This window comes from Lethenteron reissneri, chromosome 32 (genome assembly GCF_015708825.2).
Source record: "Lethenteron reissneri isolate LAM-NWPU_2019-01 chromosome 32, ASM1570882v1, whole genome shotgun sequence".
Taxonomy (NCBI): domain Eukaryota; kingdom Metazoa; phylum Chordata; class Hyperoartia; order Petromyzontiformes; family Petromyzontidae; genus Lethenteron; species Lethenteron reissneri.
In genome coordinates this window covers 5,355,875-5,473,330 of record NC_083810.1, presented here as the reverse complement: position 1 = coordinate 5,473,330, position 117,456 = coordinate 5,355,875, and the positions used below count along the sequence as shown (strand labels likewise).

The 117,456-nt window shown below is 53.7% G+C and overlaps 4 protein-coding genes across 6 annotated transcripts; 1 reads left to right on the top strand and 3 right to left on the bottom strand.

Moving 5' to 3' along the window:
* Nucleotides 1–3,430: 3,430 nt before the first annotated feature.
* Nucleotides 3,431–29,911, bottom strand: APBB1 (amyloid beta precursor protein binding family B member 1). The gene is made up of 13 exons (XM_061563812.1): nucleotides 29,790–29,911; nucleotides 25,780–26,766; nucleotides 12,897–13,075; nucleotides 12,211–12,296; nucleotides 11,468–11,534; nucleotides 10,676–10,822; nucleotides 10,418–10,545; nucleotides 7,774–7,888; nucleotides 7,566–7,653; nucleotides 7,340–7,423; nucleotides 6,273–6,388; nucleotides 5,788–6,042; nucleotides 3,431–4,726 (listed from the first exon to the last, which is right to left on the bottom strand). Exons 2-13 carry the CDS (start codon nucleotides 26,738–26,740, stop codon nucleotides 4,556–4,558), a joined length of 2,397 nt encoding a protein of 798 aa, XP_061419796.1. The 5' UTR covers nucleotides 26,741–26,766; nucleotides 29,790–29,911; the 3' UTR covers nucleotides 3,431–4,555.
* Nucleotides 29,912–30,229: 318 nt separating this feature from the next.
* On the top strand, nucleotides 30,230–40,888 carry LOC133349923 (germ cell nuclear acidic protein-like). The gene is made up of 13 exons (XM_061563798.1): nucleotides 30,230–30,624; nucleotides 31,185–31,268; nucleotides 33,481–33,653; nucleotides 34,203–34,258; nucleotides 34,361–34,476; nucleotides 35,016–35,142; nucleotides 35,675–35,732; nucleotides 36,298–36,743; nucleotides 37,231–37,417; nucleotides 38,053–38,188; nucleotides 38,355–38,493; nucleotides 39,176–39,380; nucleotides 40,125–40,888. Exons 1-13 carry the CDS (start codon nucleotides 30,478–30,480, stop codon nucleotides 40,366–40,368), a joined length of 2,118 nt encoding a protein of 705 aa, XP_061419782.1. The 5' UTR covers nucleotides 30,230–30,477; the 3' UTR covers nucleotides 40,369–40,888.
* Nucleotides 40,889–41,798: 910 nt separating this feature from the next.
* ARFIP2 (ADP ribosylation factor interacting protein 2) lies at nucleotides 41,799–51,376 on the bottom strand. 3 transcript variants are annotated; one of them, XM_061563799.1, is made up of 9 exons: nucleotides 51,220–51,376; nucleotides 50,314–50,428; nucleotides 49,002–49,116; nucleotides 48,427–48,477; nucleotides 46,120–46,244; nucleotides 44,844–45,065; nucleotides 43,933–44,090; nucleotides 43,074–43,248; nucleotides 41,799–42,602 (listed from the first exon to the last, which is right to left on the bottom strand). In XM_061563799.1, the coding sequence occupies exons 2-9, from the start codon at nucleotides 50,374–50,376 to the stop codon at nucleotides 42,441–42,443; spliced, it is 1,071 nt and encodes a 356-aa protein (XP_061419783.1). In that variant the 5' UTR covers nucleotides 50,377–50,428; nucleotides 51,220–51,376; the 3' UTR covers nucleotides 41,799–42,440. The 3 variants fall into 3 exon arrangements, with proteins under 3 accessions (XP_061419783.1, XP_061419784.1, XP_061419785.1); XM_061563800.1 differs by lacking the exon at nucleotides 48,427–48,477; XM_061563801.1 differs by lacking the exon at nucleotides 48,427–48,477 and having other exon boundaries at nucleotides 46,120–46,235.
* Nucleotides 51,377–58,931: 7,555 nt separating this feature from the next.
* Nucleotides 58,932–105,645, bottom strand: DCHS1 (dachsous cadherin-related 1). Its single transcript, XM_061563796.1, has 23 exons — nucleotides 102,998–105,645; nucleotides 85,807–85,989; nucleotides 84,169–84,391; nucleotides 83,358–83,591; nucleotides 82,216–83,223; nucleotides 81,618–81,793; nucleotides 80,788–80,884; nucleotides 79,910–80,064; nucleotides 78,738–78,980; nucleotides 78,050–78,171; nucleotides 70,305–70,801; nucleotides 69,671–69,910; nucleotides 69,385–69,519; nucleotides 68,778–68,993; nucleotides 68,083–68,597; nucleotides 67,502–67,844; nucleotides 67,106–67,213; nucleotides 66,535–66,761; nucleotides 66,270–66,418; nucleotides 64,842–64,972; nucleotides 63,936–64,243; nucleotides 63,696–63,837; nucleotides 58,932–62,609 (listed from the first exon to the last, which is right to left on the bottom strand). Exons 1-23 carry the CDS (start codon nucleotides 104,762–104,764, stop codon nucleotides 59,953–59,955), a joined length of 9,876 nt encoding a protein of 3,291 aa, XP_061419780.1. The 5' UTR covers nucleotides 104,765–105,645; the 3' UTR covers nucleotides 58,932–59,952.
* Between the last annotated feature and the right edge of the window lie 11,811 nt (nucleotides 105,646–117,456).

Below are 117,456 nucleotides of genomic sequence, written 5' to 3'. Positions count from 1 at the left end.
CGTCGCCGCTGTCGCTTTGAGCACGTATGGCGGCGATGGTGGCGCGGCGTTCGTCCGCATCGTCCCACATGACGGATACCAGCGTGCAGGGCGTGCCATTCGCGACATTGTAGACGACGTTGCCGCTGCCATTGTCGAGGATCTGGGCAGGGCAGCCAGCGACGAAGTACCCGAACAGCTCGGGATTGTCCTCCTCCTGGTAGAGCAGAGACTGCAGCGAGACGGGAACGTCGCGCTCCAGGCGCCGACACCACCGCAGAACGTGTTGCCCCGTGGCAACGGCGACGTGTACAGCGAGTGCAGCGTTGACGACGGCCCGATCGCGATGGCTTGTCGCCAGGCACGTGGATTCCGTGAGCCAGGCCGGATCGGCGGCGATCTCGGTCTTGGTAATCGGTGCCGTCAGGCCATCGATTATGTCGTCGGTGTATGGGGCGGAAGGCGCAGTCGGCATCCGTCCAGCGGGTCCCCGTCGGGTAGTGCCGCGGTAGCCTGGAGCTGCTCAGTCATCTCGAATACATGGAATTGCTCGAACAAGGAGCGCGCCTTCAGGTCTTCCGACGACACGGCGCCGTACATAACGCAATATAAATCGTGCCCGCATGTAACCGGCAGCTGTATGAAGTTGCCCACCAGGATGGAGATGCCCCCGAAAACCACTCGTGGATTGTACATTGAGCGCAGGCGCTGGTCCAACAGCACGAGGAAGGCAGCCGGCAGCATGCTGACCTCGTCGATGACGACGAGGCGCAAACTGTCGCCGCCGATGATGTTGAAAATCAAGTCCACCAGCTGGCCGGCGTTCAGGTCCTTGACGAACGACTTCCACATGGCGGCAAAAGTCTGCCCCTGGGGCAGTGGGCAGGCGCCGACGCCGGTGTAGCAGCAGCAGGCCGTCGTGCCGCCGCATGAGGCGATTTTATCGGCGGTTTTGTGGATGCAGACACTCTTCCCGACGCCACCACCGCCGTGCATCATGAGCAACTTCTGTCCGGGCACGTCGACGATTTCCAATGCGACACAATACTGGCCATCGGTCAGAAAGCACGGCCCGATTTTGACCATGGCCTCGTCATGGAACATCGGATCTACAGGGCCGCCGTTTCCTCCACGGTCACTGGCGGCGCCGACGTCGCCGTGATCGCTATGGCGCGGTTCGAGGGCATGGATCTGCTTGCGCATGTCGCTCAGCGACAGTCGGACGTCATCAGCGGCCCCCTCACCGTGCAGCAAATCGTAGTTGTCGGGTGGGGTGTACACCGGCACCGACGGCGCCGGTCCGTGGCTAGCCGCGAGTTGCTAGGCACTCACGAGAATGGCATCGATGAAGAGCTCATCGCACGAAGCCGTCAGCTCCAGATGGGACGCACGGCGCTAGACATGCGGACGTCAGCCCGGTATTGCGCTGCCTCCACAGACTGGTGATCAGCTCGTTGCGACTGCTCTGATGCCGCTTCGACATCAGGTGGTAAAGAGATTGGAAGTGCTGTCGATTGACGACGGACTCAGAGCGCCGATCCCATGCATGAATCATCTCAGCGAGACCGGCGCCGTCGCGGGCGAACCGTGGCTCGTCGGCACTCTGTCAGGGTACGAGCAGATCCAGGACGTACTTGGCGAAAGATTCCAGATCGCGCTTCCATGCAGAGACTCGGGCGGGATCGTTGGGTTTGTTGCCGGCAAGAACGGCGGTACGCATCGAGCCGAATGACCGCGTTATACTCGGCGAACAGAGAATGTTTGGGCCCCAGATCAAACGAGTGCCGACCAGGCCGAGCCGCGGCAACGCGCTGCTTCTTTGGGACCAGCTCGACGATGCTCTCGAACTCGAGCGCCGAGTATTCGGCAAAGTGAGGCCCGCGGTTGTCGTACGATTCGGCCTGCGACATGAAGACGACGTCGCCGGACGCCAGCCTGTACGCCGTCGCGCCGCCGACGCTGCCGTCGCCATTATCGTCAGGATCGACAGCGAACACCAGGGCGTCCAGGGCCTCGTCGACGAACTGGTCGTCATCGACAGGCGGGTCAACGTCAGGCGCCGGAGGATCGGCGTTTTCGCCGTCCTCATCAATGGCGCGATCCAATTGCCGATCGACGTAGGCGACAGCTGAGTGTGGGGACACGTACCGGAACATTTCCGTCTGGAACTCTGACGTGGCGCCCAGCAGGGCATGTACCATCAAGGGCATGGACCATTGGTGGCCGCCAGTGAACGCGTTGATCGTCTGCGACGCCAAGCGCTTCCCCGTGCGGTGCGCCTTGCCTGTGTCGTCAGGCCACGCTCGGGTGTTGCACAATGTCCTTCCAGGGCCGACAGGAGCACAGCAGTGGCCTGGCGCAAAGGAGCGCCCTCTTTCGTCATATACGCCGCCTCGTACTCCTCGACGGCTTCGCCGGCATCCTGACCACTAATGACGGACGAGTTGTTGTGGCAACCGACCAGGGCGCCGCATTTCCCATACGATCGGGCCAACGGGATGCGGGCGGATGAGCCGCCCAACGGGTCGTACGGACCGTCAATCATGTCCAGCATTGCTTGGTCGACGGGCAGGCCGAAATATGCAGACTAAAATTGCACGTTATCACGTTTTAAATTGTTTGTACAATTAAACGACAATGTTTGAAGTGTGCGCACTGTTTAGCGGCGACGGGGCAGCTGGGGGGAGAGAGAGGTGGAGGTTGGGGGGTGGGGCAGCTGGGGGGAGAGAGAGGTGGGGGGTGGGGCAGATATGCACGACAAATAATCCCTGGTGGGCAGTGTGGAACCTGTTGTTCCTACCTGTATGAGTGCCAATACCAAATGTACTCAATTACCATTGCACTCCCCGACTGCTCAGTGGCAAGACACGCATGCGTGGTGACTCACCCGTGCCACCTCGACTCCGGTATAGGCAGCAGTGGGCCCCCTTCGGGCCGAGTCCGAAGGGGGCCCACTGCGGTGTTGGCCAGCGGGTCCGGATCGTTGACCCACAAAAAAGGGAGTATCCACACGGACAGACTGGGAGCACGAAGCGTGGCTATGGCTACACGGGCACTACGGGGCTACTGAGACCTACCGACTGCTATGGGCATGAACGAGCTAATCAATGCAGGAGCCAGCGAACCGCTACCACTACGGGCTCGCCCGACGACGACTGGCCAGCGCCGCCACGCGTGCCGACAGCGCCGCCGCCCTCTGCCACTCGCGCAAGGAGGCCGCACTTAAACAGAGAACTGTACACGTGTCAATCGTCGCAATAAATACTACAAGTGCCGCAACTCATTGAAAAACAACGTCAATTCGTAAACACTTCCGAGGTATCACACACAACGTGCATGCAGACATTTCAGAAGCAGATTCTGCCGGTCGCGCGTGCCCGTGTAGGGTGGCCGCGATGTCAGTTTTCGGGAATACGGTGTCGGTTTGTACAAAACGACGCACATCGTGATAAACGTTTCCCATACGCTTGTAATTGTATTTGGCATTTATACTATGTTGTGTTTATTGCTCTGCTGTTACTTCTCAAATACAGATTAATGTCTTCACCTGCATTTCACTCAATATATGCCCGACGCTTACAACGTGCATGCTGTCAGTTACAAGAAATAATTACGGAATTCAACTTCCACGTTTGCAAGGAACAAATGGAAAGGGCGATCACTGTTCCTTTAGAATTTGAATATGAGTGTAGCTTATTGCACAACTATCTCATCAGGAAATAAATTATTAAGCAACTATAATGAGCAACGGTAATCACGATATAACGATATTTAGCAAAAACGGACGTTACGATTCTCATGATCCGTGAATCGTACGGTGCACCGTAGTATCGTCGAATCGCGGCGACCCTCGTAGAACGGGAGACATGGGCACGCCTAGGCGGCTTCGACGTACAACGCGAGCGCAATCGACACCTGCAGACGTGGAGGGGTCTGCAGGCCCCGCGGTGCGGGAGAGGCACCGTGACCACTTGGCACCAACGTCTGGTTCTATCGGCCATTTCGGTGTTTTGAGTCGATGGCGTGCCCTAGCCACGCGTTCGACAGTCACGCCGGGCCCTCTAAATAAGGCTCCAGCGTGGGAGTTTTTCAGATGCGGCTCTAGGGAGGCTGGGGCCTTTGCTCCGTCACGAGGCCGCCCTCCTCTTCGTGTCTTAGGGCGACCGTGGCGTCTACAGGAACCTTACCGTCCGGCGGGGCCACCGGCACAGCCCTGGGCCAACGTGGCCCCGAAGTGTTGATGGCACCGAGTGTAACGAGCTTGCCCGTCGCCGCGGCGATGCCGACGGGCTCGCTGCCGTGTCCACGCAGGGCTGTGGGCGGCGCGACAACTGGAAGATGCCGAGGCCTCTGATCAAGGCGGACATTTTTTCGCGGCACTGCATTTGACAAATCATTTCTAGTTTGTATTCGTCGGGGCCCGTCTCCTGCCGTTACTGTCATTTCCTTTTGTTCAGCCGAATTTCAGCCTTGAGGTTTCACGAAGAGGAAGGGCCGCGGCCGCCGTCGTCGTCGTCATCGTCGAGGGGTCGGGGGGGACGGGGTGATGGGGAAGAGGTCCCCAGGAGGGACGGGGCTAGGGGGTGTCGGGCAGCGGGGAGCGGCGAGGCCTCAGGCTGCCGAAGAGCGACTGCACGCCCTTGCGCACGCTGCAGCCAACGCGGCGCGCCACAGAGTCGGCCGGCTGCGATGGCCCTCGCGGCTTCAGCGCCCCGGGGCGCGCATCCAGGCACTTCTGGTAGCGCAGCTGGAGATGCACACACACACACGCATGCCACATGCACAGGCGCACGCACACACACACACGGATGTGTAAAACAACACACCGGTGAATACGAACTGCCAGTGAACTGCGGTAGCCAACTCTCAACCACAATTGATGGCTGCCAGACTCGTTAATACTCTTCAACAAAATTTGAAAGTCTTTATGCAATAGTATTGTTTATATGTCCATCGGTAATTTGGATTGCTTAAATTCTCGTAGAGAAGAGCGAATAAGAGCTATATTTTAGCATAAGGATTAATTAATCTTGGCGATTGAACCTTCTGAAAACCGGCCAAATTGATCCGAAGGTTGCTCAAAACCTGGGAGACAAACCAGAGCACAAAAATAATGATTTGTAAACATGCCGAAGTGATTTTGCCCTGACAGCTGCCTGCCAGCTGCCTGCCAGCTTGCATACTCCACGTTAAACACTTCTGAACACAAACGAATACTGCAAAGCTGCTAAATCGTAGAGCGAGTATTTGCAATGCCCTCCAGATTTTTGGATTAATGTTAAATATCCGAAAATCAGGCTCTGGTACAAAATCCTCGATGGTGATGATGATGTTTCTATTGTCGTTCCAGATTTACCTGAAACTGTCCCTGAAAATCAAGTGTGCAAAGTTTTTTCAGCGGCCAGGTGGTGGCGTCGTGGTAACATTCGTACCTCATGGCGAGAAGGGCCTGGGGTTCGATTCCTGACTCAGGTGCCTTTCTGTGTGGGGTTTGTATGTTCTCCCCCTGTTCAGCATGAGTTTCCTCTGGGGTCTCCGGTTTGATACAATCCAACTGGTATTGGCCAAAAATTCCAACTCTTAATTTTTTGTTCCTTAAAATACTCAATTGTGATTACACACAGCAACATCATCTCGACTACGTAAACTTTTATTGAGACTCATTGAGGCTTTCCTGGATAATCGAGCGCAATCGTTTTTTTGACTTGCTGTACACAAGAACAAAGGCCCGCTGCAGAACGTTGAAAGCGCAATAGTATTTCATGGGTGCGCGGCGCGGCCTATGGCAGGCGCGGAGGGACGACGTACCACGCAGGCCGCCTGCACGGCCTCGGAGAGGCCCGCACAGTTGGGCTCGCACCAGAACGCGTGGCACTCGAAGCGGTGTGGCGTCGCCGCCATGATGAACGCGAAGGAGCGAGCGTCGCGGCCCACACCCAGGAACGAGAGGAAGCGCACACGGCACTCAAACACCACCTCATCTCCCTGCTCACCGCCCTCCTCCTCCTCCTCCTCCTCATCACCTCCCTCCTCCTCGTCACCACTTTCTATGCTACGCGACTCCTGCAAACAACACGAGCATTCAGACCGATTGATATCATGACACTCAAAGTGATTGCCTGTGATTTCCGAATGCGCAATGAGGCACTGGTGCTCATAACCTGTTTACAGCCGTGCAGAGCCACATTCTGTTGTGTAGATGTCAGCGAGACGAATGAAACCCACGATACAAACGGCTGTTATCCTCTAGCCATACCCCGAGACCTGTGTGTCCTGGACAAATTAAGCCGCACCTTTTCCTTGCAGATGGCCACAGTGGCCGGGGCCACGTTGATCACGACGGGCTCCCAGTCTTCCTTCACGGACTTGGCCATGAGCGCATCGATGGAATCGTTGAGCACCTCCATGCCTGGGACGACGCGCAAGTCAAGAGACACGCAGACGCACGCGCCGCCGCCACACGACACGAAACCCCCCCCCCCCCCCCCCACTCCCATTTCGTTGGAAAACTTACACCACGTGGGCCAGGTGCAGCCCAGAGGAGGCCCACGACTTTACTTTTTTCTAATTTTTATTATCATTTCATGTATTTACCCAGGAATGCCTCACCGAGTCTCAAGACTCTTTTTTCCTGCCAAGTTTTCTTAGTAGAGGATGATGTTGTTGCGGTGAGTAATCCCAATAAATTTTCAAGTAATTCTCAGCATTAGGAAATCGAACTAAGGCGCTTCTTTCTGTGAGCGACGAGTGTTACCACTGCGCCGCAGCAACCATGCCGGCCGCATGAAGCGAGGTTGTTAAAAAGGGGGTTTGATAAATGATTGTCCTACAGACCACAACCTTGGATAGCGATCCATGTCTGTGGTCGGATTGGAAATTGTTCTCCCAGGTGCCCACTGGGGAGATCAGATTTCTCCAGATTTAAGCGGCTGAATTTTATACAAAAGAAAATGGAGCAAGAGCCATTCCCAGTGGCAGAGTGCCACGAGCGTGTACTCGAGCCACTTCTCCAGGCACCGTCGCAGCAGCGACGGCATTTGCAAACGGAATAACGGCACCACTATTAAAAAAGCAAACATTTCAGATTGCAATTTTCTTAAAGCTTCGCATAACGGGCGCCATAGAACAAAACATAGCAAAACGTCGCCGGTGCAGAACGCAGCTCAGCAGTGCGGCAACCGTTATCTCACGGTGGAGCGCCGCACTCTGCGGTAGTCGTGTTCGTTATGCTCGTGCCGAGGGGTATGTCGCACCGTCGCTTGCGGCGTCACCGCCGGCAAAAGGACACGAGTGAGAGAGCCGTGTGAATCGGTGGAGGCTGCCGGGCGTGAAGGCTTACCCATGAAGCTCGGTGGCTTACCCGCAGGCCTGTCCACCGCCATGGAGCCCACGTACAGCACGTGGAACTTCTGCACCGACTCCATCTTGGCCGTGGGAAACTCCACTGCTGAGAGACAGCGACCAACTCAACCAGGAATTCAGGACCCAATTTAATCAGGGACCCGACTCAATCGGGGACTCCGTGAGGCTGTAGTAAGAGGGTGAGTGAGGCTGTGTGACGCTGTGCGAGGCCGTGACCCCCGTACCTTGCAAAGGGGCTTCATGAAGCTGCTGCCCGAGCTCGGCGGCACAGCTGCTGGCGCAGGACTTGGCGCTTCTCCTCTCCGCCATGATCTGCGTTCACGCGTGCGGCACCGCGGGAACGTGAGAACCTCGCGACGCCTACACAGAGGTCCCCAACCCTCAACGTCACCCCCATCCCTCACCCGCCCCCCCATCCCTCCCTCCGCGTACCCGGGCACAGATCTCGTGGAGGCTGGTGGCGATGGCCTTGGCGGGCGTGTCGCAGCGGAACACGTGGCACTTGAGCACGCGGGTGAGCTTGTCGCGCGCCACGTACGCAAAGTCCCTGCGGGGACACGCGGAGAGAGACGCGGGCGGCGCTCGGCATCGCCGCTCACTCGCTCAGGCCGCGCCTGCCCCCCTTCCTCCCAAACTTTCCTGGCCCCCCCCGCCACCCCAATCCCCACCCCACCCATCCCCCCCGGCCCCCCTCAAACGCTGTTTTGCCTCTAACACCAGTGGGCAGTGAGTCACTCACTCACTGGCTGCGAGTCCATTGCCGATCGCTCTTCTATACCATTGGAACCTCAATTGCCAGTAGCAAAATATGATAGTTGATTTTTTACCCTTTTATCTGGCAACAAAACTGACACCCTTAAAAAAAATTCAGTTTTGTTGCCAGATAAAAGGGTAAAAAAACAATTATCGCTCTTCTATAGTTACTACCACTGCTGTTCCCATGAACTTCAGTTATTGATTCCTCCACCCATGTTGAGGACTCTGTCCACCAGACACCACTACACTGCAGGTCACAATAACACACTCACCGACTCACACTCACCCAACTCATTCACTCACTCTAAAACTATAAACTCTTTTTTTTATTTTACCAGGTAAGGCCCACTGAGCTATATAGATATTTTTCAGACGCGACCTGGCCCCAAATGATAGCTCAAGTGGCTTATCATGTGGAAATTTTTAGGAGCCAAATACTCTTTACGTGTGTTTCTAAATGTGTATGTGCAGTCGTCAGGGTCGGGATCGAACCCACGACCTATTTTCCAGGCGAGGTAGTTAACATCTGGCCACAGTCTTACCTGTTCTCTATTAAAAGTGTAATTGTGCTCTTTCTTGCTTGCCACTTGGCAAATTTGGCCGCTTAGGCCCAGACGCTCGATCACACACCGACCACACGGCGCTCCTTTGACCCGCCCCCCTCTGTGCTCACATCGCTGGTCTCAGGATTGCGAGCCGTTACATTCGCTCATTTGGGTGGCAGGTTGGTAGTGGCGCAGCGGTAGCACCGCGCCACGCAGAAAGAAGAGCCTGGGTTTCTATCGCGACTCAGGCGCCGTTCTGCGTGGGGTTTGTCAATCTCCAAATGACGGGCCACTTTGTTGAGCAATCACTTGTGACCAGGTCGCTTCTGACAAACAAGTGAATACTTGCAGTGGGCTTTTGCTTGGTAGAATGTGGATGGTTGAGTGTTGTATTCGTTTGTGTTTGGGTGATTTGTTTACCTCTCTTGTACTTTGCACTGCCGTCGTGTTTTTGTATTGCTTGTTGTGAAATAGAGCTTTACAGCCCATCGGATTCCACCAGTATACATACATATTCTCATTCTGGTGTGCTTGTTCTCATCCGCCTGTTCTGCGTGAGCTTCTTCCGAGTTGTCTGATTTCCTCCCATAGCTAAAAAGTACTAAAAACTACACTCACACAATAGAACTGGTCTTGCCAAACATCCCAATGCTGAAAAACTACCCGCAAGGCACTCAATTCGGACCACACGCAGCAGCAACATTGCCCTATACTGCAACAAAAACTGGCAATACCCTCCTGAAAAATTGTCTTGAGACTCGATGAGGCTTTACTGGGTAAATAAGCACAATAATAATCACAAATGAGAGACAATCCACTGGAAGTGACCTACAAAGCAGAAAACTGCAATCATCATTGTATTTATAATTAATTTACCCAGCAAAGCCAAACTGAGCCCAGAAACTCTGTTTCAGGAGCATCCTGCTACATAGGAATGCTCGGCTTACATCAATAACATTGTTCGTGTTAAGCTATGGGAGAAAACTAGAGAACCCAGAGGTATCCATACAGAACAGGGGGAGAACATATAAGCTCCACATGGAGGGGGGTCTGAGTTGGGAATCGGGTCCTCCGTGTCCTCGTGCAGCTCTAACTCTGCCTGCGACTGTGCCGGCGAGCGTGTCTGCTGCGCAAGTCTGCTGGGCAAGTCTGCTGGGCATGCCATCGCCGCGTCTGTGTTTGCTGCGTAGTGATTGCATGTGCAGCGATCGCTGCGAGTGTGGTCGCTGCGAGTGTGGTCGCTGCGAGTGTGGTCGCTGCGTGGGTGCTGATGCTTTTACCTCTCCCTGGGCGTCCACGCGAGGCAGCGGGGAAACGGAGAAAGTGAGAGGAGGCGAGAAGACACAAAACACGGTTAGAAAGCCACAAGCGCACGAACACATAACAAACCGGGGCGTTCCCGGGCGAGACGCAAGTGAGTACCCGCTCCCCGAGCGACAAAGGAGACCGTGCATCCGCGTAACGTTCATGCCACTGTCCAGCTCCAGGCTGACGACCCACGTAGCTCCAGCCGGGCCACGGGAAGTCGACCGGGTAGGCATACTAGGCGAGGCGCAGGGTTGTAGGTCTCTGTGATGCTCGACTAGGCCAAAAAAGTTTAATTCCTCTACGCACTCCATACATCGTGTGAGTGTTCGCTTGTGGGAGGTGTTAAGCCGACGCTGGCACTGCTCTGGGTGGGAGGTGGTGGTCATTGAAAATGACCAATGTTGCCCAGGGTGAGCTGCCTGGGGGTGTAGGGGGTGGCCGTGCGTAGCCTTCGGAGACGTGCCCACCTGCCATTGTCGCGCCCGACGCCCCACACGCGGATGTTGATGATCGGCTGGGAGTGCAGCACGCCCTGGTCCATGGGGTCGACGAGCGTCAGCAGATCCTTCTCCAGCAGCAGGAACATGTCCTTCCCCTGGCGAGCGGCACACGGACAGAGGCTCGTGGCTCAGGCTCGCGGCTCAGGCTCCCGAGTACAGGGCACAAAATAGGCGGGCAAGGTGGAGGTGGGGATGGGGGGGCGGCTGTGAGTTTGGGTGACCGACCTCTCCCCAGATGCCGGCCGTGTCTCGGATGTCGCTCTTGCGGTAGGACAGCTGGCGGATGCAGTTGTTGACGGCGATGCTGCTGCGGCCAGGAGCCAAGTCCTCCTCGCTCATTTCCACCCAGCCCAGCGATCGCACGGCGAAGCACTGCAGCAACACACCACAGCCTCCGCATCGTCACCACGGTGTGGAAATTATCATCACGGTTCTAGATTTGAAGCTTTCGTGACTGCAAGGATTCATACTCTTAGGTTTTTTCGGTAAAGTCACGTAGGTAAAATTTTTAATTAATAAAAGTAATAATAGAAATAAAATAATAAATCACGACGTTTCGAAGGCAACACAAGTCTCTGTCATCAGGTGGGACCGTCACAGCCAGATTTACTGTATAAAGTGAGGGAAATAAATAAATACAACTTGAGACTGTAAATCTAGCTGTGATGTCCCACCTGATGACGGAGACTTGTATTGCCTCCGAAACGTCGTGATTTTTTATTTATTTTATTTCTAATATTACTTTTATTAATTTGAATTTTATTTTTTTACCTACGTGACTTTACCGAAAAAACCTAAGAGTATGATCATCACGGTGTCGCCACGGGTGTGACGACATCACTGTGGTAGTCACGGCGTCACCATGGTCATCACGGAATTGCCGTGCTCGTTACAGCATCGCCACCGAGCTCGGCGTAGAAAAACGATGGGAGGGATCCACTGTGAAGAATGGTCGTGCATGCCCGGAACTGTACGGTCAGCGTCGAGGGCAGAGGTGACCGAGGAACAGGACCTCACCTTGGCCTCGGGGTTACAGGGAAGATCACAGCCCATGCAGTCCCCCTCCTCCTCATCCATGTCCCCTCTGCACGGGCATACAGAGGTGAGTTACATTCGGGGTTGTTCAATGATAACCGTTAATCCGGTGACTGTTATCGGAATAGGTCATTGGTTCTGAAAGTCGGGAACCGCTGATCCGTTCCAGAGGAATCCGAGTAACAAATGCACCGATTGGCTCGCAATAAAACCTGCAAACGGCACGGCGGCCCACGTCACCACGCGGTTCAGGTGTTCTCATATCTCGGTTTAAAGTTAAAGGTGCAGTCCTGCACTCGCTTGCTAATTCTAGAGGGAGCCCGAGAGGGTATGTTGTTTACTCTTCCACGCTAACCAGACATCCTGGAAGAGGTGGTCGTACCCACACTTTACCCCACCACACACGACCATTTGCACCGCTGGGTGGACAGAGGCGTTGGAGATTTAATAAACTTGCCCCATTGTTTCAACTACTGCGCCGGGAGGAGACGGAATTGAACTGGCGACCTCTGGATTACAAGTCCAACATGCTGACCACTTCATCACCGTGGCAGTTGCCTTCAATTCTCAGTTAAAAGGTAAATAGGCCATGTTCATTGCTCTAGACATTTCTACACGTGCAGCGAACCGGTGTCAACCCGATTTAAAAACGGTTACCGGTTAAACAAAAATAACAAACGGACACCAAACCCAGGAACACCCCGCCGTCAATCGGGGGCGCTCACCCGAGTTTAAGGGAGGCATAGCGCAGGGTGGCACCCTCGAACTCCTTGAGGCTCGGGTCGGGGTGCGTGCTCTCAGCGTGCAGATCCTGCACATGCACTCACACAAAGACCACCATGAGTGGGAATCGAACCCGGGTCGCCAGGTTCGTAGGGCAGCGCGCTAACCGCCACGCTGCCGCTCACCACACGCGTACACAATCAATCACACGCACAAAAATCCCGAGTGTAGCCATAACAGAGTGTAGGAGCAAGTGCTGTTAGCGAGCACCTACGAAGGCCGGCACGGCACACGAGGTGGTGGGTGTCCAACAACACGTCCAGCCACCTTTGTCTCCCCAGTGGCGATGTTTACACACCGCACCTGGTACGGTACTCAGATAATCGTCACTCTTGTTCAGGAGGGTCCTTCCAAGTTTTTTACAGCAGGGGTCGACGTTGCTGCTGTGTGTGTGTCATCCCAATTGAGTAATTTACAGGTAATCGTTTAGCATTGGGATGTTGGGCCGATACCACTTACATCGAGGAAACTGGCGGAACCCGGAGGAAGCCCATGCAGAACAGAGGGAAAAAATACAAACTCCACACAATACAAACCCATGACTATCTTGCTGTGACGCGCGACTGGTACCAGTGTGGCACCACGCTGCTGCCCCAAAGGGGGACGCTGGTGCGAGGGGGACACTCACCAAGTTGTCCGGCACCGTGGCCGGCGGGAAGGTGGCGCTGGGCGGGGAGGGCGGCTCCCACTGCGTGGTGCCCGTGGGGATGTGCCAGTAGTAGATCCCCGACGTGTCGCGGATCTTCTTCCAGCCGGGTGGCAGCGCGGGATCGGCCTCGTCATGCGAGCAGTCATCCCACAACTCGTCTGGGGTGATGGAGGGGCGAGTGCAGAGACACGGCGCCACCGGCACTCAGCGGCACAGCAACATCGGGCACCAACAATAACGTTGAGTTGCGGCACTGTCAATCCGTCACCAGGGAGAGAGAGAGAGTGCGACGAAGGCGAGTGGGGTGTTGGGTTTTCCCACAGGGGCGGCGCGAGGGATTCATGGGACAGGGAGGACGACGAGGACGACTCCCGGCTTTGACCTTTGTGGGCAGCTCCCCAGCCTCAATGTGACCATCACAGCCGGCTACACTGCCGTACACAACTAGACTGCCGTACACAGCTAGACTACCTTACACAGCTAAACTGCCTTACACAACTATACTGCTTTACACAACTATACTGCCTTACACACAGCTAGACTGACTCACACACAGCCAGACTGACTCACTCACAGCTAGACTGCCTTACACAGCTAGACTGCCTTACACAACTATACTGCCTTACACACAGCTAGACTGACTCACACACAGCTAGACTGACTCACACACAGCTAGACTGCCTTACACAGCTAGACTGCCTTACACAGCTAGACTGCCTTACACAACTATACTGCCTTACACACAGCTAGACTGACTCACACACAGCTAGACTGACTCACACACAGCTAGACTGACTCACACACAGCTAGACTGACTCACTCACAGCTAGACTGACTCACACAGCTAGACTGACTCACACACAGCTAGACTGACTCACACACAGCTAGACTGACTCACTCACAGCTAGACTGACTCACACACAGCTAGACTGACTCACTCACAGCTAGACTGACTCACACATAGCCAGACCGACTCACTCACAGCCAGACTGACTCACTCACAGCTAGACTGACTCACACACAGCTAGACTGACTCACACACAGCTAGACTGACTCACACACAGCTAGACTGACTCACACACAGCTAGACTAACACACAGCTAGACTGACTCACACACAGCTTGACTGACTCACTCACAGCTAGACTGAATCACTCACAGCTAGACTGACTCACACACAGCTAGACTGACCCACTCACAGCTAGACTGACTCACTCACAGCTAGACTGACTCACTCACAGCTAGACTGACTCACACACAACTAGACTGACTCACACACAGCTAGACTGACTCACACACAGCTAGACTGACTCACACACAGCTAGACTGACTCACTCACAACTAGACTGACTCACAGCTAGACTGACTCACAGCTAGACTGACTCACTCACAGCTAGACTGACTCACTCACAACTAGACTGACTCACACACAACTAGACTGACTCACACACAGCTAGACTGACACACAACTAGACTGACTCACTCACAGCTAGACTGACTCACACACAGCTAGACTGACTCACACACAGCTAGACTGACTCACACACAGCTAGACTGACTCACACACAGCTAGACTGACTCACACACAGCTAGACTGACTCACTCACAGCTAGACTGACTCACATACAGCTAGACTGACTCACACACAGCTAGACTGACTCACACACAACTAGACTGACTCACACACAGCTAGACTGACTCACACACAGCTAGACCGACTCACACACAGCTAGACTGACTCACACACAGCTAGACTGACTCACTCACAGCTAGACTGACTCACATACAGCTAGACTGACTCACACACAGCTAGACTGACTCACACACAACTAGACTGACTCACACACAACTAGACTGACTCACACACAGCTAGACTGACTCACACACAGCTAGACTGACTCACACACAGCTAGACTGACTCACACACAGCTAGACTGACTCACTCACAGCTAGACTGACTCACACACAGCTAGACTGACTCACACACAGCTAGACTGACTCACACACAGCTAGACTGACTCACACACAGCTAGACTGACTCACACACAGCTAGACTGACTCACACACAGCTAGACTGACTCACTCACAGCTAGACTGACTCACTCACAGCTAGACTGACTCACTCACAGCTAGACTGACTCACACACAACTAGACTGACTCACACACAGCTAGACTGACTCACACACAGCTAGACTGACTCACTCACAACTAGACTGACTCACAGCTAGACTGACTCACTCACAGCTAGACTGACTCACTCACAACTAGACTGACTCACACACAACTAGACTGACTCACACACAGCTAGACTGACACACAACTAGACTGACTCACTCACAGCTAGACTGACTCACACACAGCTAGACTGACTCACACACAGCTAGACTGACTCACACACAGCTAGACTGACTCACACACAGCTAGACTGACTCACTCACAGCTAGACTGACTCACATACAGCTAGACTGACTCACACACAGCTAGACTGACTCACACACAGCTAGACTGACTCACAACTAGACTGACTCACACACAGCTAGACTGACTCACACACAGCTAGACTGACTCACACACAGCTAGACTGACTCACTCACAGCTAGACTGACTCACACACAGCTAGACTGACTCACACACAGCTAGACTGACTCACACACAGCTAGACTGACTCACACACAGCTAGACTGACTCACACACAGCTAGACTGACTCACACACAGCTAGACTGACTCACTCACAGCTAGACTGACTCACACACAGCTAGACTGACTCACACACAGCTAGACTGACTCACACACAGCTAGACTGACTCACTCACAGCTAGACTCACACACAGCTAGACTGACTCACACACAGCTAGACTGACTCACACACAGCTAGACTGACTCACAACTAGACTGACTCACACACAGCTAGACTGACTCACTCACAACTAGACTCACACACAGCTAGACTGACTCACTCACAGATAGACTGACTCACACACAGCTAGACTGACTCACTCACAGCTAGACTCACACACAGCTAGACTGACTCACACACAGCTAGACTGACTCACAACTAGACTGAATCACTCACAGCTAGACTGACTCACACACAGCTAGACTGACTCACACACAGCTAGACTGACTCACACACAGCTAGACTGACTCACACACGGCTAGACTGACTCACACATGGCTAGACTGACTCACACACGGCTAGACTGACTCACACACAGCTAGACTGCCTCACACACAGCTAGACTGACTCACTCACAACTAGACTGACTCACACACAGCTAGAATGACTCACACACAGCTAGACTGACTCACTCACAGCTAGACTGACTCACACACAACTAGACTGACTCACACACAGCTAGACTGACTCACTCACAGCTAGACTGACTCACACACAGCTAGACTGACTCACGCACAGCTAGACTGACTCACACACAGCTAGACTGACTCACTCACAGCTAGACTGACTCACTCACAGCTAGACTGCCTCACTCACAGCTAGACTGACTCAGTCACAACTAGACTGACTAACTCACAACTAGACTGACTCACACACAGCTAGACTGACTCACTCACAGCCAGACTGAGTCACTCACAGCCAGACTGCCTCACACACAGCTAGACTGACTCACACACAACTAGACCGACTCACACACGGCGAGACTGACTCACTCACAGCTAGACTGACTCACACACAGCTAGACTGACTCACACACAGCTAGACTGACTCACTCACAGCTAGACTGACTCACTCACAGCTAGACTGACTCACACACAGCTAGACTGACTCACACACAGCTAGACTGACTCACACACAGCTAGACTGACTCACACACAGCTAGACTGACTCACACACAGCTCGACTGACTCACACACAGCTAGACTGACTCACACGCAGCTAGACTGACTCACACGCAGCTAGACTGCCTTACACAACTATACTGCCTTACACACAGCTAGACTGACTCACACACAGCCAGACTGACTCACTCACAGCTAGACTAACTCACTCACAGCTAGACTGACTCACACACAGCTAGACTGACTCACACACAACTATACTGCCTTACACACAGCTAGACTGACTCACACACAGCCAGACTGACTCACACACAACTATACTGCCTCACACACAGCTAGACTGACTCACACACAGCTAGATTGACTCACACACAGCTAGACTGACTCACACACAGCTAGACTGACTCACTCACAGCTAGACTGACTCACACATAGCTAGACTGACTCACACACAGCTAGACTGACTCACACACATCTAGACTGAATCAGTCACATCTAGACTGACTCACTCACAGCTAGCCTGACTCACTCACAGCTAGACTGACTCACACATGGCTAGACTGACTCACACACGGCTAAACTGACTCAAACACAGCTAGACTGCCTCACACACAGCTAGACTGACTCACTCACAACTAGACTGACTCACTCACAGCTAGAATGACTCATACACAGCTAGACTGACTCACTCACAGCTAGACTGACTCACACACAGCTAGACTGACTCACACACAGCTAGACTGACTCACACACAGCTAGACTGACTCACACACAGCTAGACTGACTCACACACAGCTAGACTGACTCACTCACAACTAGACTGCCTCACTCACAGCTTGACTGCCTCACACACAACTAGCCTGACTCACACACAGCTAGACTGACTCACACACAGCCAGACTGACTCACTCACAGCTAGACTGACTCACACACAGCTAGACTCACTCACACACAGCTAGACTGACTCACATACAGCTAGACTGACTCACACACAACTAGACCAACTCACAGCTAGACTGACTCACACACAGCCAGACTGACTCACTCACAGCTAGACTGACTCACACACAGCCAGACTGACTCACTCACAGCTAGACTGACTCACACACAGCTGGACTGACTCACACACAGCTAGACTGACTCACTCACAACTAGACTGACTCACAGCTAGACTGACTCACACACAGCTACTGACTCACACACAGCTAGACTGACTCACTCACAGCTAGACTCACACACAACTAGACTGACTCACTCACAGCTAGACTGACTCACACACAGCTAGACTGACTTACTCACAGCTAGACTCACACACAGCTAGACTGACTCACTCACAGCTAGACTGACTCACTCACAGCTAGACTCACACACAACTAGACTGACTCACACACAGCTAGACTGACTCACTCACAGCTAGACTGACTCACTCACAGCTAGACTCACACACAGCTAGACTGACTCACACACAGCTAGACTGACTCACTCACAGCTAGACTCACACACAACTAGACTGACTCACACACAACTAGACTGACTCACACACAGCTAGACTGACTCACACACAGCTAGACTGACTCACACACAGCTAGACTGACTCACTCACAGCTAGACTGACTCACACACAGCTAGACTGACTCACACACAGCTAGAATGACTCACTCACAACTAGACTGACTCACACACAGCTAGACTGACTCACTCACAGCTAGACTGACTCACACACAGCTAGACTGACTCACAACTAGACTGACTCACAGCTAGACTGACTCACAGCTAGACTGACTCACACACAGCTAGACTGACTCACTCACAGCTAGACTGACTCACACACAGCTAGACTGACTCACTCACAGCTAGACTGACTCACACACAACTAGACTGACTCACTCACAGCTAGACTCACACACAGCTAGACTGACTCACACACAGCTAGACTGACTCACACACAGCTAGACTGACTCACAACTAGACTGACTCACACACAGCTAGACTGACTCACTCACAACTAGACTCACACACAGCTAGACTGACTCACTCACAGATAGACTGACTCACACACAGCTAGACTGACTCACTCACAGCTAGACTCACACACAGCTAGACTGACTCACACACAGCTAGACTGACTCACAACTAGACTGAATCACTCACAGCTAGACTGACTCACACACAGCTAGACTGACTCACACACAGCTAGACTGACTCACACACAGCTAGACTGACTCACACACGGCTAGACTGACTCACACATGGCTAGACTGACTCACACACGGCTAGACTGACTCACACACAGCTAGACTGCCTCACACACAGCTAGACTGACTCACTCACAACTAGACTGACTCACACACAGCTAGAATGACTCACACACAGCTAGACTGACTCACTCACAGCTAGACTGACTCACACACAACTAGACTGACTCACACACAGCTAGACTGACTCACTCACAGCTAGACTGACTCACACACAGCTAGACTGACTCACGCACAGCTAGACTGACTCACACACAGCTAGACTGACTCACTCACAGCTAGACTGCCTCACTCACAGCTAGACTGACTCAGTCACAACTAGACTGACTAACTCACAACTAGACTGACTCACACACAGCTAGACTGACTCACTCACAGCCAGACTGAGTCACTCACAGCCAGACTGCCTCACACACAGCTAGACTGACTCACACACAACTAGACCGACTCACACACGGCGAGACTGACTCACTCACAGCTAGACTGACTCACACACAGCTAGACTGACTCACACACAGCTAGACTGACTCACTCACAGCTAGACTGACTCACTCACAGCTAGACTGACTCACACACAGCTAGACTGACTCACACACAGCTAGACTGACTCACACACAGCTAGACTGACTCACACACAGCTCGACTGACTCACACACAGCTAGACTGACTCACACGCAGCTAGACTGACTCACACGCAGCTAGACTGCCTTACACAACTATACTGCCTTACACACAGCTAGACTGACTCACACACAGCCAGACTGACTCACTCACAGCTAGACTAACTCACTCACAGCTAGACTGACTCACACACAGCTAGACTGACTCACACACAACTATACTGCCTTACACACAGCTAGACTGACTCACACACAGCCAGACTGACTCACACACAACTATACTGCCTCACACACAGCTAGACTGACTCACACACAGCTAGATTGACTCACACACAGCTAGACTGACTCACACACAGCTAGACTGACTCACTCACAGCTAGACTGACTCACACATAGCTAGACTGACTCACACACAGCTAGACTGACTCACACACATCTAGACTGAATCAGTCACATCTAGACTGACTCATTCACAGCTAGCCTGACTCACTCACAGCTAGACTGACTCACACATGGCTAGACTGACTCACACACGGCTAAACTGACTCAAACACAGCTAGACTGCCTCACACACAGCTAGACTGACTCACTCACAACTAGACTGACTCACTCACAGCTAGAATGACTCATACACAGCTAGACTGACTCACTCACAGCTAGACTGACTCACACACAGCTAGACTGACTCACACACAGCTAGACTGACTCACACACAGCTAGACTGACTCACACACAGCTAGACTGACTCACACACAGCTAGACTGACTCACTCACAACTAGACTGCCTCACTCACAGCTTGACTGCCTCACACACAACTAGCCTGACTCACACACAGCTAGACTGACTCACACACAGCCAGACTGACTCACTCACAGCTAGACTGACTCACACACAGCTAGACTCACTCACACACAGCTAGACTGACTCACATACAGCTAGACTGACTCACACACAACTAGACCAACTCACAGCTAGACTGACTCACACACAGCCAGACTGACTCACTCACAGCTAGACTGACTCACACACAGCCAGACTGACTCACTCACAGCTAGACTGACTCACACACAGCTGGACTGACTCACACACAGCTAGACTGACTCACTCACAACTAGACTGACTCACAGCTAGACTGACTCACACACAGCTAGACTGACTCACACACAGCTAGACTGACTCACTCACAGCTAGACTCACACACAACTAGACTGACTCACTCACAGCTAGACTGACTCACACACAGCTAGACTGACTTACTCACAGCTAGACTCACACACAGCTAGACTGACTCACTCACAGCTAGACTGACTCACTCACAGCTAGACTCACACACAACTAGACTGACTCACACACAGCTAGACTGACTCACTCACAGCTAGACTGACTCACTCACAGCTAGACTCACACACAGCTAGACTGACTCACACACAGCTAGACTGACTCACTCACAGCTAGACTCACACACAACTAGACTGACTCACACACAACTAGACTGACTCACACACAGCTAGACTGACTCACACACAGCTAGACTGACTCACACACAGCTAGACTGACTCACTCACAGCTAGACTGACTCACACACAGCTAGACTGACTCACACACAGCTAGAATGACTCACTCACAACTAGACTGACTCACACACAGCTAGACTGACTCACTCACAGCTAGACTGACTCACACACAGCTAGACTGACTCACAACTAGACTGACTCACAGCTAGACTGACTCACAGCTAGACTGACTCACACACAGCTAGACTGACTCACTCACAGCTAGACTGACTCACACACAGCTAGACTGACTCACAACTAGACTGACTCACAGCTAGACTGACTCACAGCTAGACTGACTCACACACAGCTAGACTGACTCACACACAGCTAGACTGACTCACTCACAACTAGACTGACTCACAGCTAGACTGACTCACAGCTAGACTGACTCACACACAGCTAGACTGACTCACACACAGCTAGACTGACTCACACACAGCTAGACTGACTCACACACAACTAGACTGACTCACACACAGCTAGACCGGGTGCATGAGCGTGCGCGTGAATAAGCACGAGAGTGGATCGCTCCATCGCCCCCCCCCACCAGCACCACCACCACCACCGATTCGCACGATTGTTGGCTACGGTACGGTGCGAAAGAAGTTCAACGCACGCACGTCTCCACACATCCAAGCGGGGGCCGCCTACCTCCATAGTTGACGAGCACGATGGCCAGCGTGTAGTCCTTGCTCAGCATGACGCACGCCCAGGCACACGAGGGGCGCGGTCACCGCCCTCCCCACGAGGTTATTTATTTACCAAGGCACAGACGCACACGCGGACTAACAGACGAACCCCCAGGGCCACCGCTGCCTCCGCAGACTGTGGGGGGGGGGGCTCTGGATGACACCAGGCGACGGTCAAGACACAAATCCCCCCCACCCGCTGCCTGCACTTGCCGTGCCGCACAGAACAGAACAGGAGGCGACCCCGTTCCCTGCTCCGGGAAGGATCGGCCGAAGGGTTCCGGCAGGTGGAGCCACGCGGCTCCCGAGGATGGGTGGTGGGTGGATGGATGCGTGGTGGTGGATGCGTGGTGGTGGGTAGGTGGGTGCGTTGGGTGGTGGCTGGTGGGTGCGTGGGTGGGTGTGTGTTGGGTGGGTGTGTGTTGGGTGGGTGGGTGTTCGGTGGGTGGGTTGATGCGTGGGTGGGTGCGTGGGTGGGTGGATGCGTGGGTGGGTGGATGGGTGGGTGCGTGGGTGGGTGGTGAGTGGGTGGGTGGCTGTTGGGTGGTGGGGGTGTGATGGGTGGGTGGGTGGCTGTTGGTGGGTGGGTGGCTGTTGGGTGGGGTGGTTGTGGTGGCTGTTGGGTGGGTGGTGGTTGGTGGCTGGTGTCTGGTGGTTGGTGGCTGGTGGGTGGGTGGCTGGTGGGTGGCTGTTGGGTGGGTGGCTGTTGGTGGGTGGGTGGGTGGCTGGTGGGTGGGTGGGTGGGTGGCTGGTGGGTGGGTGGGTGGGTGGCTGGTGGGTGGTGGGTGGGTGGGTGGCTGGTGGGTGGGTGGGTGGGTGGCTGGTGGGTGGGGGGTGGCTGGTGGGGTGGTGGGTGGGTGGCTGGTGGGTGGGTGGCTGGTGGGTGGTGGGTGGGTGGCTGGTGGGTGGGTGGGTGGGTGGCTGGTGGGTGGGTGGGTGGCTGGTGGGTGGGTGGTGGCTGGTGGTGGGTGGGTGGTGGCTGGTGGGTGGTGGGTGGGCTGGTGGGGTGGGTGGGTGGGTGGTGGCTGGTGGGTGGGTGGGTGGGTGGTGGCTGGTGGGTGGTGGGTGGTGGGTGGGTGGTGGTGGGTGGTGGCTGGTGGGTGGGTGGGTGGGTGGTGGCTGGTGGGTGGGTGGGTGGGTGGTGGCTGGTGGGTGGGTGGGTGGGTGGTGGCTGGTGGGTGGGTGGGTGGTGGCTGGTGGTGGGTGGGTGGGTGGTGGCTGGTGGGTGGGTGGGTGGGTGGTGGCTGGTGGGTGGGTGGGTGGGTGGTGGCTGGTGGGTGGGTGGGTGGTGGCTGGTGGGTGGGTGGGTGGGTGGTGGCTGGTGGGTGGGTGGGTGGGTGGTGGCTGGTGGGTGGGTGGGTGGGTGGTGGCTGGTGGGTGGGTGGGTGGTGGCTGGTGGTGGGTGGGTGGGCGGTGGCTGGTGGGTGGGTGGGTGGGTGGTGGCTGGTGGGTGGGTGGGTGGTGGGTGGTGGGTGGTGGCTGGTGGGTGGGTGGGTGGGTGGTGGCTGGTGGGTGGGTGGGTGGTGGCTGGTGGGTGGGTGGGTGGTGGCTGGTGGGTGGGTGGGTGGGAGGGAGCGGGAGCCCCTTCCCCTGCCACCACGGGTCGGGTGGCCAGCGATCTGCGCCGACCGTGGCACGGCACGCGCCGCTCTGACGTGATCGCTCCCCCCCCCCCCTAGCAACAGCGTCGTCAAGGGCACCGGGGGGGGGGGGGGTACCAGATCACGGCGGCACGCAGGCGCGCGCGCGCACAAAGACAAAAGATCCCCCACCCACCCCTCCCCTGTGTAGCCTCAGCAGACTGTTGGGGCAAGTGCTGTTCGCGAGCACCCTATGAAGGACGGCCACGGCGCACGATAGGGGGTGGGTGGACAGCACCACGCCCGACCGCCTTTGTCTCCCCAGTGGCGATGTTTACACGCCGCAACCACGTACTCTACTTGGGGCTGAGTCGACCTAGGGGAGGCCCAGGACCGGTTCAGATAATCGTCACTGGTGTTGGCCGTGAGTGGGAATCGAACCCGGGTGCACACACGCGCACATTTACACTCACGTCATCACGCACAAAGACAAACATTCCCTGCATAGCCATTAACAGGCTGTTGGTGCCTTTAGTGAGCGCCTATGAAGGCTGGCAAAGCACATAAGGGGGTGGGTGGCCAGCACCACGTCCGACCGCCTTTGTCTCCCCAGTGCTGACGTTTACACACCGCGCCAAGTACTCATCTAAGGCAACATATGACGAGTTCAAATATCGCCACTGCTATCGGTCATGAACACACAAATACGACAAAAGCAGCCATTCACCACGAAGCGGCAGTGCACCTCGCCTGGCACAGGCCATGTGAAGTGTCAAAGGCCTGTTGACGGGTCACAGGAGAGACCCAGGTGCCATGGGTTGACTAATTGAGATGACTGGTAGAGGCACCACCTGTGCTCCCTACTCGGCAAATTTGTTGCATTTTTACCGCCCAGTGCTCCGCTCTGTTGTTGCCTCCGGCAGAATGCCTCCTCCATCGAGACCGATCTTGACACTGCTGGTACCAGTCATTGGCAAGTCCACTCAGCTCCACATCCTCCTGTGCCACATCAGCCCATCTCTTCTCTTGCCCGTGCCGTGCCTGTTTATCCCCCTCTATCAGGTCAACAGAAGCTGCTTGGGCATATGGTGGCTGGGCATGTGGGCTACAAGACTCAACCAATGCAGCTTCACCTGCAGTAAGAGCTCACTGATGAGACAGGATCTGTGTGCTCCTCACACAATCCAGCCTAGTTAACGCCGGAATAGATCAGAGGCAGGCCAGCCTAAATGTATCAAACCAGTGCAGATGTTTCTTAAGAGAGATCCGCACCTCCAATTAGCACGGTTGGCTACGTACGGTGCAAAATAAGTTCAACATACATACAACTTTTGCAAGCACACACAAGAGAGTGCATCACTGTGGCCGAGAAGACCTGGAGTTACAAGTTGTAACTTTGACGACCAAGGTCACTCTTGCAAATGAGCCTCGTCCCTATCTTAAGTTTTTACACCTGCCCCGAACCACCTCTGATTTCGGGGGTTTACAAGCACAACCCCCTTCTGTCAATCTCCTGCTGGATGAGGGCCTTCGCAAGCCACGTAGGTGGTGCAGGTTGCATAGGCATTGGAGGACGGAACAGTACAACAATGGATGTTACCCTCAGCGTAGCCCCGTAGCAGCCTACGGAACCTGCTTTAAGCACTGTGGGCAACCATGCAGGCACTATCCAGGCTCAAGCCTGCTTAGATTCGGAAATCTGACAAGATTGGGTACATTCTAGATTCGAAGTTTTCGTGACTGCAGGGATCCATACTCCTTGTTTTTTTCGGTAAAGCCACGTAGATAGAACAAATAATAAAAAAAATAATATCACGACGTTTCGACCGCAACACAAGCTCTACTGCTATATGTTTCACCTGATGACGATTGATTGTGTTGCGATCGAAACGTCGTGATATTGTTATTATTTTTATTATTTGTTCCATCTACGTGGACTTTACCGAAAGACCCAAAGAATACACTGTGTTCTAACATTTTCTCCATTTGCCTCTTTAACTTTTACCAAATTGTAAAGTCAATTGTAAAGTCACGTAGGTAAAAAATAAAATACATTATAAAATGAAAACTAAATTAAATCACGACGTTTCAGAAGCAACACAAGCATCCGTCATATTTTTGCTGGAGCGGTCACACCTGAAGACGGATGCTTGTGTTGCTTCAGAAACGTCGTGATTTAATTTAGTTGTTTAAATTTTTTTAATTTATTTTATTTTTTACTTACGTGACTTTACCGAAAAAAACAAGAAGTATTGGGTGCATTCCAGGTGAATTGGTCACATGCACGTTCTGTGCAATGAATCTATGAAGCAAAGAACGAATGACAGATGGAGGTAACGAGCACGGGGGGGGTTGTTTTTACCGGCGTCATCGGGGGAGCTCCACACGGCGCTGCCCTGGGACAGCGTCGTCCAGCTCGAGTCCTCGTCGCTGCCGCCCGTGTTGCGCATCCCGTAGAAGCTGCGCAGACCCTGCGCCCCGTCTTGCAGTGCGTCAGCGTCTTCCGCGTCTCCACGGCCGTTCACCTCCTCCTCCTCCTGACCGCCTGCGCTGCCCTTGCCCTGGTCCACCACTCTCTCCGGACTCCCGCCATCGCGACGTGCTCCTACGTCCTCATCTTGCCCCGCACCGTCGCTCCCCATGTGAGGATTATTCGCCTCCCCGCTAACATCCTCCCCGCTCTCCCTGCCGGCATCCATCATCACCTCTGCTTCTATGTCAACCTTGGTCTCGCTCTCCACCCTGGCACCATCGCTCCCGTTTCGGCTGTGGGCGTCACTGGTTCCATCACCGAGCACCTCAGATTTCCTCTCCAAGGCCCTGGCGGGGCCACGGATCTGCACGTCGGCACCGGCGCGGGGGCACTTGTTGCCGGCACTCTCGGCTGGCTCGGCACGGGTTTTGCCGTTGCCGCGGCGGTGCCGGATGCGGGGCCGCGTGGTCCCGGGGTTGTGGTTGGGGTCGTCTTCGTCTCCGCCCTCTCGGCTGTCCTCCCCGTCACATCCCTCGTGCCGGTCCCGGTCTCCGTCTCCGCCGCCACCGCAACCGTCCGGCGCTCCACTCTGCCTCAGCTCCGAGTGCCCTGTGCTTTCGTGAGGCCTCACGGCCGTCATCAAGGGCTGATGGCCGTTGAGCGGAGCCCTAGAGGAGGCCGCTGGACTGCGGGGGGCGAGGTCTGCGGGAGGCCCCTGCTTTCGCAGGAGCTCGGCGGTGAGCAACTCGTTGTGCGAGACGCGCAGGTTGAGGAACGTCGGCGGCAGGGCCGGCGCATTGCGGTTCACCGTGTCCTGCGGGACGGCCTGCAGGGGCGAGTGGGCCGTCATGTTTCACGTCGGGGGCCGTCCCCCGCCTGGCAACAAAAACACACGCACACGTAAAGCACACGCACAGACGTCATTCGCGGACGATGGCAGATGCAAGTGGCACGTGTTTAAAACTCAGTTTCACAGCGCCTGTGCTGCTGACCTCAATTCTTGGTGAAAACCTCACAAAATCATGACGCAACGGTGGCGGCCACAATGCCTTGCACAGGGCGCGCAGGCGACAGCCATGGCAGCAGCAGCAGCTTCCACACAGCCAACGTGAGCGCAGCTCACTCGCGCGCTGGCTTTGTAGCGTGGATTAGAATCATGACACACAAGCAACAAAGTACGCATGGAATTATTTATTTCAATAAAAAAATATATTCTGTCTGCTTCAAGTGACCTCTGCAGCCATTTATTATTATTATTGTTACGCTTGTTGATCCGGGAAGGCCTCAGCGAGTCCCAAGAATGTTTTTCAGGAAGGTCCTACTTCGTGGTCGATCGTGACGATTGCTGTGCGTTTCCCAAGTGAGTAATATGCGAGTATTTTTTGCCAATTTGGATCGTGATGCCAGTACACATTGGCCTGCTCTTTTTTAAATGACACCATGGGATGTTTAACATCCACTGTGAAGCAGACGGTGCGTAGTATTTAATAATAATACACCATCAGCATTAACCAGGTCGGCCCGCTGGGTTCGAACCGCAAACCTCTCCAACAAGCGGGAAACTGGCTTCAGGGGGCTGTGCAGGCCGGGGTACGGACACAGACAGAGACACTGCTGCTGAGGAAGTACAACTGGCCGCACGTATGAGTGTGCTCCACCACAAGCGATGTGACACCGAGGGCGGGAGCCCTGAACCGAGCCCACAGCTCCCGCTCAATCCCACGGGCGATGGCCAGACAGGCATGGGGTCATTCAGGTATGGGACCAGTCATATATGGGATCAGTCCAAAATGGGATCAGTAATGTATGGGACAGCCAGGTATGCGGTCAGTCATATATGGGATCAGTCCAAAATGGGATCAGTAAGGTATGGGACAGCCAGGTATAGGGTCAATCATACGCTTTGGTTCTTTAGGTAAGGTCACGCAGGTATAAAATAAATTTATCACAAATCTAGATCAAACTTCAAATCTAGATTATAGGTTCGATCGTTTGATATGGGGTCAGTTAGGTATGGGGCTAATCAGGTATGGAGTCAGTAAGGCATGCAGAGAGTCAGTCAGTCAGGCATAGTCAGTCAAGGAGTACCTCACTCTGGCATCGTCACTCAGTGAGGCATAGAGTCAGTGACAGATAGAGTCATATTCAGGGATAGAGTCATATTCAGGGATAGAGCCAGTCAGCCAAGGAGTCAGTGATTTGCAGCTCCGCTCCCAGCGTGCCAGAGCTGCCGGGGCTGACGAAGCCGGCGCCGGGCTCCATTCGCTGCCTTCTCGCTCCGCCGGTACAGCAGCAGCAGCAGCCACAACAACAGCAGCAGCAGCAGCGGCCACAACAACAACAGCAGCAGCAACAACAGCAGCAGCGACAGGAGGAGCGATTGAGGTCACCGCCGAGCAGTGGAGGGAGGAGGTCACGGCTCCCAACACGAGCAGCCACGCACGGACAACCCCGCACCCACACGCGGCGCGTGCGTGCACTGCGTAATGCCTGTCCCGGCATCACGCACGGCGTGTTTCTCGCCTCGGACACCACCGTACACACTTTGCTCAACACACAGGCGGCAGTGCAGTGTACGCCGTCTTGCACGCAGTAAACGTCTCGCACGCACCCAGCACACACACACGACACACGATCAGTCCACTCGTCCTGCACGCACAGTACACACGCAGTGCACTTGCACTGGACACTACGCGGAGTAGACTTGCATGGGAAACACAGTGCATATGAGATGCACACACAGTACACTCATCTTGCACACAGTACACTGGACACGCGCGGTAAACGCGATCTGCACGCGTGCAGCGTGTGTACTGCACACGCAGTGCACGAGGCTTGCACATTGCACCTCAGCAACGTACGTGCACGCAGAACAAGTGGCCTGCACGAGTACACGTAGTTCAGAGTGCACAGTACACGTGTAACACACAGTACACGTGTAACACACAGTACACGTGACACACACACACAGTACACGTGTAACACACAGTACACGTGACACACATACACAGTACACGTGTAACACAGTACACGTGTGACACACTGCCCACACAGTATACGTGTGACACACACACTATCCACACAGTGCACATGTGACACCCACACAGCACACGTGACACACACACACAGTACACGTGTGACACACTGCTCACACAGTACACATGTGACACACACAGTACACGTGTGACAAACACACAGTACACGTGTGACACACACACTATCCACACAGTACACGTGTGACAAACACACAGTACACGTGTGACACACACAGTACACGTGTGACAAACACACAGTACACGTGTGACACACACAGTATACGTGTGACACACTGCTCACACAGTACACATGTGACACACACAGTACACGTGTGACAAACACACAGTACACGTGTGACACACACACTATCCACACAGTACACGTGTGACAAACACACAGTACACGTGTGACACACACACAGTACACGTGTGACACTCACACAGTACACACACAGTACACGTGTGACACACACACAGTACACGTGTGACACACTGCCCACATAGTACACGTGACACACACACAGTACACGTGTGACACTCACACAGTACACGTGTGACACACACAGTACACACAGTACACGTGTGAAACACACAGTACACGTGTGACACACTGCCCACACAGTACACACACAGTACACGTGTGACACACACTGCCCACACACAGTACACGTGTGACACACACACAGTACACGTGTGACACACACACAGTACACACACAGTACACGTGACACACACAGTACACGTGTGACACACACACACAGTACACGTGTGACACACACAGTACACACACAGTACACGTGTGACACACACACAGTACACGTGTGACACACACACAGTACACGTGTGACACACACTCACACACACCTCAGGGACCTCTGTCCGCGAGCGCCATGGGAACCGAGGCGCGCGGCTCCGAGCAGCAGCAACGGGCGGAGCCGCACGAGCAAAGACGTGGGCGGGGGCTCGAGGGGGAGGGCGGGGCCTCTGTACCGGAAGAGGCGGAGCCTCTCTACCGGAAGAGGCGGGGCCTCTCTACCGAAAGAGGCGGGGCCTCTCTACCGAAAAAGGCGGGCCTCTCTACCGGAAGAGGCGGGGCCTCTCTACCGGAAAAGGCGGGGCCTCTTTACCGGAAGAGGCGGGGCCTCTGCCCGGAAGCGTCTCGACTCGAGAGGGGGGTGGAGCCGCTATTATTAAATGAAGTGGGGGGGGGGGGGCTCGCGATGTTTCTGGCGGAAAGTGCGGAGCTTACACCGGAAACGGCGAAGTGGACTGGGTCTCCGCCGGAAAAGGCGGGGTCTCTGCCGGAACAGCTGGGGGGGGGGGGGGAGGGCGCCTCCCATTGGTTGGGGGCGCCTTTACCATTGGGCGGGCCGCTTTCTATTGGGCGAAGCTCCTCCCCCTATGGGGCGGGGCTTCGTCGAACAGTGAGAAGGTTGAGAATGAGGCGGCGCTACAACAACCCGGCAGCCAATCAGCGCGGCGGTTGCGCGAACCCAACGGCCGCGCATTATCGGGGGGGGGGGGGGGGGTCACGGTGGCTCGGCGGGAGCCAATGGGAGCCGCGCTGCCGCCAGTCAAATCAAAGTGGCGCGGGGCCCTTAAGGCAGTAGTAGCAGTGGTGGTGGTGGCAACGTGGGTGGTGGTGGTGGCAACGTGGGCGACTCGTGGGGGAAACAAAGGCGTGCAGAGAAGAATACAGGTTGGTGGCAACTGTTGCACTCGTTTTTACACCCCGCGGCTGGCGCGCGGTGAGATGTGGTGCATTTAAAAATGGGGTGCCCTCGTGTTAAAGATTGATTACTAAATGGTAACTGTCGAGATTCCAAGTAGCGTCGCGTTTTTGGTTTGTAATACACTCGTTTCTTTCGTGTGTTTTTCTCGTTGAATGTGTTGGGTAAAATTTCACACGCTCTCTGTTTGCATTTTGACTGCTTGTGTTGTGGTTATTGCAAACACGATCCCTTGTTTAAAGGTGTCAGTTCTTGTACCAGATGAAAGGGTAAAAAACATATTACTATATTCCACACGCTCGTTATTTTCAAACAACAAACAGGTGCTCGTCGCAAAGCATACGAAACGAATGCTGCGTCAACGTGGGCCGGTGTCGATTTGTTGCACCGAGGCGGCGTTGAATGATTGCGGGCCACGCCGTGGCTAGTGGGGGGTGGCTGGCCGGGCTTGGCTCCGTCCAGCAGTGAGAGTAATCGTGGCCCCCCGAGATGACCGAGGATGCTTGCACGCCTCTCTGCTGTGCCACAGACCATGGCAGGACTGCTGGATCCGGAGTCGCTGCTTGCACGAGTTCAAAGACGCCTGGAACTCGCGAGCCTGAGCCCCAACTCGGTGAGGACAACGTGGGGGTAGGGGGGTTGGTGTGGGGTTCGTGAATGGGCAGGGATGGAAATGTATGAAAAAAATAACGTGCCTTTTGGCATCATCTGGTTCACCATGTGAGACTAGGCTCTAAGGAAAGCTGTCTCGGGTGTGGAACAAATCAATTTCAAGGACAGTGCATACATTATCAGAGTTGGGTTTTTTGTTTGCATTCCGACCGCAGGTATTGTGGTCAATGCAAACATGACTCCTTGTAAAAAAAGGTGTCAGTTTTGTTGCCAGATGAAAGGGTAAAACAACTATTATCATATTTTGCTACTGGCAAATGAGGTTCCAATGGTATAAGGATATGTGTTTACCCTTTGTGTCAATAATACGGGAGGTGTTTTAAGATGTTTTAAACACCAAATAGAAACAATTTGCAAGAAATTAACCACGCACACTGCTTGTGGTGAACATGTAAACAAACATGCTCTGATAATTATGTTAGCATTGTATTTGAAACTGATTGGTCGACACCAGAGACAGCATTTTTTATGGGCCAGTCTCACCAGTGTCAGAACAGAGAACGCCTAAAGGCGAACGGCGCAAAGACAATGCACTATTAAAGTGTTTATAGCTCCCGGGTGAGCAGCTACGAAATGGGACCTTTTTCCAGTATCAAAGTATGAAAAAACAAGAATAGGTCTCAACCTTTCTGGCAATGAATCTGAAGGTGTTAAGATATTCAAATACCAAATCGAAACCATTTGCAAGGAATCAAGCACTGCATTAACCACACGCACTGCTTATGATGAACATGCAAACAAACATGCTCTGATATAGTGTATGCATTGTATTTAAACTGATTGAAGCTAATGCACTATCAGAGCATTTATAGCTACGGGTGAGCAGCTACAAAATGGGACATCTTAACACCTGTCTTATTGTCAGAAAGTGTAAAACCTATAATTTTTTCATACTTTGATGCTGGCAAAAAGGTCTCATTTCATAGAACTGTTTGTAGATTAACTTTGAATAACCCAACCAATAATAGACATTCATTGTAATTTATATGAAGACATTAAACTGGCACCATATGTATCCCCTCTATTTAATACCGAAACAGGAGGATTCCTCCACAACTCTGGCTGTCGCCTGATGAGGCTGGTTGTAATTACTGGTGAAACGCGACGGTACGCGAATTGTAAATGTTGTGGGTTCACTCTCCAACACACTGATAGTGCTGAACTAGTAACGAATTGGCATGTTTTGCTTACATGACCAAACGTTACTAATTGGCTGTGTCGAGTGGTGGTGGGTTTAACGACACATTAGAATTTTCACGATCTAACCCAAAATAAGCTCTTATGGATATTTGTCATGAAAGCCTACGTGTTAAACTGGATAGAAGGTTACGGGGGGCAGCAGTGGTGGAGGGGGAGGGGTAGGACAGCACTTGGCCACTGAAGCAGCTCAGGAATTGTCCAAATCTGTACTCCGTCCCACATGTGTAGCGGAGTGCTGTTTCTCTGATCGTGCTTTCTCACGGAGTGGATTCATTTGCAGCACTGGGTGGGTGAGGGTCTGATGGACGAGGAGGATGTACACTGCCACAATAGCCGCTTATCTCACGTATTAAAACAAAAACCTTGAACAACTGGAATCAACACGATAATAAAATCGTTTAATAAAAAGCATATCTATGCAGGACAACAAATCGACACTCATGTTTTGCAATCTCCACTGCTCTGCTGCGAGTCCACGCAGAAGGGCAGTGACAACTTCCTTGAAAGCTTGAATTCTTGGGGCACTGTCTCCGTAACGAGGACTTGGCACCTGTGGCAGCCCTTTCTAGCAGGATTGTGGAATGAGTCTTTGGGCGTCCAGAAGACAAGCAGGCCCTCTTAAATTCTAGCGCGGCCTCACGGTCCCTGATGACCCCACCTTTTCCACCTCTTAAGCCTCTCATTGGGCTTTGCTCCACACAGTGCGGGTCTGCCTAAAATATCGAGAGAAATCATCCTTGACAAAAGATCTCGCGTCTCATCTCAACGTGGCTGCTCTAGTTTCCTCCAATTTTGCTCTCCCAGTGACCACTAATATGGGCCGTATCATTTCCGTGTCCTTTATGAGAAGCGTGTCATGGGTTAACCCATTCCCTTGTTCCATACACATATCGACATATAACATTTGGAATAACTCTTAAAATGAATCCAATTCGCTTCATGCTGTACTACAGGATGGAGGCACAGGGACCCCGTGTCTCCCTTCGCCTAGGCCGGCGCTCTCCCTGAGCGACCGGAGGAATCGGCGGCTGCAGGGCCCATCGGGAGGTGGCGCCAAGGGCATGGGTCCAGTGGATGGGGGTCGCAAGGAGGGGAAGGAGAATGGGTGGAGCCCACAGCCCAGCAGGTAGAATGCAGCACCAACGTTTGCAAATGTGACTTGTATCTATGAACCTTACCCATGTAGCGATAGTAACATTGTTATGTGCAATGTAATTGAGGGGCTGTATTGTCTTGTGTTGCCTCCGAAACGTCGTGATTTTTATTTTATTTTACTTTTATTAATTTTAATGTTTTACCTATGTGACTTTACTGAAAAAACCTAAGAATATGAATCCTTGCAGTCACGAAAGCCTCAAATCTAGAATGGTCTTGGATAGTTGTTTTGCTGCTTTGCCCAAGCTTGCATTTGGTGTTGACAGATCAGCAGGAATATATGTACTTGTGTAATTTGTACTTTTATACGTTTATGTGTTTATATTTTTGTGGTTTTTTTTCGTTTTTTTGTTTGTCGATGTAACTCGCTTATCTGCGCTGGTAAAAAGAGCTTCATATCTTCATCGGATTCCTCTTTTTTCTTAATTCTTATATTGTCAGTTGTGCGCGGTCACCCTTATCTTGACAAAGCATTTAGCTTTACACCTCTTAACTCGTCGGTACACGTTCTAATCCACAGAGCGCAAGGACGGTCCATTTCGTCTGATGACTCGAGTGAAGATGAGCTGCCTTCATGTGAGTAACTGATGCTGCTGCTGCCCATGAGGCGCCATGAGTATTATTCGCTGCACGGTGCGATGGCTTCACTTTCTGCGGGGGTGTGTGCTGCTTCGTCAGTCTGCATGCAGGGCTGCGGGGGCCTAAGCCAGGGAGCGCAGTTGTGGAGAGGTCACATCGAGAGCAGCAGCAGTACAGATAAAGCCGTGCAAGGAGCAGGAATCGCAGCCAAAGAGGTCAGGATGCCAACGTTACAGCAATGAGAATCAGAATCTTCATACTGGAGGAATCTGAGCTGTGAAGCTCTTTAACAGATGTCTAAGTAGTGGTGGGTCAGCAATTTACATCAACAGAAAAATACAAGGATACAAGAGTGAGATAGAGAAAAGTTAAGCAAGTTGGGCAAGGTAGCAAAGCAACAATCCAAGACCACGGCAAGACAATGCAGGTGGCTCAGCTGTACAGCGAACTGCCCGCAATCGCAAAGTTCCAAGTTAAAATCATGGTTGGACCCTTGACTCAACCCATCCATACCTCCAGGGTCAATAAAATAGTATTTTGTGGGGAAGTCAACGGTGGTTTTCCTATGGGATAGACTTTTCCCCGCTACTGGAATGAGGAATTTCCACCACTGGCTCAGGCAAACTATACAAAAGAGCTGAGCACCTATTTTCTCTCCCTTACTCAGTCACTCCCATTTTCCTCCTGTGTGTTCCTGTAGTTTGAGACATTTGTTATGCCATGGGAGCGTTACTAATGTAGCACGTTGTTGCAGGCTGCTGGGCATGGCAAGGTATCTCCGGCTGCCATGGGGAGGAAGGAGCCAGGCCTCACCGGGCCCCAACCTCCACAGCCCAAAGGCTGCTTTGATTCCTCCGATGACGATAATGAATTTGAGACCTGTAAGTCGACTTACGTGGAACACTCTTCACGTCACGTTTTTGTGTGGAACTATTTTGGAAGATAAGACAAAAATGGGTTTGCCATGTAAAAACAAATGTTCCGGTCTATCGGAAAAGTGTGGCGAGCTGAACAAATGCCTAATGCTATTGGCACAAGCCATCCACAAACACCGGGATCCATTCCGAGCAGCGCAACAACATTGTAACATTGCATTATCTACCTGCTGTGTATCATGGTAATCCCTGCTGTTGAGGCACTTAATGCATTTCCATGAGCCTCAGAACTTGAGTGTACTTGCCATGTTTTTAGTCAATTTGAGATGGAGTCAATTATTCGGTCAGGTTTTGCTTCATAGGCTGGAGAGAATGCCACACTTCGCAATTCTGGATGAGCGGAAACATGTCGCCACGTCACCCCAAACTTGTCAATCACGAATGTTTAAGGTGGCAAGAACATTTAATTTCACATTAACATGCTGGGCGCAAATGTTCAATGAGTGTTGTGACTATATTGTGTGATTTTATATTTTAGTTCTCCTTAAGATGAAAACTCCTTTGAAAAGCAAAACTCCTTTGAAGTCCATTTCCAGGTAAGAGTTAATGCTATAATTGAGACCTTAGTTTACACTCTTAAATACAAAATCTTATTCACAGTCCTCGGTTAAAAGTGAAACGGTTGAATTTGTTTCTAAACAGTTTCTGAGCATAGGCTCAAAAAGCCAAGTGGCCTTTAACAAGCAGCACTATTACATTTGCCATAGATAAAAGTGTCAAGGTTATGAGTGCTTGGGAAAAGACAATAGAAGACAATTCAAATGTGTAGCAGGGCAAGGAAAGAAGCAGAAAGAGAAGTGTGGTGTCTTCTTGGTTCTTTCGGTAAAGTCACGTAGAATGGAAATAATAAAATAATAAAAATAAAACATTCTTTCGGTAAAGCCACGTAGAATGGAAATAATAAAATAATAAAAATAAAACACTATGTTTTAAATAATAAAATAATAAAAATTACCCATTTTTATTATTACTTTATTATTTCCATTCTACGTGACTTTACCGAAAGAACCAAGAAGATGAATCCCTGCAGTCACGAAAGCTAACAGTAACCATGGTCGTCATATAAGAGTCATAAGTGGAGATGTGCTTGTGTGCTTGCAGAGCTGTTGTAATCAGCTCTGTCAGCGACTTGGACGAAGATGATTTCAAGTCGGCGCGAGCGAGACCCATGCTCTCAAAGCGGAGGACCCATTCACAGCCGGCGGCCTTGCACCAGGGGGTCCTGGGCTCCAGAAGAGTTGCCAACAAGAAACCTAACCCTGAACCTGAACCCTGCGTACCTCCGTTGCGGGCTCGTAGCGTCTCCCTGTCGGTGGGGAGCGGCACCACCAACTCCACGACGCTCGATCGGCCACAGAGAGAATCGGAGCCCCTTCCCGCTGTCCCTGCACCGCCGCCCACCACTGCCCAAGCCTCCAAAAGGAGCCTGGCCGACTTCGACGAATTTGATGATGAGTTTGAGAGCCTCATAGACAGAGTCCGCAAGAGCAATTCCAAAAAGCCAGGGATGAAGAACAAGCCTACCACACCCTCCATGGCAAAACAAGGTTTCTGTTGTCCCTCGACCTGTGGGAACCTTTAATAAACGGCTACATGCATGTAGACCGCCATATGTGGGGTGGTGACGTGGCCCAGCGGCAATGCATTTGCCCCTTGCTGTGACCACCCTGGTCACTATTGCGGGGTATTAACCATGAAATAGTAGGTGCCGTCTGCTCCACGGTGGACGTTTAAGGTCCCGTGGTGTCATTCGAAAAAGAGCTGATCATTGTGTACTGGTGCCGTCCAGATTTGCCAAATTATTAAATTTACCTGCAAAATACTCAATTGGTATTACACAGCAACATCGGTTCTACTGAGGACTACTACAGACTGCCTGTGAAACACACAGCACCTTAATGATTTTATTTAATCAGCACAACTGCAACTCTTGCTGGGTGGGCAGATAGTGCAGTATTTGTCTGTGTGCGGTCGTGGTAATAATGGTGCGTGTGTGCTGCTGTCTGTAAAATAAGTGGTTTGTGGTGTTGCTAGGCCTGCCTTCGGTGCCATTGTGGGGACAGGAGCCACCTGCACAAATCATCACTCCGCAACTTCCAGCTACCCCAAGGCAGCCTCCACCATTGCCTCGAAGCAATCGCGTCAAGTCTGGTTCGGACTTGGAGCTCGGCAAGCCCATCGCCAGCGTTCCCTCCCAGTCTAATGACGTTTGCAGCACCAGGTATCATCACAACCGCATGCGTGCATTACCCTGGGTGTGTTTTGCAAGTTGGTGGACATCCGCTTCAGCCTGGCAGAACCTACTGTCTTTCTATTTCCTCCACTGGGCGGAGCACTCTGCCACAAGGCTTAAATGTCACACTGCCAACTCGTGAATTGCCTTGGGTCTGAGTCCTGTATTTTTTTACCAGCTTTTATAGCTTCGACAGTTTGCATAAACTTTGTTGTTTATGGCCCCCCCTGGCTCCCGACAGCACATGCTGCTTGCAGACTGGAGCTTCGTGGTGAGCTATCAGAGAGCGGAGTTAATATTTAGTCAGTTACACTCTGCAGAACAGGGGGAGAACATTCAACCTCCACACAAAAGAGGCACCGGAGGGAAAAAGCTTCACAACTCATTGGAATCCTCCAGTCTAAATAAAGGTTCTTGATGTGAGGAATAAGTGGAACCACTGCGCCACCACCCTGCCATGTTGGTATGGGAAGGTGTGATCACTGCGATGGCCGAGAAACCTCCCGTCGTGAATGTGCTTGCGTGTGTGCGGCTGTGCGTGTGTGCGGCTGTGCGTGTGTGCGGCTGTGCGTGTGTGCGGCTGTGCGTGTGTGTGGCTGTGCGTGTGTGCGGTTGCCCCCCAGGTGTGCAGTGCCCGGCTGCTTCTTGGCAGAGCTGTCGAGTCCTTCGTGCCACTACGTTCGCAACTTCAAGAAATGCAAGGCCCAGCTTACGGCGTCGCTCTACAAATTCTACAATGAAACCGTCTTTAAAAATAAGGTCTGGTGGACCATGCTGTTGGAAACTAAAACGTTCAAATTGAAATGACAGTTTTCTGTAATGTATGAACAACTGGCAGTGACTGACCGGTTAAGTTAAAAAGACCTGTATACAGTATCAATGCTGAATCCATGCCTTCTGGCCACTTGTTTGTGCAAAATACCAGCTGCCAAACAACATGGAGCTGCTGTGGAACAACAAGATGCGCAAGACAGCTGGCTACTGTGTGATGGGAAAGGGGCCTGGACCGGCTTGCCAACCCTACGCACGCATCGAGCTTTCCGTCAAAGTGTGCGACAATGCCGGTACTGCAAGCTTGTGAGATGCGACCTACAGAAGGTTTCTTAATGCTTTCCAACTGGGTTTGAACGCGGTAATGCATTCGCTCTGTAGCGGAGGGTCACGTTAACTCTCGTAAATATAATTATCCAATGTAAATTAATGCGAGGAAAACATGTGTTTATTAGTGATTTATTGTAGAGAGAACACGCCACATTGATCAAAGTCCCGTTCATTAACGTGTCTGTTTTATAAATGGCAAGCAGTGTCCACACCTGAGTTATATGTTGTGCAACCAAATCATGCCCGAACTCTTGTGGTATAATCTCCTGTAACTGCTTGGTCCACATCTGAGGCTGTAGTTGCAGAACAAGGATGTGTCTGGTGTTGCTAAATTGTCTGGCCATGCTCTTTACAGCATAGCTCTGCCACGATTCTGGTTAGCTCCACCATACACCCAGGTAACAACCGATCGGATCACAAATGTGCATGTGGTGAAAAGGTCGGTACAAATTGCTGAGCAGATGGCTTGAAAATATTTCATCTCATTTGTGAGCAACATGTTGCGTATTGTTCACTGCGATGGCATCCGCACACAAGCTAATTGGCTACATGCAACCGATATGGATGTGCCTGTACTTTGAAAACTAAAGACGAGAAAACAACGAATTGTTACAATGGCGTCGATGTGTTTGATGCACGGCACAGAGCGGCTTCGCGACACGCTGGTGCACGAGATGTGCCACGCCGCCACGTGGCTCATCAACGGGCAACGCGATGGGCACGGGCGGCTGTGGCAGCTGTACGCACGCACCGCCACGCTGGTGCACCCCGAACTACCGACCGTGTCGCGCTGCCACACCTACAACATCACCTTCAAGTACCGCTACGAGTGCACGCGCTGCAAAAACAGGTGCCACTGCATCATTGCACACGGCTCCTAAACAATGTCACAGGTTTTTTTTTATGGTAGCGTGTTCAAAGTTTGTTGTAGAGATTTGTGCTTTGAATTTGGCAGGCCGCCTCGGTTAATACGGGGTGTATTAAACAGGTGATTTGGCAGGAGTGCGGGCAGCTCGCAATTGGAAGATTGCGAGTTCAAGTTCTCGTGAGGGATTGACTCAGCTTCTGGGATGTCAACATTTGTTGTCCTATGGATATACTCACTTCTGCCATACGAATGTGGAATTTCCACAACTGGATCAGGACTTTAAATAGCAGATGAGCACCAGTGCCTCACTGCTTATTTTAGCAGGACATCACTGACGTTTTGCCAACCATTATATGGTTCATAGTGGATGCTCAAGATCCCATGGCACAATTCGAAGACGAGTAGGCCACTGTGCAGGCGGAAGTTTAAATGTGAATGGGGAATTTTGGTGCCACGTTGCAGGAACGAAACACTAATATGCAACATGAAACAAGCGTTTCATTAATGCTGTGTTGACGAGAGGCATGGAGATGTGATCTCTCTGGGTGGCGGTGGCAATCAGTGCTCTTCACTGAGGGGGGCACCATACGAAAGAGGTTGAGAATCCACTTTGGAAGAAACGTTTAGGTTTTTATCATGGATTTTATTACGCAACAATAGTAGATGCTGCCCGCACACTTATTGTACAAGCTGCACCGTTTAACTGTCGTTCCTCGTCCTTCCCAGCATCGGCCGGCACAGCAAGTCGCTGGACACGGAGCGGTTCGTGTGCGCGCTGTGTCAGGGCCGCTTTGTGCTGCTGCCTCCCGAAGGCCGGGGCAGCACACCCGTCGCCAGCAGGGCCCTCACACCGTTCACGCGCTTTGTGAAGGAACAGTATGGGACCACGCGCTCGGCCCGGCCGGACAGCAGCCACGCAGACATCATGCGCATTTTAGGCGAGCAGTTCTCTAAGAGCAAGCTGCAATGAGTCGTCAGGGTATTGTCAAATAGGAGACTCTTGGTTGGGGCTACAAGGGACTTGGCAAACTGAAGGGAGCATACGGGTCCTTCTAATGTGGGTGAGGAATGTTTACTATGTATGGGTAACCAGTGATTAGCGATTCAAATGAGATTTGAGGCATTGGTACTCTTCTCCCTTTTACAGCCCTGAGCCATTGGTGGAAATTTAGCATTTCTAGTGTGGGGTGAGATTACAAGACAACCACTTGACTTATTCACAAAGTGGCACTAATTTTTATCGATGCCAGAGGGACGATGAACTGAGTTCCCCCCCACCCCACCTTGATTTTAACTCTCTGCCTTCTGATTGTGGGCTCCTCGCTCTACCGCTGATGAGCCGCCTGGCCAGTTGAGGAATGTTCAACAGAAAATGAGCAGCTATGTGAAGGTGACTGCCATGTTTGAATTATGCTGGTAGGAAACGTGTTGGTTTGTGAGTTTATTTTTTAACGTTTAAAATATAAATAAAGATAACTAGTCACTTGAGAGGAATGTATTTTATTAAATACACTGAAGCATAGCAATGTTCTCAAAATTGCAGTCGATGGTTCCTCCGTTTAGCGGTTATCCTACGATCGCTTACAAAAATGTCTTTCTGCAGTGGTTTTGTCCAAAAAACCGTTGAAATATCTGGGCAAAGGCTCCCTCCAAAAAGACTAAGTGATGGCTACATGTGATGTACACTACCCACACCAACCCTTCACACCAATGTGTGGAATAAAATAGTAATTCTAAACAAGGCATTGACAAAAGCAACTCGTTTGTTCACCCAGCCCCATGATTGGGTGGTGGAATACACGACCTGCTGACTATCCCAGCAAGAAGTTTGCGCGTCACCACCTGCACAGTGGGCACTGTGTGTGACCCAGGCCGAGATGTGCGTTTTGTTAATGTATCTACATATGCACGAGCTCACGGTCAGAAGCTTTGGAACATGGGGGGATTGGGGTGTTGTGTGCGAGCATGTCTTTGGGGTTGTGTTTATGAGTGGGTGTGCGAGCATGTCTTTGGGGTTGTGTTTATGAGTGGGTGTGCGGGCATGTCTTTGGGGTTGTGTTTATGAGTGGGTGTGCGAGCATGTCTTTGGGGTTGTGTTTATGAGTGGGTGTGCGAGCATGTCTTTGGGGTTGTGTTTATGAGTGGGTGTGCGAGCATGTCTTTGGGGTTGTGTTTATGAGTGGGTGTGCAAGCATGTCTTTGGGGTTGTGTTTATGAGTGGGTGTGCGAGCATGTCTTTGGGGTTGTGTTTATGAGTGGGTGTGCGAGCATGTCTTTGGGGTTGTGTTTATGAGTGGGTGTGCGAGCATGTCTTTGGGGTTGTGTTTATGAGTGGGTGTGCGAGCATGTCTTTGGGGTTGTGTTTATGAGTGGGTGTGCGAGCATGTCTTTGGGGTTGTGTTTATGAGTGGGTGTGCGAGCATGTCTTTGGGGTTGTGTTTATGAGTGGGTGTGCGAGCATGTCTTTGGAGTTGTGTTTATGAGTGGGTGTGCGAGCATGTCTTTGGGGTTGTGTTTATGAGTGGGTGAGTGTAGGGAAGTTGGCAAAGGTGGTGCCAGAACACTCCGTGTCTGTCTCGTAACCTTCGGCCAGCGAGCCCCCCGCAACCTCCGATGAGCACAGTTGGCTACGTATGGTGCGAAAGAAGTTCAACAACATAGTAGCCTGGCACAAGGGCCTGTGGTCATGTCACTTGGTGGTGAAAGGCAGTTTGTGTGTGTAAGTGGACATGCAAGTCAGGGTATATATGTGGTGGGTTGTGTGACAGTGCAGAGGTTAGCGCAGTGGGCAGAATTCAGTTCATGTTCACGCCTAACAGTGGCAAATATCTGAACCGGTCCCAGTCCTTCCCGAGACCGTGTAAACATCACCACTGGGGAGACAAAGGTGGTTGGGCGTGTTTTCATGCCATATCCCCATCTCGTGAGCAATGCCAGCTTTCATATCTGCTCACCATCTGCCCCAACAGCCTGTGTAGGCTTCATAGGATCTGTGTATGAGAGTAGTGGTGTTTACGTGTGTGAGGTTACGTGCGAGATGGATCACTGCCCCTCGACCCACGTGGCAATGCCGGCTGTTGGCGTGGCAATGCTGCTGTTCACATTGAATTGCTTCAGGGTGAGCTCCAGCTGCTGCTGGTTTCCAGCGAAGTAGGCAGAGGTGGCATTGTGGAAGAGAAGAAGCTGCTTCTGCATCACCTTCACCTGACCGCAGGGAAGACCGCACTTCAGTGGTTAGTATGCGACAGGGTTGTTAAACGGCACCCAGTACAGCAAAACTGGTTTCCGAATCGGTTACCGGGGTTCAAAAGTCGGGGACAGGCAACCCATTCCAGTGAAATTTTAAGAATCGACCGATTGGCACGCACGAACATACAAACGGCTCGGCGGCCTAAATCACAGCAGGATTCATTTGCCCTCATTTCTCAGTTAAAAGTTGCTCAATGCTGCTGGGGTGGGGGGCTCTAGAGGGTATTTGGTGTATTTATCCATGCTGAGCAGATACCTTTGTAAGAGGTGAGTGGGACCACAATTGACCCCACCACATGCAAGCTGCCAATCGACTGGTGAACCCCATTGACACCGCTGAAAAAACTTGGCAGGACCCTCCTGAAAAAGCCCTGAGACTCGGTGAGGTTTTCCCGGCTATATAAGCAGAATGATAAAAAAAATTACCTTATTTTCATCCAGAAATTTGAGTTTGATGGCAACGTCGTCGCGGAGACGTTCGAATTTGTCCTTGTGCGAGAGGAAGTGTTTCTGGGCGACGTCGAGACGTTGGGCAGAGGCCGGGTCTGTGGCCGAGCTCCTCAGGAGCTCCACGTCCGCCCGGTAAGCGTCGAACTGCAGCCTGCGGCCAGTGCCAGGCGGGACGCAGTAACATCACTATCAACATTACACGGCAACATCACCATCACAGGAGACAATCATTGAACATCACATGGGACACTAATTCCACAGTATCAGCAACACCACACACGACTGCCAATCGGCACCATCACGACTATCGCCATCGCACAGCCACAATCGCCACCACAACCACAAATCAACATTACGACCACCAACGCCGCACTGACAACCACCACACCTCAGAGGTCGCAAACGGGTTTTGATTCCTTACCCGGCCGCACCAGGGTCGCAAACGGGTACCCGTACCCGGCTGGCCGGGTACGGGATAGGGTACGGGTATCGGGTACCTGATTGCGACCTCTGGGATGAAGCCATGTTGTAGGCGCGGGTGGGTTGATTCTAGGAACTTGAATTGTGAGAAGAGACAAGACGTTGGGAAATGAGTGACAAACAGTTACCAGTGACTCACGGTCTACCCGTACAAAGTGAGTTTAGTCGAAGATGCAGACCAGTGTTGCCATTGTTGCTGTATGGATTCCTGGTGTCTTGCTGTCCCATTGCACGCCTGTGTTGTCTATCAGGTGTTGCTCTCTGTTTGCGTGCTGCTGTCTGTCGCCCCGCTGTTCTGCTGTCTGTGTGACAATACTGTCTCTGTGGCGTCGCTGCTGCCACTTGTGGTTATCACCTGGCAGCCTCATAGTGGCGCACAGTCATCAGGGTGTCGGCCATGGTCTTGTTGGTGAGCGTGTTGATGCTGTTGACGAAGAAGGTGAGGGCGCGGAGCAGCGTCTCCCCGTTCTTGCACAGCAGCCGCTGCGTCTCCGCGTTGTAGCTGAACTCCTCCTGGTGTGGGACCACGCCAACCTCGTCACACCGAGTCAATCACCTCGTCACAATGACAACCTCAAAGCACCTCAAGTTGCCGTACACCTATTTACTGTGGCAAAAGTGACCATTACATGGCCACCAGTGTTTTTCCACGTCGTCAAAGAGAAACAAACTCGCCAGCATTTTAGATTTTAAGTTCAGGGCTTATTCAAAATTAGTGCGACAGGCTGGTGCATGATCACAAACACTGATTTACAACAGCAGGCTGTGGCCTTCACAGCGAGTGCTCCCCCCCCCCCACCCCCATGCTGCATCGCTCACAGCCAGATCCTCACCCTCGCGCTTCACACCCTCCACCACCCCCCCTCACGAGCATCCATGCCGATACACAGAGGAAGTGTGACTTTCGCTTGTATGGATAAGAGGAAGATGGCGAGTGGGTGGGGGAGGTGGGACAATAAGTTGGGAGCCGGGGGATGAGTGATTGAGTTACGTGCCAGTAAGTGAGTGAATGTGTCACTGGACGGGCGAGTGGATGGATGTGCGAGTGGGTGGGTTAGTGAGTGTGTGAGGGGATGGAAGCGTGGGTGGGTGAATGCGAGTGGGTGGATGAGTGATTATATGAGTGTACAGATGAATACGTGCACATCTATGTGGGTGGTATTTGAGTGTGTGAGTGATTGGGGAGGATTGGTTGGCACGTGCTGGGGGGGTGGGGGGCATGTGAGCCAGCATGGCTGGACCACTGGTAAGGAGCCAGGGAGGGACCTGCAGATCAGGAGACTTGTGGCCAAGATCAGAGAAGCAGTCGGCCAGATTGCGCTGTGCCGTGACGACCAACTGGAAGTGCGCCAGCATGGAGCGCGCCACCCGCAGCAGCGCACGGTAGCGCCGCCTCGTCTCTGTGAGCGCCACCACGCGGGCAGACAGCTCTGGGTCCAAGGTGCGGGAGCCTCGGCCCAGCTGCTCCGTCACCATCTGTCGTGTGCACTAAACACAAATACAACGATCCCACATCTAGGCAGGCCGAGCAGGCTCTTGGGGCGAGTGCTGTTTGTGAGAACCTATGAAGGCCACTATGGTGCACGAGGGGGTGGTGAAGTCGGCACCGTGCCCAGCCGCCTTTCTCTCCCAGTGCCTGATATTTACACGCCACACCAGGTATTCACGTAAGACTGAGTCGACTTAGGGGAGGCCCAGGACCTGTTCAAATATTAATCACCGTTGGCCGTGAGCGGGAATCGAACTTGGAATGCCAGGTTCTTAGTACCATGCCCGAACTGTTGCTCTATGACACGCACACGCAGTGTGGCTGTGCAACGGGCTGTTGCGGAGGCTGCATTAAACACTTTTTTTATTTGTTTTGTAACCGTTGTTTTTGGTCATTTTACATTTGCTTCATTCAAGTATTTGTTTTATAATAGTTTTTTACCCTTCTATCTGGCACCAAAACTGACACCTTTTTACAAGGAGTCATGTTTGCATAGACCACAATACCTGCAGTCATAATGCAAACAAAAACATAAATCTGATGTGCACTGTCCTTGAAGTTGATTGGTCCACACCCGAGACAGCTTTCCTTAGAGCTCTCATACTCTGATGGTGCATTGTCTTTGAGTTGTGCGCCTTTTGGCGTCATCTGGTCCAACCCATGTGAGACTAGGCTCTAAGGAAAGCTGTCTCGGGTGTGGACCAATCAACTTCAAGGACAGTGCACATTATCAGATTTATGTTTTTTGTTTGCATTATGACTGCAGGTATTGTGGTCTATGCAAACATGACTCCTTGTAAAAAGGTGCCAGATAGAAGGGTAAAAAAAAACAATTATATTTTTACTGGCAAATGAGGTTCCCATGGTGTAAATATTTGTTTTATGTTTTGGCTTCTGTCATTGTGGTGACCTTGATCACTCTTGCAATTGAGACTTCTCCTGGTCTGTTCAGTTCTCACCTGGTTCAGCAAAATAACCTTGGAACTTGAAATACAGTGCAGAATAACGGCACGGACGATCGTAAAACACACGATTCATGCATGCCACCCTTACCTTGTAGGTGTTGAGGCTCCAGTTGCGTACTATCTCCAGGGTGCTAAAAGCGAGGCCCATGAAGCCTGCATCTCCAGCAACAGCCGGGCTGTTTAAAGATGCTTGCGTCTCCTCTCCTAGCGTTCCTGACGCACACACGCCACGTGTGACCACAGAGAAGGCAGCCAGGCACCGTGCAGCTACAACAATGGCAGGCTTCACAGCCTTGTGACCGAGCAAATGCCGACACAAAGCCGACTTGGGAGGACAGCACAAACGACACAGCATCTGCACTAGCAAATACCACAAACCAGGTCGGGTGCTCTTTATAGCTGCTGCCGTGTGTGCGGGTGAAATCTCCCATCACCCAGATATGGCCATTACACCACCAGGTAGGAATGTGAGCTGGGGCTGACTGGGTAGAGCACCATGGGCCCCGCTGTGTCAACTCCGGTTGCATTTCGCGCCAGTGTTGGCCTCTGTCGCTTGTACTCGCTGAAGTTGAGGCATCTTACAAAAGTGGGTTTATAGCTGACGCTGGCAGACAATGGCATACTCCACTTTGATGCAGCACTAACTGCTGAGGCAGAAATAATTGATACGTTGGTTCATAGGAGTTGACAGAGTACATGTATACATTCATTGTTCACTATAAATGAATGCATACAAACATGGGGCACAGTGCCACTGCACACATGAACGCAACACTCGTGAAAATTTACAGAACACATGAACACAACCCACTTATCGCATATATGAATACCTACACCTCAACTGCGGTCTTAGTAAATTTGCTTATGAAATGGGATTGCATTGGTCCATATTTATCCAGCAACACTGCTTCCAAGAAATCTTTTTAAAGAGGGTCCTACATTTGGTTTGAATTTTAAGATATTTACAGCCAATTAATGAGTGTTCAAACACGTCGGAGGAAACCCATTCACGCGAGGAGGAAAAACTAACCCTGTACAGGTGGCGATGAGTCTACTTGCTATACTGTCTTCTCCTGCCAAGGCACGGTACTGGTACCTCGACGCCCACGGGAAGGTAGTTTCACAACATTTGTGTGATCCATCAACCCTCGCCTCCACAGTACTGGATCGCAGGCGTGCGCCACCACTGCCGCCCGACTAATGATGCCCAATGTATGTTATGCTATGCACAGCATGAATGTATTATTATTATTCCGCTTGGTTACCCAGGAAAGCCTCGCTGAGTGTCAATTATTTTCTGAGAAGTTCCCGTCAAGGTTTTGCAGTCGGGGGGGCAATCCTCGCTGCGCCTAATCCCAATTGAGTAATACGAATGGCGTGTTTCCGCATTGGAATGTTTGACCAATACCAGTCACAATGTATGTTATTCTTTTCAATCTGTGTTAGAAATCCGTGTAGAACAAGGGGAGACCATACAAACTCCACACAGAAAGGTGCCCGAGTCTGGAATCGAACCCAGGCACTTGCTGTGAGGTGTGAGTACAGTATGGAAAGCACTACACTCCAGCCAATGCTGTATTGTGGATACTGAAATAGACCTGCAATGCCTGAGGAAATAAAGGCCATTAACGAAGCATACTCCACTGTGTCCCTCACAAGAAGCAAGAAGAAGACACCCCAAGCATCGACAGGCCACCGTGCCGGTCTCGGCAACATTTTACAGCCAATGAACAGGAAAATCAGGAGGAAAACAACTTGATCAAAATAGCGAGTGTTTGAAACGCGCCGAGGCACAGCAGCACTTTCTTAATAAAAAGGAGCCTCACAACAAAGGGCTGCACATGCACAGAACTGGTGTATGACAGGGCAGCAAGGAAGCTTCTGCATTAATGCAGGGGACAAGCCGAGCAGTCCGCCGAAGGCCTGCCGGCGATTTCGTGTGGCCTGGCATGGGCCACATCGCCCCACGTAGGAGGGTCGCCACCAACTTGATTACAGTAGAATGCACAGTTTAGTTAGACCTGAGCTGAGAAATTCTTTGGGGGTTTGGTCTATGGAAAATGTGGCGGCGACCCAACCTCATGCTGGACACCGATAGCCGAGGCTGTCAACACGAGGCCCATGCGTTGCCGCCTTTGTTACCTAGAAGGGCATGAGGGCCCATGCACTCCACTGTTGCCTGGAAAGACGTTTGCTATTTAAGCTTTGGATGCAAGTCATCACAGTTGGCAGCAATTGTGCTTCCCATTGTTCTGAGGACTAAATGGCACAAGCAGGTGTGTGGTTACCAGCGAGAGGCTGGGAAGCAGCAGAGGTTCTCACTAGACAAGCCCCACCACCAGTGAGCAAGCTACGAGTAAGCATAGGAGGGGCAAACCCTGGCCCAGAATCCTACTCGTTCCTGGCCCGCCTCCCACAAAGTAAGGGTTGTATTTGGCCGAAGGTCCTGTGTACACCACCCACATGCGCAAACAAAAGGGAAGAGAATTAACTCGAACTGAGTTGAGTGATTGCCTGGGGAGTATGCGATGCAAGGATAGCTGTGATTGTATAATGAGTTTGTGTGACGTCAAAAGCATGCATGCACCACACGTACTGTAAGGATATTTTATAATAAAATAAATTAGCATAGTGTAAAAAAAATGCACATCTCACTGGCCACACAGCCTTCTGTGAGTGCATTATTTCAGCATCACAGGTTCAACGGAAGCAAACAAGACTGGTGTTGACATTGAGTGTCTCAACAGCAGGCAGGCAGGCATGCTTAAACCAATTCTGGAAAAATTGCCAGGTGTGACCCTGTTACATATGGATCCTAAAAATGTTTTCGCATTTGATAATAGGTTCCTTCTGCAATCGATTTTGTCCTCAAATGTGACGAAGCAACAGCCTTGAACCTGCAATCATGCTGCCAGCGCTGGCGAGATGTCGTGGTGCACAGGCATGCCATGAAATGTGGGGTGCACGCACCTTGCATGTTTCCCGTGCGTATCGAGGGAGCAGGTGGCTCCATCCCATGGTACTCGGCAGCAGACAACCCGTGAGGTCCCAGCTCTGCATTTGATGTCATCACATCCTCGAAATCCTGTTGTGTATGCGCACGGCGCATGGTGGTATTTGCGCCATTCTTATAGCGCAGGGCTGTTTTTCATAGACATAGCTTGCAGCAGTTTAACGGACGGGGGCAATGTTGTCTGTAATAATCCCAATGGAGTGTATGGAAAATGTTGACAATGAATATCGCAAAAGCGTTCGCGACCAATGTGATGCAGACAATTATATTTTATGGTTAGTACACCCGCAGTATTAACCAGGGCGGTCTGCCGGACTCCGACCTCTAACCTCTGCAATAAGTGGCGAGCGCGCTAACGCTGTGCCCGTGTCTGGGGGCCTTGCCGCTGTTCTTAAACATTTCATGCCACGTACACCGTGCACGATGCGTTACATATTCACATATGCCAACAAAAAGCACCTTGCTGAACAAAATGTCTTCGCAAATCATCAAGGAAGGCGGGGCTAAACACCACACCTCGCTGTGCAAACCGTCTCTCGGTAAACACAAGCTCCCACACGCAGCCAGGACTTACTATGCACAGCTTAAACGAACAGGACACACATTTCTACACACGTTTATCTAACTCAAGATAAAGGCACGCACTCCCGCTTGAGTGCAAATGAAGTGCTTGCTCAAGCACTGCAAATACATTCTGCACTGCCGTACACAAAAACCCCGTTGTCTGATACACATTACTTTTCCCACAGGACCGTACCACCACAAACGTTGTCTTTTGCGAAAACATTCCACAGGAGGCCCGAATAGGGCCCCATGTGTTATAATATCACCTCCACCAGCCCAGGTGGAGCACACGACCCTACACCCTCACCACTCCCTCACCTGTACCAGACATTATTGGGCGCTTTTGCCGATTTTTGAACGAGATTCACAGTTCGTATGCGGCGGCCGCCCTGGTTAATGCTCCTGGTGTATTAACCGTAATAATAACTATAATACGCGGCGCCTGCTTTAACAGTGGACGTTAAAGATCCCCCTGGCATCATACGCAAGAGTTAGGCCACTGTGTGCCGGCCGTCAGAGTCCAAATGACAGCAGCAAATCATCGACCACCAAACTGGCAGACCAATGCCCCAGGTCACTCCTGCAAAATCCATGTTCCACCCATCTCGCCCCCGAGGTGTCACCTGGATAAACCAAATCAACTTGGGCCCTTCGACCGCCTGCTACTGCTCCCGCTGCACCTGCGTCAGACACGCCGCGTCTCACCTGGCCACACTCCGCTCCCGTCCCGCCGTCAGAGAACCCGACCGCCGGAGTGACCTGGGCCATTGCGTCTGCACCCAACCTCGCTCCCCTTCACCACTCGATGCCCTCACAGCTCCTGCAGGGAGAGAGCAGAGAGGGAGGGGAGACGATGTGAGCGGACATTGAGAGAGGCAGGGGGAGGGGGTGGGCAGTGGGGGGCACGGCGATGAGATGGGACACAGAGAGAGGCGACAACGGTGACTGACACGGGTGAGGTGAGTGGCGGAGGACACACGGAGAGAGGGGGGCAGGGAGAGGGGGGTGATAGGGGGGGCAGGGAGAGGGGGGGCAGGGAGAGGGGGGTGATAGGGGGGGCAGGGAGAGGGGGGTGATAGGGGGGGGCAGGGAGAGAGGGGGGTGATAGGGGGGGCAGGGAGAGGGGGGGGGCAGGGAGAGAGGGGGGGGGCAGGGAGAGGGGGGGGCAGGGAGAGGGGGGTGATAGAGGGGGGGGGGCAGGTAGAGGGGGGGGGGGGGGGGGGCAGGGGAGAGGGGGGGCAGGGAGAGGGGGGGGCAGGGAGAGGGGGGGGGGCAGGGAGAGGGGGGTGATAGAGGGAGGGGGGGGGGGGCAGGGAGAGGGGGGGGGGCAGGTAGAGAGGGGGGGGCAGGGAGAGGGGGGGTGGCTCTGGGCCCAGGTTACGGGGGGCGGGCTACAGGAGGCGCAGGGAGATGGCGACATCGCGAACTCGGCGCTGGGGTCGTGAGCGCGGCGATGATGATGAACGCCCCGTCGCTCCGTGTGGCCCCCACCAGCCCCACCAGCCCCACCGCGCCTTGCGGCGCCGCTGACGACGACGACGGCAAACAGCAACGACCTCACGGGCAGACGCAGCGGCGGCGGCGGCGGCTTCATCAGCGGCACTCACTCACCGCCTCGCTCGACGGCGCCTGCTCCTCGCCTCCTCCTCCTCGGCCTCGTCCGTCTCTCCTCCCTCTCCCCTCTCTCTCTGTCTCTGTCTCCCCTCTCAGCGCGGAGTCGACGCGGCCTCTCTCCCCTCCTGCCGTTGCCTCTCGCACGAACCCCGGGTCCCCTGTCTCCTCCCTCCCTCCCGGGGGGGGCGGGGGGGCTGCTGTCTCGCTCTCTCAGGCCGCCTCCTCCTCCTCCCCCACCCCCTCCTCCTCCTCCCCCACCCCCTCCTCCTCCCCCCACCACCCCCACCCTCCTCCTCCTCTCCCACCCCCTCCTCCTCCTCCCCCACCCCGTCCTCCCCCTCCTCCTCCTCCCCCACCACCCCCAACCCCCCTCCTCCTCCTCCCCCACCACCGCCACCCCCTCCCCCACCACCCACACCCCCTCCTCCCCCCCACCCCCTCCCCCCCCACCCCCCCCCACCCCTCCCCCACCACCCACCCCCTCCTCCCCACCACCCCCTCCCCCACCACCCACACCCCCTCCTCCCCCCCCACCCCCTCCCCCACCACCCACACCCCCTCCTCCCCCACCACCCCCTCCCCCACCACCCACACCCCCTCCTCCCCCCCCACCCCCCTCCCCCACCACCCACACCCCCCCCACCCCCTCCCCCACCACCCACACCCCCTCCTCCCCCACCACCCCAACACCCCTCCTCCCCCCCCACCCCCTCCCCCACCACCCACACCCCCTCCTCCCCCACCACCCCCTCCCCCACCACCCACACCCCCCCACCCCCTCCCCCACCACCCACACCCCCTCCTCCCCCACCACCCCCTCCCCACCACCCCCACCACCCCCTCCTCCCCCACAACCCCCACCACCACCGTCTCCTCCTCCTCCGCCCGTCGCGTCCAGCAGAGGGCGGCAGGGAGGCGAGGGACCTCCCCCCGGCAGGGCCCTCTCACGCCCTGACCGTGAGATTCGTCAAATTTACGCTTCCTTGCCAAACCCATTATCACTCTGATTTGAAGCTTTCGTGACTGCAGGAATCCCATACTCGTTGGTTCTTTCGGTAAAGTCGCGTGGGTAGAGGAAAATAATCGAGCACGACGTTTCGATCGCAATACAAGTGACCGTCTTCAGGTGGGAGAGAGAAAGCTACTGAAACGAGGTCTTATGGGGCCGTCCATAAATGATGTCACGAGATTTTGGCCGATTTTTGACCCCCCTCCCTCTCGTCACATGGCGTCACAAAAAATCAGACCCCCCTCAAATATGACGTCACAAAGCTCTGCCCCCCCCCCCAAACCATATTTCCATTTTGAAAATAAAACATGCTTCAAATCGCTTTAAACTATTGTCACTATAGTGCGTATTTAATGTGGCGCTGCACTCTGATGTTGCAGGAGATAACACGTATTAAAAAGGAGGCGTTGGAAAGCTGAAATTTAGCATACAATTCACTTGAAAATATTCAACATCTAACTAAAACTGCAGATGTTCAGAATATTATATTGAAATTATCTTTTAATTATAAAATATGAAAAGTAATTATAATTATAAAAAATACTTGAAACTTTGTAGTAGAACGAAACAAAATTGAGAGTAGAATTATAACAATCACATATGCATTCCACAGAATGAAAAGGCCTGGTAGAATCATTAAAATCTAAATGTTTAATAACAATCATTCAAAGAATTTACAAAATGTATGCTTCTCCATTCTCCCATGGAGAAGCAAAATGCTCCTTTATGGAATAAATAAAATGTGACCTTAGTAAATTTAAATAATCAAATAGTTAATAATGAAAAATAAAAATTAGTGTTATAACAATTCTATTTAATTAAGGATAACGTGCTGTTTATATTTATTTAAAGTTGCGCATTTTACGTGACATAACATTTCTCAAACCCCCCTTCCCCCCCTCGTCACACATCCTGACAATTATCTGACCCCCCCCCTAGGTGCGTGACGTCATTTATGGACGGCCCCTATGTAGGCTTGAGATGGGTGCAGCCTCAGGGTAAGAGGTCGGGGCTCGAGATGATCCGCCTGAGGCTGTGTATGTGGCTGTTGTATTGTGAGAGATTAGTCCTTTGGATTGCACTCTCATGCTCACATGTCGTTTGGATTGCACTCTCACACAAGGCAAGTCACCGATGCTGCGACACACTAAGCTCGTGCATTGACAGGCTAATCTCTCACAATATGGTAGTGCAGGAAGTACGCCATCAGGAGGAGGCTGCAAGGTGGGCCAAGGCAGTCTCTCTTGCCAAACAGGGACAGTGGACTCGATGGGACAGTGTGGAGAAGAGGAAGATCAGCTGGAAGGATCTGTGGGCCATGGAAGCGAGGCGGTTGAGCTTTTCCATCAGACGTCCTTCCAACACCAGTTAATCTTCACCAATGGTATGGTGAAGATCCGGACTGTGCCCTCTGTTCCATGCCAGCCAACCTCAGGCACATTCTCACAGGGTGTAAAACAAGCCTCACCCAAGGACGCTACACTTGGCGTCACAACCAAGTCCTTAAAAACCTTGCATCCGCCCTGGAGGACAAGCGAACTGCCACCAACTCCCTACCACCCCCAGCAGCATCACACCCCTTACGGACGACCTTTGTCCGCGAAGGGGCTAAACCACCAAAGAGCGGCTCTACACCAATAGAGCGAGACCAGCTGCGCTTGGCCCGCGACTGGAAAATGCTAGCTGACATTGGCCGGCAACTTGTGTTTCCTCCGGAGATCGCAACCACCACCCTAAGACCTGACATGGTGCTCTGGTCCCGTTCGCTCAAGAAGGTCTTCATCATTGAGCTCACAGTACCCTGGGAGGACTCAGTAGATGAGGCTTATGAGCGAAAACATCTGCGCTATGCCGATCTAGCTGCCGAAGCACGGCATCATGGCTGGAATACAGAAGTCCGACCAGTGGAGGTGGGCTGCAGAGGTTTTGTGGCAACATCTACAACCAGACTGCTTAGAGACCGGGGAATTAAGGGCCAGAGCCAGCGTTCGGCAATCAGAGCCGTATCGGAGGCGGCAGAAGGCAGCAGTCAGTGGCTCTGGATGAAGAGGAAAGACCCCAGCTGGGCCCCAAAGTGAGAGGGCCAGGAGGTATGCAGTCAACAATGCTTGACTCAGGGAGGAGGACGCCCCTGCCATGCATAGTCCCATGGGATGTTGGCTATCAACAACAAGGCAACTCCTATGACTAATTGGGAATGGGACGCAAGCGTAGGATTGATCGCCCTGTCGCTGGCCGCCTTTGGGGAGGGTGTATAGTATGAAAGGCCGAAACACCCTAGGACCCAAAGGTTCACTACTGACGATGCGCTCCCCAAATTTCACCAGGCTCACTGCCGAAGCACGGCATCATGGCTGGAATACAGAAGTCCGACCAGTGGAGGTGGGCTGCAGAGGTTTTGTGGCAACATCTACAACCAGACTGCTTAGAGACCGGGGAATTAAGGGCCAGAGCCAGCGTTCGGCAATCAGAGCCGTATCGGAGGCGGCAGAAGGCAGCAGTCAGTGGCTCTGGATGAAGAGGAAAGACCCCAGCTGGGCCCCAAAGTGAGAGGGCCAGGAGGTATGCAGTCAACAATGCTTGACTCAGGGAGGAGGACGCCCCTGCCATGCATAGTCCCATGGGATGTTGGCTATCAACAACAAGGCAACTCCTATGACTAATTGGGAATGGGACGCAAGCGTAGGATTGATCGCCCTGTCGCTGGCCGCCTTTGGGGAGGGTGTATAGTATGAAAGGCCGAAACACCCTAGGACCCAAAGGTTCACTACTGACGATGCGCTCCCCAAATTTCACCAGGCTCACTGTTCATGAACTCTTGGAAGTGCTTGCACAAAGGATAGTAACATCTCATCCTGTGTTCTTTGGAATCATACAAAGTCCCATCACAAGGGAGAAACACTAACAAAAAGACAACTTTTTTTTTTGCCCGTACTGAAACGGCTGTACGGCGTTTGGACCTGAAAACTCAATTGAAACCCGAGTGCCTGGAGAAAACCCCAGGCACAACGAGTGGGAAAGAGCACTGACGGAGCCAGTGGGGGGGGGGGGGGTGGCATGTGCCCCCCCCCCCCAATGATCCAATCGAAATCCCTAATTTAGATCGGATCATTGGGGTTTATTAGTAATAAATCGGCATTTTGCTACCCCCACTGCCACTGTGTAGCATATTATTGTGCCACGGACTCTATGAGATGATAGGACAATAGGCTGAGTCCATAATTAGCAATAAGTAGCGGCAAAGCAGTTATAAGTGACTCAGAATTGTGCACAGTTGCGTATACATGACACGACTTCCCTGAAGGCATTCACTTTCAGCGAGCGCGATGCCGATCACACAACGTGGTTCGAATTCGACCCTCGATCGATGGCTGCGCCATCGCCGCACACGCGTCGAATAGAAAGCAAGGGACAAGTCCTTACTTACTAACAACTCCTCACTAACAACTCCTCACTTACTAACAACTCCTCTATCATTTTTCATTGCTGGAGGGGTTGCCCCCCCCTGGGAAAGATTCGTTTTTCCAAACCCACTGATAACTCCAGTCAACCACCAATCACCGTGTACACAGCAGCAGCAGCAGCAAGCCTGTTTATTGTGTTTCACTTGCGCTGCTCCAACCACAGTATCGTCCTTCGGCGATGTCGATGCCTCACCACTCTTGTTTGGCGAGCATTTAACTCGAGGCCCACTCCGCCACCTTCTCTTCCAATAATGTTCCGCGCCTCATTGCCATTGGCCGTTATCACCGTGGCATCTGCAACTCTGAGATGGTAGATATTTGATCAATGTATCTTGATGCCTGTATTTATTTCTCAGTAACAATTTATGGAATATAGCATGCAATGCCACTGCGAATTGCCTTGGTCACTCCCTCTGCTGATTGCATCGTGCTATGTTCTACATACCAGCTCAGTGTAGCTGTCCCATAATTAAAAATGGGTTTGGGGCCGTCCATCAATGACGTCACGTGATTTTGGACGATTTTTGACCCCTCCCCCCTCGTCACACGGCGTCACAAAAAGTCAGACCCCCCCCCTCAAATATGACGTCACAAAGCTCTGCCCCCCTCCCCCCCAAAACCATATTTCCATTTTGAAAATAAAACATGCTTCAAATCGCTTTAAACTATTGTCATTGTAGTGCGTGTTTAATGTGGCGCTGCACTCTCATGTTGTAGGAGTGTTGTTATAACAATTATTGTTGTTCTAACAATTCTATAATTATTTAAAGTGACGCATTTTGATGTGACGTCACATTTCTCAACCCCCCCCCCCCTCGTCACACATCGTCACAAATGTCTGATCCCCCCCCATGGTGCGTGACGTCATTTATGGACGGCCCCTTTGATCACTTCTGCATGTACAGTATATTACAACTGGCCAGATGTCTCAGTGCTAGAGCGGGTTGCTGGCAATCGGAAGGTTGTGAAATAAAATCCTGCTTGGGGGGGGGGGGGTCGACTCAGCCCATCATCTCCCTGGGGTTGATAAAATAGGTTCCACAATGTGGGAGCGTCAACAGTGGTTGTCCTATGGTTAGGGGCCGTCCATAAATGACGTCACGCGATTTTGGACGATTTTTGACTCCCCCCCCCCCCCCCCATCGTCACACGGCGTCACAAAAAGTCAGACCCCCTTCAAATATGACGTCACAAAGCTCTGCCCCCCCCCCCCCCAAATAAAAAATGCTTCAAATCGCTTTAAACTATTGTCATTGTAGTGCGTGTTTAATGTGGCGCTGCACTTTGATGTTGTAGGAGAAAACATGTATTAAAAAGTCTATTTAATTAAGTAGAACGTGTTGTCTATATTTATTTAAAGTTCCGCATTTTGATGTGACGTCACATTTCTCAACCCCCCCCCCCCCTCGTCAAAAAATGTCTGACCCCCCCCCCCTAGGTGCGTGACGTCATTTATGGACGGCCCCTTAGACTTGCTCTACCAATGGAATGGGGGAATTTCTGCCCCTGTACAAAGGAGATAACCACCACAATGTTAATCTGAGAATGTCACTTTGAATGTCATGCAAGGCCTGGGATTGTTAGAGCCTAAATTACAGCATAAGTCTCCACAACACTTTTACAAAGCCAATAGTGATTGTGTTTGATGTTGGTCTCTTCTAGAATCCGATTGGCAGTATTTATATTGGCTATGGTATAAAGTCGGTTGGCCAACACATTGTCCATGGGTTCTCCTTCAGTCTTTGTGAACAAATTATATTTGTGAGAAAAATCTATAATAAAAAAAAATGAAAAAAGTTTTGTCTGTCTTTTTACTGAGCAGGATGATTGATGAAATCGTCCATAATGTAGCACAGGGAATAGGTTAACTTAAATCAAGTAATTTTGTTGCAACAGCTGGTCCTACTGTATTATTTTCATAGTGAAGGTCAGTGGTCAACTCTTAAGTGTGACACCTGGACCACCCCCATCATCTTAAAAAAACAAATGTTTCCTGAAGTTCATGATGATATTTTTTTGCAGATATTTTCACAGAATTCCCCCAGATGTATGATTGTCTCTTTCACACGATTGGTTCCATCTTTCTCTCACGATCAGGGTGCCATTATGCCCAAAACCGTTGACTTGCGCATGATCGCAGCAGATGCTCCACAGTAGACAATGTCCAAGAAATTCCATGACAGTACCCTACCATCTGCCCTCAGATGGTTTCCTCCCCTTGATCGCCGAATTCATGGAAACCACTCCAATATATCTCGGCAATCGGTCCTCCCCCATCCTGGACCGCACGTCCCACTCACCGGTCAAGTTTTCATCTGAGCATCTGCATTGCTTCTGTCTTGTCACGAAATTCCCCGCACTCCGTCTCACACACCTGCGCTTCAATTCCAGAAACATTTTTTCGAGCTGCTTATTGAGCTCTCTGATCCATGCGATACTATGGACAGCACTCCCGCTACCTCAAGCAGACCGATGGCAGTTACAAAGGACGGGAGTGACTGCACGTGGTGCATCTCTCCAGCCAACAACCACACTATGACATCTCATTCTCAGCGTGTGATTTACCAATCATCAACTGCTTCTGTGCTGAAGATACTTCCGTGCTGTTCTGCTATTCATGTGATCATTTTCTAAATACTTTGAACAATAGTTGTAAGCATTTTATCTTTTGTTTGGCATTTTAATGTCAAAGATCCCAGTCCTCTCATTTACTTCAACATACACTGTGTTCACTTAAAGCTTTCGTGACTGCAGGAATTCATATTCTTTGGGTATTTCGGTAAAGCCACGTAGATAGAACAAATATTTAAAAAATAAAAATAATATCACGAAGTTTCGATCGCAACACAAGCTCTCCCGCTATATTTTTCACCTGACAACGATTGCTTGTGTTGCGATAGAAACGTCGTGATATTGTTATTATTTTTATTATTTGTTCTATCTACGTGGCTTTACCGAAAGACCCAAAGAATACACTGTGTTCTAACATTTTCTCCATTTGCTCTTTAACTTTTACCCAATTTGCAATGCGAGACGTCAGTTCTGACAATGTCAGTCCATTACAATGCGAGTCATGGTAATATCATTGACATCATATAGAGTGGAGCCACATGTGGTATTGTGTTTGGTATTGTGTGTTTCCTGCTTTTGGATTTGAATAAGCAGTCTGACCTTTAAAACACTCTAAAACTAAACTTCAGGGCAACTTCCAAAAGTAAGAAAAAACAACTCTTGCATTTCTAGAAAAAACCCACATTTAATGGGTTTAGTTACAAATTACTAAACATGCAATATTCAATCAAACGTCAGTGGCACATGATGTTGGGTTATCTAAGTAGAAGCTCAACACGTGCCACCTGCAGAGCAAGCGATGTCATAATACGTCAGGCTCGTCAAACGAGGCAAATACTGAATGTACCGTACACAACACAATGACTACGCTACTCACCGCTAAACAGCGACATGTTCGCGTGCACAAGACCGCACTGCACTAATCTGACACCGTTAATACACAGCAGCGCACAAACAAAAAGACACAATACTGTACACGATTACCAATACTACTCGCGGACATCCCGACGTGCCCAACTCTGCCCCGTGGCTCCGACACACACACACACACCTGGACATATGTGTGTATGCACAGTAACCATGTACAGGCACGTCCTGTAGCTGTGTGCACAAAGTGCATTCATGCAGTGCACGTGTGTGTGTGTGTGCAAAAGTGATGCCGACTGGTGCTGCACGCGTGCAAGCCCGTAGTGAGCTCCACAAAGGCAGCCAGCCGGTGGTGGTGGTGTTGGTGGTGCTGCTGCTGCGTGCAAGGCCTCCTTGTGTGGCGATGGTGGATTGAGGAGGAGGTCGGGCAGGAGCTCTTGGGTTGACACCATGCAGCCCTTGCAGGAGTGTCCGCCGTTACTTGTTCCTTGATGCTTTCGGGGACTCGGGCCCACGGCCTTGGTGCATTATATGTTCGACTTGGTCATTTCAAGAAGTTTACTTTTCCATCATACTGCAAACATGGAAGGCTGTAATACTGTGTTGTAATACTGTACTGTGGTTAAGATGGTGATCGCTGGATCAGTGTTGGACTGAGAATCTTAAGAGCGGACGCGAGTTTATGAAAACTACCGACTCACGAATCAACCCTTTAGCGAGAGTTAATTCACTTAAGCAAAACCGTGTTCACAGCATGTCCAACAGTGCGGGTGGATCGCGTGGATCCAAATAGAAACAGACTTTTTAATCGCACGGTTGTCATATGTGCATCTCCGGATCCTCGCCCGCCCCGTCGGGAGACTGTCCGTTACCAAATATGACGGCAGTGGGGCCGTGGGGCTGGGAGGTGACGAAAGGCGACACGACGGGCGAGCGAGTGGCGAGCGGCGACAGCGAGGGCGTCAGGCTGGGGGACATGGCGTGCGACGTGGAGAGCGGCTCATGCGTGATGGGCGAGCGCGGGATGGTAGTCCACGACATGACGGGACGCGGCGCCACGGCGCGGGTGCCCGGCGGCACCACGCTGGTGATGAGCGGCGGTGGAAGGACGTGCGGCTTGTGCTGGACGCGCGCTCGCAGCGCAGACGACTTTTGCTGGCTGTGCAGCGACTCGTCCTTCAGGCGCCCGATCTCCGCAAACACCCCGGCCAGCGGCTGGAAGCGAGGGCTCCAGTTCAACAGGTAGTCCCAGTCGTAGCTCCCTCGCAGCTCCTCCTCGGAGGCCACGATGGAAGTGAGCGCCCCCTCCACCGGAGGTCGGCCGTCTTCGCTGGAGCCTCTCGAGACTCGGCTAGTCGCGCCGGCCTCCCGGCCGCCCCCGTGGTTCGCCGCCCGCTCGGCCTGCTGCAGCGTCTGCAGAATGAAGTTGCGGATCGAGTCCGATCTGCGGCCCGAGTCGCACTCGTCCGCCACGCTGGCCAGCGGGGAGCGCAATCCGGACACCTCGTTCGCTCCCAGACCGCCGCCGCGCATCTCGGAAGAGAGATGCGTGACGTGCGAAATGTCGGACAGGTGGTCGGTGTCGTGCTGGATACCGGAATCCGGGCCTCGTAGAGTCGAATGGGCCCCCGCCGGGCCGTGGTAGCCGTGCGGCCCGCGGGCCGGGTTCTCCGTGATCATGCGGATCTCGTCGTCCGCCGCGGCATCTCCCTCCGCGGAGCCGCGTCCGCTGGAGTGGGAGTGGGCCGAGTGGTCGGGGAAGTCGGGCCCCATGAGAGCGGGCCCCACGGCCGAGTAATGGGGCAGCACCGTGCGGTACATGTCTGCGGGCTCCACCAGCTGCATGTCCATCTGCGACGGGCGGCCGCTGCCACCGGTCTTGCCGCCGCCTTTTCCAGACTGCCTCTTGCGTCGGATCAGGACGACGAGCAGCACAATGAGAACCACGGCAAAGACCCCGAATCCCACGGCCAGGCCGACAGCCAGAAAGATGCTTGAGCCTTCTCTTTCAATCCCGATGGCGGTGTGCGTCACGTCCATCACCGCGACAGCAATTGATATTCGAGACTCGGGTAGTGGGCTCTTTGCTAGAATTTTCAGAAAAACTTCCCTGGCATCACGTCTAAATCGACGTTGGTGTAGGCCAGTCCGACTGTTAACTTTTAAATAAATGTGTCCAGTTGTTTCATTGATCCCGAAATACACAGAGGGGTATTTTAGATAATAGAGCACGATTCCATCCAAGCCTCCGTCTTTATCTGTGGCACTGACCACGCCTACGCTCTCTCCTGCCTGCGCGTTCTCCAGGACGGTGAACTGGTACGTGGCCTCCGTGAACGTGGGCTCGAACTCATCGACGCCGGTTACATGCACGATCACACCGACGGTGGCGGACAGCCCGCCCAGGTCCTCCGCTCGTACCGCGAGCACGTAGCGTGAGACGCTCTCTCTGTCGAGAGCCACGCGCGTGCGCAGCTCGCCCGTGACGGGGTCCAGCGCGAACACTCCCGCCCCCTCGCTCGCCACGCTCCCCGCGGAGCGGTTGAGCGTGGAGTAGGAGAGCGCTCCGTAGGGGCCCGTGTCCCAGTCCACGGCCCGCAACACGGTCACCAGGCTGCCCGCGGGCTCATTCTCCAGCACGCTGGCGTACAGCCGCTCCGCGGGGAAGAAGGGGGCGTTGTCGTTGACGTCCTCGACGTTGATCGAGACGACAGCGAGGGCCGCGTGCGCGCCGTCCCAGGCCAGCACGGTGAGATTGTGCTGCTCCTGCCGCTCGCGATCCAACGGCCCCAAAAGGGAGATGGCGCCCGAAGACTCGCCGATCCCAAATAGGCTGCGCTCGTTTCCCGAGCTGATGCTGTAGTGGATGCCGCCGCTCAACTGCGAGTCGGGGTCAGTGGCCGCCACTCGGACAACGCCGGTGCCCAGCGCCAGATCCTCGTTGACGCTCGCGTGGTACTCCAGGACGCTGAACACGGGCGGGTTATCGTTCGCGTCGGTGACGCGCACGATCGCATTGACGGTCGCGTTGCCGTGGGCGCCCGTGCCGTCGAATGCCACAATAGTCAGGTTGTAAAATGCTTTGGTCTCAAAGTCAAGTCGTCCCAGCAGCAGGAGGCTTCCCGTCACGTCGGGGGCTGCCGTGGGTGACGTTTGCTGAGTGTCAACGGCAAAGATCCCTTTCTCGTCCCCGGCCACGATGCTGTACGCCACGCCCTCGCCGTCGCGCGACGCCGTTTCTGCGGTGAGCGTGGTGAGCACCGTGCCGCTGGGGGTGTCCTCGCTCACCGACAGGCCGTGGGCCCGGGCCACGTGCACACGCAGCAGGGGGGGAGACACGGGGCCTCGCGAGAGCTCGACGAACACCGGAACGGAGGCGCTGAGCGGGGGACGCCCCCCATCTCGTGCCTCCACCACCAACCAGGCCAACCCGTCGCTCGAGTTCACCTGCAGGGGACCCGTCACCACCACCGAGCCTGCACCACGGACACACACAAAGATCCCTCTAGAGCCTCGCAGACTGTTGGGGCAAGCTCTGTCAGCGACCGCCTACGAAGGCCAACGCAGCACTTGAGGGGGTGGGTGGCCAGCACCATGCCCAGCCTTCTTCGAAAAGCCAGCGCTGATTTTTACACACCACAGCAGTGACTCATTTACGTCTGAGGCGACCCAGGGGAGACCCTGGACTGGTTCAGATAACCATTACTGGTGTTGGCCGTGAGCGCCAATCAAACTCACGTCACTCGGTTCCTATTACAGTACGCTAATCACGACACCACTCCCTGCCATAAAGACAAAGACATATGCACCCGTGCACATAACAACAATAACCATCATTCATCACTAAGTGGCGCTTGTGCCAGGCTAGGTGGACCTTGAGGCGACGTGAAGTGTCGCAGGCTTGCTGGCAGGAGGTCACAGGACAGACCCAGTTGACTTAGATGACTGGCAGATGCACCATCTGTGCTGCCGACTGTGCTAACTTTCTGTGTTTTAGCCATCTGGCGCTCCACCCATTGTTGTGAGCATCACTCCTCTGTAGCGTACTTCACAAGCATCCTGCTTAGAGGCCAACATTAACACCGCTGGTACCAGTCATCGGTACCAGCGGTCCAATCAGCTCCACATCCTGTTTTACCACATCAGTCCATCTCTTCTCTAGCCCGTGTAGCGCAGGTTTATCTCCCTCTATCCAACCATACAGAAGCTGCTCGGGCATGCAGCGGCTGGGCATGTGGGTTACACGACCCAGCCAACGCAGCCTCACCTCACAAAATCCACTCTGGTTAAACTCGGGATGGATTATAGGCAGGCCAGCCTGAACATTTAAAAATGGCGCAGATTAATCTTTCATCGGGGGTCCACGTTTTCCAAGCATCGAGAAGGCAGGGCCTAACTGTGGAACTTTGTGTGGAGCGACAGACTATTGAATCTAAATGTTTCGAGCCGGTACGTGACGGGTTTTTTCCATCATTTGCACAAAGTGTTGGATTTGAGTGCTGTCTCTTTGCCCATGCCGGGTCCAGCCCGGAGCGGCGCTGGTTTTGGCCGGAGCTACGCACCGTCGAGCTGGTGGACGGAGAACCCGGCTGTACTGGACGACGCCACGCGGTACGACACTCGGCCGTTTTCCTCCGCGTCCGGGTCGAGCGCCACCACCCTCGCGACGGCCGTGCCCATGGGGCTGTCCGCCACCACGGAGGCCTGCACGGCACGGGCAACGCACAGCGCCGGGGTGAGCTCCGCCATCAGAACACGGCCGCGGCACGCCGCAACCCCCGATAGGTCACGCGGGTGCTCACCCGGTAGTGCGGTTGGTCGAACGCGGGCGCGTTGTCGTTGACGTCGGTGACGTGCAGGGTGAGGTTGCCCACGGCGGCGTGCCGCCCGTCCCACGCCAGCACCGACACCGTGTGCCGGGCCGCCCGCTCCCGGTCCAGTGCGCGCGACAGCAGCAGCGAGCCCTGCCAGCGCACCAGTCCGAAGGGCCCGCCGGCCCCCTCGCCCTCCGGCACGCCGCCGGCTTGCGCCGCCAAGCTGTACTCCAGGGCCGGGTACGAGTCCACGTCGTTGGCCGTCACCAGGGTGACCAGAGAGCCGGGCTCCATGTCTGCACGCGGCACAGGGGTCAATCGGCGTGTCGCAAGCGTCGCCGCCGATGGCGGAGCCGACGCTGTGGCCGTTTCCCCTTCTGCAGGCCCGTGGCTGGGAGCCTCTTCGCTAATTTTTGGTAAGAATTTTCAGAATGAGTGGGGCAAGTCCCTGGTTCTGCTGTGAAATGATTTTTATCTTCCAGATTTTGCCACGGGGCAGTTAAGATGACTTCCTGCTCAGATGAGCATTGAGTCGGTGCTCATCTCCTGTTTACCATCCAGCGGCGAGTCTTTCCATTGGACAACCATCGTTGACTTCCTCACAAAGTGGATACTAATTTTATCGACCCTCGGGGGATGATGGGCTGAGTCAACCCTAGACCTGGATTTGAACGCAGGACCTTTCGATTGCGAGCCGCTCGCTCTACCGCTGAGCAATCGTGGCCTGGAAAGGCACAACAGAAAAATATATTCCAAGCAGAGCGCGACGTCACAAAGTAAATAAACACTTTTCGCGTGATTTTTTTTTTTAGCGCAGCGATTTATAACCAAAGTGTCTACCACCGCCTCGCAACCCCCAAAGGCTGCTGGGCCGGGGCACTCGGAGGCTCTGACCTTCGCGCAGGCTGAGCGTGGGGGGCCGCGGGATGGTGGGCGTGTTGTCGTTGGTGTCCACCACGAAGACGGAGAGCGTTGTGGAGCCCGTGAGGGGAGGGCTGCCCTGATCCACCGCCCACACCACCACCCTGAGCCCCAGCGCACCAACAGCAGCACACGCAGGAGCAACCAACAACCGACCAGCCGCGTTGGGGATTCAGTCTACTACACATTTAATCTCATCCAGACAGGTGACAACAACACAAAAAGACAAAGATCCCCCGTATAGCCTTAACAGACTGTAGGGGCAAGTGCTGTTAGCGAGCACCTATAAAGGCCGGCACGGCACACGAGGAGGTGGGTGGCCAAAACCACGCCCGGCCACCTTTGTCTCCCTAGCAGGCGATGTTTACACATCGCACCAGGTACTCATTTGAGGCTGAGTCGACCTAGGGGAGGCCCAGGACCGGTTCAGATAATCGTCACTGGTGTTTGCCGTGAGCGGGAATCGAACCCGGGTCGCCAGGTTCGTAGCGCAGCGCGCTAACTGCTACACCACCGCTCCCCATTCACACACTCACTCCGTCACACTCGCCCCACAAACTCACTCCCCCAATCACCCACCCTATCGCTTGTATATCACTTCTGCTACAGCTGCTACCATGATGACTGTTCCCGTAAAATTTGCTCACCGATTCCTTCACCCATGTTGACAACTCTAGCAGACTGTCCAGTCTCATCCATCCACACTGCAGGTCCCCTCACTTCTCTCTCTGCTTCTCGCCTTGCACCGCTCCACTTTCAAGTCCCCTTCCACCACCACCAGCGCTCTTGCCAAGCTTTTATATAATAATAACCTTGCTCAAGTTAGGAAACGCGTGAGCTCTTATCTATTATAACTTTGGTATATAGGTGCTGTTTGTTCCTGGCCACTGTTCACTGATGCACAGCAATCGAACAGCAGCGGACCGAGACGGCAGCCCAGATACAATAACCACCAGGGGCCGCTTCCTGCAAGCCATTAGCTCAAGGCGTTCTGTTCGTCCGGACACACGTGCACGATCGGGCCGATGGACACGTGGACACTATAGTAATAGGTTTTTACCCTTTCAACTTGGTACCAAAACTGACACCTTTATACAAGGCATCATGTTTGCAATAACCACAACACAAGCAGTCAATACACCTTTGGGCGTCATCTGGTTCAACACCAATGGAGACTAGGCTCTAAGGACCAATCAACTTCAAGGACAGTGCATATCATTATCATCATCAGAGTTGTTTATTTTTGTTTGCATTTTGACTGCTTGTGTTGTGGTTATTGCAAACATGATGCCTTGTATAAAGGTGTCAGATTTTGTACCAGTTGAAAGGGTAAAAACCTATTACAATATTTTGCCACTGGTAAAGGAGGTCTCATAGTGTAAACGTGGACACTACTCAAACCTGTAGAAATCGGTGATCTCGTGGTCCAGGATGGTGTTCGTGCTGATGTTCCCATGGCGATTGATCTGGAAGATGCTGGCGTGCTCGCCGGATGGAATGGAGTAGACGAGTTCCCGGCTGGAGCCATCGTCTCGATCCTTGGCCAGCACCTGCCATCGCACACGGGGAGGCACCTCGCTACGGCACCCGGACGCGCGCACGTACCGTGCGAACGAGCGCGCCCCTTACCGCGCGTCGGCTCGCGTCGCGCGCTCGACCAGCTCACCGTGGCGATGTCGGTGCCATAGCTGCTCTGCTCGCGTACGAAGGCCACGTAGCGGTCGTGCTGGAACACCGGCTCGTGGTCATTGACGTCGGTCAGCGTCACCTCCAGCACGGCGAACGCCTGGGGCCCTCGACCCCCTCCTGCCTCGGCCTTGGCCGACACCACCGCCCGGAGACGCGGGGAGACCTCGTAGTCCAGCGCGGCCGCGTCCTGAACGTGTACCGCCCCTGCATTGGAGCGCGCGCGACCGTCGCGATCAGGAGCGCACCACGCTTAGACCGGAACGAGACCCTTTGTGATGCTTCTGCTGCTGCTGATGCGCTCGCATGTGGCCCATCGGCACGGATAACAGAAACTCACAACGCATTTTTCAATAACACTCTGAGCCTCTGAGGCAAAACGAGTAACACAGTGAACTGAGGCCGGCAAACATAACGTTCATTAAAGTAAATCTGCTCCACCCAACCAAAAGTCGCGCGGACTTTTAACAGGATGAAGTCAAGGGTCACGGTGGTTACCCCTTGGACCAGGCTGGCTCGGAGCCGGCTCGGAGCCCTCGGCCTGCACCCACCTGTGTTGCTGTCAATGTAGAAAATGTTTTGGTTGTTGACGATGCTGTAGATGATGCGGCCACTGGATCCATCCTGATACGCAGCCTCCACTGTGGCGACGACGGTGCCTGTCACGCCACACCGCTCGTGTTACAATCCCTATCAGACCACACCCCTGTGCAGCAATCCCAAAGGCTACACCGCTGTGCAGCAATCCCAAAGGCTACACCCCTGTGCAGCAATCCCAAAGGCTACACCACTGTGCAGCAATCCCAAAGGCTACACCGCTGGTATTTAGAATCTCTGCCTGACAGGCCACACGACTCATGGTACAATCCCATCTGCGAAGACAAACTCCACACGGCAAAGGCCCCCGAGTGAGGATTGGCGCTGGGCTGCATGGTGGGCATCTGCACCTCTGGGCGCGTGCTCCGGCAGCGTCGCCGCGTACAGCTGGCGGGAGAAGCGGAGCGCGGCTTGCGCCGAGTTTTGCCGCGTCAGCAGCAGCAAGGCGGACGCGGAGTGGGGCGGGCTGCCCTGGTCCGTCGCCGTGACGACGATTGGGTCCCAGGAGGCCGGCCCGCCCCCCCAGCCCGGCCGGGTCCGCAGCTCGCCGGTGCGGCTGTCCACGGTGACGCGTGGGTCCTGGACGCGGTAGAGCACGGCCGCGTTGGGCCCGTAGTCCGCGTCCCGGGCCTGCAGCCGCCCCAGAACCTCCCCGTCCACCGAGGCCGCCGGCACGGTCACCTCCAGCAGCTCCTGCCGGGGTCACGCGGGGCACGACGCGCGTCAGCGCAACACGAGCACGGCGTCACCGCGCCATTGTGTCGTGTCGATCCCAGAGGGATGGTGGGCCGAGCCAATCCCTCTGATTGCGGGCCGCTCGCCCTAGCGCCGAGCGGCCCAGCGGCCGAGTTGAGCTCTCTGGTTAGTAGCGACGAGCCGCAGAATTAACCGAGCCGAACGGAGCGCAGGAGGTGCGGCGGGACGCGCGCACCTGCAGGAATACGGGCACGTTGTCGTTGACGTCCTGCACGGTCACGGTGACGGCCACAGAGGCGCTGCGCGGGTTGCCGGGGCTCGAGTCCGACGCGACCACGAAGAAGCGGTACGAGTCCCTCGCCTCGCGGTCCAGGGGCGAGCGCGTGCGCACCGTCCCCGAGCGCTCGTCCACCCAGAAGGCCCCGCCGGCGGAGCCCTCCAGCCAGTACACCAGCGCCGCGTTGGCGCCCCGGTCCGGGTCGCCGGCCGCCACCCGCAGCACGGAGGTGCCCGGGGGCGCGTCCTCCGGCAAGGAGGCCCGGTAGGCGGGCTGCGGGAAGGCGGGCGCGTGGTCGTTCTCGTCCGTCACCGACACGGAGACGGCGATGGCGTGCGAGCGTGCCGGCTCCCCCTGGTCCCGCGCCTCCAGCCGCAGCTCGTAGGAGGGGACGGCCTCGCGGTCCAGCGGCCGTGCGGTCGACAGCAGACCCGTGTCCGCGTGCACGTGGAAGGCCCCGCGCGGGTCGCCACCTGCGGAGAGGCCGCGGGAAGGAGGGGAGGGCTCGACGCGGGTACGGGGAGGCGCGTGCGCGTACAGCGCGGGTGGCGCGCGTACCCGCCGGACTCCCCGGCGTGCATCTTTTTTTTTATATATATATTTTTTTTACGATCAGTGGAAACAAGAAGATGCTCGGTGTATTCGGCACTTACCCACGATGTGGAACGTGACTCGCCCGTTCTCCCCGGCGTCGGGGTCCCACGCCGACAGCGGCAGCAGCGGTCCCGGCTCGCGGTTCTCGGGAACCTGCAGCTGCATCCCGGCAAGGTGCGGGCCGAAGCGCGGCGCGTGGTCGTTCTCGTCCAGCACGGCGACGCGCACCACCGTGACGGCCCAGCGTGCCGGCCGGCCCCCGTCCCGCACCAACACTGCCGAGAGATGAGCACGCACGCCCCGTGAAGCCGGTGGCGATCGAATGGGGGGCATGTTGGGTGTTGCCCCCGCCCCCCTCCCCCCTCCCCCTCAAGACCCTGAATATTGGTATCTTCTTGATATTTTCGACGGAAAATATATTCTCTTGGGGTCTTTCGGTAAAGCCACGTAGATAGAAAAATTATAAAAATATTAAAAAATCACGATGTTTCGATCGCAACACGAGCAATCGTATTCAGGTGAAAAAATACAGCAGGCGGACTGCTGAGGCAGGAAGAAATATACACATTGAACATTAGATTTATTTATTCACATGGGGCCCAGTTTAAAGAGCTCGCTGTCGACGCGGCGCCTCGCGGGGACCGTCACGAGGACGACGCGACGCACCGGGGACGTCGTAGTCTCCCCGCTCCTCCCGGTCCAGGCTCCTCGTCGTGCTCATCTGCCCCGACGAGCGGTCGATGCGGAAGCAGCCGCCGGCCACCCCCTCCGGGATCTCAAACTCCAGCGCTCCGTTCGCCCCTGGACGGACACGTCACTCGGGCGTCATCAAAAGCTTCACTCCTCGCCTCTTCCACACGCGTCACGGTCTCGCACGGAACGCCGTTGAACAGCAACCTGCGATGACTTTCCGTAGCGAACCATCGTGAAAGACGCATCGCGGCACCCGTACCTGTGTCTGGGTCTGTGGCCTGCAGCCGAGTCACGGGGGTGTTGGGGGGCGCGTTTTCCCGCACGCTGGCCGCCTGCTCGTGCTGCGGGAAGCGCGGAGGTTCGTCGTTGGCGTCGCGCAGGGCGACCGTGACGACCTGGCTGCTGCTACGTGGGGGGCGCCCCCCGTCGCGAGCGTCGACCGTGATCGTGTACTCGGCTCTCCGCTCGCGATCCAGCGGCCGCGCCACGGAGAGCAGGCCTGCACGCGCGGGCAGGCGCACGGGGTAAGCGGAGGAAGAGGAGGGGTGCCCGTGTATACAAGACTCCCACAGTGTGGGTAAACCTTTCAGGGAGGGCTCAGGCTACAGCATGGATACAGTGCAGGAGACATTTCAAATGTGCACTGCGGTGACAAAACATGCTTGATACGCAACGTGAAACCAATGCCTCACTAACACAAAACACAAGGATACACAACATGCCTGACTAATACCGTGCTGACCCGATTATAGCGTCCGTGCTCTGGCAAAGCGACTTGGGGGTGGGGGGGGGGGGGGTCAGGGGGTCACCATTCCAGATGGGTTGAGAACCACTGCCCTTGCCACAACCACGGCACGTGCACGCACCGCGCGGGGCGCGTCGCGCGACGTCACCTGTGACGGGGTGCAGGCCGAACGCCCCGTCCTTGTCGCCGTCGGCAATCGCGTAGCGCACGGTGCCGTTCTCGGCGAGGTCGGCGTCCCGCGCCACCACGTGCATTATGGGAAACCCGGGGGGAGCATTCTCCGGCACGGCGCTGCGATTGGCCGACAGGAACACGGGGGAGTTGTCGTTGTCGTCGCCGACCGTCACGAGCGCCGTGACCTCGGAGGCCCGGCGCCGAGCGGGCTCGCGCGCTTGGTCCGTCGCCCTGACGACGAGCAGGAAGGCCGGGACGGCCTCGCGGTCCAGGGCCACGGCGGTGCTGAGCACGCCGGTCACGGGGTCGAGTGCGAACGCCGCGGGGGAGCCGGGCGTCTGCAGCGCCAGCTCGTAGCGGACGTCGCGGTTCGGGAGGCTCCCGTCGGCGTCCGTCGCCCGGAAGGTGTGCACGGCACGGCCCACGGGGAGGCCCTCCTGCACAGAGATGCGCGGGGCCTCCTGCACAAACCTGGACGCGCGACGGCCGAGACGGATGGAGTGTTACACGAGCGCGGTCGACGTTCTCATTTTGAAATACAATTAATATCACGGTTGCTGAGTACAGGGCCGAAGGGTCCAAATGTCAAGTGGCCGGGAACAAACGGCACTCTCAATGTCAGAGATAAGAGTGAAGCACGTTTCTTTAACTGAGCCAGGTACTATAAGAGCTTGGGGAAAGAGACGATTGGGAGGGAATTCCAAAGTGAACCAGTGCGAAGGAAGAAGCAGTGTGGTGAGTGGGTGAGTGAGTGGGTGAGTGAGTGGGTGAGTGAGTGGGTGAGTGGGTGAGTGAGTGGGTGAGTGAGTGGGTGAGTGAGAGGGTGAGAGGGTGAGTGGGTGAGTGGGTGAGTGAGTGAGTGGGTGAGTGAGTGGGTGAGTGAGTGAGTGGGTGAGCGAGTGGGTGAGTGAGTGGGTGAGTGAGTGGGTGAGTGGGTGAGTGAGTGAGTGGGTGAGTGAGTGGGTGAGTGAGTGAGTGAGTGGGTGAGTGAGTGGGTGAGTGAGTGGGTGAGTGGGTGAGTGAGTGAGTGGGTGAGTGAGTGGGTGAGTGGGTGAGTGAGTGGGTGAGTGAGTGGGTGAGTGGGTGAGTGAGTGAGTGGGTGAGTGAGTGGGTGAGTGAGTGAGTGAGTGGGTGAGTGAGTGGGTGAGTGAGTGAGTGAGTGGGTGAGTGAGTGGGTGAGTGAGTGGGTGAGTGGGTGAGTGAGTGAGTGGGTGAGTGAGTGGGTGAGTGGGTGAGTGAGTGGGTGAGTGAGTGGGTGGGTGAGTGAGAGGGTGAGAGGGTGAGTGGGTGAGTGGGTGAGTGAGTGAGTGGTGAGTGAGTGAGTGAGTGATGGGTGAGTGAAGGGGTGAGTGGTTAGTGAGTGGTTGAGCGAGTGGTAGTGAGTGGTGAGTGAGTGGGTGGATGGGTGCAGTGAGGTGAGTGGGTGGTGACTGAGTGAGTGAGTGAGTGAGTGGGTGAGTGAGTGATGAGGGGTGAGTGAGTGAGTTGGGTGAGTGAGTGGGTGAGTGGGTGGTGATGGGTAGTGAGTGGGTGAGGGGTGTGAGTGAGTGGGTGATTGATTGGTTGAGTGATTGAGTGGGGGGAGTGGTGAGTGAGTGGTGAGTGAGTGTGAGTGAGTGGTGATGGGTGAGTGAAGTGAGTGGGTGAGTGGGGGTGGAGTGGGAGAGTGGGTGAGTGATTGGTTAGTGAGAGGGTGAGAGGGTGGTGGGTGATTGGTTGAGTGAGTGAGTTGGTGAGTGAGTGGTGAGTGAGTGAAGTGGGTTGAGCGAGTGGGTGAGTGATGGGTGATTGAGTGGGTGAGTGGGGAGTGAGTGAGTGGGGTGGAGTGAGTGGGGTTGTGAGTGAGGTAGTGGGTGAGTGAGTGGGTGAGGGGAGTGGGTGAGTGGGTGAGTGAGTGAGTGAGTGGGTGAGTGAGTGGTGGTGAGTGAGTGGGTGAGGTGAGTGAGTGAGTGAGTGTGTGAGTGAGTGGGGTGAGTGAGTGAGGTGAGTGGGTGAGTGAGTGGGTGAGTGAGTGGGTGAGTGGGTGAGTGAGTGAGTGGGTGAGTGAGTGGGTGGAGTGGTGAGTGAGTGGGTGGAGTGAGTGAGTGGGTGAGTGGGTGAGTGAGTGAGTGGGTGAGTGAGTGGGTGAGTGGGTGATGGAGTGAGGTGCGTGAGTGAGTGGGTGGAGTGGGTGAGTGAGTGAGTGGGTGAGTGAGTGAGTGGGTGAGTGAGTGAGTGAGTGAGTGAGTGAGTGAGTGAGTGGGTGAGTGAGTGGAGTGAGTGAGTGAGTGAGGTGAGTGGGTGAGTGAGTGAGTGGGTGAGTGGGGTGAGTGAGTGGGTGGGTGAGTGAGTGGGTGGTGGGTGAGTGAGTGGGTGAGTGAGTGGGTGAGTGGGTGAGTGGTGGGTGAGTGAGTGAGTGGGGTGAGTGGTTGAGTGAGTAGGGTGAGAGGGTGAGTGTGGGGTGAGTGAGGTGAGTGAGTGAGTGGGTGAGTGAGTGAGTGGGTGAGAGTGAGTGAGTGAGTGAGTGAGTGAGTGAGTGGGTGAGTGAGTGGGTGAGTGAGTGAGTGGGTGAGTGAGTGGGTGAGTGAGGGTGAGTGAGTGGGTGAGTGGGTGAGTGAGTGGGTGAGTGAGTGGGTGAGTGGGTGAGTGAGTGGGTGAGTGAGTGGGTGAGGTGGGTGAGTGAGTGGGGGTGAGTGAGTGAGTGAGTGAGTGGGTGAGTGAGAGGGTGGGGAGAGGGTGAGTGGGTGAGTGGGTGAGTGAGGAGTGGGTGAGTGAGTGGGTGAGTGAGGGTGGGTGAGCGAGGGGTGAGTGAGTGGGGAGTGAGTGGGTGAGTGGGTGAGGAGTGAGTGGGTGATGAGTGGGTGAGTGAGTGAGTGAGTGGGGTGAGTGGGTGAGTGAGTGCGTGAGTGGGTGCGTGGGTGAGTGGGTGAGTGAGTGAGTGGGGGGTGAGTGGGTGAGTGAGTGAGTGAGGGTGATGAGTGAGTGGGTGAGTGATTGGGTGAGTGGGTGAGTGAGGGGTGGGTGAGTGAGGTGAGGTGGAGTGTGGGCTGGAGTAGGTTGAGTGAAGTGGGTGAGTGAGTGGGTTGAGTGAGGTGGGTGAGTGAGTTGGGTGAGTGAGGTGGAGTGAGTAGTGGTGAGTGAGGGGTGGAGTGGTGAGTGGTGGGTTGAGTGAGTGGGTGAGTGAGTGAGTGCCGTGTGAGTGAGTGGAGTGAGGGGTGAGTGAGTGGTAGTGGGTGAGTGAGGTGAGTTGGTTGAGTGAGTGGGTGAGTGATGGGTCTGGGTAGTGAGTGGGTGAGTGGAGTGGGTGAGTGGAGGGTGAGGTGAGATGGGTGAGTGAGTGGGGTGATGAGTGAGTGAGTGAGTGGGTGAGTTGGTGGGTGAGTGAGTGGTGAGTGGTGAGTGAGTGAGTGTGAGTGAGTGGGTGAGTGGGGTGAGTGAGTGGGTGAGTGAGTGGGTGGAGGGGTGAGTGAGTGGGTGGTGAGTGAGTTGGGTGAGTGAGGTGAGGTGAGTGGGTGAGTGAGGGGTGAGTGGGTGAGTGAGTGAGGGGGTAGTGAGTGGGATGAGTGAGTGGTTGAGTGAGTGGGATGAGGGAGTGAAGTGGGTGAGTGAGTGGTGAGTGAGTGGGTGAGTGAGTGAGGGTGGGGAGTGAGTGAGTGGTGAGTGGGTGATGGTGAGTGAGTGGGAGTGGTGAGTGAGTGGTGAGTGGGTGAGTGGGTGAGTGAGGGGTGAGTGAGGGTGGTGAGTGAGTGAGTGAGTGGGTGAGTGAGTGGGTGAGTGGGTGGGTGAGTGGTGTGAGGTGAGTGAGTGGGTGAGTGGGTGGGTGAGTGGGTGAGTGGAGTGAGTGGGTGAGTGGGAGTGGTGAGTGGGTGAGTGGTGGGTGAGGGTGAGTGAGTGGGTGATGGTGGGTGAGTGGGTGAGTGAGTGGAGTGGGTGAGTGGAGTGAGTGGGTGAGTGGGGATGATGTGGGTGAGTGAGTGAGTGAGTGGTGGTGAGTGGTGAGTGGGTGAGTGGGTGGGTGAGTGTGAGTGAGTGAGTGAGTGGTGATGAGTGAGTGAGTGTGAGTGGGTGAGTGGTGGGTGAGTGAGTGGAGTGAGTGGGTGAGTGGGTGAGTGAGTGGGTGAGTGAGGGTGGGTGAGTGAGTGAGGGGTGAGTGAGTGAGTGAGTGGTGGGTGGTGAGTGGGTGATGTGAGTGGGTGAGTGAGTGAGTGAGTGGGTGAGTGAGTGGGTGATGAGTGAGTGGTGAGTGGGTGAGTGAGTGGGTGAGTGAGTGGGTGAGTGGGGGTGAGTGAGTGGGTGAGTGGGGTGAGTGGGTGAGTGAGTTGGTGTGAGTGAGTGGGTGAGTGGGTAGTTAGTGAGTGGGTGAGTGAGTGGGTGAGTGAGTGAGTGAGTGTGTAGTGGTGGGTGAGTGAGTGAGTTGGTGAGTGGAGTGGGTGAGTGAGTGGGTGATGAGTGAGTGAGTGGGTGAGTGAGTGGTGGTGGGTGAGTGAGTGGGTGAGTGAGTGGTGGGTGAGGGAAGGGTGAGAGGGTGAGTGGGTGAGTGGGTTGAGTGAGTGAGTGGGTGAGTGAGTGGGTGAGTGAGTGAGTGTTAGGCGAGTGGGTGAGCGAGGGGTGAGTGAGTGGGTGAGTGGGTGAGTGAGTGATTGGTGATGAGTGAGTGAGTGGGTGAGTGATTGGTGAGTGAGTGGATGATGGTGAGTGAGTGTAGGGGTGAGTGAGTGGGTGAGTTGGGTGAGTGAGGTGGGTGAGTGGGTGGGTGAGTGGGTGAGTGGTGAGTGGGTGAGTGGGTGGGTGAGTGAGTGAGTGGGGTGAGTGAGTGAGTGAGTGAGTGAGTGGGTGAGGAGTGGGTGAGTGAGGGGTGAGTGGGTGAGTGAGTGACTGGGTGAGTGACTGGGTGAGTGGGTGAGTGAGTGGGTGAGTAGTGGGTGAGTGAGAGGGTGAGAGGGTGAGTGGGTGAGTGGGTGAGTGAGTGGGTGAGTGGGGAGTGAGTGAGTGAGGGTGGAGGAGCGAGTGGGTGAGTGAGTGGGTGAGTGAGGGGTGGTGGGTGGGTGAGTGAGTGGGTGAGTGAGTGGGTGAGTGAGTGAGTGAGTGGGTGAGTGAGTGGGTGAGTGAGTGGGTGAGTGGGTGAGTGAGTGAGTGGGTGAGTGAGTGGGTGGTGAGTGAGTGGGTGAGTGAGTGAGTGGGTGAGTGGGTGAGGTGAGTGAGTGAGTGGGGTGAGTGGGTGAGTGAGTGGGTGAGTGGGTGAGTGAGTGAGTGGGTGAGTGAGTGGGTGAGTGGGTGAGTGATGGGGGGGTGAGTGAGGGTGAGTGGGTGAGTGAGTGAGTGGGTGAGTGAGTGGGTGAGTGGGTGAGGTGAGTGAGTGAGTGCGTGAGTGAGTGGGTGAGTGGGTGAGTGAGTGAGTGAGTGAGTGGGTGAGTGGGGGTGAGTGAGTGAGTGAGTGAGTGGGTGAGTGAGTGGTGAGTGAGTGAGTGAGTGGGTGAGTGAGGGGGTGAGTGAGTGGGTGAGGTGAGTGGTGGGTGAGGAGTGGTGAGTGGGTGAGTGAGTGGGGGTGAGTGAGGTGAGTGGGTGAGTGGGTGGGTGAGTGAGTGTGATGGGGTGGGAGTGGGGGTGGGTGAGTGAGTGGGTGGGGGTGAGTGAGTGGGTGAGTGAGTGGGTGAGTGAGTGAGTGGGTGAGTGAGTGGGTGAGTGAGTGAGTGAGTGGGTGAGTGAGTGGGTGAGTGAGTGGGTGAGTGGGTGAGTGAGTGAGTGGGTGAGTGAGTGGGTGAGTGGGTGAGTGAGTGGGTGTGAGTGAGTGGGTGAGTGGGTGAGTGAGTGGTTGAGTGAGTGGGTGAGTGAGTGGGTGAGGGGTGAGTGAGTGAGTGGGTGAGTGAGTGGGTGAGTGGGTGAGTGAGTGGGTGAGTGAGTGGGTGGGTGAGTGAGTGGGTGAGTGGGTGAGTGAGTGGGTGAGTGAGTGGGTGAGTGGGTGAGTGAGTGAGTGGGTGAGTGAGTGGGTGAGTGGGTGAGTGAGTGGGTGAGTGAGTGGGTGAGTGGGTGAGTGAGTGAGTGGGTGAGTGAGAGTGGGTGAGTGAGTGAGTGAGTGGGTGAGTGAGTGGGTGAGTGGAGTGAGTGGGTGAGTGAGTGGGTGAGTGAGTGGGTGAGTGGGGGGGTGAGGTGAAGTGAGTGGGTGAGTGAGTGGGTGAGTGGGTGAGTGAGTGGGTGGGTGAGTGAGTGGGTGAGGGGTGAGGAGTGAGTGATGGGTGAGTGGGTGAGTGAGGGGTGGAGTGAGTGGGTGAGTGAGTGAGTGAGTGGTGAGTGGGTGAGGTGAGTGAGTGGGTGAGTGAGTGAGTGAGTGGTGAGTGATGGGTGAGTGGTGTGAGTGATCGTGGTGTGAGTGGGTGAGTGCGGTGAGTGGGTGAAGTGAGTGGGTGAGTGGGGTGAGTGAGTGGGTGGTGTGGTGAGTGGTGTGAGTGGGTTAGTGAGTGGGTGGGTGATGTGAGTGGGTGGAGTGGGTGAGTGAGTGAGTGGGTGAGTGATCGTGGGTGAGTGAGTGAGTGAGTGAGTGGGTGAGTGAGTGGTGTGAGTGGGTGAGTGACGTGAGTGGGTGAGTGAGTGGGTGAGTGGGTGAGTGAGTGGGTGGGTGAGTGAGGGGTGAGTGGGTGATGTGAGTGGGTGGGGTGAGTGAGTGGGTGAGTGGGTGAGTGAGTGAGTGGGTGAGTGAGTGGGTGAGTGAGTGAGTGAGTGGGTGAGTGAGTGGGTGAGTGAGTGAGTGAGTGGGTGAGGTGAGTGGGTGAGTGGGTGGGTGAGTGGGTGAGTGAGTGGGTGAGTGAGTGGGTGAGTGAGTGGGTGAGTGAGTGGGTGAGTGAGTGAGTGGGTGGGTGGGTGAGTGAGTGGGTGAGTGAGTGAGTGGGTGAGTGAGTGGGTGAGTAAGTGGGTGAGTGAGTTGTTGTCACCTGCAGTGTGGATGAGACAAAACCGACGGATCGTTAACAAAATAAAGAGCACTTCCTTTCCACGTTTGTCTCTCTACGTAATTTTTAAAATGTATTTTCTACGCAACCCATCAACTGCACGGCCTCCTGGGAGAGCATCTTGTCAGCAGCATTGGTTCAACTCAAGGAAACTCGGGACCACTTTGAAATGAAGTCTCTCATCGGCAGGGTCGGGCTTGCTTGAACCAATGCTGGTGAATTCCAGGTGTTTATAAGCAAGATCCTTGCGACGTGGACCACTGGTGTCTCCGCAAGGCCGTGGGAGCTGGTCTGCAGAACTCTTGCAGATCCGATTTTATTCACAAAATACCAAAAGTTCTGGACTGCATGGCAGGCACTGAAAATGTATCGAGGGTTAACGGTGTCCTTCAGGAGAGCTGGGAGCCGCTGTGCTAGCGTGCGGTGGTTTACTCCGTGTGAAACTACAGCCACTGAGAGGGGGAACGGTTATACAAGGCATCATGTTTGCAATAACCACAACACAAGCAGTCAAAATGCAAACAAAAAGAAAACAACTCTGATAATGATAATGATATGCACTGTCCTTGAAGTTGATTGGTCCACACCCGAGACAGCTTTTCTTAGAGCCTAGTCTCACATGGTGTTGGACCAGATGACGCCAAAGGGCATATTGACTGCTTGTGTTGTGGTTATTGCAAACATGATTCCTTGTATAAGGGTGTCAGTTTTTTGTACCAGTTGAAAGGGTAAAAACCTATTACTATATTTTGCCACTGGTAAAGAAGATGTCTCGTAGGGGGAACGGGGTCGTGACCTCGGCGTGTGCTCGTTCACGTCCGTGACGCTCACGAACACGAGCAGCAGGAAGCGGCCGGGCGACGCGAACGCAGATGTCACCGTCTCGACGGCGACCTGCAGCTGGTACGTGGGGGAGACCTGCAACAGCACGGACACACCTGAGCATGCTGCTGTAGACAGACTCAAGCACACGCACACACTCCCTGCATGTAAGAATGTCCTCCATGGAGACCGCTCGCCGTGTGAGTTTTCAGTTTCAGTTTTCAGTTTCATTCGGCTCTTGAATCGGGTGCAACCGCAACAAACCAAAACCAAAAACATGAACAAGAAAACATCTTAAAGTGAATATGTGACTGCGTGCAAACAGAAAATCCAAGAAAAGACAGAAAAATATAAGCACCGTACACCAACGCTGTGTGCAAAAATCCCAGTGGGATGCAAGTCAAACAACAACAACCACCAGACAACTTAGATTAAGGCCATCAGTCTAACTCCGTACTACAATAAACAAACATTGCCAAACCAAAAAACTTTTCTAAATCACCAAAATAAAGCCACAAAAGCAATGAAACAGTGATCATAGGAACTGTGACCAAATTTTCACAATAAACGACATAAACAACATGTACCACCAAAACCCTGCAGCCATAGCTGGCTGCACGAGTCACTCCACAACAGCAGGAGCATCAGTCATAGAAGTTCACCTCGTAGTCCAGCTCGCGTGCCAGGTAGACGTGTCCGGTGGTCGCATCCACTCCAAATGTCCCCCATCGATCAGTGCCCCCCACAATGCGGTACAAGACCTCCGCGTCGCTCTTACAGCCCACCCCGGAACTTGCATTGGCGCAAACCGAGCCGATCACGGTGCCAGGCCTGGTCCCCTCCACCGCCACGAGATGGACCACCGAGGACTCGGGAGCCTCCAAGAGGCCCTTCATAGCCCGCACCTATCGCGGGATAAACAGAAGAGTCAAAGGTGCGGCCCCGCAACCGCTCGCTAACGCCCCCGCCGGCGAAACGGCCTTCACTCGAGCGAACTCGACAGCCATGCTTCTCGACATTTTTCTCTTCACGTCGCCCACGCTCGGGCTCCCTCGATCTTCGCGGCCAAGACGAATCTTCTTGGTTCTTTCGGTAAAGTCACGTAGAAGGGAAGTAATAAAATAATCAAAATAAAACATAATTATTTTATTATGTTTTATTTTTATTATTTTATAAAATAAAACATAATTATTTTATTATGTTATATTTTTATTATTTTATTACTTCCCTTCTACGTGACTTTACCGAAAGAACCAAGAAGATGAATCCCTGCATTTACGAAAACTTTAAATCGAAATTTAGGCCAAGCCGAAGTTCGCGATGACCTCGTTAAGAACTGAGAATTTAAGTGCGGTGCCAACAATTCGCGATGGGAATTTGTCAAACTGCGTGAGTGTATTTGTGACTGTGTTATTGTCTCCGTGTCTGTGTGCGTGTCTTTGTGTCTCGGAGTCTCGGTGTCTCCGTATCTGCGACTGAGCAAGTTGAGAGGGCTGGGGGGTGCTGGAATGACGGCCGTTTTGGTGACATTCTGCGCTACGTTGTTAAATTGTTGATACAGGGGCAGTTGCAACAGTAATTTCGATATTTCGGAAATGTTGGCGCATGGCGAGAAGCCAGTGAGAAGGAACAGATATCCTGGGAACAAAAACGCATGCACACATCATATTTGTTCATGTGAGTGTGGAAATATCCAGATTTCAAAGACGTGATCATCTCGGATGCTCGCAATGGGGGCCCCGGAGCTCCTATCGGAGGTGAATGGCGGCAGAGACGGTGCAACTGGAGCGACGCGCGGTGCGAGCGTGGCCGGGGGCCGTGCGGTGTGTCTCGCCTGCACGTGCAGCTGCATGGAGCTGTTGAGAGGAGGTTGGCCCCTGTCGGCCGCCGTCACCACCAGGGAGTATCGAGTCCGCTCGGCGCCCAGCCAGCCGGCCGTGCTCACCACGCCGCTGTCGGCGTGTATCCGGAACCAAGGCGCGTCTGGACCTAAGCCGGCACCGCCGCACACCGAAACCCACAGACACCGGCGCCACGAGTCGGGCATCGCCGCGGCGCACGCGGCTCGCCGCCAGCCCCCGTGTGTTTGTTGGGGAGTCTTAGCGAGAGAGGAAATGAATATCGGCAAAGGGGAAAATATATAATACTACGTGAGCGCCTGTTTAAGCCGCACGAGGCACGGCCATGTACACTCACAAAGATCCCTCGGGTAGCCCACACAGGCTGTTGGGGCAAGTGCTATTAGTGAGCACCTATGAAGGTCGGACGGCGAATGAGGGGCTAGTATGGCCAAGACAAGGCCCGGCCACTTTTTTCTACCCTCCGTGCTGATTTTGTACACACTGCACCAGGTACTCAGTTGAGGCTGAGTCGAAGGCCCGGTTCAGATATTTATCACTGATGTATGGCCGTGAGCGGGAATCGAACACGGGTCACCAGGTTCGTAGCGCAGTGTGCTCACTGCTACATTACCGCTCTCCACACTCAAACACACGCACACGCATGTTGGAGCAGTGAAAATCTCATCCAGCATTGACCAAATGACACACGTCTGCAATTCGCGCACAGACTCACTCGGGGAAACCGCGCAGCAGCATGCATCTCTCCTGCGTCTTAAAATATAGCACGCAGCGGAACGCGCACGAGATCGTAGCAGTCAGTCGAAGAGTGAAAGGTCGCGACGTTGGGTTCACGTTGAGCCGTGGGGCGTACCCGCCAGCGAGTAGACTACGGTGCCATTCTCCCCGGCGTCCGGGTCCAGGGCCGTGAGGCGGCCCAGCGTCCAGCCGGAATCGGCTCCGGGGTGAACCTGGGGGGTGGGGGGGGGACGGGACAGGAAATCCAGGATCTGTGTGAGTGGACAGGGCAAGGGGTTGCACAGCGCCAGGGAGCAGGTGCCATGAGCGTGCGTGTGAAGATCGTGGGGGGTGCAGGTGGCCACGCGCACAACACATGTGAGCCAGAATCGTGTGCGTGCACACACAACGATAAGCGCAGTTCACCACTAAGTGGCGTTGATGTGCTGGCTCGGATGACTGGCTGATGCACCACCTGTGCTCCCCACTGTGCCAACTCGCTGCGTTTTAGCCACCTGGCACTCTGCTCGTTGTTGTGAGCGTCGCTCCTTTGCCCTCCGTTGTTGTTGGAGGGCGACTGCCTCCAACTACCCAGCAGCGTCCTTCACGAGCCTCCTCCACAGAGGGCGATCTTGACACCGCTGGTACCGGTCATCGGTAAGTCTCCTCAGCTGCACGTCCTCCTGTACAACTTTAGCTCACCTCTTCTCAAGCCCACGCCGTACCTATTCAGTTCCCTCTATCCAGCCAAACAGAATCTGTTTGGGCATGCGGTGACTGGGCATGCGGGCTACATGACCCAGCCAAGGCAGCCTCGCCTGCCGGAGGAGCTCGCCAATGGGACTGTGTCCAGATCTTTCAAGGAGCTGTGAGCTCCTCACACACTGCTCCCTGGTTAAACCCAGGATGGATCACAGGCAGGCCAGCCTCAATGTTTCACACACGGACGCACAATCACACACACACCTGGAGCTCCAGCGGGTTTGTTGCCATGGCGACGAAGGTGGGAGTGTTGTCGTTGTCGTCGGTGACTGTCACGCACACCGTGACGCTCTCCTCCGTGCCGGCTCGAGTGACCACCACCTGCAGTCGGTACTCGCCCTGTTCCTCCCTGTCCAGCGCCGTCCGCGTGCTGAGCTCACCTGGACACAGCGCAGCGGGTTACCACGGCGCGTTGCTACGGATCACCATCGTCGTGATTGCATGGCACAGAACAACAATTATAATCGTCGTTACTGTTTTACCCAGGCAAGCCACACTGAGGGTGTTCCCTGGGTAAAGAAGTGATTCGTCGTGTGAGAAGACTTTTCATTCAGGAGGGTGCTGCCACATTGCGGTGTTTGGCTAACACCATCTACGCTCCGTGATTAGCTTTTGGCGGAAACTGGAGAACGGGGGCAGAACAACGCTCACGCGAGGCAGGAATCGAACTCGGGTACTTTTTGCTGTGCGGAACGAATAACCGCTGCACGGCCCTGCTGTCAAAAATCCTTGCGCGTGTGTGATGCGATTGTGGTTGACAGAACGTGAAGGCGTTTCCGCGTTTACTGCTGACGGACGGCACCTGTCACGGCGTCGATGTGGAAGTGGTCGTGGGCCGGCGAGAGGCGGTACTGGGCGTGCGCCAGCTGACCACCGGCGGCCTGGGCCATCCTGCCGAGGCTCGTCCTTGCCGGCCGATTCTCCGGCACGTGCAGGCGGCGCGTGCTCTCGCCCGGAGCGCAGGAGCCGTCGTCCCGCGCGGCCGGCAGAGCCCCGGCGGCCGTCACGGTGAGGCTCACCGTCGCCGTGGCCGTGCGCTCGCTCGGTGCGGCCGGGTTCCAGGCGAGCACGTGCAGCGTGCGCACGCCCGGCGCCTCCCCCTCCAGGGAGCGCCGCACGTACAGCCAGCCGTCCGACGGCGACACCGACACGCCGCCGCCGGCGTCCCGCAGGCCGTAGGTCACCCCGGAGTCCCCGCCGCCCCCCCCGGCGCTCAGCCGCAGCAGACGCGTGTCGGGTGCCGTGTCGACGCCCACCGCCAAGCGGTACGTCTCCTGCTCGAACGCCAACCCGCTCCGATCTCCCGGCATCAGCACGGACAGGGTGAGGGTGGCCGTGAGCGCCGGCGTTCCGGCGTCCTCGGCCAACACGACGACCTGGCGGGAGACGTCGCCCGGCTCGGCGCTCACGGGCCTCAGGAGGGTGACGCTTCCGGTGGAGGAGTTCACCCCGAATCGGCCTCCGGCGCTCGACCGCAGCCGGTATCGCACCTGGCCGTTGGGTCCGGAGTCGGCATCCGTGGCCCGCGCCGCGTAAACGGCGGAGCCGACCCGGGCGCCGCGCGGCAGGGCGACGGCGGCATTGTGGCCGGCGGTAAAGGCGGGCGCGTTGTCGTTGACGTCGCCGACGAGGACGGTGACCGTGGCGGTGCCGTACATGGGAGGGTCCCCCGAGGCCGCCGTCACGGCGAGCGTCGCCACCGGCGCCGTCTCGTGGTCGAGCGGGGCCTGCGTTCGGATCGTGCCGCTCAGCGGATCCACCGCAAAGCGGCCGTGGGGGTCGCCCCCCGACAAGGTGTGACGCACGCGACCTGCGGGCGGCGGCGGCACGGGCGGCGCAGACTCGGCGTCAAGACCACGATTGCGTTTCGACGTGTCTCGAAAACAACGGGCGTTTATTTAATTCGAATCGTTCGAGCGCGCGCACAAAGAGGGTAGCACTGACCGGAGGTGCTGCTGGCGCGTGCGGTCCCCACGCTCGTGCCGACGCGCGCGTCCTCTGGCACGGACTCGGTGTGGCGGTCGCGCAAGAAGAGCGGCGCGGCACGACCCGGAGACACGAAGCTGACGCTGACGTTGGCCGCGGCGCGGGAGAGGCCCCCGGCTCCGCGCGCCCACACGGCCAGCGCTCGCACCGCGGCGGGCGCGTCCCCCGTGTGCCGAGCCAGCGAGATCACCCCTGCGGCACGCGCAGACAGATCCGCATGACACGTCAGGCGCGTGTGACGCAGGCGACGGTTGACAAACGGATCGTTGACGGGCGTTTACTTTTCCCTCGTTCCAATTTTCATGATTGCACGTGTTTGCCCATCTTCCTCAAGAGGGATCTCCTGAGGTTTTGCAGTCGCCGGTTACAGTTGTTGTATGTATGTGTGTACGTAAGCATGCATGGATGTTCAACTTCTTTCGCACCGTTACGGAGTCAACCGTACTTATCGGAGTTGCGTAGTAGTCGTTAACTTTCAGAAAATCTGGACTCTGATCCCAGCATGCAATGTGTTACTCTATTTCAAACGACGTCAAAGTAGTCTTTGCATGGCGAATACACATGGCAGTATTAACCAGGGCAGCTCTATGGATCCGAACCCGGAACGTCTGCAACAAGCGGCGAACGCGCTACCGCTAAGCCACGTCAACTGGCCATTCTGACAAATCTGGCAAAACCGCCCTCGGATCGAAGATAACTTTTTTTTTTGCCAGCAGGCGATAACAACCCCAGCGCCGTCACCGGCGCGTGCCGGCGGGGCGAGACGCACCGCTGGACGGATCCAGGCGGAACAGCGAGTCCTGGTTGCCGGCGCCGATGGAGTAAACGAGCGGGCCGGGAGAGCCGTCGGTGGCCACCACGGCGGTGACGCGCGTGCCGGCCGCACTCCCCCGCAGCACGTGCACTGTGTACGTGGCCGGGTAGAACTCGGGGGGCCGCGGGGCCACGGAGCCCAGCGACACGCGCACCAAGCTCTCAGAGGTGTGCCCAGCCTGGGAACCACACACACATACACACATACACACACACATACACACACATACACACTGTGTACTCACAGTCCCAACACACACATACACACTGTGTACTCACTGCCTCAACACACACACACTGTGTACTCACAGTCTCAACACACACACACACCACACGGTGTACTCACAGCCTCAACACACACACCACACGGTGTACTCACAGCCTCAACACACACACACATACACACAGTGTATACTCACAGCCTCAACACACACACACCACACTCACTGTATACTCACAGTCTCAACACACACACACACACCACACGGTGTACTCACAGTCTCAACACACACACACACACCACACTCACTGTGTACTCACAGTCTCAACACACACACCACACTCACTGTGTACTCACAGTCTCAACACACACACATACACACAGTGTATACTCACAGTCTCAACACACACACACCACACTGACTGTGTACTCACAGTCTCAACACACACACACACCACACTGTGTACTCACAGCCTCAACACACACACACCACACTGTGTACTCACAGCCTCAACACACACACACACCACACTGTGTACTCACAGTCTCAACACACACACACATACACACAGTGTATACTCACAGCCTCAACACACACACACCACACTCACTGTGTACTCACAGTCTCAACACACACACACACTGTGTACTCACAGCCTCAACACACACACCACACTCACTGTGTACTCACAGTCTCAACACACACACATACACACAGTGTATCTCCAGTCTCAACACACACACACCACACTGACTGTGTACTCACAGTCTCAACACACACACACACCACACTGTGTACTCACAGCCTCAACACACACACACCACACTGTGTACTCACAGCCTCAACACACACACACACCACACTGTGTACTCACAGTCTCAACACACACACACATACACACAGTGTATACTCACAGCCTCAACACACACACACCACACTCACTGTGTACTCACAGTCTCAACACACAACACACTGTGTACTCACAGCCTCAACACACACACACATACACACTGTGAACTCACAGTCTCAACACACACACACACCACACTCACTGTGTGGGTGCGTCTGTGGTGGAGATGGAGCAAGTGGTTAGCACACTGCGCTCTGAGCCTGGCTCTCAGGGTTTGCTACCAGGCCACTGCAAGTGTTCGTGATCGTCTGAACCGGTCCTGGGCTCCCCCTAGGTCGACTCGGCCTCAAGATGAGTAGCTGGTGCCGAGTGTAAAGATCGCCACTAGGGAGACAAAGGCGGCCGGGCCTGATGCCAACATCACTTTGCCCGAACAGCCTTTACAGGCTACACGGGGGACCTTTGTCTGTGTGCGCGTGGCCGGTGTGGCGTGGCAGGGCCCACCACCACCTCCACCATTTACCGCGTCGCGTGCGCGTGCGGCGAGGAGGTACGGAGCCGAGTCGGGCCCCAGGGCTCCCGTGGTGCAGATCCACCCTGAGGGGGGGTCGATCCTGAACGGGACGGGCCCCCCACCGTGCGCGCCGTCCAGGGAGAAGCTCACGGGGCCGGTGCCACCGCCGCCTCGGGGGAGGCTCGCGCGCACCTGAAGAGCGCCACGCACGTGCGGGGGCGGGGGGGACGGAGCGGAGAGAAATGAGCGCCGGGGATGGGAAACAGAACGAGCGGACCCCGGACGCAGCGGACCCCCCGGCAGCGGACCCCGGTGCGTTCGTGCAGCGGGCTGCGTGCGACATCCAGAGACGAGCGGTGGTGCAGTGGGAGGGGGGTCAGTGACAGATAAAGCTCGCGCGGGGCCTGCAAGCACATGTTCTAAAGGGGCCCTAAAACTAAAACAAACTCGTAAATATTAAAACATATCAATTTTTTTACTTGCGCAGTATAGTAATTGTATTTATTCACTTGCTATGTACAGCCAAATAATACGACGAATCGCTCACCTTAGACATCCAGTCGTTCATCAAAGTCGAAGGCGGTATAGTACTATGGTAATAGAGCAAGTGCAGAATCACTGAACCGGAATTGATAGCTTGAAAGCATTTAGCGCGGGGCCCTTGAAAGTGCGGGGCCCGTAGCTACTTGTGCTACGAGGATAATCCGGCACTGGCGGTGGTGTGATCCAGCACTGGGGGGGGGGGGGGGGGGGGGGTCGAGGGTTGGTGGATTGCCATCTCCCCTGCTAGCCGAGGTATGGCAGTGCAAGGCGGAGTGTTCAGGGATTGAGTGGTTACCTCCTCGCATATTCTTAGGTTTTTTCGGTATTCTTAGGTTTTTTCGGTAAAGTCACGTAGGTAAAAAAATCTAAATTAATAAAAGTAAAATAAAAATAAAATAAAAATCACGACGTTTCGGAGGCAACACAAGCTTCCGTCTTCAGGTGGAACCGTCACAGCACACTTGCTCCTGTTTCCTCCCATACGTATCAATAACTCTTTAATGCATTTAGCCAAACATACAGATGTAGGACCACAGAGCTGGGGCAATTGTTGGCAGCGCTGGTTCTGGCTGCCTTGCTGCTTGTCTGCATCTAAAACTGTGGTGCACTACAAATTCCACCGAAATCTGTCGACGCAATTGGATGACGACGCTACAAAAACTTTTGAACACATTCCTGCATCACGCACGAGAGCGTCGAGTACTTGATGCCAAGGATCTGCTCATGTTAGAATTAGGGTGGCGCAAACGCACTGACAAACGAGGTGGGACAAATAATAGCGACGGGACATCGACAGCGAGACACAAATCACGGTCGATGCTTTAATTGAACCGCGACCCAGAATTACGCCAATTCATTCGCTTGCCAGTCCGTGAGATACATCCGTTACGTGGCCGAAGGGTTCCCTGAGCTGAGCATCTCATGGGTAATCCATTTGAATAAACGTCGGCGAAAGGTTCTGCCCCCATTGTTTAACCTTGCTCATCTCACAGCCCCGGCAAACAACGCTCTGCTGATGAGACAGCGAATGTCAAAACCGGTCCAGATTTTGCTGCTTGTAACCAACGCTCCTGTAAAAAAAAACTGCACTCCCAGAAGGTCGCGTGGCAGATGGGATGTGTTAAACAACAAAAAAGAACACCCCCCCACTTGGATGTTTTTACGTGCAGAGGACAGCTATGGGACGGGATGCGTCTCATCTGCTCAGTCGGTGCGCCACTTTCATTCCGTACAAGGACGCGGGCGGTGATTTGAGACGCGGACGATGATTTGAGAAACAGAGAGACAGAGAGAGAACACGGCTGGTGCCGTGGTCCCCCCGAGGAAGCTGCGGCCCTTCCCTGTCCTTGCACCGCTTTGCGCAAATCCCAGGGCCGCCGGTCTTCAAAGCTCAAGGACCTCACGCCGCATCCGCGAGAGCACGTGCCCAATGGACTACAAAGACAAAGATCCCCCAGATAGCCTTAGCAGATTGTAGGGGCAAGTGCTGTTAGCGAGCACCTATGAAGGCCGGAACGGCACACGAGGGGGTGGGTGGCCAGCACCACGCCCGACCGCCTTTGTCTCCCCAGTGGCGATGTTTACACACCGCGTCAGGTACTCATTTGAGGCTGAGTCGACCTAGGGGAGGCCCTGGACCGGTTCAGATAATCATCACTGGTGTTGGCCGTGATCGGGAATCGAACCCGGGTGGCCGGGTTTATAGCGCAGCGCGGTAACCGCTGCACCACCGCTCCCCAAAGTAAACTACCCCCCAACCTCCCTCCCACTCTCCTCTCTGTTAATTCTCTGTTAATTCAACCCACAGTGAACAGCACAAGGGGGATGCCGCCCCCAGTCGGGGGAATTGAGAGCACAGTGGAACTGCAGTCTCGAGGCCATCACGAAGACTGCCTCTGGTGTAGGGAAATCGGTTTCAAAGACAATGCGTGGTGTACACGATCAGAGCGCGTGTCTGTGTGTTTTTCGTGGGTTTTTTTTCACCACAAGTACGCGCGGTTCATGCGGATACTTGATTCCTCCCAATTGTTGTTTGAACATCTTGCCACCCCCTGTTGTGTTGCCCGAAAGGGTCAGACCTGCTGCTCTTCCGCATACTTTGAGACTGGCAACAAAAAGGTCCCGTAGATAAAATCCCCGAGGTGCAGTAGTTGTGAATCTCGACCCCCCCCCCCCCGCCAGCTCTGTCCACCCAGCAGAGCTAGGCGGGGTGGGGGGTCATCACGGGCAAGTGAATCTGCAGGTCGCGACCGCTCAGGGTTTAGTGCGGGGGCTACGGCCTTCTCTTCCAAGACGTCTGGTCGGCGTGGAAGAGTAGGCCAAGTGCCATCGAGAGCCCCCTCTCGCGGATGGCCCTTGCTCCCGCCACTGCGCAAGGGGTGGCCTCGGCGTGGCAGCCGAACGCACGGACACGCAGAGCACCCACCCGCATCGTCGTGCCAAAGCGCATCTGTCATGTTCTGTTTCGCTTTATTACCTCTTGTCTATCTACTGCTGGATGAAGCCCCCTCCGCCGCGCGTGAGTGAACCCCTGGGAGCTGCTGCGGGGAGCCTTAACCGCGGCCGCATCGTCTCAAGATGTAAAACGGGGACCGTGGGGGAGGAGGTTCAATGACTGCAGCCGCAGCTGTTTGCAATCTGATACGGCGCGGCTCAGGACCGGTGGTGTTAGTGGGGAGGGGGGGTGTAGTGTGGGTTTGGGGGTAGCTCACTCGCATTCCTGTCTGGCTCAGCTAAGTCCTGCCAGGGGGAGAGGCAGGGGCAAGGGGAGGCAGGGAATAACGGGCGGCGGCGGGGGGGGGGCAATGGAAGAGAATTTCTCCGCATTCCTGCCTGGTTGCATGAAGGTTTAAACGGTAGGGAGGGGGGGGGAGAGGTGAACGTTGGGGGGAAACCTGGCGAATGGCAGCGTGTGTGCGTGCGTTGTCGTGTAGGGAGCGGTAATGAAGCGGTTAGCGCGCTGCGCCGCTACGAACCTGGCGACCCGAGTTCCGATTCCCGCTCCTACGGCCAACACCAGTGACGAATATCTGAACCGGTCATGAGCCTCTCCTAGGTCGACTCGGCCTTAAACGAGTACCTGGTGTGATGTGTAAACGTTCGCCCCTGGGGAGACAAAGGCGGCCGTGCGTGGCGATGGCCAACCACCACTTTATATGCCGTGTTGGCATTCATAGATGCTTGCTAACAGCGCTTGCCCCAAATGTATGTTTAGGCTATAGGGGCATCTTTGTATTTGTGGGGAGCGGTGGTAAAGTGGTCAGTACCCTGAAAGCCGGGAAAATCCCAATTAGATTCCTGGACGTTGATAACATCACCGGCACATCCTATCTGACATTGACTTTGGTCTCTCGTGAAAGCCACTTCAGTCTTAAGTGAGTAAATGTGTGGTGCAGTTGTAAAATGATCAGCCCCCTGAGATGCAAATACGACTGGCCATGGTTTTTGACCACACCATGCGATTGTGTGCCACGCTGTGGCCTTACTAAGTCCGCAGGAACAGCACTTGCGCTGACGGTCAACAAAGGTTAATGCGGCGTAAGTGTCCTCGTGTCTCTGTTTCAGTGCGTGTCGGCGTGATTGTCTTTGTGTCTGTATCACAACACGGCGCGCCTGCTGAAACAACGCACGTCTGCACGAACGAGAGACCTGGATGAACACGGAGAGAAGAAACAGGCACAGAACAGGCGCTAGACACGAAGTGGGAACGACGTTGCTTTGAATTGTGCCAACCCTGGTGCACTCTAAATATCGCCGTACTTAATGGGTTCAAACCCCCACGATTTTAAATTGTGAAACTGTAAATGAAACGTCGAACAACAATCAAAATGTACGACTTAAGCACGATAAAGCAGTCCATACAAGAATAGTCATACACAAATATCTAAATTACCGGTGAAATAAAAACAACCTGTAGTGAATTTCGATTTAAGCTTTCGTGACTGCAGGGATTCATATTCTTGGATCTTTAGGTAAAGTCACGTAAAAGGTAAATAATAAAATAATACAAATATATTTTATTATTATTTCCCTTCTACATGACTTTACCGAAAGATCCAAGAATATGAACCTGTAGTGAGATATGTCCTGGACTAATTTAAGCAAAATCAGCAAGACGAATTATATGACTGCGTATGGCGGCAATCTTTTCAGGAGCTAAACGCCAAAATGTCGAGGTCTGGCCACGTCGCGAGAGGGTTTCGGGAGAGAGCGTTGGTGTCGTTTTGCTGTTCCTCCTCCATTGAAGGAGGGCAGACCGAAGTGGTTCACTGTATGCGACATCGTTTTTGTTTTCATGGCCACAATCGCACCACTGTGGCTTGTTTTACATGATCCTAGACGTCTACCTATCTCTGTGAACCTCTATAGATCTCCTTGAGCCTCTATGTATCTCTACGAGTCTCTAAGTATCTCTACGAGTCTCTATGGGTTGACTATACGGTCGATAGTTTTGGTTGTGTCGCCGGTCCCCCTTGCACCCTCACCTGACTGACATTACACTGACACAGCTGTACTGCAGGCGCCTCACGGCATTATTTTTCCACAATGGTACGGATTAAGTATTTAGCGCTGCGCATTACACAGCCTCGCATCGAACTGGGAGGAGCCGTGTCCAACAGAGAGGGCCCTTGCCTGTGGCAGTTCACCAGCAACGGTCCGAGCGAGCCGGACTGCCGATGAGACATTGAATGTCAAAAACCGTCCAGAGACTCCGCGACGTGTCCCTGTCCTCTGGAGAAGCGGGCGACTCAACAACGGATGAGCACCAGCGGGGAGGGGGGTGATGATGCGGCAAAACGTAATTTCAAAAGTCTTCTTCAAAAGGGCGAATGTTCTGTATCTGCAATAGCCATCAGAGTTAACCCGTCCGCGTCACGACACCGCGGCTTCATCCCTCGGCACGAAATCCGCCCAAGGCTCAATGGGGGACGACGTCCCTCGTGCCTCCACTGTGCACGTGGGGGGTGGGGGGGGGGGGGGTCAATTCCGTTGCTCGCCATCGCATTCACTTCGAACTATAACAAAAATAACAACAATAATAACAACAATGACAACAATAACAACAATGACAACAATAACAACAACAATAACAACAACAATAACAACAATAACAAAAATAACAACAACAATAACAACAATAACAACAATAACAACAATAACAATAATAACAACAATAACAACAACAATAACAACAATGACAACAACAATAACAACAATAACAACAACAATAACAATAACAACAATAACAACAACAATAACAACAACAATAACAACAACAATAACAACAACTATAACAACAACAATAACAACAATAATAAAACGCACCTGGTCACCGGTATCGATTGCACAATTACGTCTTAGGTTCCCATATCTTACAGAGTGCACAATTACACACGGTGTGATTGATCACAGGCGAGCTCACAATCGCATTGCCGTGGCTTTAAATTTCCCACTAATGGAGGAGATGTTGCGCATCGCCCTCTCGATGCTCCGATGCATTTGTTGATGGTTACACCGGTGTGTGTGTGTTGATGTTACACCAGTGTGTGTGTTTGTGTGTGTTGATGGTGACACCGGTGTGTGTGTTGATGTTACACTGGTGTGTGTGTGTGTTTGAAGAGAAAGGGTAGCGTAGCGATCAGCGCGCTGCGCTACAAACCCGGCGGCCCGAGTTCAATTCCCGCTCTCGGCCAACACCAGTGACGATTATTTGAATCGGTCCAGGGCCTCCCCTAGGTCGACTCAACCTCAAATGAGTACCTGGTGCGATATGTAAACATCGCCACTAGGGAGACAAAGACGGCCGGGCGTGGTGTTGGCCACCCACCCCCTCGTGTGCCGTGCCGGCCTTTGTAGGCGCTCGCTAACAGCACTTGCCTCTACAGTCTGCTTAGGCTACACGGGGGAATACATTTTTTTAACAGAAGGGGTTCTCGAATGAGGCGCTTGTGACAACACAAATGAGAGAGGCGCTCCACGGGCGACCTCTGCGTCAGCTCCTACTACAACCGGAGCCGCACTCAGCCACGCTCCGTGACATCGCGTCGATCGTGACCACGGGTACGAGTGGGTGCGATGCAGTGACAGACCCGGCAGTGGATTCACCGTGGCTGATCGTGACCACGGTGAATCGCCCTCTGAAGCTGTCTACACGAAGCCGGGTTGAAACGCCTTTAAGGCTGATCAGTGTCACGCGCAGTGGTGGCTGGGTCACCGCGTGATGCAGCGCGTGGCGTGCGCTACTGACGAGGTCGTGTGCCAGTGGCGCTGTGCGTGAGTAGGAGAAGCTCCTGTGCTATCTTGAAGAGGCAGCAGCGCAAATCTACCAAGGAAGGACGTGTGGCTGCACCTCAGAGCTCTACATCCTCCCTGACCTGTCCAGTGTGCCACAGAGAATTCCGGGCTCGGATTGGCCTGCTCAGCCATCTGCGCACTCATCAAAACCCAACAAAATGACAAACGTGCCATGGTCATCATCAACTTTGATGGACGAACAAGAAAGAAGAAGCGTGGCCGCTCGTTGCTGCTCATGCAGCGCGCTTGCGTGCAATTGTTCGCGAGCGTGCCTGCGTGTGGCTGTGTGGAGTCGTGCGTCTGAGTGTGCGATGCGGTTAATTCCCAAAAATGCTGACAAGGCTGGTGAACCATAGCCAGGATTATAGTCGGGGGTCTCTCCCGTTGTCATCTCTGCGCACGTGATTAACTACAATTACGATCACCCTTTTCGTTCGGCGGTCCCAGAAGCTGAATGCATCAGACGCTGCTGCGTTATGATAATAGGTTTTTCCCTTATTTTTCTGGCAACAAAACAGCTGTGTTGAGATGTTAAAACACCAAACTGAAACCTTTTACAAGGAATCATGTCTGCATTAACCACAATGCTTGTGGCCAGAATGCAAACAAAAACATACTCTGATAATATATGCATTGTCTTTGAAACTGATTGGTCCACACCAGAGACATCTTTCTTTTGAGCCTCGTCTCTAACGGTGTTAGACCAGAGGACGCCAAAGTCGCTACGCCAGCGGCGCCTACGCAGCCCCACAATTTCAGCCACGGCTCCATTAGTGCTCAACCGTCACCTTTGTTTGAGCAGTGAACGTAAAGATGCCCTGGACCCCCCTGTAACCACCCCACCTTGGGTCGCCATCGTTTCCACTGTCGACCAAACCCGGACACATTCCCCGGTCAGCATGGGGTCCATCCAAACTTTTTTTTCAGTTTCAGTTTTTCAGTTTCATTTATTTGGTATAGCACTGTGAGCCATTCGGCTCTTGAATCGGGTGCAACCGCAACGAACAAAAAACAAAAACATGACCAAGAAAACATCTTAAAGTGACTATGCGCTAATATAAAAATCCAGGGAAAAACTGCAAAGTCTTCCAGAAAAAAAAGAAACCTGTGCAGGTTACTGCTGTGAAGCTCAGCACGGCAACAGCGGCAAACCAGACCTCGGTGCAAATCAACTCCTGCTGCCACCCAAACACTGACGCCGAGTCCCGGACTGTCGGTAAGTCACCTTCACAATGACCGGTGGTGACCCGAATCAGCGGTGGAGCGAGCGGCTCACAGAACGTTGAGAGTACAAATCCATAATCTCTTAGTGGTTTCTAAAATAAGTACCACTTTGTTTTGTGGGGAAGTCTACAGTCGTTGTTGTGCCGATGGCGGTGAGAGGGAATCGAACCCGGGTCGCCAGGTTCGTAGCGCAGCGCGCTAACCGCTCCGCCACCGCTCCCCACAATTGCCCTCATTCGCATGCACCGTGTGGAGAGAGGGCGGCCACTCACACTCACACACACAATGCAGGCGTGGGGCCCACGGGCAGGGAGTGGGTGCGGAGCTGCAGGGTGAAGCAGCGCTATTCACCTTGTGAGCACAAACGCGGTCGTATGAGCGGAGCCGTGCAGCGGATTTTCGCGGCCGTGGGCGACTCAACCCACTGCGGTGGAGGAGAGACGTCCCTCTTCGTGTGCTAGTGCATAAGCAGACGGTTCGCCTCCTCCACATATCTGTCCCTCCACGTGCAACACATCCCGTCAGCCACACGAGCAAACTGTGGGCGGTTTTTGACATTCAATGTCTCATCGGCAGCCAGGCTCGCTCGGACCGTTGCTGATGAACTGCCCCACAGGCAAGGGCCCTCTCTGTTGGACACGGGTCCTCCCAATTCGATGCGATGCTGTGTGCAATGCACAGCGCTAAATACTTAATCCGTACCATTGTGGAAATATAATGCCGTGAGGCACCCGCAGTACATCTGCGGTACAGCTGTGCCAGTGCAGTGTCACATCTGTGACAGTGCAGTGTCACATCTGTGTCAGTGCAGTGTCACATCTGTGTCACAGCGTTCCATTTGTGTCAGTGTATTCTTACAGCTGCAGTGTCACTGAGCATGAGAGCTGTGGGCAGGAGCACTTGCGCTGGCCGTGAGGGCCTTCGAGCCGTCCTCCTCGTCTGCCTTAATCGACTGCTCAGAGCCACTCGATGGGTTCTCAATCAAGAGTTGACGGACACTTCATTGCAGTGCTTATTCGCTGCGTCATCTCGTCGACAGTTGTGACAAGATGCAATTAGGTGAGTGGTTTAGTTATTTCTTTATGAGAAACTCTCGATTATGGAAGTATCCAAAACATCGCAATGAGCATTGTTTTACGAGGAGTATGCATGTGCGTATGTATTTTGAACTTCTTTCGCACCGTACGTAGGCAACTATGTGCAGGGGGAAGGACAACAAACTAAACACAGAAAGCAGTTCTGAAGAAATTCGTTTTAAATCTAGATGATGATTTAAAAGTTCCCAGCTCCAGCGGCTTGCTAACATCGCAAGGAAGAGCGTTCCAGACGGCCGCAGAAGCGCATCTGAAAGCAACAACGCGGTGACCGTCTTTGTGTTCGATGACCGCCCAGCGGTGGAGCGGGTGCCTCGCCATCAGAAGGTCGCGAGTTCAAATCCCGGTTGGGGGTTGGCTCAGCCCATCATCATTATCACATCTCTGGGGTCCATGATACCGGTACCACTTCGTGAGAAAGTCGACAGTGTTTACCTATTGATAGACTCACCCCCGTCATAGGAATCTGGAATTCCCATCACTGGCTCGGGGCCGTCAATTGGCGGTGAGCATCACCTCAATGCTGATTTGATGGCTGATTTGATGATTATTTTATCTTTATACGTGACTTTACCGAAAGAACCAAAGAGTGATTTGATGGTTGTTAGAGTTTCACCACGGTCAGGGTCAAGATTGGGCTCAGTGCTCCGCCTATGAATGTCACGAGGGCATGAGACGCGCCGCATCATGAGACGAGTCGCCCCCCGATTGGACCACTTCGCTGCGCAGCGCGCACAGCAGAGGTCTCGACGCGTTGCGCCGCTGCCGTTGTAGTTTCCCTTGCTACATTCCGCACAACGCGAATCCACGGGAAGGAAACACGGGACGCTATCGGATACGAAAGTCTCGTAAAGTGGAACTCGGAATTTATGCAACACCCAGGCCACGAAACGGCTTAAACACCGCATACTTGTATATGCAATCATCTTCTGAATTAAACCCCATCAACTTAAAGCCCTAAATCCTCCATAATATGACTTGTAAATCCATAATGACGATAGTTATGGCCATAGTTCGGCAGAACTATGCAATTGTAAAATAATTGCGGCAATAAACGTGCTTGCGCGAATGAATCCGTCGTGTAAACGGTTGTTATCGGCACAGCAGCGGCAGCGGCAGCGGCAGCAGCACAATACTCGGGAGCGCGGAGCGACGGCGTGAGACCCGGGAAATCACGTTGACAATGGCAGGAAGGAAGTCTGCCACTTCCACACAGCCTGGCCTGCGCACGGTCACTTCTCGACGGGGCTGCGCCTCGTAAAGAGGATCGCCCCGTTAAAATGGCAACAGCTAGAGACGATCGCTTCATTAAAGAGGCTATCGCTCATAAAGGGGCATTGCTTTTCCAGAATTGGCAAAAGCAGCAAACGCCCGCAGTTTATTATTCGCGAGCGCCACAGCCCTTACTCCGGGGTGACATTCAACGTCCCGTGGCAGTCCCACTCCTAATGTGCCGTTTGCCTCTGTGGTCTACGGAGGCCAAAGACTGCTGACGAACTCACTTGCGCGGTGACGACCCCAATACGTTCTAGATTTGAAGCTTTCGTGACTGCAAGGATTCATACTCTTAGTTCTTTCGGTAAAGTCACGTAGGTAAAAAATGAAATTAAAATTTATAAAATAAAACAATAAAATCACGACGTTTCGGAGGCAACACAAGTCTCCGTCATCAGGTGGGACCGTCACAGCCAGATGCAGAGACTTGTGTTGCCTCCGAAACGTCGTGATTTTATTGTTTTATTTGATTAATTTGACCCCAATACGGTTGAAATGCGAACAGGTAGAGAGCGCGCGCGGCCACGTGCGGCAGAGCCCTGCGCAGCGCTCTAAGCGAGGCCGTGTGGCTCAACGGAGCGGCTCTCAAATTGGAAAATTTGTGAGTTAAAATCCTGACCAGGGGTATACTCAGCCCATCATGCACTTCGTGGGAAAGTCAGCAGTGGTTACCCTCTTCTTGGTTCTTTCGGTAAAGTCACGTAGAAGGGAAGTAATAAAATAATAAAAATAAAACATAGTAAAATAATTCTCACGACGTTTCGGCCACAACGCAAGCAGCCGTCTTCAGGTGGAGAACAGGTCTGTCGAGAAGGCAGAGTCTGAATGGCACGCTCCAGGCTTGGAGCGACTATTTATGCTGGGATGGAGGGGCAAAGAGCGTCTTGACAAAATAATTTGCATATCAAGAGGAATTTAGCATATTTATGGGTGGTTACCCTATTTCAGACACTCGCCCTCGTCATAGGAATGTGGAATCTCCAGCACCGGCTCAGGGTGGTGAACAGGAGATGAGCACCGCTTGGAGGCTCATTCGAGCAGGAATTCACTTTGACTTCTGAAACGAGGTGACGTCGCGACCCAAGCGAGCGCTGTAGGCCCCACGTCTCCTCCTGCCTTGCTCCCTTCTCGCTGGCGCGGGGCCAGCTCGACGTCGAGCCGGGGCCGACTTCCACTCTTTGTGTTGAGCAGAGCACGGGTGTCGGAATAATGAATTTAAGAACGCCGCTGTGGGCACTGCCTGGCGCCGCTGTGTAGAAGAGCCCTAATAAGGAGTACTCGTGCGCTCACTCGTACCACCACCACCACCACCACACAGGCAGCGATCTCGGGAGCACGGGGGGTAGGGACTTCCCAACCTTCTTGGTATCAAAGCCACAGAGATGTGTCCCGCTCAAATGAGACACTGAGGTGAGCACCACCTCCTGCTTACCGCCCTGAGCCAGTGGTGTAAATTACACATTCCTATGGCGGGGCTCGGATGTATCCCTATAGGACAACCACAAAGGGACGATGATTTTTGGACTGGTGGCTTCCAAAATCAAGACCACCGGTCCCCACGCCCCCACCCCAGTCTAAAAAACCATGACGAAGATTTCGAACGTCAGAGTACATGGAAATCGCGTGTCCCGCCTCTAGCAGCACGGTGAAAGTAAGGCCATGTGCTTCATGTTGCGTACGGGTGTTTTGTGTTTGTGAGGCATGTGTTTCATTTGGAGTCCCACTGGGCCCTATTCTGGGACACTACTGTTCCACCCATTACATTAAACCACTGTGCACTCCATTAACAAAACCTTGGACTGTAACGTCACTTGTATGCAGAAGACATCAACCTTCTATTCATCACACCTGGATCCACTGATTACAATCATGTAATAACACTCAGCTGTGAATACCATCAAAACGTGGCATCGCAATTCATTTTCTGAAACTGAACGTGAAAAGAACTGGACACCTCATAACGGGCACCAAGCCACAGGTGGACAAGGTAAACATCTCTCCTACAGCGCATCTCATGCCGCTACAGCCAACACGGTAACTCATCTCTTGTGCCATTAGCACGATTGGCTACGTACGGTTCAGGTAACAAGCCTCAGTATGACACGAGACACCGGGTTCAATTTCTCACGAATCTCAAATCCCAATAAGTATAACCCGTAAAAACAAAGTTTTTCACTATAAATCCTTTATATGCGTGGCAGCGAACTTAATATAAAGGATTTAAAAATATATTCGCCTGTGGAGGACGCGGGGATCGATCCCGCGACCTTTGGCATGGGAAGCGAGGGCGCTACCAACTGCACTACTCTGCCACGGCCCGTGGAGGGGTTACGCTCTGGGCTCTTATACTGTGACGTTCAGCCAAAGCCAAGAATGAGTTCTATTTGAATATATGTAAAATAATTTTTTTTTGCCTAAAAAGTGTAAAATTTGGGGAATTTTTTTTTCACGAACATTAATTGTCTGGCACAACGAGTCTGTGTGGAAAATGTCAGCTCGATTGGATCACGGGAAGTGGGTTAAAAAACGACCGAAAGATTTGCACGGTCGTAAGCAAGCAAGCACGCAAGCACGCAAGCAAGCAAGCACGCAAGCAAGCAAGCAAGCATGCGAACTTAATATAAAGGATTTAAAAATGGCACCCTACCGTGTGCACAATATGAACAGGTAGCCAAATAGATCTCAATGAATGAGACATCATCCTTGATGCACACTTCTATAAACTCACGTCTTGGTTACTGTAAATCTCTACTTGTTTGGTTTACCTCGAAAACAGCTCGACTCGTCGTCAAACTTCAGAGATCATCTCACATCACACAGACTTTAATAACAACCTACACTGGTTTACTATCAAGTACAGAATAGATGTCATACTAATTTTGCTAAAATATAAAGCTTTACAAAAACCAAGTTCCACGGTACATCATCACAGACCACTCCATCAGCCACCAAAAGCCAACCATACAACCATGGGAGATGTTACTTTATAAATGCATTTAAATTGTTATTTTCATTCGCAGCACTACACCTATAGAATAACCTCACTGAGACAATGATACGCTCAGCCACCTCCATCACAACATTCACATTACAACTAAACACACCATCTCTAGACGCTCACCAAGTAGTGGCGTGGATGGTGGTGGGGAAATATTTAAGAGCTTAAGATGTGTTTTGTGCTTTCTTATTTGATAAAAAAAAACGGATTTTATACTTTCTCGTGATGTTTTTGCTGTAATCCATTGTGTGCTGCATATAACGGTGCCTTGCATGGCAAATCCGTGCCAGAAAGACAACGCAAAGTAACTTAACGTAAAATTGACTATGTTGTTGTATCACGGGGTGTTTTGTCACCTAAATGTGGCACTGACGTTGACCGTGAACATTATACATTTCTCCTCCACGGTATCCATGTTGAAGAACTACGACCGCCCCCCCAGCCCCCCTCACCAGCCCCCCCCAGCCCCCCACCCCGCCACATAGCCGGGGTGAAAATGCCCCCCCATGGATTGAGAATACGGCTTTAGGGTATATTAGAGTTCATTGGCACAGAATGTCACGCAAAGTAGGAGGGCTGAAAACACGAGCTCTGGGGGCTCAGGGGGAAAGAAGAAAACATATTTTTAAGAAGTTTGCACTGAGAGGGATTAGACGTTAAGCTCGCAGCCAGGGTGGCCACAAGAGATGTCCGGCCATGCGTGACCAAACGAAACGGGAGCCCCTTCAATGGGACTGGCCGAGTGGGTGGGATCGGAGACCCCCACGACACAGCGAGCGGAGGACCCTGCCCAGCCCTGACATGGAACCCAATTCTCCTGCACAAACAATACCCACGACTCCTCTCCAGGAAATTAGCCACCCCGACGCCAGCGGTTCCCAACATTTCTGGACCCGTGGGCAACTGTCCAACCCTCCAATGTATTTCTCGGACCACTTTGCACCAACAACATATTTACAAAATACTAATATCTGCGACAGTGGGCGACAGGGCGGCTACACAGTGGTGACACTTGTGCCTCGCTACAAGAGGGTTCGATTTACCGACTCGGGCGCCTATCTGTGTGGAGTCTGTTCTCCTCCTGTTCTGCGTGGGGTATCCACCATGCTCTTCGGTTTCCTCCCATTTGCTAAACAAAACACACAACGTGACTGGTATTGGCCAAACGTCCCAATGTTGAAAACATTTCCTGCAAATCGCTCAACTGGGATCACACACAGCGGCAACATCGCCTGCTTACTGTAAAGCATGTTGCAGGACCCTCCTGCTAAAATAATCCTGGCACTCTTTGAGGCTTTTCTGGGCAAAGCAAGCGTAAGCATGACCAGCTCCGCGCACCGCCTCCCGCTCCGTAATGATCACGGCCAGCAAATATAAAAAAAAAACCTGCGGTTCATTGTTGGAACCCAAGGAAAAACCGCAATCTGCCACCAGGGCGTACAATTAATCTCCACGCGAGCACGTGGCCTGCAGGACACCCTCCCGGACAGGGCGACTCTGCAGCAGCGGAGTGACTTTGTGCTTTGAGCGCGAGACGCGCAAAGCTCTGCCCCATCGCGAGGCGCATTCAGAACGCGCCGTGCAACAGAGAGTTGGTGGTGCGGAGTGGAGGACACAAGGGGCTTGCGGCGGAGAGGAGGGGAGGGGGTGGGATCAGATCCGGGTGTTGCATTACCATAGGAACCGGCCTCTCAAGCCTCCCCGAGCAAGCTGCAGTACAGTGCATACCTGGAGGAAAGCCACGCATAGGCCCCGAGTGCTCTGCACCGTCCGCTGTGCAATGCACACATACGGTGTTTGCATTGTTCCCAGATATTACCTTCACACTCTTGTTTAGGGATGCCCTTGAATCTGATGAGGATGCCATTGCTATGGTGTTTCACCCGCTCAGACGCGTTCCAAACATTGTGGGAATTCCCAATCGCACCATCGTTACGTTTCTTCCTCCTCCTCCTCATCCCAAACACGATGCAACGTGATGAACACGATACATGGGAGAGGCTGCAGTGGCGCGTTTCGCATTGCAATGGAAAGGCAGAAACGCGGGCGCGCTTTTGTCCGGGTGAGCTCTGAGCTCGGCGTGAGAAAAAGCCACGAGCCCTCTGCAGGAGCCGCGCCGTGCCACGCCAGGGTGGTGGTACCCGCTAGGCACGCTCACAAGACGCTCACAAGATGCTCACAAGACGCTCTCGTGCTGTACCACAGCCTTGCAGGCTCAGTCGGGATGGAGTGGCGTGCCCTGCCTCCCTCGCACGCAGTCACCGCACGCACCGCGCTGCCTGCACGAGTCTCACGTGCACCGCATTTGGGATCTCTGCGGCGATCGCACTCCCATGTTGACTGTGCATACAGCCTTCCCGTGCCACAGTGCTGGTGAGCAGAAGCTCTTGCTGTGCATGGGGGTCCTATTGGCAACGCCCCCTTTTGTGATGTTAATGCTCATGGGGAAAAAATGCCTTATTTTTTGAAGCTATAGATTTCAAATGTGTGCACTGTGTACGAGGCATTGCGTTTGCTATGCGTCACTCGACTCCGCGAAGACTCTCGCGATTGAGATGTTCCATCTCAAGGGATCATCCAAGTGAAAGGGATTAATACATGAGGAATATTTCGATTTAAAGCTTTCGTGACTGCAGTCATTCATCTTCTTGGTTCTTTCGGTAAAGTCACGTAGAATGGAAATAATAAAATAAAAATATTTTATTATATTTATTATTTAATTATTTCCATTCTACGTGACTTTACCGAAAGAACCAAGAAGACATGAGGAATATTTTTGTTAAAATTGTAATTGCAATCTGACTCTGAGATGAAACTACAGCAGTCACTCCACTCCGCTCCCTAGCTTTGTCTGCAAGGATGAGACGTCGCAGGGACTCTGCGAACTGATGTGGGAGTGCTTCCCCAGCGGGCGTGGGATTCCTGGCCCACGTCAGAACCTCAGCTGGCCATTGGCCAAACCAGCGGTCGATTTATGTTGACATTGTCTCCACGTTTATTCGTACAGCAAACCCAGCCAGAGAAAGGCGCGGCAGCGGTGTGAAAACAATCATGCCCCTCTCGCTTTTTGTTCTGCATTTGGAGAAATGGGAAGGGCAGTGCCTCGGACCAGATCGCCTTGAATGGGCTTGGAGGCTAAGCGGTGTTCAGCCTGGTTACCACCCGCACAAAAAGCTTGCTGGAAATGCTGGGTGTTGCAGGTGTGGTGTTGTGGGTGTGAGATTCAACATGGATCGTTGGATCTATCTGTGCTGAGCTTTTAGTGTTATCGCCGATATGTGGGTTTGATTCTCCTTCTGCAAAATATTCACGGAACGCAAGGCCCTTCTAAATTAATCTTGAGACTCATTGAAGCTGTCCTGGCTAAATGGCAATGTTATCATTATTGTTGTGACATCTCCATATGCAAAGATATAATGTTCCTTGTGTACTTTGCCAATAACATCACGCAATGCAATTCACCTTGGTATTCCACCAGCAAAGTAGGAACCATTTCATGTTTTACAACCGGCCATAAGAATGTGGAATTTCCACCGCTGGTTCAGGACTGTAATCAGAAGATGAGCACTGCTTCAATGCCCATCTTCGCACGAAATCACTTTGACTTTTGACTTCATGCATTGGTGACCTGCAAAATATTTCCACACCCGGCGCACTACATCGAGTATACCTCCCGCAATGACTGTGTCTAGCGTGTACGTGACTACTACACCAGCCCACCAGGCCTATACGCCTAGCACCACACGCGATACCCCTCCCAGCGCGGCCTCACCTGCAGGAAGCAGGTGCCCGCGCGCGCGTTCGCCGGCAGCGAGGCGTTGTACACGACCTGCGAGAACACGGGCGGCCCGGCGTCGAGGCCGTGAAGTCCGGCGGCGTCCTCGATCGTGACGGTGACGGCCGCGGACGCGGACAGCGACGGCCGCCCGTCGTCCCTCGCCACGACCGTGAGCCGGGGCCTCGGGTGGGCCGCGCGGTCGAGCGGCGCGGCGGTGCGCAACCAACCCGAGAAGGGGTCCACGCTGAACCACGCCGCCGGGTGGCCGTACGCCGAGGCCTCCAGGGCGTAGCGCACGACCGCGTTGACGCCGGAGTCGCGGTCCGCGGCTGTCACCCGCAGCACGGGCGTGCCCACGGGAGCCGAGTCTGGGACGGAAGCGAGGTACTCTGTCTGCTCGAACACGGGGGCGTTGTCGTTGACGTCTCGGATGTGCAGGGAGAAATTGGCCGTGGCCCGCAGTGGAGGTGACCCCGAGTCGGTGGCCACCACCGTGATGTTGTACGCGTCCTTCTCCTCCCGGTCCAACGATTGGTCCACGCAAATTAAGTAGACCACGGTGTCCTTGGTGGTCAACCCGAATTTCCCGTCGCCCCCAGCAATGGACACGTTCACTTGCCCGCGGTCTGTGGCGTCGGGGTCCGACGCCGAGATCCGAGCGACGAAATCTCCGGGAGACGCACCCTCGGAGATCTCCGCCTCGCCGCTCTCGCTCAGGAAGATAATGCTGATGCTGGGCTGGTTGTCGTTGTAGTCCTCCACGTTGATCGTCACGAAGGCGGTGTCGTATTCCGGCTGGGTGGCGTTGTCTCGCGCCTGGATGACCAACTCGTGCACGGTCTTCGTCTCGAAGTCCAGCGGCTGGCTCAGCGTAATCACCCCGGCGTGCGCGTCGATCACGAAGATCTCGTCCGGGTCGCTCTGCCTGCGGTTGATGGAGTAAATGACCACCCCGTTGGGACCGTCATCCTTGTCCGTGGCAAACACGCGCAGGATGGCGGTCCCCGGAGCGGCGCTCTCGGACACGGCGACGTCGTAGCGCGTCTGGTTGAACACGGGCGAGTTGTCGTTCACGTCGAGCACGGCCACGTGCACGCGCAGGGCCCCGTGTCGAGGTGGGGAGCCTCCGTCGAACGCCTCGAGGAGCAGCTCGTAGCGAGCGACGCTCTCGCGGTCCAGCGGGCCGTCCACCACCAGCTCCACGTTGCCCGCGGCCGCCCGGCTCGCGTCCAGGCGGAACGCGCCTCCCGCGTTGCCGCTTCTGATCTCGTAGCCCTGGACGTCGAATTCGCCCACGTCGGCGTCGACGGCCGCGTCCAGCGGCAGGCGCGTGCCCCGCGGCGTCCGCTCCGACACGTTGAAGCCGACGTCGGCGCGCGGGAACCGCGGCGCGTGGTCGTTCACGTCCACCACGTGGATGAGCACCGGGATGGTGACCCCGCTGAGCGTCACGGCCACGAAGGAGTAGCGGTCCCGCGCCTCGCGGTCCAGCGGACGCGCCGTCACGATGGCGCCCGTGAGCTGCGCGATGTGGAAGGCGTCGTTCACGCCCGAGTCTCCCGAGTCCGAGATGAAGAAGCCGTGGGCCGCCGTGCCGCTCGGCAGCGCCGCGCTCAGGTCCCCGACCGGGGCCCCCGCGGGCTGCTCCTCGAGGATGCGCAGCTCCAGCCGGACCCCCCCCGAGGCACCCGGGGAGAGGGACGCGAGGGACATCAGCCAGCAGCACAGCGAGCCGAGCGCAGCGCCGCCTCGGCTCGCCATTTTCCTGCTGCTGGCCGCTGTCAAGGAGGTGGACTAGCGGGAGCGAGGGGAGCGGGGTGGACGAGAGGACGAGCGAGACGAGCCGAAGGGGGCAGGGCAGGGGGAGGGGGGGGCGGCGGCGGCGGTCCAGGGACCCGTGAGAGCCTCCGCAAAGCCACGATCCTCCGACTCGCTGTCCACCACGGAGACGCGCACCCCTCACCTCGCCCTCACCTCACCCTCACCTCACCCTCACCTCGCCCTCACCGCCCGCGACAGCAGCCGAGAAGCCCGCGGTCACAGCTCGTGCCCGGCGCGCGGAGGTAACGGGGCGCGGGGTGGCCGAGGATGAACGGTCGAGGCGATGGCGAAGGAGGAGTCAGCACCAAGCATCACCGCCGCTGCCGCGACAACGCGAGAGGGAGGGCGGCGCGTGGGGCGGGAGGAGGAGGCGGCGGGAGGGGGGGTGACAGCGCTCTAGGAGAGACCGGAGTTTAAGAGAGACGGGGGGGGGGGGGGGTTACATTTTTTTGTTTAAATTTCGACACAAAAGCCACCCGCTCCAGGTTCGTCTCCTCCTCTTGGCGCACACGCGCGACGGGCCCAGACACCAGCGCGTCCCCTCGTCTCATCTGCCTGCGAACACCGCCACCCCCGGCATCGCACGCCTCCCGGCGCGGCACGCATCTTTAAGTGATCTCGCGGATAAAGACGGAGGAGCAGGGAGAGGGGGAGGATGAAGAGGCGGGCGTGAGAAGCGTTCAGCGGCGGCTGCACTGGCAGTGTCACAGCGCCGCACCGAGTCGATGCATTGGTACTGGACGTGGGGCGCTGACAGACCCCGAGACGGCGGAGGGCCCCTCCACCCCGCCTCCACCTCTCCCCTATCCCCTGAATCAAAAGGGGGGCCCCCATCCCCTGCGAAGCCGCGTCTCGCCGAGTCGGCTGCGAGCGTGCAGAGCGAGACGGATTGTAAAACGAAATCACCGCCATAAACGCTCTGTCTCTCTCGTGAATAAAAACATTCCGAGCTCCAATGCAGATGTGGAAATTGTCGACGAATCTCACAGTTCCCAAGGATATGGTAAGCACGTAATAAATGTCGTTTTGTAAAAGGGCTTGCTAGTCGCCTGTTATCTCGAAAGCTAAGCTTTGGGCCTGGGTAGTTGAATGGATGGGGGCGTCCAAGACGCGTATCAAGGCGTTGTGCAGGACGCAGCTGCGGATGCGAGTGGGCAGCAGAGGGCAATGCAGTCAACCCCGTTGTACCGCACTTTGTATGCTCCCACGTCTACGATCCCAATCCTCACCAACTCGGACTTGGTCAGCGTGGTGAAGTATGGTCAAATAACCCCCCGCCCACGACCCGCACGGTATGGGGGGGTCTTCATTCAGCAGTGGATGGACAAGAGCCGTACACGAGCAAAAGCTGCAACTTCATCATCCCTCATCTGTCCATTGCAAGGTGCACGTCTCGCAACTTGGTCAACATCCTCCCAGGGGGTGTCGCGACGCCACAAACCATCTCGTCCACGAGGTGATCTCATCGCTCCACCCCCGAGCTGGATGTCCTGTCGGGCATCCCCTCCCCACTCAGCCAAGTCCACCCTAAATCAATGCGTTCCTTCCTGCGTCTGTCTCGAGAAGTGTTTTCATAATCAGAATGCTTATTTATACTGGAGGAATCCGATGGGCTATAAAGCTTGAAGTTTTCGTGACTGCAAGGATCTATACTCTTTGGTTCTTTCGGTAAAGTCACGTAGGTGAAAATAAAATAAATACAAAATATGAAAAATATTTTTTTTTATTTTTTTATTTTCACCTACGTGACTTTACCGAAAGAATCAAAGAGTAGGGCTACACAACTCTTTTTCACGGGCTAAGAACGTCACAACAACAAACAGTATAACGACACGATAGGAGTTCAAAGTACAAGATGGGTAAACAAATCGCCCAGACACACACACACACAAATTAAACGAAATCATCCCCATCTTACCGGACAAAGCCCACAAAAATGTGTGTACACACGCATCATTACGTGTGTGTTACTACTATACACGTATCACTTGACACCCTTGCAAACGAGATGCTCTGTATAAACTGAAAACGAAATTATATATTTTTTTATTTTACCAGGTAAGGCCCACTGAGCTGTATAGCTCTTTGTCAGAAGCGACCTGGGAACAAATGATAGCTCAACAAAGTGGCTTATCACGTGGAAATGTATAGCAGCCAAATACTCGAAACACATGTTTCCAGATGTGGAAGGAAAAACGGGAAGAGCCAGAGAAAAATCCACGCGACCACGGGGAGAACACGCAAACGCCAAATATACAGCAGGCGTCAGGGTCGGGACCGAATCCACAACCTCCTGTATACTAGGCGAGGTAGTTAACATCTCGCCATCGTCTCAAGGGATTATCCAGGTGAAATATTTTAGTAAATGGATCTGTTAGGGTGCAAGGATATTATGGACCTGGTAGGTTATGTCGGGAGGAAAAAAAGAGAATGTGTTATGGTTGTTGTTAGATGAAATGACGGTGAGAGCGATGGACGTGGTGGTGGTGACGAGGCTGCGAACGCGACCGTGGGAGTGAAAATGAATTGACGTGAGCTGGGAGTGAATGCACGGATTTCAAGCGTTGCTTCACGATGCTCGAGATGGTCTACACCAGGGGTGGGGAACCTTTTTTCTACCGAGGAGCATTTGGATATTTACAACATCATTCACGGGCCATGCAAAATTATCAACTTAAAAATTAGCCTGTTATATTTGGGTCAAACATTTAATTAACTCACCCCTAATGCGATGGCTGGAACTGCTTCTCTTTGGTGAGGCGTGTGATGTTAGCTGGTATTGATGATGCTGCTACTCGCAACTGCTTTTCCAGGTTTGCTCCTAAATTTATTGAATTTCGAGTCCCGCCTGCGGTTGCCTTGGCAGGGCCACACCAAATGATTTCGCGGGCCTTAAACGGCCCGCGGGCCGGACGTTCCCCACCCCTGGTCTAAAGGGATATTGAAATCAGCAGGCATGGTGAGTGGAGAGGAGAAGAGACCGCAAGCGAGATCACAAGAGTCGGACGTGAATCTTCGTGGGTCACTTGCGTGTTGTCCTTCCCTCCGCACCTCCGATTGGCACGGGCTGGCCACGTACAGGTGCGAAAGAAGTTCCACGTGCTCACCCCACGTGCTCACCACACGTGCTCACCCCACGTGCTCACCCCACGTGCTCACCACACGTGCTCACCACACGTGCTCACCCCACGTGCTCACCCCACGTGCTCACCACACGTGCTCACCCCACGTGCTCACCCCACGTGCTCACCCGCCACGTGTTTACCCGCCACGTGTTCTGGAGTAACAGACACCGGCATCTGAGCAGCTGTATCACGTTCAGCACGCTCAGAGCACCGCCTAGCGGACAACATGGGGATCGCCACCCCTCTGTGCTCTCTTAACACGAGTTTTTGTGTTCGATCGCGTAATTATAAATGTGTCATAATAATAGGGGTTTTCCCCTTTTTTCTGGCAACACAAGTTAAACCTTTTACAAGGATTCATGTCTGCATTAACCACAATACCTGTAGTCGAAATGCAAACAAAAACACACTATGATAATATATGCATTGTCCTTGAAACTGATTGGTCCATACCAATGACAGTACTTTGATAGTGCATTGTCGTTGAGCTGTACGCCTTTTGGCGTCCTCTGGTCGAGCACCAATTGGGTCGAGGCTCAAAAGAAAGCCGCCCATTGGTGTGGACCAATCAGTTTCAAGGACAATGCATATATTATCATAGTGTGCTTTTTGTTTGCATTCCGACTGCAAGTATTGTGGTTAATGCAGACATGAATCCTTGTAAAAAGGTTTCAGTTTTGTTGCCAGAAAAAAGGGGAAAACCCTATTATTATATTTTGGTACTGGCAAAGGAGGTCTAATGATATAAATGTGTCGTTAACCCGCCACCACCCGACACAACCAACCAGTAAGGTTTGTCACGTAAACAAAAGTGCCAATTAGTTACCACTTCAGCCCACCGGTGTGTTGGAGAGTAAATCCACAACGTTTTTCAATTTGAGTAAGACGTTTCGCTGGTAATTACATCCAGCACCTTCGGGCGATTTTGCCACATTTATACTTACGCGATCGAACCTAAAACACCTTTATTATGAATAACATTGGTCGCAAAAGCCTAACGCGCCCCTCTGCGCTCTCAAGACGGTCCACGTATCGGTGCCCCCCCCCCACCCCATCCCAAGCCATTGAAATCGACAATAAAACCACCCACACGTGTGGACTTGCTGGGAATTGAAGAGGCTTCGTGTTCGGTTTGCCCAGCGGTCTGAAGTCACCGTTTTACGAGCGCAGGATTGGACAACCTCACACACACACACCACCACCACCACATCACGCCGCCGTGGGCTTGATGAAAAAGACACTAGGACTGTCTGTATGTCTTCCAGCTCAAATAATACATTGACGGCGCGTGGGTGCGTGCTGGCGCACACGCGGGGCAAGGCCGGGCTTGCAGGATACCCAGGGCTTCATCTGCGCCGATCAAATAGAGACATTTATTGTTTTATGGATTCGAGCCGAATGATCATACGTGCACCCCCCCCTCCCCCAGCTCATTTCCCCATGCTACAAACGCACGCGTAGACGACGCGCCGTGCACCTGTGTGTACTCAGTACAACACGTGTGACCTCGTGTGTACGCAGTGCAACACGTGTGACCCCGTGTGTACGCAGTACAACACGTGTGACCCCGCGTGTACGCAATACAACACGTGTGACCCCGCGTGTACGCAGTACAACACGTGTGGCCCCGCGTGTACGCAGTACAACACGTGTGGCCCCGTGTGTACGCAGTACAACACGTGTGGCCCCGTGTGTACGCAGTACAACACGCGTGGCCCCGTGTGTACGCAGTACAACACGTGTGGCCCCGTGTGTACGCAGTACAACACGTGTGGCCCCGTGTGTACGCAGTACAACACGTGTGGCCCCGTGTGTACGCAGTACAACATGTGTGACCCCGTGTGTAGGCAGTACAACACGTGTGGCCCCGTGTGTACGCAGTACAACACGTGTGACTTGTGTGTACGCAGTACAACACGTGTGATCCCGTGTGTACGCAGTACAACACGTGTGGCCCCGTGTTTACGCAGTACAACACGTGTGGCTCCGTGTGTACGCAGTACAACACGTGTGGCCCCGTGTTTACGCAGTACAACACGTGTGGCTCCGTGTGTACGCAGTACAACACGCGTGACCCCGTGTGTACGCAGTACAACACGTGTGGCCCCGTGTGTACGCAGAACACGCGTGACCCCGTGTGTACGCATCACAACACGTGTGATCCCGTGTGTACGCAGTACAACACGTGTGACCCCGTGTTTACGCAGTACAACGCGCGTGGCCCTGTGTGTACGCAGTACAACACGTGTGACCCCGTGTGTACGCAGTACAACACGTGTGACCCCGTGTGTACGCAGTACAACACGTGTGACCCCGTGTGTACGCAGTACAACACGTGTGACCCCGTGTGTACGCAGTACAACACGTGTGACCCCGTGTGTACGCAGTACAACACGCGTGACCTCGTGTGTACGCAGAACAACACGCGTGACCCCGCGTGTACGCAGTACAACACGTGTGTCCCCGCGTGTACGCAGTACAACACGTGTGTCCCCGCGTGTACGCAGTACAACACGTGTGTCCCCGCGTGTACGCAGTACAACACGCGTGGCCCCGTGTGTACGCAGTACAACACGCGTGGCCCCGTGTGTACGCAGTACAACACGCGTGGCCCCGTGTGTACGCAGTACAACACGCGTGACCCCGTGTGTACGCAGTACAACACGTGTGTCCCCGCGTGTACGCAGTACAACACGCGTGGCCCCGTGTGTACGCAGTACAACACGCGTGGCCCCGTGTGTACGCAGTACAACACGCGTGGCCTCGTGTGTACGCAGTACAACACGCGTGGCCTCGTGTGTACGCAGTACAACACGCGTGACCCCGCGTGTACGCAGTACAACACGTGTGGCCCCGCGTGTACGCAGTACAACACGTGTGACCCCGCGTGTACGCAGTACAACATGCGTGGCCCCGTGTGTACGCAGTACAACACGCGTGGCCTCGTGTGTACGCAGTACAACACGTGTGACCCCGTGTGTACGCACCAGGTTGAGTAACCCTCATGAAGCTCCAGCCCAGGGAGGATCGCCAAACATGCGGCTCTTCAAGGGCTGCTTCGCGACAGTTATTCATTAAGCGCCACCGTCTCGTATTCACATTGCATTGTGCGGATCTGGATATATGGAGTTTTTTTGGGGGGGGGGAATTAAAATAAATAAATGTGGCTCTTCTTCTTCTTCTTTTTAAATCCTTTATATTAAGTTCACTTGCTTGCTTGCTTGCGCGCTTACGACCGTGCAAATCTTTCGGTCGTTTTTTAACCCACTTCCCGTGATCCAATCGAGCTGACATTTTGCACACAGACTCGTTGTGCGTGACAATCTATTTTCGTGAAACATTTTTTCCAAAATTTTACACTTTTTAGGATTTTTTTTTTATATTTAATTACCAATTGCTTAATGGTGGCAAGCAATCATCTGACCCATAGGTGGCAGCCATCTCAAGCCAGAGGACGAGAGGACTCTAGCCGCCACGCATATAAAGGATTTATAGTAGAAACTTTGTTTTTGCGGGTTACATTTTTATATACGTTGCCGACAGCCGCTCGAGCCAAATCAATCAGAATGCACGCGCGCGATCTCAGATCTCGGAGGCGAAACAGGGTTGAGTCTGTTCGCTGTGCACACAAACAAGGCCACCTTATTAGGGCTGCAGGCCGATAGATTTGTCCTTCCCCCGCACCTCCGATTAGCGCGGTTGGTTACGTACGACGCGAAAGAAGTTCAACATACATCCAGTGTTGTGCTGTACTTCTATGCTCCCGTGTCTAGAGACGCCGCCTTTACCGACTGACCAGCGTGGGGAAATATGTTCAAATAACCTTGCCAACCTGCACAGCGTGGGAAGATCATCATCCACCAAGTTTAAAGTTTTCATTTATTAGGTATAGCCCTATGAGCCATGCGGCTCTAGAGTCGGGTGCAACCGCAACAAACAAACTATGAACAGAGAACATCTTAAAGCGACGACGCGCAACAGAAACATCCTGGATAAACCAGCAAATCTTCCAGAAAAGAAAAAAACCCACCAGCGTCTGAACTCAATCACTCTCCGCGTAACCGTGAAGTACCCAGAGGGGGCTTTGCTCACAATGGAATCCGCAGAAACGGGTTCCAGAGGAACGGTTTACGTGCCAAACGAAGCAATGTGACATTCAGAGTTTACACTCGCAGACTGTGCTGGGTCGATCGGATCATTCTCCGCGGAATGAACCATCATCCATCGTTCACGATCACAATTAGAAGGCGCACGACTTGAACCCAAAGAGTGTGCATTCAGGAACGCGGGAGAGTAAATTAACACGAGGGAGAGAAGTCTTCGTCTTCTGACTTGAAGACGCCAGCGACCCCCAGCGTAGGGCCCAGTGAGAGTGGAGGGAGCGAATTCCAGACGACTCGAGCTGAGAAGCGACATTCGCCTTGGCTTGATCCCTTGGCTTGATCCCTTGGCTTGATCCCTTGGCTTGACCCCTTGGCCTGATCCCTTGGCTTGATCCCTTGGCTTGATCCCTTGGCTTGATCCCTTGGCTTGATCCCTTGGCTTGATCCCTTGGCTTGATCCCTTGGCTTGATCCCTTGGCTTGATCCCTTGGCTTGATCCCTTGGCTTGATCCCAGAAGGAGGGGCACCTTGAGTCAGATCAGAAGCTGTGACATGGAAGGAAGATACGGGACGAGACAGCGGAAGCCCAATAGGCCGGTTGACCCAGAGCGTGTGCTTTGTCTCAGAGGACAAGCGACTTTGTACGTGAAGCGCTGTCGAACTGGAAGCCAGTGGTGTTCCATCGGCTGCGCGAATCCAACATGAATCACCAACACCATCAGCCGTGCAGCCCTCACATCTTGGCGGCCGCCGCAAATGAAATGGCCATTGATGAACAATAATATATTGCGTTGTGTCCATCTCTGTCGAGATCCCGTTGTGAAGTGGCCAGGGGCTCAGCGGTAGAGCGAGCGGATCGCAATCAACGAGTTGCGAGTTCAATCCCTGGTTACGGGGATGACCATCGTAACTTCAGGTTGTATAAAATTATTACCGCTTTGCGGGGAAATCTATTCCCGTGAATCGACTCGCCATCGGAATGTAGAATTGACACCGCTGGCTTTAGGACTGCAGACAGATGAGCACAGCCCCAATGCTCGTTTGAGCAGGGGATCACTTTGGCTTCCACTGTGTGAAAATGCGCGCAGTCGGCTGCGATGGTTATCAACGACTGCGCCCGTGGCGAATGATGACACACCAGTTGCGGCCTCCACTGCGAACACAAGCGAAGAGTGTGCACAGTTGCAGGCACGTGAGCCCCGAGGCGGGACGCTGCGTTAAGTCTTTGTGAAACGAAGGCAGTCCTACCCCCCCCCCCCCCCCAACTCGCTGGGGCAAGTCTACGCCCGCACAAAGCCTCATCCAGCCCCATACCAACGAGGTGGCTGGTTACCTGCGCACCTGTTGGCACTTGCACGAGAGAATGCCGAGATATTCCAACTGCAGTCCGTGTGACGTGCGGCTTCTTCCGTCTAAAGCGTTGGACGACTCATCGCGGGCTATTGAGGCAATGACGAAGCTGGGTTTTATTTCGCGTACGTACGCCTTCTCATCTCCGAATAATGAATCATTACCGCTGCTACAAACTCGGCTGATGTTGGAATACCGCTGCTGTCCCAGCTGGGACGAAGCACCCAGCTCCCTACCTCACTGCACCAGATAGAATTCAGAATGATCGGTGATCCAGCACTTATCGATTCACCGCGGTCATTCCATCGCTCATCAGTGGCCAGTCGCCTCTTTGTCACTCTTCTATCGCTGCTGCCACCTCACTCGTCGAGTCCCACTCCCATATAGCGGGCTCTGTCCTACGCGCTGGTTCGTCTCCTCCAGACTGATTCACGAACCGCCCTGCAGGTCACTTCACTCATCTTCTATCTCTTCCCTCGCAACTGCTCCACTTTGGAATCCCCTTTCATCCCCCCCACCCCTCTCACCTCCGAGCTCCGTTAATAACTTTGCTCAATTGAACCTTGTGGCGGGACCCCAGGGTCCCATAAGCCCCCGGCTCTCGCGTCAACTGCGTTGCGACGTCATTTTATGTCTGCTGAAGGCGAACGACACGGCGATCTATTCCTCTCGACGAGCTCTACACGATGCGCTAATTAAAGTTGTGTTGCTTCTGCGAATTCGTCCTCGCTGCTGCTGCGCTTGGACGACGCGTCAACAGAACGATCCGTGCCAGGCGGGTCGCGGCGTTGATGTGCGCGGTGGGACGGAGTCGCAAACAATGTATTAATTCATCGCGATTTTGACTTCCGTTTATTCGTGACCCAGGGGTCCCGCCATAAGGTTCAATTGAAGAGACGTTTAAACTGCCGAATACAACTTTGATAGTGATGTTGGTTGCTGCCCGTTTGACCCTTTGGGACGTTGAGTTTGTGCTCAGAAAATTGTATTGTCAACTGTATGGTATTAAAAAAAACTCGTGCAAAATAGTGGACAAGTGAAGGCATGTATCCAAGTAAGATAATTTGTATAATTTGAGGTCCACTGTGATAAAAAAAAGTTTAGTCATCTTAAGGCTGGTGCCAACGACAGTTTCTCATAGATATTCATGACAACGTGGTTTTACCCATAATAAAATGCAGCCTATTTTTTAAATATTTTTTGAAGCATATCAAAACCAAACCAGCTACCCCGACCAGCAGCATGCGTCTCTATCGTGAAGGTGTTTGTCTTGCCCAGAGGTCTGATGCTCCTTGTCGTATGAGAGTAGTTTATGCAGGGGCGGTGTCCCTGAGTGATGTACGCCAGCGACCTGTGCCGCCACTGAACGTGAAGGCGCTTTGGCGATACAATGTGCCAAGCCCTGAGGCAGATGCTGAAGCCACTGAAATCAGCTCATGCCTCCAGTGTGACACACAGGCACACAGGCCACGCGGCATGTGTTCTCCGTTTTTTTTACCAGCTTTGGATTTTTGTGAAGTTTTCTTACACAATAGAATAGGCAATTTTTTTTTAAATTAACAGTCAGACGAGGCATTACACGTCTGTCGTGATACAATGTAAACTTGAGATGAAGCAATGCGGGACTGTAGACAAAGGCCCGCTGTTTTGCTTTAACAAGTCACAGTGCTGACGTGGATTTTGGAAAGTACATACAGCAGAGTATTTCATTTGCAAAGAGTAAGGGGTGTGAAGGTTGTGTGGGTCGTGCTGTATTAATTTAAACATTAATACTGCGTCGTCAGCGTGTGTTTCTACCAATTTGAGTTCACCTGCTGGGTGTTATATGTTTGCAGATGTGACATGCTCATGCTGTCCTCATTATTAGCATCAAAATTAGGTAGTTAATTGTTTTACTCAAATGGGCACAGAGGAAATGCTCATATATTTACAATGATAAGCCAGTGGTGGAAATTCCATGTTCCTGTGGTGGGGCGAGTCTATCCATCGCAAAATCACGGTTAACTTCTCTACAAAGTGTTACTTATTTATCCACCCTCGCGGGATGGTGGGCTGAGCCAACCTCCAGCCAGGATTTGAACTCGCGACCTTGTGATCGTGAGCCGCTTGCTCTGTCGCTGAGCCACATTGGCCGGTTGTAATTATGATACGAGCCATTATCTATCCACTGGTGGCTGAAGCACCCCGATGCTGTTGCCATCCCTCACGGTGCTGCGATGCCACGTCATCCTGTACAGATGCTATATGCGTACAGTGTGTGTGGTGGTACCCTCAGGGTTACGTTTTGCCAGCTTGGGATTGCAGACAGCACGTGGTTGATATTCAGAGAGGATCGTTAGCGATATGCCTTGGCAACTACACCATTTGGTCGAGGGTAATACCGCGCAAGACTGACAATTCCAATTCCTCCCGCCGTATTTATCTATATTAGTATCCACAGTGAACCCCTTAATCTGTTTGGCACAACAATCCCATCTGAGCTGTCATGGAATGGTTGTATTGTATTACTCATTTGGCTATTGCGTCATCCATGACGAGGCTTGGTTTTATTTTCCGTACGAAAGCATTAATTCCAAGCACAATTATCACTCCTGCTATACAAAGCACAATTATCACTGCTTCTATACAAATCACAAATTTTGTAGAAGTTAGAGTCCTGTTGTGATATCTCGGGCGAAGAACCCAGTTCCTACCTCCTTGTACTCGATATAATTCAATGTGAAGCGTTCGTCAGGGTGATTCATGATCCATCACTCCCTGTTTATTATCATTACACGTGTTTACCCAGTAAAGCCTTACGAGTCTGATGCATATTTTTAAGAGGATCCTGCCATATGTGTCCAATGATTACTATGTGTAATCTTAAATGAGTACAGGTAGTCGTCCTCGACTTACGAACACCCGACTTACAAACATGAGCACTTACGAACAAGCTTCCATGAAATACATATTTATAACTTTCACTTAAAACGCAACTGGCACTTGGAAAAATTGACCCGCGAACTATTTTGTTCAGCTGAGCGATCCTCTTGCGAGACGTAACGAGTCAGCCTCGTGCTGGGAGTGAGCGTTTGTGTGTTCCGACTTACAAACCATTCGAGTTACGAATGGGCATCAGGAACGAATTATGTTCGTAAGTCGGTGACTGCCAGTAATGCCACTCCATCTTCTTGGTTCTTTCGGTAAAGTCACGTAGAAGGGAAGTAATAAAATAATAAAAATAAAACATAATAAGACAATTCTCACGAGGTTTCGGCTACAACGCAAGCAGCCGTCTTCAGGTAAAGAATGAGACACTACCAAGCTAGGAGCTTATATATACGCTGGGTTGGAGGTGCAAGAAGGGCGCCTTAACAAATATGGGCATAATATGACTTTTAAACCCCCCCGCCCACCTCCTACGCATTTCCCATGAATATGCTAAATTCCTCTTCATATGCACATTCTTTTTGTAGCCGAAACGTCGTGAGAATTGTTTTATTATGTTTTATTTTTATTATTTTATTACTTCCCTTTCTACGTGACTTTACCGAAAGAACCAAGAAGATGAATCCCTGCAGTCACGAAAGCTTTAAATCGAAATGCCACTCCAGTCACTCACTTTCCGGCGGTTAGTCACTTCCTGATCAAACTTAATTTGGAGCTTTCGTGACTGCAGGAATTATTCTTTGGTTCTTTCGCTAAAGTCACGTATAAAGATAAAATAAGTATGCTAGTATTTAATTTAATGTATTATTTTATCTTTATACGTGACTTTACCGAAATAACCAAAGATACTTCCTGATCATTCTGTTATCGTTATTACCCTGGTTAATGTCCCCGTGAACTACTCTGTTGAGGACTCGGTCTACAAGGCTGGCTGTTCCGTCTCGTCCACATCGTGTTCCACCACCACCACCACACCGCAGGTCTCAGCAATCTGATTCCTCTTTGTATGAATGTTGAACTTCTGTTGCACCGTACGTAGCCAACTGTGCTAATCGGAGGTGCGGGGGAAGGACAACAAACTAAACACAAAAAAGCAGGAAATGCCCTCCCACCATCATCTTTCACC

What these genes read in the sequence shown, in the direction of transcription:
- APBB1 (XM_061563812.1), bottom strand. Translation starts at nt 26,740, where the DNA reads ATGACGGCCCACTCGCCCCTGCAGGCCGTCCCGCAGGACACGGTGAAC. An exon ending in CCACGGTGCCGGACAACTTG is followed by an intron (nt 12,297 to 12,896) that starts GTGAGTGTCCCC and finishes GTGCATGTGCAG; the next exon opens with GATCTGCACGCTGAGAGCAC. An exon ending in CCTGTAACCCCGAGGCCAAG is followed by an intron (nt 10,823 to 11,467) that starts GTGAGGTCCTGT and finishes GTGTTGCTGCAG; the next exon opens with TGCTTCGCCGTGCGATCGCT.
- LOC133349923 (XM_061563798.1), top strand. Translation starts at nt 30,478, where the DNA reads ATGGGAGCCGCGCTGCCGCCAGTCAAATCAAAGTGGCGCGGGGCCCTT. An exon ending in CGAGCCTGAGCCCCAACTCG is followed by an intron (nt 31,269 to 33,480) that starts GTGAGGACAACG and finishes GCTGTACTACAG; the next exon opens with GATGGAGGCACAGGGACCCC. An exon ending in AAACCGTCTTTAAAAATAAG is followed by an intron (nt 38,189 to 38,354) that starts GTCTGGTGGACC and finishes GCAAAATACCAG; the next exon opens with CTGCCAAACAACATGGAGCT.
- ARFIP2 (XM_061563799.1), bottom strand. Translation starts at nt 50,376, where the DNA reads ATGGCCCAGGTCACTCCGGCGGTCGGGTTCTCTGACGGCGGGACGGGA. An exon ending in CGGGAGCGGAGTGTGGCCAG is followed by an intron (nt 49,117 to 50,313) that starts GTGAGACGCGGC and finishes CATACACAACAG; the next exon opens with GATTTCGAGGATGTGATGAC. An exon ending in ACGCACGGGAAACATGCAAG is followed by an intron (nt 48,478 to 49,001) that starts GTGCGTGCACCC and finishes TGGTGTACACAG; the next exon opens with GACCTTCGGCCAAATACAAC.
- DCHS1 (XM_061563796.1), bottom strand. Translation starts at nt 104,764, where the DNA reads ATGGCGAGCCGAGGCGGCGCTGCGCTCGGCTCGCTGTGCTGCTGGCTG. An exon ending in CCACATCGACGCCGTGACAG is followed by an intron (nt 81,794 to 82,215) that starts GTGCCGTCCGTC and finishes CGCTGTGTCCAG; the next exon opens with GTGAGCTCAGCACGCGGACG. An exon ending in CGGCCTGCACCCCGTCACAG is followed by an intron (nt 69,911 to 70,304) that starts GTGACGTCGCGC and finishes CCGCGCGTGCAG; the next exon opens with GCCTGCTCTCCGTGGCGCGG.